Source organism: Lagopus muta, chromosome 13, assembly GCF_023343835.1.
Source record: "Lagopus muta isolate bLagMut1 chromosome 13, bLagMut1 primary, whole genome shotgun sequence".
NCBI classification, from domain to species: domain Eukaryota; kingdom Metazoa; phylum Chordata; class Aves; order Galliformes; family Phasianidae; genus Lagopus; species Lagopus muta.
The window spans coordinates 1344893-1446167 of NC_064445.1; the positions used below are offsets into that span (position 1 = coordinate 1344893).

The window sequence follows — 101275 nt, forward strand, 5'->3', positions numbered from 1 at the left end:
TCTCCCCAAACCCTGCAAGCAGTAAAGCACTGCTACTCATTGCATTTAAACCCAAGAATCACACAGGGAACAGAGGAGGGGCACAGCAGCACAGAAAACTTCTGGAGAAGCAAGCTTTTTTTTTAGTAAAGCCATGAAAAACATGCTTTTTGGAAGAGCTGCGTCACATACATCTCCATAATGCAGCAGTGTTTGGTGAGAGCATTGCAAAAGCAGAAGAGGGTCAGTTTGTACCCTGCGAAGGGCTCCTAAATGCAACAGGTTGTTCCTTCTGGATGCTCCTGAGGGGCAGCAGGAAGGCTCTGCTTGGCAATAGCTGTGCCTGACAGCAGCAGCCAGGCACTGAGGGCATCACTATGAGGGATGGTGGGGTGACACAGCCCCCAGGTGTCACTGCTTGTTGGCTGGGGGCTGCCTGCACACCTCCCGAGGGAGGGGAGGTTGGGATGAGCCACCTACTGAGCGGCTTAGAGCTTGGAAAGTGTGAATACGTCTGGAAATGAGAAGCAGAAGTTGCATCCTTAAAAAAAAAAAATAAAAATCACACACACACACAAAAACAACCCCAGACTTTGCAGCTGCCGACAGCTCTGAGTGAACACAGCCGGGGACAGAGTGCCCTCTGCTGCTGCGCTTCGTGGGGCTCAGCTCGGTGCCATAGGAAACACAGAGCTTCAGTGGGGAGAAAGGAAGGAAAGCCTCCCTTTGCCTTGCCCCAGACTAATACCTCCTGTTTCACGTAGGTCGCTCCCAAAGTAATGCCTCCTGCTTACTGCCATGGAAGCTGGTCATACAGAGCTTTATGACACTTTTTTTATAGACAGAGGATATCCTTGGCTATGAAACACTGACTTCCAACACAGTCACTGCCATCAGCTCTGCATTTTCACCAGCCATGAGCAAAGGCTTACACGGCATGCACGTACAGATCTGCACCGGCAGAGGTGACCGCTGTTCCATGGCTGCTGTGGTGGTGTCATTGCCAGGGAGGCGATGCCCACATCACCCACCTTTCATTGGCCCCAGCAAATGGAAGTCTGAATGCACCAAACCCGGGTTGTGCAGTGGGAGTGCTTGGACAGTCCAACCAGGACAGACAAGACTCTTCACATGAGTTGTTATGTGACCTTAATCACTTTGGTGCAGGATTAGCAGCTGCAGCAGAGCTGCATGGTATTTAGGGGAGGAAGGACAGCCAGCCATCACACCTGCCCTCACCCTACTTTTCAGACCCTCTTTCTCCAGGCATTTCTCAGTCAGACAGCCAGAATCTCTGCTTAATGCCTCGCTCCACTTCTACCTTCCCTGACCATAATGCCAACGCCAGGGGCCCTCTGCTGGGCAACGCTATTTCCTCAGCCCACGGTGCTCCCTGACGGCTGGCATCTGCCACAGCCACACACCCAGGATTTACAGCACCCAACACCCCAGATGTGACGGACTGCACAGCTCAATTCTTACTTTATTTCCTCCCCTAAAATCAGGCCGGACAGACAGCCAGACCAGAAGCATCTGTTTCTCTTTTCGATGTCAGCAGCGCCAATAAGAAGCATCTGCAATGTTTTGATTTCACACACACATTGTTTTTGGCTTTCCCTCGAGGATGGAGCTCAGTGTGGCTGTGACCCAACGCCGGGCACAAAGCACTCTGTTTGCAGGGCCGTGGGGAAGTGCCTGCTTTGCAGGAGGCACAATTCACCCCATGCAGCTCCTGCAGGGTGAGGGCTGGGTGCTGCACCCCACTGCCATCCATCGCACCCCAGCTGGGATGCGCCACACACAGCAGTAAGATCACACTCGTTGCCACAGTGGGGAGCCAGCATCCTTCACAAGAGCTGCCTGCCTGCCTGTCCTGCAGCTTCTTTTTCTTTTCTTTCTTTCTTGAAGGAGAAGAAGAGGAATATCTGACAGCTTTGGCAGGGCAGCAGGGCTGGCTCGCCTTCTTTTCCCAAAGAATATTGTTAACGAGACAAGCTGTGGCCCTGAGAATGCAGAAAACATGCATTTTTCTTGTAAACACAGCAGCACAGTGGTTAGCTGGAATTCACCCCAGAGCAGAGAGCAAGCCTCGGGTTCAGAGGTCATGCTATAAGCAAATACTTCAGTGCAGTTTACATTTTCAGACCTGCAAACATGCAGCAACAAATTAGATTTTCCTGTGTCTACTGAAGCAAAGCACAGATGCGGCCCTGGCAGACCCCAGCCCTGGGATTGGGACCTCTGGTGCTGCCCCACAGACCCCACCCAGCCCACACTCTGCATTTTCCTCCTTGTAAAGCCATTTTGAATCATACAATCCTAGAACCCTTCATGAAGGTTGGAAAAGACCACTGAAGATCATCTGTGGGGCATCTGGGATCTCTGGTGGGGCTGGAAGGGTGGGGGATGCTTTGGGATACCCCCAGCTGTGCGGCTCAGTGTTGTTATTTTACATGAGAAAGCACAGATGTGCTGTTAGGTGGCTGAAACAAGATGCAAGAGAGGTTCAGACACAGCAATATGGAAACACTGCACCAGGGAGAGATGTTATCCTAAGGGCAAGCTCTGTCCAAGATATAAATAACATGGAATAGGAAAAATGTCACACGGCTTGAGACATTTGGAGAAGAAAAAGGGCTTTTCTCTGAGGAGGCTGCAGGGATATCAGAGGCAGGAGGCAGTGCCGTGCAGATCGTGGAGCTGCTGACCTCCAGCTCAGGCAAAACGCTGCTCCTTGCTGAGGTCAGAAGTTGTTTTTGCTTTTTCAGCAATGCCTCAGAGCTGCAGCCTCTGTTATCCAAAAGCAGCAAGCCTGTGCTTATGGGGGAGGAGAGAAGCGAGGGCAGCTGCAGGCAGAGCTGGAGCACAAAACGGAGAGTTTTTGTGCCAACAGATGACACAAGTCAAAGAATCAGACACAGCTGCCATTGGGACAGCTATGACATTCAGAACAGCCTCTTACCAGGAGCTGCTGTCACCTGGATGCCCGCTGGGCACAGATCCTGGGCTGTGATGCTGAGCCCCAGGTCGGGTCCTGAGCATCCTGCACAGAACCTGAGACTGGGAAAGTTGCTAAAGCTGCTTGGTAGAAAGGAGAGAGAAGCTCTCAGTTCAACTTGCAGGACAAGCTCAGCTTAGCTCTGGACTCCTGAGCAGTTTCAGGCTCGCCTGGCTGTTTTTCCCCATGTTCCATGACAAGGAAGCTGAATTGAATTACTTGTGGGTAAAATATGCAATAGCCACTTTGACAATTATTTTTTAATTCAGTTAGCTGCGAGTTTTGTTGACAAGACAAGAGACACATCAAGCAGCTGAAAGAAGAAAGGCATTTCTGAATGCATCCACAGCCAGAGAGCAGAGACGAGAAGCAGATGTTGGAGGCAACTGTGTCAAGAAAATAGTGAGTGGGCCAGAAAAGAGATGGTAACAAAATAACAGCACCTCTGCTGATGGCAGCTGGGTTTCAGGGCTGGGGATGCCACCATCCTGGGGCTGTGTGTAGCCATGCACAGGGCGACGAGCAGGTGATGCTCTAGGGATGGCCCTGAGTTTTACTGTGACTGCAAACCTCACCATCCACTCCGCATTACTTGCACACAAAGGTTCAAGCAACCTCACTCTGCCAGAGCTCTTTCCCCCTCCATGGGCTGGGCTTGTTCCCATTGCAGCCTGCTTGGATTTTCATTAGGAATAGAGAAGGGAATGCACAAACAAACCACAGTGCTGGCAGTGGGAGATCATGGAGGGTCCCAAGGTGGAAGGGAGCCGTGGGGATGGGAGAGAGGAGAGGAGATGCACAGCTCCACCCCACAGTGCCCTGCAGGCACCGCGTGTCAGCATCGCCCCAGGGCAGGACTGAAAGTTGTGGTCTGGAAGGAAATGAAAATGAACACACTTTGTTTGGTTGAGCACAGGTTTGTTCACACAGAAGGAAGTAATGTCTTCCTTGGGGCAAATAAAGCTCAGGGTGAGGCAAACAACACAGTGGTCATTGGGTGTCTTCGGAGAGCATCACAGACAGAGCTTCACTGGTTTGTTCTGCTGTGAAATTCCAAAAACATACCACCAAATGGCAAAGTCAACTCTTTGGAAGGGTAGATACCTGCAGGACAAGGGGAAATGGTTTGGAGTTGGGGGAGGGAAGATTGAGGTTGGATGTCAGGGGAAGTTCTGTACTATGAGAGTGGTGAGGTGCTGGAACAGCTGCCCAGAGAGGCTGTGATGTCCCGTCCATCCCTGGAGGTGTTCAAGGCCAGGTTGGATGGGGCCCTGGGCAGCCTGGGCTGCTGTGAAATGTGGAGGTTGGTGGCTCTGCATGTGGCAGGGGGCTGGAGATTCAGATCCTTGAGGTCCCTTCCAGCCCAGGCCGTTCTGTGATTCTATGACTCTGTGATACAGGAAGGTGGGGGCCCATTCAGATGCTCGATCCAAACCACCAAGCAGCCAACCAATTCCTGCAGTGGGCTCCACTGTGCCATGTGTGACAATTCCTTACAGAGCTCCGAAATGGGACCTCTGCGACAATGCAGCCGGAGTTTTGGCAATCAAACACACCATGAAACTCTTTGTCCCACTCAAGGCAGTACAAAACTCAAGCCAAGGTCCAGGTTACACAACTGCTTGCCTTGGGGGGGGTCCTCCCCGACACAAATGTAGAAGAAGCCACATTTCATTGTCTGCAATAATTCTCCAAGGAGAGAAACGCCAGCAATGAAAATACTTTGGCATCCGACCAACTATTCCAAATATTCAACAGTGACCTTGAGATTTAGAGGAGGATCCATTTAAAGTTTAAGGAAAAAAAAAAAGAGAGAGAAGCAACGGAACACAAAGGACAAAAAGACGTTTCCTGGCTGAATGTGGTGCTGTGCATGTTGACAGTGAAACGCTTTATCCCAGATAAGCTCTGCACACAATGAGAACGGGTTTAAATGTAAAAGAAAGGGAAACCAGCTTGATGCTTTGCCTTCAAATCATTTTGTGGTACCTCGTATGTGTGACAATTAATTAAATTGCCCAGTTACTTCACTCCATAGCACTGAGTGCTGCTTGGAGCAAGGAGGGCACCTGGATCCTGCGCTGCTGCTGAGCAGGGTTTGGATTCATGAGATGCAATGCTTCCATGCACAGATGTGCTGCTGCAGCACTGCAGCTCCTCCCCCTGGAAGCCCCAGGTGTTGTGCTGTGTCTCAAGCATGGGTTTTGTGGTCCAACAGACAGGAAGAGCTGCTTTCTGGTGGAGAGACCCTATTTGTCCCTACAGCCCCAACGGGTGCCCTGGGATGCTGAGATGCTCTGTGCCTCCTTTTTCCCATGCAATGCCCCATTGCCCCATGTCTCCCAGCGGATGTGAACTCACACAGCAGCTGCAGGGAAGTGGCACACAGATGTGCTTTGGGTCAAACTGCAGAGAAATGAGGTTCCTGGGAGAGCTCAGAGCAGGGGGAGATGACAGAGGCCAGCCAGAGATAACGGGGCCCTCTGTGTTTTAACCTCTGTTAGAGCTTATCTGCTTTTTTATGGCCTATGAGCTGATTACTCATGTCCTAGAAGCAGGGACATCAGAAACACAGCCACAAGCATCCTGGCTCTGCCAGCACAGGGCTGCTCAGCTCAGCCCATGCACGCAGCCCTGGCCGTGGCTTTTCCCATTCCCAGCAGACCTTCCCCGGTTCCCAAGAGGGGCTCCTACCCCGCTTATCAGAGGCATTTAGGAAATGCCAAAACACTTCCAGACTCCCAGCCCCAAGCCACAAACAAAGATAAACCAAATAGCTCAAATCGTGGTGCGTCTTCCTCTACCTGCCCTCACACACGATGGCATTTCTGCTCCATCTGCAGGAGCTCCAGCAGGATCAATATTATCCTCACTGCTACTGCAGCACAGCATCACCCCTCTTCTTGTGGACAGCATAAACCTGCTTTTATTTCTCCACCTCCCCCAGACTGCATGGAAAATAATCCCAGGCATGAAGCAGAGAGCAGCTCATCCACAACCTGTGTAACCAGCCAAGCTGTAAATCCCAATGCTCATTGCTCTGCATTACTTGTGTTGTTCTTTAACTTGTTGGGTGTGGTACATAGTTCACAATGTCAGTAATGTGCCTTCAAAACAGTTGGGCTCCTTTGGGAACTGCTTCCCAGCTGGAGCAAATGGGGCACCAAGACCCAACTATTGAATGGTTAATAAGTATTTTCTGAGATTGTAGTTCATTTTTCCCCTCTAACTTTGGCATCTGGCATTGCTCCACCCAGACAAGGGCAGAGATGTGGGGGTCAGAAGAACGGGATGGAGACAGGACCTGTCCAGACAGCCCACAGCTGCCCAACATCTCTGTTAGCAACGAAGAAGGGAACAGAGGACTTGAAACCACGTAGCACAGGCAAAGTAAACAACTACCTTGAAAATTGAATGATTAAATTTAAAAAGTGTTTTTGATCAAAATAAAGTAAGTGATCCTCTCTGGGTGTGGGGAGCATGGGGGGCTGCTATAGAGGCTGCTCAGCGTCCCAGAGGGATGGCAAAGCTGCTCTGTGAGAAGTGCCAAACGCTTTCACTTGGTGCCCAGAAGATAAAGCACATGTTGAGGATTGCACAAACACTAGGGAAGTCACACGAGGTTATGTTAATCGCTTACATGTGCCTATTATTAGCTGAAAAAGCTGAAAGGAAGGGAGAGACTGAACAAGGCAAGGTTTCATTTTGTGCTTTTCAACAAACACGAGCAAAGATATTCTTTAAATTCCAACATGAGCATGTGATCAGCCCTCAGTGCCAACCTGCTGATGGGGGAATGGGAGAAGGATGTTGTTCCCTCTCCAGGCTTGGGCTCTCCTTCCCTCCCCAGCACCAGCAGTGGATCTGCTCCCATCTGCACTGTGATTGCATGGCCGGGCTGCGTGTCCCAGGGCCGCGGATGGGGCGAGGGCAGCCCTCAGGAAGCCTGCAGGAAGACCTCGAGTGCTGCACCCAGAGCTGCCCATTGTCCCACTGAACAGGGCTCCAGCACAGCTCCGACCGCCCTCACATGGAGCAACCCTGCAATGCCATCACTGAGATGGGGGACCAAGGGCACATCCCCATCATTGGGCACAACCCTCCCCAGTGCCAGCGCAGGGATGGCGGCGGTGTCCTGAGATCACACCAACATTGAGCGTAACGCTGCTCCCCCAGCGCCCAGCTCTGCACCAGCCGTGGCCGTGCTCACTTTGAGCAATCCCAGCAACTTAGCCCTTATGACAAATCCATCACCCAGAAAGCAAACAGCATTTGGCATGAGCTGCAGCTGCGTGGTCGGCTGTGGGAAGCGTTTTCCAGCTCTGCCCAAACATTTGTGTTTCTGCTCTCTTGCACGTTTCCATCCGCCTTCCAGTCACCCTGTGAAAATATGAATTCCTCTTCTAAGCAGATAATTAACTAACCCTGAGCAGCTGCAAGGTATCAAGCATGGCAACAGACACCCAACCCAGCAGTTCTTACAGCCAGATGAATAACATTACTGCTTCCTACCAAAGCCTTTCCTCAACACTGAGCTAAAAAAAAAAAAAAAACACCAGGCAAACAAAAATAAACCTGGCAGTGTCCATTTGCTCTTTTCCTATATGGTTTTATTGTGCAGTGTAACTTGACAGAGCAGAGCCAGGCGATGGCTGAGGCCATTATGGGAGCCTGATTTGATGCCCAGAACCCGTTCAATGGGGTTTGGACTTCACCTCGTGATCCATCAGGACTTCATTCTGTGTTCCTACAGTGCGCACTGTCCTGTGTGTGCCCTACAGCCAGGGCCCAAAAATGGGCAGAGAGAGCATCTTTGCTCTAGCTGCATCTCCTCTGCTCTGACACACAGAATGCTGAGGCAGTGGCCACCCCAGCCAGGTAGCAGGCAGTGCACAGATTAATTATTATTAGTATGGAAAACCTATGGTGTCAGAGATGAATCTGAGCCACCCACAGGCACTGCTGTGCCTATTGCTGTGCTGAAGCCCCAGCCTGTGCCTCACACCTTGCTGTTCACTCTGTGCAGTTCCAGGTCCGTGTGAGATAGAACACTGCAAGCATCCCCAGGCTGCCTCTACAGTCATCTCAAGGCCATAAAACAATGTTGAGTGTCCTCCAAGCTTACAGCATTGCATGCCACACTCAGGCTATGTCTCTAATTCTTTTCATTTTTACCTGCCTGCTCATGGCTCCAGCTGCCTTTCCAGAAGCCCAGTTTGCTCAGCTTTAGGAAAAATCTCTCTCAGCTTTCCACCAGGTTCACGGAGAGGCAGCAGCTCAGCCCCACAGCCAGCAGCTTAATTGGCTCCCCTGGAAAATGGAAAAAGTCAATATAATTGTCCTGACCTAACAGAGTGCCTGCCTGCTAATTAGAACCTCCCTAAAGAACTGCTCAGACACCAGAGCAGTGCTGCTGCCCTTCTGGCAAAGCTGAGCATCCCAGTGCTGAGCCGTGGGTGCTGGGGTCTGGGAAACCCAATGGGCAGAGAAGTGCCCTGCAGCTCTCACACCAGACTTCTGTTCTGTAAAAACCCCCCTTGTGAATGACATCTCCCTGCCGTCCATGGCAGAGGGGCTGCCTCTATGGCACACTGCAGCTGTGGGTTATTTCCCCCCCAGTGACCCACAGAGCTGCTGGGGGCTGACATGCTGATAGGGGGCTTTAAAGCTGTGCCAAGCTCTCTGCTTTCTCTAATATGGAGAGCCAGCAAAAAGGAGAAAAAACTGGTGAGAAGGGCTGAGTGTACCTGAAAATCCAGCTCAGCGAGTTCTCTTCCCCCCCTCTGTGCTCCGTAATGGAGTTTGAATCTGGAGGTATCAAATTCACAGCAGCTTCCACGTTCAATGAGGACCGAAGCAGCAGAGCCTGAACAAGATCTCATTGACGGCACAGCCTCAGTGCCTGTGTGAGCAGCACGTCCGCCTCCACAAGCAGCACATTCATGGTGGCATTGGCCACCAGGTCCCCGTGCTCCACTGCAATGCTCTGTGGATGTGCTGTGGGCTCCTTTCATCCCCGGGGTCGGGGCTATTTTGGAGCCTGGGGGCTGACACAGGGCTCGCTGTGCTCAGGTCCTGCTGAGACACCTCAGTGCTGCGGCTCAGAGGGCTCAGAATAGATGCAGCTCAGGAAATCCTCCCGGGTACATTAGCAACAAGAACCCCAAATGAATCAGAGCAATGCTGAGCGCTCCGCAGACCTAACAAAACCCTCAGGACGTGGCAGGCAGAGCCAGGTTCCTGCCTGTCCCTAGCTGAGCAAAGCTCACACGCAGGTCACAGCCCTGGGAGCTGTGCTGAGCAGATTTCACTGTCTCTGTGTCCCTTTGATGATGGATTTTTTGCATTATCTGTGCTGGTGTGGGGCAGCAGTGCTGTGGGAGAGCCGGATGGTGATCCCTGCAGCAATCCCTGTTTCCTCCTGCTCCTTCCCTGCAAGCTGCTCCCTGGGGCAGGAGGGAGCAGACACTTTCCTTCCTTCCTGACCTCACACCTCCCTGCAGAGGGGGGATGCAGACTGAGCACAGAGCAGCCTGCATCCCACTGCCTGTGCCACTCAGTGCCGAGCTTTGCTCTCTGGATGCATTTCTGCTGAGCTCCAGCCCTGGCAGGCTCTGTGCCTGCTGCTGCTCCACCTGTGGCTCCAGCAGCAAAGGATGGCTGCGTGCAAGCCCTGCCAGGAGCACAGGTGGAGGTTTTCCAGCCAAGCTGATGCCATCCTTCAGGGCCCGGCTCCAAGGAGAAAAGAGATCCTGCAGTGCTTCGTGCACACAAACAGCTCCAGGACCAAAACAAATGAGTGTTTAATGCAGCCTGCTATCAGCTAGCCCCCACGTTTCAAATCTCTTTTGCTCTGTGCTATAAAGGCACATTATGATGGATAGCTTCCAAATCCCATTCTGATATTTTCTCCCAACCATACCCAGGAATCCATTTGGCACTGAAGAATCCTTTGAAAGCAGGCAATAAGTAAAGCCCCTGAGATAGATAAACTCTTTACAAAGACTCAAGACAGTTTTGCAAGCCCTGCAACCTGCTGCTTATCATTCTGTGCACTATGCAGAGCAGCATCTTATGGGGAAAGTGCTGTTCTTCCTGGTGCAAAAATTGTGCAGACAACCAAAACAGTGTGTTTCCTCACTCCTTGTGCAGTCTGGATTGACTCTACTGCTCTATTCACACCTACCTATGTTTAAACCACAAGATAAGAGGTAAATCCTAAGTGCCAAAGAGTGCAAAATGAAATTTCTTTGCAAAAGCAGCTTGTGCAAACCAACAAAACGGTCCCAAAATGCTGCCTGTGCCCACGCAGCCATGACAGCAGCTTTACAGGAATACCTTGACTCATTACTTACTGAAGAGCTCCTGTTGTACCTGATATTCTTTCTGCAAGGACCTGATGATGGAAATTGCAATAGCCATGGCTCACTGTGCTTTGCAGGGCTCCCAGGTCCCCTCCCAGTGATGGCTCAGTGCAGCCATGGGGGTGTGCTTAGCAAAAACACCCACCAGTGTTGGAGACGTGCAGCTGGCTAATCTATACATAGGAAAACAAATAACCCCGAGCTTTGATTGTTCAAGTTCACAGCAGAGATTACTTACCTTGGCAGATACATATTCAAGACATACGGCTTGTAATTCCTCAGCCAGTGCTAAGCAAAACCATGTGTTCTGCTAAAATAAGGGGAAAGTTTAACTCTGACATTGCAAAGACAGAGTGACTGTCATACACGTGTTCATGGCACAACTAAAACAAGGAGGGTCACCAACAGGAGAGCAAAGCTTCTGCAGTGGTGAGAAGCTGGGGTGCTTCCCACAGCTCCACGTTCTCCAGCGTTCCCCAGATGCAGCCAGCGCCATTTGGGCTCCTTATCCCTTCTCTCTCTGGGAGGTGAGCTGCAGGGGTTGCATACCTCCCTCCTGCACAGCTTGAAGCACACAGCCAACACACAGAGAGCTCTGCTGCCCCTGAGGGCTCAGAGGATGAGGAAAGCAGAACCTTGAAGTTCACTCTCACTCCACCCTCGTGCAACCCAACCCACCCCAATCCCAGCAGTCACCCCATGCACTGGATAAGTTTTCTCCCGTCATCAGAAGGAGAATCTTTCTCTCCTTCTCCAAACAAAGGACCATTACTGTAAACAGTTGTAGAGCTGCTGCAGTCACCGCTTTCCACCCAGAAGGGCCTCTCCTCTGGCTCATTTCCCATGCCTGGCACTTTTTTGGTGCTGCAGAAAGCTTAGATTGAACGGCCATTTGCCAACACAGCCCTCATTGAAAGACAGCATAGTCAAAAGAATAACTAAAATCACATTAGAAAGAGATTGGGAAGCAAAAGGCTGGGCTGGCCTCACTCAGTTGGGGCAGCTTGAAAGCACTCCTGGGCTCAGAGGTGCAGCCATCAGCATGACAAATTAGCAGGAGCTGAGTCTGAGTGCAAAGAACCAAGGTGATGGAAACAAAAGAAAGGAGGCAATGGTTTTCTATCCCTCACATTGCAAACAGATGTCCCAGCAGTGCTGGAGCAGGGCACCCTAGCCAAAAAGGTGAGGTCATGCTTCTCAGGGGATGGCTGGAAATCAGGCACTGATCCGAGGTGAGGCAGCGAGGGCAGCTTGAACCAGCAGGCTGCAATGAGAATGGAGATGAGCAACTTGAGGGCAGCTCAGAAGGATCTGGGAGATGGGAGGAGGTGGTTTGGGAAGGGAAGAGAAAGAAAAAAAAAGGAAAGGAAAAATGCTTACAGAATAGGTATAACAAAAACTCAACAGAAAGGGAGTGACTGGCAATGATTCCTGTTCAGAACAGCGTTGGTGGGATTAAAGCGGTGCTCAAGGAGGCTCTGCTCCTTTTCAGATGGCTCTGGAAGAGCTGCACTCAGTGAAAGCGATGGTGGTGAGCCCTTTAAATGGGGAACTTGGAGTGTAACCTCTGCTATTTAAAGACGTGCCAGCACCAGGACAAATATAGCACCCACTGGTCACTGTGCGAGAAATCACTGTGAATTCCCACGAGAATGCTGTGTCACAAGGCCACCAGAGCCCTGCTGTGGCACACAGCAATACACAGCAGCACCCAGCACTGGATGCTCAGTCCCACTCTGTCGCCCTGCTGGGATGGGGCATCTGCAAGCTGTGTGCCACGTGCGGCTGTCAGCGTGCTGCATGAGTTGGGATGACAGCCTCAAGATCCTGAGCAGATTCCATGGATTCTAAGCTCATTTTGTCTCCCTGAATTGCTCCAGTGCTTCCCTCTGGGCATGTTGTAATGCAGAACAGAGCCAGGCCCTGCAGAGGAGTTTGGAAGCTGGGCCATTTGGAATCACGAGGTTAATAAAAGCCATTTACAAGAAGTACCAAAAGTACCGAGCAAGCTGGTGGGCTGTGAGCGCATCATTTGCTACCTGGATTCCCTGAAAACTCACCCTGGCTTTCCTTTTGCTGAACACCACACCTGTAGCCCTGACCAAGGAAGGGTATGCACTAAACCAGGAGCTGATTGAACTCAGAGCACCCACAGAGATGGGTGAAGTGGCAGGGAACACTCAGCCTGAATGGCCATGCTGGTGTCAACAAGTCAACAGAGAACAAGCTAAAGAAAAAAGTCATTGCTCTGTTGGTGCTGCTTTCCCCTGGGAAAACAATGTTTTTAAGTGTTTCTTTCCCTCTGATAACAAAGGGAAGCGTTACACTGGGATTTCCATCCTTATCAGGGTGCTCCTTGGCAGGGTGGCCATTCCCAGCCATGGCCAGCTGCCTCTCACACTCCTCCTCCCAGCAGCACACACACTATAGGATAAGAAGAATTTTTTCAGTCTGTTCTCTTTCTTTTTTTCCCCCTAGATGCTCTTTCTTCAACCCAACAGCACCACAGGAATGCCTATACCCTCCAAAGCACATCTGTTCACCTCATCAAGGGCACACGGCGATTGAGGAACTGCAAATTATTACAGAAAGTCATCACCCATGGAATGATGCTGAAGTGCCCCACAGCAGCCACGCTCCCAGGGCTGAACGTTCATCACCTCTGAATGTGCTCCCCATGCAGTGCTGTGCCCTCCAACCCTGTGCACGGCACGGTGACACCTGCATTCTCCATCCCATGGCCCGTTGGCAGCAGCAGAGCAGTGCCCAGGTGTCTCACACAGCCAGCCCACAACTCAGGCACCCCAAGGAAGCCCTCCAAAACCATCTGCCGTTATCTGCTGGCAGCACCCAGCTTTGTTCTGAACCACAGCGCTGGTTATGAAGTCTGGCAAGGAGACCACGCTGAGATGCGCGCCCTGAGCTGCCCGTATCTGCAGGAAGTGGTGGTTCAGAGCCCTGTCCTTTGGGCTGGTCTGTATTGCTGCACCCACCCAAGCTGCACGCTGTGTCCTCTACCAGTGACAGGCTGCTAGGACAATCCAACGTGTCCCTGGGTGCCAGGTGTTTGCACTGCAGTGAGAGCAATGCTTGGCCCATTCACTGCCTCTCTCCATGAAAAGTTGTCCCGATTCCCCTCCTGGGGACACGCAGCTCACCCTTCATTCATTCCATCCCATCACAGTTGGTGTGGATACGAACATTGGGTTGTGGGCTAACGCCAGTGAGACTTGTTTGTAATTTCAGGCCAAATTTCCTGCCTGAATGCTGGAGGAGAGACCTCTCCCTGCATCAGGGAAACCCCCAGGTTCTCCTCTTGCACTGAATTACCACAAGATACTTCTAGATTAAGAAGAAAGGAAGTTGTCTGATGCTTATCTGGTCAAACCCAACGTTACTTTTACATTGTTTCAGCACAGATGTACAGAGCAGTTCATGGAATTACAAAATATAAAGATCATGGGCAAAACAAAGAAATAAAAGAGTGTTAGAAAGAACCTGGGAAGGGCAATGGCTGCATTTTGGGCGGCAGTTGGGTGTTCATGTGCTCCCTGCTGTTGCTGTAGGCAGTGCAGGATGACAGAGCACAGCACAGAGGGCTTCTGCATTCTGGAAACTGATGTAGGACAAGACAATAAGAGATCAGCCTAATTCAACACTCCCATCTTCAGCTGTAAATGCAGTTACTTCCAAAGTGAATCCCAGGCTTTGCTTCATTTTCACACTGGTATATGGGCAACACAGCCAGACCTTGATATCTATATCAGGATCTCCCCATTTTCCTGCTCTGCTACACATGACCCTACTTGCATCAGGAACACAGCTGTTGTTTGGAGTCTCCAATGAAAGAAACCCTGGGAACACCTTTTGCTGGTAGAAAAATGCTTCAGGAAAACATTGCCCTACTGCAGGACATTGAAGACGTCATTTTCTCCCCTCTGAAATCACTTTGCAATCAGATAAACAAACACAGCACTACCAAAATAGCTTCCATGAGTCACAAAAATTATCAAGACCATCAAACAAGGGCATTACCACTACAGCTTGTGGTATATTCCCCGTGATAGCCATTGTGCAGAGCCTTTTAGAGTGAACAATTAAAACCCAACCGGCCAGCCTTGAAGGCTGCTTTGTTAAGAGCTTAATTGCAATCAGATTGACGGGGTGCCAAAGGGCTACCAACAATAGGCTGCTGGAGAGGAGGAGGTAAGTGCTGGTGCAACACGGATAACACTGCTTTGGCTTGCATGACACTGCTGGGCTGTGTGTGCAGCAGCAAAGCAGCCGCCTTGCTGCAATTAGCTCTGTTAATAGGCTTTGCTGGCAGTGCTTGGGGCTGAAACACAATGCAGCAGCACTTCTCAGCATTCCCTGTGCTGAGATACCCCTAAAGGGTCCCCCTCTGCCATGGGTGTGAGGGAAGCCCCCCAGCTATCCCAGCTGTTAGGTATCACCAAGGAAAAGCAGAAATATTTAATTTCCCATCTCTTCCAGCATATTTCTAGCAAGTCCAGTGTGCCATCAATAGGTGTGCCACCAATAGGTGTGAAGAGGTTAGGCTAAGTAGGATTATTACAGTGGAAAGATGATAAATGAAAATGCTTACCAATGTTGTAGGCTCACAGTAAACTCTACAAGGAATGACCTCCAGAAGAGATCCTTCCCTACTGGCAGTCAGCTCTTAAATGGGGTCTAGGAGAGGTGCAGCCAGGTTCCACCCCTTCCAGTAGCACAGAATTGCCTTCACCTGTGCTCCCAGGACTGACTCATGGCTCGCCCCAGGTGCTCAATCCGAGGTTCAGGCCGTGATCTACAGTTCCCACACACCCTCTGATAGCAGCCATGCTGCTGCATGCTGTGGTGCTGTATGTGACTCTCCAGATCTCCATGGATCGTACCCATAGAGCTCTGTTTCTGCTCTCTGTGGATGATGCAGCTGTGCAGGTGGCATTTCCCAGTCTCTGGGTCAGGGGGATCCTGATGGGGCCGTGAGCAGTGGGACACCCAATCCCCCCTTTGCAGCACAGCCCAAATTGTCCCGTAGCACCAAAGTCCCGTAGCACCGAAGTACCACTGCGCACAGAGTGGGATCCCAAAGATGCGACGGGAGATCACTGTGCCACGGGATTACGAGGGCAGCAGCCGCCCTCTAGAGGGAGCAGGACCGGGATTGATAGAAACTCCTTAAGGGAATGCGCAGAGAAGGCTTCCTCTCGGGGTCGACAGCCTGTGCAGCACGGCAATCCGCAGCCTCCCCGTATGGAACGACCCCTACAAAGCCCTGCATCAAAAAGCACCGTGTGAGGACGTTGCTAGCAATAGCAGCGCTCCGCTCCCTGCCTATTGCAAACCGTGCTGCAGTGCTGAAGGATTGCTGTCCGAATGCACGTGATGGTATCGCCCAGCATCCGTCCTGCAGCCCGGTGCATCCCTCGGGAGCCTCGGTGCAGCCTCACAGTGTGCATTGTTACAGCACGCTTCCTGACATTCAGCTTCTTCCTTCTATTCACGGCTGCAGAATGGTGAGCTCCTGCCCGGCTGTGCCTTCGATTGTTTGAGGTCCTCCCAGCTCCATCCAAACTGAGGTTTTATCGCCAGCTCCTCGTGTCCCTGTGGCACAGGGGATAAGATTTTGGCATTGCTGGTGCCCCTCGTCCAAACAGCAGCGTATCCGTTTGTTGGAGTCACAGCACGCAGAGCTGACAGCCAGTTCCCTGAACTGTGCAAAGAGAACCATCCAGACCCCACACTGCAGCAGGACGGAATCTGTGCCCGAGCTCAGCCTGCAGGAGAGGCTCCCTGGGTGTTTCTCTCCCACCTGGAGCAGCTCTCATGTGCCAAACCTCTGCTGGATGCGGCTCCTGAAGGGAGATTTCATGCACAAGGGTTGGTCACACGCAACTGGAAACTGCTTTGTGCAACGGGGAAAAATGAGTAATGAGTCTGCAAAATGAATGCATTGACAAGAAAAGGCTCTGAAAGGCTCTGAAGCTGCTGGGACACACTTGGAAGAGCCCCATTGAGCTACTGGGAAACACAGAGAGCAAAGAGGAAGATACCACCCAAAAGAGCTGTACTCTCCTGGCTTAGTGGGGATGCCAATGAGAAGGAAAACAAAGGGTTATGGGGAAGATGTCTGGTTTGGGGAGACATGCAGGCTCGGGGAAATGGTGCTGCCAGAGGTCTCTGTGTGACCCAGTCAACATTATGGATTTTGGTTTACTTTCCTTCTCTGTGGATTCCGTTTCACTTTTTTACCCAATGAAACACTTTTCAGCAGCTCATGTTCTAATGCCTTCACTTCAAGTTAATTGCACTTAATAAAGGCAGGCCCTCAGGGCTCATGAATGAAAACAGCTGCGCTTTGATAGCTCTGAGAATGAGAGAAATAAATCACAGATTAATCAGTTAATCTGACACTCCTTTGGATGGGAGCAAACCTGAGGCTTGGGGGCTGAGAAGGCTGCCAGCTCCAGGCAGAGGGATCTCTGGATGCTCCAGCACTGCTCTGCCACCAGCAGCACCTGCTCCTGGACGGCTCTGATTTGAGCAAACAATTGGATAGAATCATCCTGATGCTTGTTAGCAAAGCCCTGCTGGATGGGAGAGGTGCTGAGCTCCGAGCAGCAGCGCATTAGCAGGACACAGCTCAGAGACAAAGCCTTCAGACTGCAAGGAAACCCATCCCAATGAGCACTTGCTTTTTTTCTCATCTGCCTGCAGCATTGAAAATGGTTTTCCATGTCCTTCCAAAAGCGTATTTAAAAGCAAATACACAAACAGGATGAGGCTTTGCGCTTCCATTTGATTTTTATAGCCTTCTCATGAAGCTCTTCAGAAAGGATTTCGAATGGAAACGCTGACAAACTATTAAGCATTAGTGAACACTGCAGCATTAGTGAGCTGCTGATGGCTCTGTTAGATGTGCTCAGGAATTTTCCTTCAGCAGAGGCTGTGGTTTCTGCAAAGTGACTTTTTTCCCCCCCGTGTAAATATCAGTATTAATAATTTTTTCCTTTCCTTTCCTTTCCTGGGGACCATCTGAATGAAATTCTCTGTTTGAATGGGGTTGAACCTTTTTCTCTTTCTCAGTCATCCAGATGTTTCCTTTGGGGTCACCCCAGCACTGACATCATTCTGCAGGAGCTGCTGTCCTCAGGCTGCTGCTTCAGAAGGGTGAGATGGTAGGAAGCTGTAAGCCTCACGGCCTGAGCAAATGGTACATCACAGGGATGTGCTGCCTGCGGGCAATGTGTTTTGACCCATCAGATTCTGAAAGCTCAAAGGGCAGATATTTTGGCAGCAGAGGGTTGTTGATTCTGCATTTCCCCAAGCAGGATCCCCCGGTGTGGTGAAGCATCTCATGGAGGGTTCATTCTGAGCACTGCAGGTAACAGCAGGCTGGCCACAGACCCACCCTGCAGCATGGGGGCTCCCCGTGCCACACACCACTGCTGCACACTGTTGTACCCCAACAGACCAACGCCATGCAGCATTCGGCATCCAAGTGACATCTGAGATGGAGAGACAGCAGAGAATGGAAACATCCTGCCAAAGAGCAGAGGAGGAAGAGGAAAAGCAAATGTTCATATCTAGTTTACATTCTAGTGGCCTTTAAATCATAGAATCATAAAATGGCCTGGGTTAGAAGGGACCTCGAGGATCACCAAGCTCTCTTCCCCAGGTACCAACCTCCAGATCACAGAATCACAGAATCACAAGGTTGGAAACGACCTGCAAGATCATCTAGTCCAACCACCCAAGATCTGATGTTTGTCTTTGCTTTCTGCTCTCTGGCTCCTTCTGAGAGCTCAGAAGTGCCCTGCAGCAGAAGTCTTGGCACATTAAAGCACCATTGACTGAAAATGGTCAGTGTGTCCAACAGCATAAGAGATAAGAATCAGTCAGCCAGAAATGCAATATGCTGCTCACCAGGGCTCATTTATTCCCAAAGTTCAGATATTCCTTTCTGGCTCATACCAATAGAAACGTATGCCACAGCCATGGACCACTGACACAACAGAACCAGAAGCATGAGAGAAAGCAAAATACCAGCTGTGCACAAGCAGAAAGTCAGAGGAGTGCAAACACGGGGCAAAACTTCAGCTTCAAGATGCTATGCCAGCTCAGCAGCCACAGTTTCCAACAAGATAACAGTCCTGTCTGCCTTGTTTTCCAAAATAACTGGGGATTATTGGTGTGCTGCCAATGCTGTAAGGAGAGCTCGCCCTATCCCCAGCCTGAGCCCAACGCCCTGGGACCAGGGTGGAGACAACAGTGGAGCAGTGTGGAGAAGGGAGATGAAGAGCCATGCAGTCTGCTCATTGTTTTTCCACGTTAAAGAAAAACACTTCCCTGTAACTTTAACCAAGCAGAGAGGCAGCCACCTCCGTCCTTCATGTTTGGCAAATAGACCTATGCTGAGTGAGGGCACTTGGTTGGGAGTGTTTGTGCTTGATTCATTTTAAAAGATACATCCAGATTACACGCACAGCACAGCGTTTGGTCTGTTTGCTCTGGTGTGGCAGAGAGGCTGAAGGCGTGCATTGCTCTGTGATGGGGATGGGGGCAGGAATGCATGGCTCTGGAGACATTATTTTTCTCTTCACATTCCAGAAGGGAATTTTTAGTATCGTTATTTTTAATGATCTTTTGAGGCTGAAGAGGAACACTGTGGGTCAGCCTACAGGCACAACTGCCTGGCTCCTCGTTTGGGCTGCAGCTGGCAGAAAAAGGTGCTCCGTTTTCATGAAAGAAACCCCAAATCCACAAAAGCAAGCAAGAGGTGACTGGAGCACCTGCTGGTTAAAGATGCTGTGAAATCCAACGGCAACCCTGGGTGGAGTGGGTTGGAATCACTGCAGCAGGCAGAAGGACGATCGCCATGAAGGACAGAAATACCCACCCCAATCTCCTGTTGAGTGAGAGGTACGTTATCAGGAGGAGCCCCTGAGAGCCCTTGAAGTTCACAACAGCTGAAGACTTTTGTTAGGTGTGTTTAATTAAACCAGTACCCCTAGAGAGAAAGCAAACACCCCGGACAGGTACAGTTCAACTCGCTTCAATTCCACCAGCATCCACTGTTGGCACAATGGCCACGTTTTGGCCAAATACTGCTTGAAGCACAAAGGTTTTGTTTCATGGTTTATCCTGTGTTTATCCGAGGGTATTCTGGCACTCTTTCAGCTTCTGCAGAACTACAGCAAGCCTAATGGCTCTGCCCAGGACTGGTCCCTCAATCCACAAAGGGTTTCAATGTGCTCATTCTGCATCACGGCGCAGCACACCCAGCCTCAAACCATCCAAGCCACACTTCTTCCCCTAAACAGAGGGATTTCAAACGCAGACGTGTTGTTTAAGCAGTCCCCACTGAGAGCACTCACACCCACATAAGAATGGGTTCCAGGGGCTGCAAAACTGCTGCATTATACCCGAGCAATCAGGCTTGCCCTGAAAGCAGGAAAATGCCCACAAGCCATAAAAGGCCAAAGCTGACTGCTGCTCACAAGTTGCCATTAGTTTTAGGAAGGATGGGGGAAAGTTGGCAATACTCGAATCAGAAGGGAAAGGCACAGCCCAGCCTGCTCCTCCAAGGGGCCCCCGGCTGCCAGCCCAGCACACAGCCTGCTCACTCTGGTGGGCTCTGCACCCCAACCCCCCCAGCCCCTACATCCACCCTTACATTCTCACTGACGCACAGCGATGGCTGATGCCTTCGGCCTCCCTTTGCAATATACCCAGATCATCTCTCATCTCATCCAAAAAAAAAAAAAAAAGAAGGAAAAATGGAGGAAAAATGGAGGAAAAATGGAGGAAAAATGCCCCTTTGACCACGAGGGGTAGGAAACATCTGCACCTCCAGCGTTTTCAGCTGAAATCCACGCTCGCCTTTTACGGTCTCTGCAGCACCGTGACCCCTCGGAGGACCTCGGAGGTTTGCAGGCTGCAGGGAGGCTGTTACATGAGATATTCAGGAAGTTATTTGAGTCGCCTGGATAAAAGCCCGTGGCAGCTGGGCGTGCTGCAGAAGCGAGACAGAGCCCGCTGCATCAGCCACCAGCCCGAGGAATAACATTAGTTCCAGCCTCACAATGAGCTGTTTACTGGCCTTGGCTGCCTGTGGGAACGGCCAAGAAGAGCGGAGGAAAAGGACAGACAAACACAATGCGAGCGGGACGCGCTAGATGGGAGGCTGGGCTTTAAACTCGCCCTCAGGATTTCAACCCTATGGAACTGGAGAGGGCTGAAAGAGAAATAAAAGGGCACTGGCTGCTCCGCAGCACAAACAGGCCGAGACAAATCAGCCATCTGCTGCACTGCTGCTGCTTGGAGATCCCCGGTCCTGGCTGGAGGGCTGATAGTGAAGGTAAGAGATAAAGCACAGCCTTAGGCAGTGGTTCTGCTGAAAGGAAGCTCCGGGGAGAGCTGAACGACGAGAAAGCGGTGCTTTCCCTGCAGAAAGCAGCGCTTGTAGCTGTGTCCCCGTGTTTTTGAGAGCCTACAGGTTTTCCAGCCAGAACCTGGGGCTCTGAGAGCAATCTGCTGGGGAACCACATTCCGGAGGGCTCCGGGCAACCTCTTTGAGAAGTTTTCCCCGACCAAAAACAACAAGGCTTCCTAAATCCCTTTAGAAAGATTTTTTCCTTTCCGCCTGGGGCTGCCTCGCAGCTTCCCGCTGCTTTCCCCGCTCCCACCACCCCCTCTTCATCGGAAGCACCGAGGAGGTGAAGCCGCTCTCCGAGGCGCGTCCCCCCCGGCGCGGGGCCCTGCGGGCTGTGCCGGTCCCCCCCCCCCCTCTCCACCGCGCGATGCTCAGCGAGGGGCAGCCCGAGGGGGGCGCGGGGCGGGGCGGGCTGTGCCTGCTATACCGCGGCCCTGCCCAATGGAAAGCTTTTCCTATAGAGACCCCCAAGAGCTCCCGCTGCCCGCAGACCCCCGCGCAGACGTCGGGCCCGTTCTTCCCGAGACGCGATGGCCGCAGCCCCCAGCAGTTCTGTTTCCTCTCCGAACAAAGGGAGGCTGAGAGCTGCCGGGCGCTCCGGATTTTAATGATGAACGGCGAAGTTTTAGCAGCGAGAGCGCGCAGCCCTCCCGCGTGGGAATAGCTGGGCGCTGGCTGCAGCGCACGGAGGGGATCCATGGGGAACGGCAGCGAGGAACGGGTCCGAACCCGGTAAGTGCTCGGCACAAAGCCTTCCCCCATCCCCATCGCAGCACCGAGAAATGATTGGGGCCTTTTCTGAACTCTGCCAGCTCAGACAAAGCTGGGCACGAAGCTCGCAGGCGGCGCTGAGCGGTGCGTTTCAACGCGGAATAGCCGTGTTTTGTCGGACGGATCTTCCTCCGAGAGCCGTACTGTGATTTGAGTGGAAGGAATGAATGTTTCTGTCCGTTTCTGACCTGTTGGGGACGAGTGAAGGAGCTCCGTGTCCCAACTGCTGCTGGGGAAGCTGTCCTCAGTCACAGCGTAATTGCCATCGTGTCACTGCAGTTGACACGTTGAGGGCTTTTCCTTCCCCCCGGCGTTTGGTGCAGATTTGTGAATCTGCCATTCCGAGGGTTCTGCTTCAATGCTTGAAGTCAGGGTTGTATGAATGCTTGAATATGAGCTGAAGAAAGGGCTGTGTATAAAGGTGGCTTCCAGCTTGCAGTGATACACGTGCTGTGAGACCTGGTTCCTATAGGCTATATTAAAAAGTAGGAAATGAGTTGCATTTCTTATACTGCAAAAGTGCAGCGTTTTATTTCTCACTTTGGCTTCCATTTATGGCTCAAATTGACTCCTTTTAAACTCGGTGGCAAAATTCCACAGGAAAAAGAAATCGAGCACAGCTCTGAGCAGATAAAAATACCTCTGCCAGGAGTGAAATGAATGCTCAGTAGCATGCTTACAACAATCTAAAGATACAGCCGTTGGGAAGCAGTAGGACTTACAGTATAAAGAAGGGTTTGCAAGGATTGTTTTGTTGTTTGTTTTAAATGAGAGCCCTTAATCTGTCTTTAAGAGGGGACAATTGTGTGCTGCAGCACTGCTCTCCTGTCCGAGCAGGATGGTAAAACCCACGCGATGGGAAGTGCAAAGTTCACATGTTGGTGATAAGGATATTCCCCCCCCATAGCACTTTTTCATCTTCTTTCCCTTACTGAAAGCCAAAATAAAACTGGCAGGAAGCTAACCTTGCTATTTCAGGGGGTTCAAAGCCTATTCAATTCGAAAGACACTCCTGAAAACATGGGAGGGAGGAAGGGTGGGGGAAGCTGAGCTGCATTTCATTTTAATCCTTTGAGACTGAAAATGAGACTCCTGCCTGGCTGGGCTTAGGGCAGCTGATAGAAATCAGCCATTAGATTCTGGAGAGAGGAAGTTGCTCTCTACAGCTTGAAGCTTTCTTTAAGTTGTGGATCTGCTCTCTCCAGCTCCTGAAAGGAGGTTGTGTCGAAGTGGGATCAGCCTCTGCTCCCAGGTAACAGCTAGAGGACGAAAGGGAATGGCCTCAAGTTGCAATGTGGAGGGACAGGTTGGGTGTGAGGAAGAACTGCTTCTCAGAAAGAGTGGTGTTGCACTGGCACAGGCTGCCCAGGGAATGGTGGAGTTACTGGCCCTGGAAGCATTTAAAGAAAGGGAAGGTGTAGTACTTAGGGATGTAGTTTAGTGGGCAGTATTGGTGGTAAGGAGGCAGTTGGAATAGATGATCTTAGAGGTTTTATCCAACCTTAATAATTGTATGATTCTATGAACTGTACTTGGACACAGACAAACAGAACCAATGCCTGAATGCTGTTATCCACTCATTTGCACTGCAGAGTGTTGCAGTGAGACAGCAAATGGAAAGAACTGTGCCTTCCATTAACTGCAGCGAGGCCCTGCAGCCTGCAGCAGGGGAGGGTGCACTCCCTGCTGTAAGATGGTTCCCCTCCTTCTGCCTGTAGCCTCACGTGAGAGCAGGAATTAAGGCAGTTTCAGCCAAAGCTTCATCCAGCTCCCAGGGAAAGGGAGCAGCAAAGGAGGGTACAATCATAGACCATCTCGAGTGGGAAGGGAACCATAAAGACCATGGAGTCCAACCCCATGGCTTTGGGTAGGAAAGGTGTAAGATTTCCTGAGTCAATGGACTAGGTTCTCAGTGATCATGTTCACTGTATGCTGATATTTCTAATGCATCTGTACAGGCTGCAGCTAGCTTTGGCCTGAGCTGTATCATTGGACCTCCATTCACTGCTGTCTGAGTGCTGCTGGCCAGTTGTATGTGGATAACTGGTCTCAGTCTCATGGCCCAGGGTCACGAGCAAGACACCAGTGAGCCACCCCATCCACGGGGCTGGGGGTTGAGGACAGCTCTGGAGCTCACATCCAGCCCTCAGGAGGTCTTTCCAGGCCAAATGCACGCACAGACTCTGCTCCTTCCCACATTGCACCTCCTCCATAAATAAGGACCTGATTTAGTCTCAGGGAAGGGGAGCCCGTTGTACAAAAGGCAAATTCTCTCCTTGAAAAGAGGATCTCTGTATTCCCAAGAACAGACAGTGGCTCTGCAAGGTTTCCTCTAATGCGCCATCTTCTGAGCTTGGTCCCACAAGAGGTGGTAAAGATGCACGCAGCCTCAGAGCCAAATTAGCCTGAGTTGACCCTCACCGCAAGGAAAGTTTCGGAATCATCTGTAACAGTTTGGCTTGGTTTTGTAGAAAACGTGGTCTCTTGATCTTAGCAAGTGAAATTGAGAGGCACTGACTGGTCCCTAAGCCTTGAGCAACATAGCAGCACAGCAGATTGCTCTCTCTCTGTGCATCACACGCTTCCACATCACCTTATGCACCTACTAGCCAAATATGAAGCCCTTCTTTGTAGCTGGTATCACGTTTATTTCCACACACAGGTGCAGCATGTTGCTCCATTGCTCAGCACTGTGGCACGGCTGCACGCAGTGCTGCCTCACTCTGCACACCAAGGGGTGGCTCAGTGTGAGCTGCTGAGAAGGGCAGTCGGATGGATGGAGCAGATGAGGCTGCAGCCACCTGCACCCGCCGTCAGAATGGAGCCTCAAACCATCCTTCACACCCCAAATAATGCAATTAGAGAGAACAAAGCCCTGTTTGATGTACCCCATCCAGTACATGAATGCGGGGCACAAATCCTCACACTAGAGCCATGCACAGGTTGCCTCCTGCCCTGCTAATTCCCACGGATGCAGACCTGCAAGGAAATCAGCTGCTCTTGCACTCAGGTTGAGCTTGCAAAAGCTGAAACAGGCATCTGTGCTGCAGTGCTGGCAGCTGGATGAGCCACGTTGATGCTAATGCACGCAAAGGAAAAAAAAAGAGCCCATGTTTTTTGGATAAACAGAGGTGAACGTTCAACAGTGCTTTGAGCAAAGGGAGTGCGGAGGAAGCAGTGCAGAGCAAGACAGTGGGCATGGCACGGGGTGAAAGGAGGGCTTCATGCTGCAGGGCCAGGGAGGGCAGCTGGGAGCACTGCAAGTGGTGTCCAAAGGCAAAGAAAGGAAGCTGTGGGGCTGGGTGCTGACTGGAAGGCATTCTGGAAGCGTAAGCAACTAAACCGAGTCCCGTTGTTGGATTCAGGGAAACAGGACTCTTCTTTTTTTTCCCTTAACCACGCTTTGTAAATAAACAGGGCTGCATCAAAGGCACAGCCACCTCCAGCACCACCTTCTGCTTCTGAGTGAAAACAACCTGTGAATCTCCAAGCATTGACCCAGAGGGCAACACAGCTTCTCATCAAGGTTTTCCTCATATCTAAGCCTCTTTACCACGCTCTCCACTGCACCTAGCAATTCTATTAAAGCATGAGCCTCTTGCTAAGGGGAGATCAAGAGTCCAAAGAGCAGCATTCCTACAGTCCTCCATCATCAGCCTAAGGTTTCCTTGCGAGCAAAACTGTTCCTCTTACAAGAGTAAAATAACACAGACTTTGCTGAGAAGCGTGGGGTGAATCCCACCATTTCTGGGCTGTGGGCCAGGCCCTCGGAAGGCCACGGCACTGCAAGGGTTAAACGGGTGATGTAAATGAAGACAGACATTCTCAGTGAAAACAAAAAGAGAGTCATGCCCCGAGGATCAGCGTCTGGATACGGGGTAAGGCAGTTCACCGTGCTCTGCAGAAGGAAACATTTTAATTAGCTCAACACAAAACAGATACAGCACAGAGAAGTGACCACGAGCAGGAAATGCTTTGTAGGTCTCAAAGGACAGTGAGGAGACAACGGCGGTGCTGAGCAATTAAAAGAAGAGAAAAAAAGAGGGAAAAAGGAGAGTGCCGTGAGGATGAGGTCCAATAGGCTCCAGTTTCCACCTCCCAGCTCCATCTCTGGGAGGAGTAAAACTGGGGTCCTCCTGGGGAATGGGGAGGGCTGGGGCTGCCCGCTGGTGGGAGGAGGGAGCCACAGAAGTGGGAAACACCATGCTGGCACTGCAGAGCTCTGCCTGTCTTCTGCTGAAGAGGAGTGGGAAAGCGGATGGAGAAAGCCAATGGACTGAAAGGATCCCAGTGTGGGAGGTGTCACTGAGCCAACAGGAGTGCTGGGAAATGGGGGTAACGCTGCCATTGAAGACCCTGGCACTGTGAGTGTCAGAGCCATGAATAAGAGCCTTGCTGCCCACCTTCTGTGCTAATCATCAAACATCATCCTCTTTTCACCCAGCACAACTGAGGCATTTGCTCTGACAGATTAACCCAGGAAAGAATGGCCCTTGGAAGCTACAGAAGCCTACCGACCTGTAGTTCACACTTCAATCTAATTCTTTCCTACCGTTGCCAGACACAACAAAAGAAACGAAAGCATTTCTGCCTTCCTCACTTCATGCAGGCAGCAGCGCGGTGCTTACAGACAGCTGCTGCCTCCCATTGCCAAACCCAACCTTCCTCCTGCTCCCACCTTAGCACGGGGTACATCAGACTACCGGAGGTGCTGGGGAGGATGGAGAGTTCAAAGCAGCCCTGCAGGCTGCTCAGCTCAGAAACCAGACCTGAACGTGGTGCCCCATCACCGAGCAGATGGTGCTGCAGTGGGGCCTGCCAATGGCACCTGTCACATCACAGCATGCCATGAGCCCACACCGAGGGGAACAGGGGGATGGAGCTTCACAAAGACAGCAAATAGATTCCCCAGAAACTCCTTCCAGTTAACGCTCACAGAGTTCTCCTCACGTGCACAGCTAACCAGCAAAGCTTCTGCTGAAAGGAGACAGGACTGGGAAGCCAGGATCCTGCTGTGGTTGCAGATATTGCAGGCAGCAGAGCAGTTGGAGCTCAGCGCGAGACAGCACTGCTGCGTTTCACTGCTGCTTCACTTGCTTTGAATTCACTTGTTGTAGTTTTCAAATTAATATTTGTATGCCTTCAGAGCTAACCATTTTGGTGGCATGATTGCCCAGTAGTGTTGCTATAGAATTATCACAAGTGATGGCCTCTGCAGCTAGAAAACGGCTGTTTCTATCCATATATTTCACACTTAACACAGTTGTGGTGTATCTCACCCCCATACAGTACCTATAAATGGACTGGAATAAGTCCTATGGCCTTATGGCTGGGTGGACATTAGGACTGGATGGTGTTGGAGGTCACCAACCTCAGTAATTACACAGACTTAACCAAACCATCCCATACAGTGACTGTACCACCCAGATAAAGGGGATATAAATTCTCTGATGAATGTGGTTCTTTTCAAGGGAAGGCATAAAGCATGTGTGGAACACTTATTTCCAATGAGAGGCTGAGCTGGTATCAAAACACAGCAAGTGCTGCCACGATCTAGAGGGATTTCTAGACAAAACAAAAAGGTCCTTCAGGTTTGAAACGTTTCCACTTACGGTGACAAAACGGCTCTGCAGTGCTCAGCTATGGATATGAGAGCACACGGGGTGCCCAACATCTTCCACAGATCAGTGTTGCCTCTGGTATCTCCTATTAAAACCACAGAGGAGAAAACATGGAGATCCAAAAAGTCAGTCCCAAATTTCACACTGCCGTTTTGCTGACCTCCATTTGACAGAAGCACGCAGAATGAGACGAGTGCGAAAGGAGAAGGAATGGCCTTAATGGAACTATAAGTAGGGTTTTACAAAGTTTACCTGAAGGTATTTGCTGTACAAAACAACAAACAAACCTAAAAGAACGAAAGCAGTGGTTGCTCAGAATCCTGCTGATGCTTTGAAGACTTCTTGGTGTGCAAGGAGGCAGAAACAAAAGAACCCCAAACAGGATAGGATAGCTGTGTGCCAAGGGAAGGAAGGCATAGGTCTCCTTTGTTTTTAGTATGCAAAAGGCAGGGATTCTGCAGCAGAAGGCAGATGTGAGCAAACCCTGAACCCCACTTTGTATGAGAATAAGGGGGTTATGCGACGGACAGCTGCTCTGGGTTTGCTGTATCATCCCCTCTACAAGAGGAAATATTGATAACATCCCCACATGAGCCAGGCTGTGCATTCCGTGATGGTGCCACTCCTGACAGCTTGACACAACCCTTCCCTCACCCACAGAGCCCATTTTAGGCACAGCAATTAAAGCTTTGAGCTGACTGAACGACGCATTGGAAGAGCCTTCATACTCAACTCAGCCTTTAACACCACCAGTTCTCCCAGCAAAGCAGCAGTAGTGAATGTGATGCACATGAAGAGCATCCTGTTGCTTTAATCCTTGGTGAAAAGGAAGCAGAGCGTCTTACATCCAGAAAACCAAACCTGTGGAGCAAAAAATGCAGAATTTAAAGCACATGGCTCAGTCTGAAAGCAGCTTGTCAGCTTGTTTAAACCCTGCAGGGATAGGTAGGTAAACAACACACGCTTATATTTCCAAGACCATAACCTGGCTGGACAATTGCTGGCAGGCAGTTCTTATACAGCAGAGAAGCTGTATTTGTCCCTGTGGTCGTCTGATGCAGAGCAAGGAAAAATAACCAGCTGATGGAGCTCCTTTTCTCCTGTGCTCTAAGCATCTGGGTCAGGCTGCTGGCAGGGACCACATACGCCAGCAGTGAAGGTAAGGATTTCAAAGCTGTCTTTTAAACCTGCTGCACCCAGCTGTGCTTTGAGGAGCAGCCAAAATCCCGCAGTGTGTGCACAGAATGCAAAGCAGAGCTTCCACCCAACCCCAGCACAGCCCTGTGCAGGCACCCAGCGAGCCTCAAACCTCTCTCAGACCTGGAGCCCAGCACACCTGGGTTTTGCACACAGCAGGAGAAGAGGTGCCATAGAGGTTACACTTCAGCAAACTTGCTCTTGATGGAGATAACACACTGCCTCTTTCATTACTGGACGAGTTATTTAATGTGTTAAGCTGAGGTTGGAACTAAGAGGCACAAGTATTCCTGTTGGAGCTAATGTTTGCTCTTGAATACAGCTAAGTTCTTGCCAAGAAGCATTTCAACTGCTAGGTGAGACTCTGCTTGTTTAGATTACCATGCATTTAAAAAAAAATAAAATAAAAAAAGTGCACTGTTGAAATGTTACTGCCCTTCTCATAGCAATTTTAAGTGTTTGTTTTCTTAAGTCATTTCACAATGATGTTCATTTAGCCATAAGTTAGGAGGAAAAAGGCTGAGATGAGTGCAGAAGCCCATAGGGCCTCAGATCACGCTGCTCCCCTGCACAGCCCACTCCTGCTGTCAGTCCACGCATGCATGAAGGAAAGCCTCACTGTGGGCTTTTATCTCGTTTCATCTCATTTCTCATTGTCACACAGTCAGCTGCGATCAGATAAAGGCACATCTACCCCTGATTTGAGTATCTGCTAAGGCAGGATATTGTTATCATTGCAAATGCATAACACAAAATCCACACGAAAGGAGGGAAGGTTTGCTGAATTTGAGGTGTGTACCAATGCCATCTATGGAAACAACAGCTCAGGGAGCTCGAGGTATGCAGAGCAAACGCAGCAGGACAGCAGCACAGCACAGAGCAGCAGGCAAGAAACCTCCCATGCAATGGTCCTAAGTCATTTTATGGGACACCAAAAAGCTTGAAGCTGCCCAAAGCCATCTGATGAGTGAAATCAAGGGATCCTCCCTTCCTGGCTTCACACCCCACTTGTCTCTGGGCAGGATGCTGCTCATAGCACACAGCGAGCCCCGAGCTGCCAGGCTGTGAGCACAGCCAGTCCGTGCTGCATCCCTCCACAGCTGGCAGTTCAGCAGCTGGCTCACTGACAGCACGCAGGAACTATTGTTAGCGTGAGTTTGGTAGGAGAAACATATGGAAAACATTTGATTTTGATCTGTTTGCATCTTCAATGGTCTCAATTCCATGCTTTCTCCCTCCGTTTGTTTGTTTACACCGTTGCCATTCCAACCTTTAACACCAGCCTGCTCAGTTATGTGTTTGCTGTTGTAACACGTTATCAATCACTTTCTGGAACAGGTCCTACAGTTCACAATGGTTTCATCTCCAAGTTACTCAATAGCTGCAGTTACTAAGACGTTTCCTAGATTACAAATTACAAAAGGGTGACAAACTGTTTTGGATTCAGTTTGCTGTGTTTAACAAGTCAAAGGTCCCCACCCTGGTTACCCAGCTTCACACCACCAAGGCATGCCCCCATCCCAGCCCACAAGCCCTTCTCATGCTGGTTAATGAGATTTCCCCATTGCTTCTGCTCACAGGCCTCCAACACTTGGCATTGTCCCAGGAGGATAACACCAAGATGGTTCAGAAAGCTCTTACTTCCAACAAATAACATGCTGATTTCAACTGCACACTTCCCCAGAGCGGACTGAATTGGGATAGAGTCCTACAGGAGTGCAGCTCATGGGATTTCCCAGATTTCAAGTTCAGAAAGGTGACAAGGAAGAGAAACAAAATGAAGTTGTCAGTGCAGCTTAGAGAGGAGTCCTTTTTGCAAAGCATTTTGTGCTTTAAAACAAAATCCTTTTAGTAAATAATGTCACTTTTGCAGAAAAATTGCAGAATGGAAACCCCAACATTTTCCCAAGGAGCAAGCATCGCCTCGCCTTGGAAAGTGCTCTGTGCAAAATGTTTCTGAAGTACAACATTTCAGTTCTGCACTTCGAAATACCTGCACAAAACGCTCCTACTTTCAGGTAGAAAAAAGGCAAAAGAGCACTTTGTCAGTCCAGGTTCTTAATGTTTGTTCATTTAAAGAAGTTGCAAAACCATAGAAGCTTCATTCCTGCACAGTTCGGAGTAAGCACTGACATTCTCAGCTCCTTTCTGCTCTTGTCACATGCTTAGATGAGCAGTGGCCTGGGTGTAGAATCAAACAGCAGCCTGAATATTGCAGCCCATGATGTCTCTCCAAACAGAGTGGGTCAAATCCATCTCAGATTTTAAGGAAAAGCCTTTCCAGGTGGAACATTGGAATTGGCTGTCACTCTCCTTCCAAGAGGAAGGCAGGGGAGCAAAGCAAAACCAAGTGCAGAAACTGCTGTGTCCAGCTTTGATAAGTTCCAGTAATAGTGGAATTCATAACAATTTATAAAGATTGGCTGTAAACTGATCACTGGTCCTGTGTGAACGATTGGAAAGGAAAGCGCAAATACTCTCTAGCACAGACATGCAGGGTGACAATAGATGGCAAAACTGATGGCTTTTATTTCTCTCCCCTTTTAGGATGAAAGGATGCACAATGAGGACATGGTAGCAAGGATTCAAGCAACCTTCCTGGAATGCGTTTCATCAGGAAGAAAAGAGGTGACTGCCTTATTTTATGGATGGCACTGAAGTAGACTTTGACACTCTTCGGAAGCACACCACAGACTTGGCATGGGAAACCACAGCAACAACCATACCTGTTTGACAGATGATTCCTTTAAGTACAACTTGTATGGAGCCGTGTACAGCGTGGTCTTCATCCTCGGTCTGATCACTAACTGCGCTTCCCTCTTTGTTTTCTGCTGCCGGATGAAGATGCGGAGCGAAACGGCCATCTTCATGACAAACCTGGCGGTTTCAGATCTGCTGTTTGTGTTCACTTTGCCTTTTAAAATCTTTTATAACTTCAACAGGCATTGGCCTTTTGGAGATAGCCTGTGCAAGATATCTGGGACGGCGTTTCTCACCAACATCTATGGGAGCATGCTGTTCCTCACCTGCATCAGCGTTGACCGCTTCCTTGCAATCGTCTATCCGTTCCGATCCCGTACCATTAGGACCAGAAGAAATTCAGCCATAGTCTGTGCTGGTGTTTGGATACTGGTCCTCAGCGGTGGAATCTCAGCCTCGTTGTTCTCCACAACCAATGTTTCCAACACCAGCACCACCTGTTTCGAAGGCTTTTCCAAACGTATCTGGAAAACCTATTTGTCTAAGATCACTATATTTATTGAGGTGGTGGGGTTCATCATTCCTTTGCTACTCAACCTCACGTGCTCTTCCTTAGTTCTCAGGACTCTCCGGAAACCTGCCACCTTGTCTCAGATCGGGACAAACAAAGAGAAAGTATTGAAGATGATCATTGTGCACGTGGCCATTTTTGTCGTGTGCTTCGTGCCTTATAACTCCATACTCTTCCTGTACGCTCTCGTGCGGTCCCAGGCGATAGCAAACTGCTCCTTGGAGAGGTTTGCACGGACCATGTACCCAATCACATTGTGCATTGCAACCATGAACTGCTGCTTTGACCCGTTCATCTATTACTTCACATCAGAATCCTTCCAGAAGTCTTTCAACATAAAGACCCAGATAAAAATGGACTCCCTTTTCAAGACTGAGACCCCTCTAACAAAGACTGCTCTACCAGCACAGCAGGATGAAATAAGTGACCAGGCCATTACAAATGGGGGAGATCCAACCTCTGAATCTCACTTCTAGTGCCACGTTGACACACGCCTTATCCCCCATTACCATTTGATTAACGCCAGGCATGAAACAGTTCTTTGAGAGCACATGGGTTCTCACACACTGCTAGTGAATAAAAGTCACTGGGGAATAACTGCACAGGTAGGTAAGTTCCTGTGGTGGGACGGTCCCACCGAATGCGATAGCTGAACACAAAATAGAAAAGTCCTGATGGCACTCGTTAGAATGGCTGAGTGACAACATATGCACCAGCAAAGGAGGGAACAGAACAGATTCCTTAATCAGAACATGCAGAACATGCCAACATTTGGCATTTCTTCTCCCCAGTGGTTGACATGGGACCAGTTGGGAAATACCAAGTTTAATTTTTCTTAGAGATATCTGCCAGTATTTCACGCCTTCTGGAAACGCATCATCGTATGTTAACTCAGTAACTTCACACAATATGTATGTTTGCTTAAAAAGGTATAATAAAGGCTTTGGGCTTTTCCTTATTTCACTGCAAGAGTATATGCATCCCAGCTTTACTAGATACAGCCACGTTAAGTTTACTGTGTGGAAAGGTTTGGAGCGTACGTAATTCTTTTGAAAGTAGGTAGATCAGTTGCTTGGTGATATGAAAAAAAGCTAAAAGGTAATTAATGATGCGGTTTCAAAGTAAGTTTCATTCTGTAAGACTAAGCTGTCTCTTAATTTATTTGTAACTCTCCCTAGAGATGTCACTTAGGAGCACATTACTGCTCTGTTACCTGGGCTTTTGTGTCCCAGGAGATTATGAGACTGTTTCTGGTAAGTCAGCTGAAGGAAAGGGCCTGGAACCCCACAGCTCTCACCAGCCCAAACCTCTCCAATGTGAGAGGCTCCTCCACACTGTGAGGCTGAAGAACCCTGGAGTGCCGCCCTTGTGAAAGAGCATTTGGATACAGACAATTGGTGTCAGAGCATCCAATTAACAGAGGACATCCAATTAACAGAAGATCTTGTCGGTAATTGCCTGCTGGATTTTTGCTGTACACTCAACTAATTAAACTAAAAGATCTCAAAGTAACTCCAGAAGAAGTTCAACGAGTTGGCCACACTCTTCTCCTCATTACCACAATGTTTCCTTGTTTTGCAATTAATTTATTACATATCCTGCATTTCCTTTTATAGAAATAGATTATATAAATATATGTGGAAAATTAACTACCTGTACACGTTGTTGTTTTACGAGATAATTCATTTCTCCAGCTGCTGTTTCAAGCTATCCTGAGCTAAATAGGCCAATTCATACCACCTAAACATTAAGAATGAAGTTATTACCTCTTAGATCTGTAAAACCTACATTTTCCACAGTGTAGCATCAAGCTACTTGTCAGGATACAACAGAAAAGAAAAAAAAAAGGCAAAATAATAAATGAATGGGTGTTTTCTATGTAGCCATTTATCTTCACTCTGATCAAAGCTGATGAGATACTGAGCTACAGCAGCATTACGACAGCTTACAAGCAATCCATTTTCTGGCACACTAGAAGAAAAATGTTTTGCTTTGACAGGAATGTTAATTTAGCAATGCATTGACTTCAAATGAAAAATACCCCATTGTCCACCAAGGCCAAGGTGGGCCCTAGAGGTCACTGCTCCAGCACTCGCAGGGCTGTCACTTACCTACTGCTCCTTACAGGAGGGCAAGACCCCAATGTCTGACTTGAACATTAGCTTTGTTCTCACCTTCCTCCTCCTGCAGATCAGTGTTCCTCTCTAACCCCACAAACACGCCCCTGTAATTCAGCACATCTTGTGCCAAGAGAGCTGCCACGCTCCTTTCTCTCCATCCCATCCCATGCAGTCCACACTGTTCATTTAAAACGCTTTAAGAATTGCATTTCCTTTGGCTGAGGAACCCGTTTCAGCACTTTCCATGACATGTAGCTATTTCAGAGGAGTTGCTACCATAATTTGTGTCCGAAATGCCAAGCGAGACAAGAGGCTGCAATGGAGAAACAGTTGTCCATGCCCAGCTCACAGCGCTGCCGGGGGAAGGAAGGGGCTGAGGTGGGTGACAGCTGGGACACATCCCAGCACACTGCCCTGCCATTAACCACCAGTTGGAAGTGGAGCTCAGTAGAGCTCTCAGTAGAGTTGAGAGGAGTGCTCAATTCATAGGGACAGAAGAGAAAGAGTACAAGCAGAAAGAACCACTAAAAAGCTGAAGGTGCGGTACTGAAAGTGCATTTCACTCTGTTGATGGGTAAAATACGTGGCACATAAACAAATGCTTGTCTCCAGTGCAAAAGAAACCACCTTTTCTTCTTTTTTACACAGACTGAAGCTGGGTTCCATGCTAACTTGATCTCAGTGGGCACCCTTCATTCATCAGCTTGCAAACCTTCACAGCTTGCAAGGAAGATGCAGAAAGCTGGGATTCTCACACTGCTCAGGGGCTGGGGGCTTTGTGGGCAGGACCTGCTCTCACCCATCACTCCAGGCCAAACAGGGGCAGAACAGGACTGACAGCAAACATCACTTGTGGGAATCCTGGAGCAGCTTCTGCTCCTCTGCCTTCCTGCAGCAAAATCCAGGGGAAAAAACATCCAGCCCAGAAACCACTGTCTCGCCTTCTTAAGGAAACATTAAAAGAGAGGGGGGAAGAACTGTGTGTGACTGGACAACCTCCAGGCTGCGCATACATAGCTTAACTGTAACCCGAGCATAATGGGTGTCTTTTTCTAAGGGAAACCAGTGCCAATGCTTACAAATCCCTGTTTGCAGTTTTATGGGGCGAGAGCTGCGGTCAATATTCTCACATAAAACGTAACACTGTCATCATGTGCCAAAATGCTAACTGAAAAGATTCATTATTTTGTAATTTAATGCCTTATAAATTATATGGAGATCAGATGTTGACTGACACTCACATCTGGTAGGACAGTTCTTGACTAATTTTTTTCTAGATCAGGAATACCGAGCAAACGCTCTGTGTTTTATGTATAAATAACCAATTAGGCATTCAGAGAGAAAAAAATCACTTCTCAGAGGCTGGTAAAGCCAGGCTGGAAGGAATGATGGTGGTAAATGAAAAGTGGATTCACAGTTTTTCTGGCTAACATGAGGTGTTCTTTCTGCTGCCTAACAAAAGGCTGCTGTCAGCAAGCAGCACGCACCAGAAGTGCGAGTTCCAAAGCAAAACTCAAATTAATGAGAAATTAGTGCCTTATCTAGCTGGAGTGGGGAGACAGGATGCAGCAGCCCTCTCAGATGCTGAACATACAGCATTAGCCAAGGGTTCCACCGCTGCCTGCCAGCGCAGTTTTCCTGTCCCTCCACCTTCCTCATGTGATTTGTTTGCTGCAAGCTCACCAGATTGCTCTGCTCTGTTGGGAAGCTGAAGCCCCGAAAAGCAATTTCTGCCCAAACTCATCTCTTCATATGTACATCTATGCACCACGATGTGCTGGTTTGAGTTTTCATGGTGGTTGTCATGGCATAAGGAAGAAGGGCTTTGTATGACAGCCACCACTGGTCTCTTCCCATAGTAGGGCTTCCTGGTAACACAACAGGCTCTGCATCAGATAAAAGGTGCCCAGCGTTCGTGTGACAGCATAAATCCTTTCAGCTTTGTAGTGTGAATTACTCAGGCTCCAATCTATGAAATGCAAAGGCAAGAATGCAGCACAAGTCACACAGAGGTTGTGCACTGGCTGCTTGTGCAAGCGAGAAGGATGAGAAGTCTCTGCTCCTCAGCGAACAAAGCTGTTCCTCCTCGGTGCCCATCACAGCCCTGCTGTGTGGGTTCTGCCTCTGGGTCCTTCCACAAACACCCCCAGGGCTTTATGAAGCTGTCCCCATGATGCTGCAGGGGCACATTGGGCCTCACCGCTCTGCACGCACCGCTCACACCTCCCCTCTGACCAACTGCAGGTAAAGGAGCGAGGGACCTTTCACCCCGGTGGCACTGCACTACAACTCTGGCAACCTCCTTGAAGACTGCTGTCCCTACTCAACCCCCAGTGCCGCTCCGTGTCTCTCAGCAGGAGAATTTGCTGTAAAACAGGCAGGAAATGACCATCTTGGAAACACTGTCTCAGAACAGGGAACAGCAACAAACAACACTGCTGTGAAAGAGCACTTACACAGAGCTCTGTTTGGAGAGAAAAACACTCGGGAGGAGCAGGGTGCTGGAGAGGAGTGTTTCCACAACACGCCACAGAGATGCTCAAACCATCGGCGCTGCAGACTGCAAAGCCCAAGCAAACAGGGTGAGCCGTGGGGAGCTGCACAGAGGCAGCCATCCTGCTGGCACAGTGCTGTCGTCCCCCCCCAGCATACAGTGACCCCAAGACTTCCCTGCAGCTGCAAACTGTCCTTGGGGTGTGATTTAAGGGCAGCAAACACAACAGCCCTTGTTGCTGTAAGCAGATTATGCTGCTCAGCATTAAGGGGCACAGCTATTCTGTGCAAGATTACAAGTCCCAACCCTGTTTCTCCCCATCTAACGCTGATGTTGGCCTTGAGTGCTGACCTCAGGCTCACCTGTGAGCCCCATCTGGGTGCAAGTGGTACGCTGGGTCTCTGGCTCAGCTCCAAATACCACAAGGTGTTGCACTGCAGAGGTGTCACGTTTGGAAAGTTAACCTTATGACAGACTCAACAATGCACGCAAACCAGAGCCTCACAAGTGAGAAAGATCTGTGCAGAACATTTACTTCTCACAACAGCAACCAAGTTATTGCCTCCAGATACCGATCTCTGCCGCTGGAATCTTCTTGCTTGCTCTGCAAACATTCGTATGTGTCAGTAAGGGCTGCTCCTGCCCCTCACGGTGCTTTTGCTGGGGGTGCCACGTGCAGTGAGCTTGCACCGACAGAAGCAAAGCTGCCATGCAGAGCCAATGCAGCCCCAAGCAGAGCCTCGTGCTGGGCAGGCTGCTGCACCCTGCAGGTCAGCAGAAAGGGAGACAGACAGCAGGCAACTCGCCTTAAGCTCATCATTAAACGCAGTGATTTTGCTCTCATTTCACAACAAGGAAAAGGATCGCACAATTCCTGTTTTTCTGCAGAAAATGCTGTTTCTTTTAAAAATAACAACACTGCTGGCTGCCCTCAACTCTTACATTGCACCTCTCCCATGCAAAAGCAGGCTCTCAAACACTGGGACAAGGAGGGAGTGAGGCAGTGTGTCCTTAGGGTCACTGTGTGCAGGTTATCCCAAATATTTCACTATCAGGTACCTAAGAAAGCCCTGTGCTGACTCCTCTCTGCTTGCTGGATTTAACCAAGGTAAATATTGTACAGAAATGAACAACAATGCATGTTCTGCACTGCTTGCTCTTGTATAAACGTGTGCGTATAGCAAAGCAGGAAAGTCTTATCTGGAAAAACAGTACATGCAAGTGTGCTCATTTATTCCCAGCTTCTATAAATACACATCAGCTGGCATAATGCTTAAACTGAAGGTTTTCTGCAGACCTCCTGGGAAAGTGACTACATCCAGCACACGTGGAGAATTCCCTAAAACCACACCATGGGAAGATGCTTTTTCTAGTGGTTGTACACCCACAGCTTCTGAGATACTGCATCCCCCCCAGCAAACAACTGCCTTCCTCACTGCAGAGCCCAACTCGTGCTCTGTTATTTCACTTTGCTATCTCAACTTGTTTGGTTTTGCACTTCAGCTCTTGTACCATCGAAGCACCTTCTGCTGATACAGCAGCGTGCCCATGGGAAAGAAATAAGCAGTGCTGTTAAAAGCATCCTTTAAAGTTATCGGTGGGCCTGCAGCTAGGAGGGACAGTTATCACCTTATCCTTGTCAGCCACAGCAGGACAGCTCGAGTACAGTTACAAGGCCAAAGAAAAAAGGGATGTGGATAAGCAGTGTCAGGATGCATTTACAATTGCCTGAGTTCAGGAGGAGTCCTTGTATGTGTGAGACTGCCACGGCCATGAGCCAGACCTGGATGCAGAAGTCACAGATCCGGGCATTTTGTCTGTGTAAGGCTTTTCAATCATATGTGGATTTACCCAGCATCAGAGCCTCAGATTTGGTGTGCTCCAACCCTTTAGCGACAGGCTGAAGGACATGGTGCTGCACTGAAACTCACCATGAGCAAATTCCCTTCAGGGTAAAACAAACAAAACAGAAAACTCATTTAGTTACCCAAATAGAGCCCCATAAGAGACACTTCAGTTCCCAATTCACCAACACTTAAACCAAGATAACCCTGTGATAAGCAGGAGTGTTGTGCTGCAAGCTGACTACATCAGCTTCTTATTGTACCAGGTATAATTCAACTAACAGCAATAGTCTGCAGGGTGATGCATCCCTACACAGCTCCACTGCTGCTCTGCAAAGCACAGACCACCCCACACTGCTTCAGAGCACAAAGACGTGCCCAGAAGTTTGCTCATCTCTAGGGGATGTGGCCAGAGAGCTGCTCTCCATACATGTCAGCTGGGATCTGATTTCATACGAGGTCTTAAAGGATTGTGAAGGCAGAAAGGTGAGAAGCAATCACAGGAAAACATTCAAGGTCATTAGTGTATATGCACTTGTGCATCTCATAATTAATTCAGTGATTTCTAGGAGTTGCTTACACTACAGAGGAGGGTTAGGATTTGGGAGGAGCGGGGCTGGAGGAGCGTAGAGAGGTTGTGCTCTGAAATCAGGACTGCATCTCCCCAAGCAGCACGCAGATCTGAGCCTTCCTCAGGATTTACATCCACTTGCCAAGTGTGGGGTGGGGGGCAGCCAGCCCCACCTGAGCTCAGAGCAGCACTGTGCTCCAACCCCCATAAATCCCAGCTCTCAGCAGGGGCTGCTGGCCCAGGCTCAGCACTGAGCTAACACGGCCCCTTGTTTCCTCCTGTCCTTGGCTCACACCTGTGCAGCCCTGAGAGCCAACAGCACAGCCCAGGTCCACCCACAAAGCACCAGAACTCCACACATCAGGTGCTTTGCAAACAGTTCTGCAATCCAAGGGGGTTTTTTGGTTTTCTTTGATTGCAAACAGGGGTTTTTAACCAGAGCGAGCTGGAAAGGAGTTTTCCAAACAAGATGCAATCATGCATCTTGGGCTGCGGGAGGGAAGAAAAATCACTGCCTGTTGCCAAAGCCATTGCAGTGAATCACAGCCCTGCAGGACCAGAGCCATCCGACAACAATAGCGATCCGGCAGTTTGCATCTGTGAGTTAAACAAGCTCACGAGCCCTAAAAATAAACCTGCTAAGCTGCTGAAGTCGTATTTTCCTACCAAATTTCCTGCTGAGCTGTTCCAACCATCATTCGACCGCATACTGCCTCATTGATAGACCTTCGTGGTTTATTGCAGGCAAGGAGATTTAATTAGCAAGCGAGGAAGCAAGGAATTCCTGTTGGTGTTTTTGTGAGGGGGGAGCTGGAGGGAAGAACAAATGAGACAAATTATGAACGATGTGAGTGTTTTCCTGGCATCAGAGCCACCTCGGGATAAATGTGATCCTATGAAACACACCTCCTTCCTCTGTGGGTCTCCTTTCCTTCCCTTCATACAGCATGGTTTAAATAAAGAAACATCTGCAGAAACTCTGCAGCAGATGAGCCTTAATCAGGTGAAGATAAACACACGTGTAGGGTGCAAGGAGAGACGTAGGATAGCAAGGGCTTTGTGAGCAGGGGGTCCCAGGCTGCAGAATGGAAGAGGTTTCACAGAGCTAGCTAAATGCCTGTTCCCAATAGGGGAAACATGCTGCAGCACAGGGAGTGCTATGGGAAAGTATGCACTGAATATCAGAGCACAAAAAGGAATATACAGACACCCGAGAAAAAAGGAAATGCCACGAGACAATCTAGGCAGCAGATGTATGGGATGAGTGGCTGATAATGCAAAGATATTTGTGGTGTGAGCAGTTTACAGCAAGAGCCAGAATTACCCTTTGGTTCCACAGAATGACTTTTTTTATGCGTGGGAGAAGACAACGACTCTGAAGCAGACTCTGTCTGTGTCTTCCTGTCTGTGCTTAGGGAGAATCCGAGGCAAGAGAGGCTCAGCCCCAACCAGGGGTTTGTTTGGGAAATGAGCGATCAGGGCCCCCTTCCCAGGTGCTCTCTGGATGCCTCCCTGACCAGGAGAACTCAACCTCTGCTAATGCCAACAGAAGACCCAATCTCTGTGCAACCACAATGATTCACATTGTGCTGCTTTGCTCTGCCACCATTCAAAGCAGTCTCTATCTGCTGACTGTGAGCAGCACTACAGCAGTGTCAGTACTTGAAACAGGAAATCTACATCACAGGGCTTTGAGAGCAGCAGCCACTGCTGTCAGTGCTGCTCCTTCCCCTGCTCTTCTGCTGGATGTTCCACCTGGAGGAGATGGATAACAGATTTAAAGCAGTTCCTCATAAAAACCACTCCGTCCCACTGCTCCAGGAGGGAAATTTTGTCTGCTGAAGCTGAGCAGACAGTTGCAGTTGGAGAGGGGTGAGACCAATGCCTTGCACAGGATATATTTTTACTGGCTTGGTCTCCCTTGGCTGCTACAGCAAGAAACCTGAGGGCTCTGGGCAAGGATCAGGCATCAAGTTTACTTCCTTTTCTTGCAGAGTTTAAAGCAAAAGAGCATATTTCACTGTGCCCTCATGAAAACATAAGCATATATAAATATATTCATTTTGCCATAGCTGTGCATGACTGCGGTGGATAGAGACCAGAGACAGGGTCTGGTATCTGTCTATCATTGACATTACACTGGATGGCTTCAACTACAGAGTTCCAGAGATATGGTAGAGGACACTTGGAGGAAGAATGTAGCCAGCTAATTGCTAAGGTGCTTGGCTGAGGGCAGGGAGGGGACTCCAGGGCCTGAGCAGAGCTGATGAAAGCTGCACCTCTCAGCTGTGTAACACCAAGCCAGAGCCATGGGGTGCTTATCAGATCGAGGCATGTTGTGCAGCCCAAGGTCACAGCTTGCCCTGCACAGAGCAGCACAGTTGGGCTGCAAGCTCACACCATGCCAAGAGCCCTCCTGCCCCAGCTATTTCACAGTGCTAAGGAAAACAGTGCCTCCGAATCACAGAATCCCCAAGGTCGGAAGAGAACTCCAAGATCATCCAGTCCAACCATTGAACATGATCCAGTCACCAATATTTCCCAATAAACCACGTCTCTTAGTACTACATCTAAACATTTCTTGGTCCCTCCAGGGACAGTGACTCCACCATCTCCCTGGGCAGCTCATTCCAGCACCTGACCACTCTTTTTGGAGAAGAAATTCAAACCCTTCCATCCCCCCAGCCAATACTGCAGTGGTGAAGCCACAGGATTTCACACAACAGCCCCAGATCAAGTGGTCACAGGTTGTCAGGTTGCCACTTCTCAGGGACGAACACACTGGTAGTCAGCTTGTTTCTGGCTGGTGCTACCCTCTTCACATTTTCACGTGAACATGAAAAGTGAGGAAGGAAGCTTCATCTGCACACAGAAAACATTTCAGCTACGGGAACACAGGATAAATCAAAATGTAAAGGGATGCAGATAATCCAGGGATTGAATTACTGAGTTAACCAGCAAGCTCCAGTCACATTTTGGAGACCATCCTAGAAAAGGCCATTTATTCCCAGCACCATAGCAACGGAGCATTGGTTCATGTTGTCGTTTTGTGCCTCGAGCAGGAAATCAGGGAAGGAATTTTGATTATAAGAGAGCGCTGCTGAAGATGTGTCTTTGGATAAAAAGCCTTTTCTGCAAGGGGGAGGGAGGATAGGGTGGAGAAGACAAGCCAGCTCCCTTTGTTTCTCAACTCATAGTCAAGCCCTAATCCCGTACATACAGCCTGGCAAAGTTGGATTTCCATAGCAACTCTCTCTCAGGACAGCAGAGAAAGCTGGCAAAGGGGGAAAGGTCATGATTTAAATACCTTCTTGCTGCTACAAGAAACTGGATGCCAAACACACAGAATCAACTGGATGTTTAAGATGGATCTGTTTAAAAAATAAAAGTCTCCTCCAGTGTGAAACCCATCCTTTCAAGATATGCACCTTCTTGGCCTCACACAGCATCCTACACACTTTACCTTGCTTCTGAACGACCACAACCCCACTGCTTGCTTTTGCTCAGATCGAGCTGTGCCGCAGATGGGACTGAAGCTGACTCAAAACCAAAGGGAAAAGTCACCTTTAGAGAGCTCTGCTGAGCTGTCCTGGAGCTATCACAGACTTGGAAGAATGGAGCCCTAGTTCAGAAGCCACGCTGAGATGCCTGTTCCATGCACACTCTATTTATAAATCAAAATTGAAACTGCTTTTATAGGGTGTTTTTCCAACCAACCATGGGAATATAACAGCTTTTCCTTTAAGAAGCAATGAAAGCCCCCCAGATGCTGCTTTGAGCACTCAAACAACAACAAAAAACCAACACAACAACAAGGCATCGAGTGTCAAGTCTGCACACCTGCAGTTCAGACTCACGAAGCAGCAAACCACCACCTGCCCTTAGCACAGGGCTTCACACGCAAGCACTGCTGCAGCTGAATGCTGATAACATCACATTATTCCCCCTTCTGATGGCCAACACCTCCATCTAGCAGCAGGAAGGAGGCAGCCAGACACTGCTTGTCTGCAAGTGCCCAAGTGTGCTGGGTTTTTACTTCAGTTGCTCAGTCATCTCATTGTGAACATGAAATGTCAGCAAAACACCAACAAAATATGAAGAATTTAGACAGTGTCACTGTCTGTCTTTGGTCTTTGAGGCCCTGGTGCTCATTTCAAGTGAGAGCTGAGGTTAGGATAAGTGTTCTCCAGCGTCCCTCTCCCAGTTCTCTAAGGCATCACTGCAATAGCTCATTAGACAGTGTGACAAACAATAACGCAGAGCATTCCAGCTCAAAAGACAATAGGCCATCTTTTCCTTCCAGCCTTTGTGAACATTAAAAGCATGTGTGTCTCAAAGTGGCCCCTCCACAGCCAGCAGCTGTCTCCTTACCTCCCCTCCAAAGGCACGATGCTCAGCGCTATGGGATGTGGTCACTGAATGATACCATGCGAGGTCTGCAGACCAGCATGACTCCTTGCACACATTGCAGGACTGATGAGATGGGGCCAGGGAGGAGAGTCATCACAATGCTTCTCTGCCCACTGTCTGTTGGAGGATCCTGGAAAGGAACAGGATAACAGCCAGCATCTGGGTCCGTGTTGCTTTGCACAGAGATGTCAGCTGCTCCTGGGCCCTGCTTATGGTCTTATCCCATCTTCGGAGATTAATTTAGTCCTGGAAATCCAACCAGATTCTGCCTGGCGAATCATGCTCCCAAAATGCATCTCCTCAAGTCACCTCTCAGCCACCTAGTTTGATTTTTACCCAGTTAAATGCATTACCCTGCATTAAGGAATCAGAACTAAGCCTGACATCTGCTAACACAGGTTGGACAGATGTCTCGAATGCTTCCATCAGATTAAAAGGTTGAAGAGAAAGAGCTTGAAGTCTTCCTATGTCCCCAAAGAAATAGAGGTTAGAAGCAATAACAGAAGGGGAGAACAGGAGAAAGGTATGAAAATGCCAGGTGAGTTCAGGCAAAGGAGAAGGCAAGGAGAGCACTAGCTGGAGAGAAAAGATAACGGGGCAGAAGGGGGAAGTGGTGCAGGACAGACAGGAAGGAAAAATCTGGAACTTAAGGCACGAACTCAGAAGAGAGGTTAAACCACGTTGAGTCACTTGTTTGCATCCCTCAGCCATCACATGCTGAAGCTCTCCTGCAGGGCAGACACTCCTGGGTCCAGTTTTTCTTGAGACCCCACATGCAATGATGCAACGTGGCCCAAGAGGGCAGACCGTTGCCGCTCCATCACTACTTGCACATGCACAGTAATTCCTAAAGAACCACCTCCCAGCAGGAATTCTCTGGGTTGCTATCCTACTGCATGCTTACTACGACACTAATTCCAATTAATTTCAATTATTTTCTCCCATCAAGGAGACCTGAAACTTCCCCCTTTCATCGAAGTCAGTCAAGGCCATGTGGGAGCATCAGATCTGCATGAATTCCCAGAACGTGCGCACTCCCCATCTCCTCTCCTGCTCATCTCATTGTAGGGGCACTACAGCAATACACCCTGCAGGAAACACCTGGGAATTACTTCTGGTTCTGCATTTACTGCCATTTGGAGTAGGGCTTCTCCAGTGAACCTCTATGAGGCTGAAAGCACTTTGCTAAGACCTGCCTGTTCACAGCATTTCTGGGTCTTCAGCTGCCTCTCCCAAAGAACATTCTGAAGAGCAGAACATGAACGGTTCCTATTCTTTTGTCCCTGCAAACATCTCTCTGAACCTTTATTTTATAAGGTAATCATTGTAAAAGTCTGATCACTGAGCGTGGTCAAAGATGCTCCTGGGTTTATCGGGACCTATTTACGAGAAGAGCATTCCCCAGTGACAAATGATTGCATCCACATGGCCAGTTTTTCTCTGCTGCTTAGAGAAGCAGGGCTGTAATCTGCCCTTGGTAATGGTCAAGCTCGTGGCAACAGATTGGCAACAAAACCAGAAGCCCAGCTGTGAGGGCTGGACCCAAAACTGCTAATTGACACCGGAATCCTGGTCCTGCTGGGAGCAGCAGCAGAGGGCAGCCGTGGGACACGGAAGGAAGATGCAATCAGAAGCAAAAAAAAAAAATATGCGGGGCTGAGGGTTTCCTTCCACAAATTCATCTCCTGACAGAAAGCTGAGGGTGCTTTTAGAGGAAAAATACTGCTGGTACCCATGGGACCCTGTGAGTGGAGGAAATAAGGAAAAACAACCATTAAGGGGCCTTCAGAAAAAAACAAAAAACAAAAAAACAACTCAGCTCATCTGAAATCTTCCTCTCCAGGCCAATGTGAGGCACTTCAAATCCTAACGATGCTCACAGCCAGGATTTATTTCCTTACAGCTGCTCCTGAAGGTGCTTCCCTCTGAGCTGCTTTTGGCCCTCCCCTGACACGTCCCTTTGACAAAACGTTTGCTGCTCCAAAGCCCCAAATGGCTTTTCCCATTGCATCACCTTCAGCTAGGAATGAATTGCATTTTTATAGAGGAAAGGAAGATGAGATTTTAAGCACGGTGGAAGAAATAGTTTTCATTTCTCGCAAGCCACCATACAGAAGAAGGATTAGAAGTTTTCACTCTGTTTTTAAAATTGAATACTGCCAGTGTTGTGTAAGGCACATACTGCCATCATGTGTGCAGGAAGGAAAATGAGAGAAAGCTCTGACTTGAGCAGCCACACAGCTGGGAAGCCACTGTTTTCCAGATCCTCAAGCAGATCTAGGAGCAATGCTCCAGCTGCACCTGCCTTCCAGCAGCCTCCCTGCAGTTCAGAGTCATTCTTTGACAATAATACCCTTAGTTATTATGGTGGTGTAATGCTGTAATGGGGTGATAATAGCAGGGTGGCAAAATCTTTGGCTAAAGCAAATGAGAACAAGCCCAAATGCAGCAGCCACAGATGCAGAAATGAAGGAAAAGAGCTGCTTACCTTCGGGAGGCCTCGGACAGGCAGGGATCTCCAGCAAGAGATGCCCCCACCTCCACCACCAACCCTTAAATGAGGGCTGGGCAGGGGTGGATCCTGGCTCCATCCCTTCCATCACTCAGTGCATTGCATGCACCTGAGCTCCCCTGGGTTGGCCCTGCCTTCCCACCAGTGCTCCATCACTGCTTCAAACCCCAACTTAGCATTTCCACTGCAGGGGCAGAGACTCAATTACACACCTAAAGATGCTGGGAATTAGAGTAAGGCTCTTGAAAAAGGCACAGAAAGCACTTGATGACTTTCCTTATGAATCCCCTGAACCAGAGCATCATCATCCCAAAAGGAAACTCAGCCATTCTAGGAGAGTTTTTCAGTGTTTTCTGCAACCAGATGGACAGAGTGGTTATTACTTAAGAAGGCTGAAGTACTCACATGTTCATAATGGAAGAGAGTTGATCAGGAATATTAAGAGAAGGGGCAATGTGAAAGACCCCCGGATTCACGTGAAAGCTGATGTGGAACTCAGCTCCCAGGCACACACACAAGTGGTTAAAAGTGAGACAAGAACCACCTGTTAAAAGGTAAACCCAAAGCAAGTGATTTATTCTTTGAGGTTTGCAAGAACAAAGTTCTTTCTGCCCTTCCAGCTTTCACACCTCTTAGAAAGTCATTACGTCATTCCAAATTGAAAGTACCAGTGGTTTGCTTGGACCTCCTAGCATCACCATCATATCATAGGGTTTTCTCTTTTCTAATTAAGCACAGTCCTGACCAATTAAGAGCAGACAGTATCTGTTGTTCAAGACATGATTGGCAGCTGGAAAAAAACATTTTAATTCCATACCAAGAGCAGAAGGATTGGAAGGAGAAAGAATGAAAGAAGAGCTGGATGGAAAAGGTGGTCTCAGGTATAGGCCTGAAATTGGAGGTTGTTGTGAGGGATAAAGACTTCTCTAGAGAACAACAAAAACTTTCAGTGACAAAAAGAAAACATAGAAGAGAGGTAAAGGAAATGAAACGGAAAGCAAATGAGAGCCAGCATTGCAGAAGCAGGACTGGAAACAAGTGGGCGATGTAAAGATAAGGGTGTCCTGCCTGTGTAAGGCGAGGTCTACAGCACCAAAGGGGGTGAAAAGACTGGAGGACTGGTTAGAAGGAAAGAAATAAGAGATGGAGGGATTTGAGGACTGGGAAAGGGAAGATGTGGGGAAGGCAGCAAAGAGCAAGAGAAGGAAGGTGGAAAGGAGGACATCTTTGTTGCCAGGAGAGCTACATGGAGGGCAGCATCAGCTGTCACATATATATAGGGCTGTCATACTGCGTGGGCTGACAAAAACAAGAAGCGCCCATGGGTTCAGTTAACAGACTGCTTCCTTCCGAAACCGTCGCTGAGGCACAGGGGCTGCTGGAGGGGGTGAGCCCTGACCACAGGCAGCCCCATCTGCAGACACGCACTGCTTCCCCTCTGCCACAACGGGGCTGCTAAGATGGCCACAGGAGACCTTCTGCCCCAACAGAGCTCTGCGAGCAGCAGCTGAGGGCAAATGGCTTCAGAGCAGCACCTGGGTGAACACACAGCAAGCAATGGCCCCCTCCTTGCTGCTGGGAGCACCGCTGCTGCCATTTCCTCCATTCCCACCACCCCCAGCCCACCTTGGCCACCATTTTCTGACTGGCATCACCACACTGGGTCTGCAGCTGGAAGAGCTTGGCATTACCTTTAACAACTGCAGCTGCACAGAGCAAGAAGCATGGGGGAAACTGGCAGTTTTGGAGTAGTCCCACACACATCTTATTTCCAGCTCCACGTCTTCTGCCGTTCAAGCAGTTCAAGACAGGAACAGACTTCAATAATCCATGTTGAATGCTGTATGTACAAATTCTTTCATTTCACTGAATTTCAGTAGTAGACACTGTAGCCTGAGGCAAATAATTGCCTGCAGAAGATGCGTTAGTATCTGAAATGGAACTGAAGCTCATTGTTACAAATAGTCACATAATTAGGTTAAAAGGGAAATAAATTTTGACAAAGTCAAGTTCCTTCCTGTTCTGAACACATGTGTGCAGCAAGGGAAAGTTCATTTAGCCTGGGCTTGAAGCTGAAAAATAATCTTAAAATAGCAAGCGGGCCCCAGAAGATAATAAGTCATAATTGTAATTAACCCTCTAAATACAAGCATACGAAGCTGAAATGAACTCCACAGCCTATGTTTGCCATAGAACAAGAAGTGGGTCAGATGTTGGCAGGGAAAGAAGCCCATCACCAGCTGTATCATAGATGTAAGGAAGAACAGCAGTTGCACAGCTGTTCTAAGGGCACAGCATTGAAGGAGTACAGTGCTCAGTTCCTGCTCTGACTCTCAACCCAGGTATACCAGGCTAGGCTCAAAAGGCTTTTAACAGCTCACCTAGGTGGAAATTAGGACCTTAAATCCCAAACCAAGATCCTACAGCCTCTTGTATTTCTGCTGCCTGAACTCTGTAGGCAGTTCTGATCTCAACATTTCATTAGCTCTAAACAGAGCACGTGACACAGCTTACATAACCTTAGATGCTAGTTAGTCATTTAGGGTTTCCCTTTAGTCCCCAGAGAAAAACAGACAAAATGGCAAAGTTTATCTCTGAGAACAGGCAACTAAAACAATCATACCATATCCATACCCAGTTCTCCTTGGTAACTAAAGGAGCCCAAAGCTCTGCTGCGTGCCTGAAGCAATGGAAATGACCAACTCTGCATTTTTCTGAAGTATGATGGTGTTGATTGCTATTCAAGCACAGAGTGCTCCTTTGGGCCCTAACAGAACCCCTACAAACTCTCCAAGGACTCTCCCCAAGGCAAGGTACCTGCACTGCACAGCTGATATCAATCCTAGCAGTGTGACCAGAGGCGATGCTGGAGATGAGCATGGCTGCACCAAGGGCAAGAAAGAGCTGAGAACCTTGGCCTGAGCTTAAATAGAGCCATGGACAAGTGTGGGGGGGCCCAGGTGAGGCTGCTCAGGGCTATTATGGGCTAGCACAATAATTAGCATAGCGATTTTGTAATTGGATGCAGCTGCTGCCAAATGTCACTGCTATGAGGCTTTGCCTGTGCAGTCCTGAAGCCTCTCAGACTTCTATACAAGAGATTGAGTCACTGTTCCATCAAGCTTCCTTTTGGCAGGCCCCTAAAAACCCTTCTTCCCTTTACAGTAAACCAACATTCTGTCAGCACAGTGGATGCCTCTTCGTTCTCCTCACCACCACCACCACTGTTGACCGCATTGAGAGAATGTGGCCTTGTAAATGTGAGGCTGACCCTCAGCAAATCTCCCTGGCTTCCTCTGAGCACAGAGACAGGACACACCTGGTGACAGTTTTTGATGGCAATCTTCACCTCCCACAGTCCAGCTCTGCAGCCTGCTGCACACTGTTGTACTCTAAGCCCACTGCACGGCTGACGTAGTGAGGAGGCCCTGCAAAAGCAGGGGGGAGGCTGGGAGGAACGTGGATTTCCACTGCAGGAGCCATCAACCACAGCTTTGGCAGCAGCAAGAGCCAAGCCCTGAGCAGCTTCTGACAAAGCTGTGGGGCTGGTGTGAGGTCCCTGCTTCTTCCTGGCCATCTCAAGCTGTGCCAGGGCTGTCACCTGAGCAGCTCCCCAAATCCTCTAGCAGTGCTTGGCACAAGGCTTTGATCCACCTCAGCTGTAGCCCTTCTCAGACTCTTTCCAGGACTGCTTAGAAAAAAAGCCCCAGCCGGAGCAAAGGAAGGATGGCACAGCACAGGAGCCAGCCCTAGTGACTGTTGGATTTGGGATAGCAAGCACAGGAATGAGGAGGTCTCCCTGTCCTGCAATGCAATGTGTGCATCCCAATGGCATGCCAGCTGACTTTCCACAGAGATGGGATAGATAGAGAACCAGCTGCTGTTCGGAAGTGATTTGAGACTGCCGTGGTATGCTGGACTCATTCTGGTTTTATGAAGGGTGAAAGGCCCTAAAATCTGTGAAGACCTTTTTTGCAGGGCTGTGTGGCGATACCCTGGTGTGGCACAGCTGCATCCATCAGCAAAACTGCAGAGCAGGGAGCCTCTGCACGTAGGGTTCTCTCACTCGGGCAGGCAGCTGCAGAGGCAGAGCTGCATAAACACGGATGGGAAAAGCTGCGTGGGTAAGGAGACCGAGAACACAAGAGATCAGAAGCCTTTTGTCTCAGTACTTTGTGTTTCTTGCACCTTTTGTGCAAAACAGAGCTAATAGTGCTGTCCTGCCTAATGCTGAGCCGTTAAAGGTCAATGGGTGCTCAAACAATGTTACCTAAGTACACAAACGAGTCTGTACTTTATCTCACACCTCAGGAGGGTCCCAACCTGCTGTCTCGGGAGCTAGTAACAGTCACAGCTGCATGAAACAGTGTGGGCTGTAAAGCTGCCCGCAGTGCTGTGATAAATATATTGAGGCAGCACAGCACGGAGCTGCACCATTTCAGCCACGCTGCTGGTTGTGCTGGAGCTGAGCTCTGAGTGCAGTGTGTGCTGCAGCAGCTGCACCATGCTATGTTCCGTGGGATCATCTGGGGCCGGTGTGGGTCCCAGTTGTGGCAGTCACACCTCAGTCACACCAATAAAGGCAGTGGGGAGTGCAGGACAAGTTTATACAAGAGGACAGAAGCCTCGTTAATCCAAAGCAAAGATGTTGAGAACAAATGTTCTCAAAACATTTCTCACAAAAGCTCAGTGAATTCGGACCAGGTAAACCTGTGTTCACGCGGCTGCTTGGTTGGTGTTCTGGTGTTAGCAATCTTTTGCCCAGATTTACTCTTTTAATGAGAAACAGGCTGAGAGAAATGTGTATTATTCTTAAAGCTCAGTTTGGTGACTTGCATGAGGAAATCTCTCAATTGCCTTCACCAGTGATCAGCTTTCCATCAGCAACCTCATGGCCAAGCAGCCAAAATGAGCTCGAAATAAGGACCTGGGCTTCTTAGAAGTGGTTTTGATCGAGCAAAGGTAGAAAAACTGCAGCCAAAACATACAGCCAACATTGCCATGGATTGTACCAAAGAGCTGCAGGCACTTTGTGTTCCCACCTGGGTGCATGGAGTTGTGCCAGAGGCCCTGAGCTGGCACTGCTCGGGGCAACTCCTGCCTCAGTCCAGCTGGAAAGAGCTCCTTCACACCTAATGGGGAGCTTAGGTGGCCCAGTCCCCATGCTCCCAGCACACATCCTGGCAAGATCAGGTTCCACTCAGAACACAGCTGCAGAGGTGCTCAGGCTAAACAAATGGAAGCCATGAGCCTGGCAGCCGTGGTGGTGCCCATTGTCTGCAATGGCATTCAAGGTGGGCTCCCACCCATGCCTCAAGGGAGGCTGCCCTCAGTACCGCGCCTGTCGGTTATTCACTGTAAAAAGGAAGGGTGCCTCCTCCACCCTTCCTTTCTCAGCTCTTCCAGTTGTGCTGCCAAGAGTTCAAGATACACTGAGTCAAACAAAGGAGGGAGGGAAAGGTCGCATCGTGGGCTCAGCTTTTCCTCTGAGCATCTCGCTTTGCTCTCCCGAGGAGCCTCCATCCCTGGGGCCAGAGGAGAATCCCATGAGCTGCAATGAATGGAGCGTGCTTCACTCTCCCAGCACCAGGCACAGAAGTGCCTGCAGTGCAAGGACAGGCTGATATGCTGGCTGTAGCCCCAGCACACATGGGCGGAAAACAGCCACGTATGCCTTGGGCCAGTTTCAGAAGAAAGTTATATATAGCTGTGCCTGCAAAAGTAGCTGTGAGATGAAGGGCAGCCGAGACTTAAACATGTAATTTTCAAAATATAGCTTTAACAGCAGAGGCTGTTGGCTACGGGAGGAGATGAGTTCAGATCTTTATGGGAAAGGGCTCCCATTTAAACAGCACAGCAGTGGAATTTAAATGCCCTCCCTCCATCTTTTGGCATAGAGGACAGAAAAACGATGACTTCTCTCAGCTGCAGAGCTCCTCTGGCTTTAATTTATGTTTCAGGAAGAAAAAAATAACATATTTTCTGCCATCACCCATTCACTCCTCAGGAGAATAAGTTTAATTACTTTTGCCAGTTTTAACAAGAAACCACATTGCCAGCAAATAGCAAACATTTCCTGCTTGCAGGTTTGGCCGGACTGTGTGTGAAGTCTGTCCTGACTCTCTCTCCCTGCTCTGCAGCTCAAAGCAGACTTCATCATCCGGTGGCTGTGCCCAGCACCATCTCAGTGCCAGACTACTCAAGCTCACCGTCCTTCTAGCCTCCTGCAAGCTGCTCTGTTCACTGCTCAGGATTTGCTCATCTCTTTCAGAACACAGCTCTTCCTACCTGCCAGAGCTGCCTGAACCTTCATAGGTCACCCATAGCTGCTTTCAGAGTGGTGTGAAGCCCTCCCCAGCCCTGGCCATACCCCTCTCATTCTCTCTCTGGAATTTGGTTGCTGCTTTGACACATATTGCATTACAGCCACACACTCCAGGGAAGGCATCTCTTTCCTTCCTCTGAAGCATCTGCTGAGGCTGCTGACAGAAGGCAGGACACTGCTCTGATGAAGCATCATGCCTTCTGCTCCGTGGCAATCTAATAAATACACACTAATAGAGCTAACTTGAAATCCCTGATACAGACTGTACAGCACTTCTTCCAGCTGTTAGTTCTCCTTCCAGTCAGAAAGGGAGAAATAAGAATCCCTCTGACATCTTTGCACCCCAACACCTTTGTTCTGCTGAGCAAAGTTCTCACATCGCCATGCATTCCTTGACTACAAACCAGGGTTGTTTTATTTAAAAACAAAAAAACTGCCTCATCTTTCTCAAGAAAGGACGGCTGCTCTGTGAGTACGTGAGAGAAGCTCCCCAAGGCAATCAGCTCTATCATCTACAGTGACTAAACTTGTTTTTATCTATGCGCAAAGATGTTGAGAAGTAGGGATGGGGGTGACGTCGGTGTGGAAGAGGAACCTGAGAACTGCCTGCAGGTCTGGGAAATGTCTGCGTTCTGCTTACAAAAAGCAAACAGAAAAACACACCCCAAAGGGCTTCATTACAGCTCAGCAAGCCAAGCAGACAAGCAAACCAAAACCCACAGACAGACACAGCCTGATAGTCTGGCCTGAAAGGAGAAATTGCAGCAGCTGCATGCAAAGCGCTCTGCTGGTTCACAGCCGGAGCCCACGGCACGCTGCTGTTTGCTCTGCACTGCTGCCCAGGAGGCAGGAGAGCTGCTTCTATTACAGGGCTGTATGCCATGCCCTGTGACCAAAAGGCATCTCCACTGAGTTCAGGGTGGACGAGAAACAAAGCATACTCTCAGCCCAGCTTTCTGAATGCTTTCTCTTTAACTAATTCTTGGGATGTCCTACACATGGAACCCACCCAACAGTTTTAGATGAAAAGGCATTATTCCAACCTCCAGGCTGGATGTGGTTCTGGGCAGCCTGGTCTGGTGGTTGGTGACCCTGCCTGTGGCAGGGAGGTTGAAACTAGATGAGCATTGTGGTCCTTTACAACCCAGGCCATTCTATGGTTCTATGATTCTATAATCTCAAAGGTTTTTCTGCCAAATCTCCCAAATATTCTTAAAGGTTTTCATTTGAAAGCAACAAAACCTGAATTTTATAAGGCAGGCAGAAGTGTGAGAGATGCTTGGTTCCTCAGGGGGTGTAGAATGGTGTGATCTGGCTTCTTAGTGTTAGCTAAACATGCAGTGTGCGTGGGAAGTCATCTGCAAGGTGTTTGTCATTAATGCCTTTAGTGTTTGCACACACAGCTCAGATGCACTTCGAGCACAGCTGATTTCTCTGCTAGAATAAGCAGCATGCCAGCACTTCAGCAGTACAGTACAGGGAACTGGTGGTTTGATATAATCCACGTTAAGGGTAGAAAATTAAAGAAAAAAAATCTTAAAAGGTAGAAAAAGGTGATAAAAAGAAAGAAAAACAGATGTAGCTGAGTTGTCATCCCAGAATTTGAAGGGTGCTCTGTCTGCTTTAAACATGGCACAACCGCAGAAAGCTGTAGACATAATGAAGATACTGTGTTGTATTTCCTCTTCAATTGTCACAGAAAAACTGAGTCTGGTGAGTGAAAGACAAAACTAAACAAGAAAATGGGGGGGGGGGGGGGAAGAGAAGGAGACGACCTAAATACAGAGATACTGGAGAAACCATCAAAAGGAGAAGTTGTGACTGAAACGAATCGACAGGGCCAATGCACTGCCATTGCCAAGGAAATCTTGACTCCTCTATCCAAACGAAACCGCCCGTAACTGTACAGGCTTACTCATTACTCATTGCTTCCAGCACACAGATGGAGCTCACAGTCCCCATGAGATGTGAGCAAAGGACAGCATTCGCCAGGCTGGGAAGCAGCCCCAGCACTGACATGCATTCCTTTGGCTCCTGCCCTCCCACCGATTTCAGAAGCCCAAATCCACCTCTTTGTGGGACACCACAGCTCCTTTCCAATCCCCTCCCCAGATCTCCTCTGCCTGTTTGCTGGGAGCTTGCTGTTCTGCAGGACTTCAGATGAAGCCCTCCATACCCACAGAAAGGAGCAGCCTTGGCACTGTAACCAGCAGTACTCAGCTTTGGTGGAGTCCAAGCAGTTCAGCAGTTTGGCAGCTTGTTACACACTGCAAGAATGACAGCTTACCTAGGTCTTTATAAGCAAAAGAGGAGTGCTAGGAGCCCTCTACCAGCCAGCAGCTCCCCCAAGCAGAGCTGGAGCATGACTTTGCTGTCAATGGCCTTGTGGTAGCTGCTGATGTCATCAAACTTGTTTCTTTTTCTCTGAAGAGGTTTACATCCAGATAGCTGGGCATGTGCCTAGATAAGTGTTCATGCCCATAAGGCACTTTGTTTGCCTTACAGATCCCCCAACCAGCCTGAATGAGTCTACTGGAATGGTGGCAGCTCTGCACAGTGGCTGCAATGCAGTCCTCCCTTGGGAAAGAACCCAATTATAATGCAGTGTGGTCCCACACAGTGTTTCCATCGCAGTCCTACTGCTCCCTCTTTGTGTAGCTGTACTCCCCCCTGCAACCCCATCACCCCCTTTCCTGTCTGGGTCTTGGGTAGTGCTTTCCAGCCTGGATTCCTCTTGGCCCTGTGGGTCAACAGCAGCATCAGTGTCTCCTTGGGCCTCAGACCCCTTGTCTACATGCCTGAATATGATTCTAAAGGACAACATTACAAAGAATTTCATCCTCTTTCAGCTGCAGGTGGCTTTGGCTTAGGGCAGGATGTAGGAACAGATTTTGTATAGGATTAACATTAGTGTCATGCCTCTTCCAGTACTTCAATACGTCAGTTTAGCTGCTTTGACTTTTGCTGTCCCATGGTTTGATTTGCGTACCCACCTCATTTGTGGACGTTAGCAGCCTGACCTCAGTCTTGTCAACTGATTCCTGTTCTTCAATTTATTCGAGATCTCTGCTGAAACATTTGCTGCTGTCTGCCCAGCTGAAGTGAAAGGGGAAGCACGATGAAGGACAGGAGTGGAGGGGCTCATGGCTGCTGGGAGGGTATTTTCCAGCCTTGGGAATCCCCCCGTGGAATCAGTGCTCTGTTTTTGTGTTCCAGTTCACATGAAAACGTTTGCCTTTCACTTCACAGCCCACAGCATCACAGACAGCATTCAGGACATCGGTGCACCAGTGGCTGCTGACGCATCGTTGTTTTCCTTCCAGTCTTCTCAGTGCCTTCTCCTCTGCCTTTCTGTGCATGCCAAAAGCATGCTGTGTGCTCCAGTGCCTGTAGGCAGCATCACACAACAGGTGGGAACTCCTCTGGCCTGTTTTGCAGAGAGGAAGCAATGCAAAGATGCAAATAGCTGAACTCAGAACCATGGATCTTCCCACACTGGTTTCATGAACTTTCCACAGCAGAGCCAGCCTCTTCAAAGCTACAAAACCTGACAAAAAGCATGAGGTGTGGGGGATGCCCCACTGGTCCAGCACAGGTTGAAAGCCTCATTTTCTGAAAGCCAGCTACTGTATTCATGTAGGTTCTCAAAGGCAACATCCTGAGGGTGCAGTGCTACATGCCAGGATCGTGGCTTTCATTAGCACTCTTCTTCTAATTGGCTTGCCAATAATAGGTGGGTATGGGTTGCCATAGCTGGCAGGTGATCACTGCAGAGCTGACCTGGCTCCTTTGATACGATGATCTGGCACTGGGAAGTGGGAAAAGTCTTAGACTGGGTGAACCTTGTTGGGTCTTTTCCAACCTCGGTGGTTCTGTGATTCCATTCCTTGCAGCAGCGCACGAAGAGCTGAATCCTCACACGGAGCTCTGCAAACCCTCTCATTTGTGTGACATTTACACTGAGTTGGGTCCTCAAGGAGCACTGCTGGAAACAAGCACAGTGCTCCCAAAGGCACAATGGGATGCATTCAGGATGTGGGCAGGTAAGGAAACATGTGCAGGAGTGCTGGAGCTGCTATAGAGCACAGGTTACTTACAGCTACACAGGCACCCTTAGAAGCAGACCTTTTGCAATCCTCTTGGACAAAGCAGGCAAAGCAATTAAAACCATCGTGCTATGACAAATAAGTAAGCATTCCCTCCTCGTCCCTCCCTCCTTTTCTTTCATTCACTCCAAAAAGCCAGAGGTACCGTGTTGGGGGATTTGGAACTGGGAAGGACAGCAAAAAAGTTTCAGCCCAGCCAATGGATAAACCTATTTTTAGTGGCATGGAAAATGCTCCTCAGAGGCTGTGGAGTGCAACAGCAGTGTAAGACATGTTTCTTCCTTCCTAGTTTCTGCTGAAAGAAGAGAACTTTAGAAGCAAACAGCAAAGATGAGAAAACAACCGCTCCATTGGCTGACTGCCTGTGGCTGCACTGGCAGCAGCATTTTCTTGGGGGAAAAACTGTCACTCAGTTCTGGGGGCCAAGGATTCAGCTGGGGTGCATAAAGCCTGGGCTGTGCTGCCAAGGGTTCACAGCTCCAAAACACAAAAATACCGCCAGGTACTCCAGAATTATTTCTCCCAGGACACCCACTTGTTACCTTTCCCCTATGGCTGTTTTAATTGTAGTCCTCCAAGGCAGGAATGATTCCCATCACTGGAGGGGGGAGAGCTGGAAGCAGCGCATTTTGAAATGCTTGTCAGCTTTCCTCTTTCTGTTATCTGATAGAAAGGGGTTTAGAATAAATAACACATTCATGCCCTTCAACATCCACATCTGCTTTTCGCTTCCTGGTTTGCAGTCCTATAAATAAATGATTATAACATGCATGCATAAATATAATAATGTGGTATATAACATATGTGTGTTACCTGCTATGTGCTGCACGTATCATATGTAATATATAGGTATTAAAAGCCTTATGTATTATTTTTATATAACACATTGAATAATATTATTATAGCAATAACAATTGAATCCCCACAGCTTCCCAACCCCAGGCTGTGCTGGTGGCTGCACAGAGCCCAGGGGATCCTTCTCACTGCTGAGGCAGAGGACAGCAAGGTGAGCGGTGCTGCAGATCTCCCTGCATTATGTGTGTCCTGCCCTGGGTTCCAACTCCCCCTTTATTGCCCGTGGCATTTTGCAGGAGCACAGCTCTCCTTTCCTACAGGTCATCCTGGAAGCAAAAGTTTCTGGTGAGCCAAACCAGAACAGGAGCAATTCCCAGCATGGTATGCAAACTGAAGTGTTACCTATATAATGAGGGTAAATCTATGGGGAAAGCACCTCTGTAACCAGTATAACTGTCTGCAAAATCCCTAGAGTATATTTGGGTTTATCAGCAAAAAACCCTCTTCCTCGCTCCCTGCCTGCATGATAACACACATAGGAAACTGATACGCAGCACAGGCAAGATCTCTGTCCTCCAGGTTCACACCACTGCCCTGTCCTAGCACTGAGCTCCCTTAGGAGCAGTAGCACAGAATTGGAGTGATCACCCAAGAGGGTTTTGACTGTATTATTTCAGCCAGCTCTTACAAAAGCCCAGACAACAAACATCCTTCTGTTTGGGACAGCTGAAAGCCATCCCCGCTTTGCAGCTGGGTCAGCTTCAGCGTGAAGAACTTCAGCAGAGCAGTTCTGCAGGTGCCGTGGGTGGTGCTGTCAGAACTGCCGTGCTGTTGCTGTGCTTTGTGTGCAGTCACCTGCACTGAACACAGAACCGCTTGTGTGCAAATTGCTGAGCTGTTCCAAGCCTCTTGTGCAAGTAGAGCTGTTCACACACATGCAGGGCACTTCTACAATTTTTCCTTTTGTTAGAGCTCACTTTTTGAGGTGGGCAATGTGTTCCATGTACCAACACGTGTTCCAGTCAACTCCATCTCTCCTTTGACCAAAGAGCATGGCTTTGGCTCCAAATTGTCAGGTCTATGAGCTGAGCGAGGCTGAAAGGGCTGCAGATGGAGGCTCATGCAGATATCCCACCTGCAGGGGGGGACAAGGGTTGTTTTCCAAATGTTGCTCAGGTCCATCACTGCTCCCTGAGGTCCTTTCCCCAGTCAGGCTCTGCCTTGCTGAGCTGCAGCACTGAGTGGTGCCCACATGGAACAGGCAACTGCGACTGGATAAATTCCAGCTGCTACAACAGCTTACAAACCAGCTAAACAGGATGCACTGATAAACGCAGCAGTATTGGCCAACAGCTCAATATTGCTTTTCATCAAGCCCCTGTAAATGATTTTAAAATAAACATCTGACAATCTCCCGACTTCTAGCAAGCTCCTTTGACAATTCATGGAAGCAGGGCAGCCCATAAAGCACAGCGGGGCATTCTAAGGCATGTTCATTGTGGGCCATAAATGCCTGAATTAGAGCCATTCGTTTTCCATCCCATTAGTTTTCATGCCCACTGTCCCCCATCAGGGCATGGGCGCAGCTGCGTTCCTCTGCACGCTCTTAAAACTCAGTGGATCAGAGAACCGGAGGGCTGAGCCCCACTTAACCCCCAGAGTAAAGGTGAGGTGAGATTTCACCCCACTGCTGGAAACACTTTAAGTAGTGCAACCACTCAACATTGCTGGCAGCAGCTTCAGTACCTCTAGTCTGAGCAGTCTGCTTATTAAGAGCAAGAGAAACGTCAAGCAAGGCTCAAGAGAGCTCTACAAAAAGCTATTGGGAATCTGGGCTCTGCTAGGGACAAGAGATGGAGCAGCCATGGGCTGTGACTGAGCCCCTTGGTTGTGAGGTGAGGGCAGAGCTGATTGCAGAAACCTTGGGGTCATGTCCATGGTCAGCTCAGCGCTATGCTTGGAGGGAAGGCATGGTGGCAGGGCTGCTCTGCTCAGGACATTCTGCAGCATCACAAGGATCCAAGCCACCCTGGTGCCAAAACCCCAAAGATGAGAGCACAGATGAGGGGACAACATTGCATACACCCATCCAGGACTCAGCTCTGCAGGGCTGGGAACCCAGCATTTGAGTCCCCCAAAGCGGAGCCACACACCACAGGCACGCATCAAAGCATCACCTTCGGGCAGGCCGTGATGTCACGCAGGTTGCCATGCTGCTGTAAACAAGGCTGGTGCAGTGCTGCAGCCGGCACACTTCCTCCTGCCTGCAGCACTGAGCCGGCTGGGTCACTTCCTGACGAGGTAAGGCTGTTTTACGCTCTCTCTTTGTGATCTAGAACAAGCATTAACAAGATTTTAGGGTCTCCTGTGTTGGCGTTGCCCTCCCAGGCTTTTTCCCTGGGCTCAGCTCATGCAGGGAGGGGGTTTGGGAAGCTCTGGCTCTTGGCACAGCAGCCCTCCGAGTGCCCCAATCCTCTGCACGAGTGCATGCAGGAGGCACAACAGCAGCTGCATGAAATTGCTGCCACCAGAGCAGGCAAAGGTTCAGCGTGGGCAGCTCCCGGTGCTCCACAGGATCCACTGCTGGGCCCTTGCTTCCTTTACCTGATTTCTCCAAGAAGATCTTTTACTTTAAAACGGCACTCGGCGGTAAGGGGAACTGCAGCAGATCTGTTTGGGTTCTCTTTTTTTTTTCTTTCTTTTTTTCTAACAGCAATTTATATTGCCGCTAAAGGAATAATAATCTCATGCTGCCCATGTGGCATCCATGCTGCTCTTTGCCTGAATCACAATGGCGGGACATCACTGCTGGAGGTTGGGGACACAGCGTGACGTGCAAGCGGGCTGCTTGGATGTGGCTTTGCCCTCAAGGGTGCTGAGGTTCAGAGCTGAAATTTCAAGTTTCAACTGCAGCCACCAGCTAAAACTTAGCTAACTTCATTCACTGGTGCTTTTAAGCCATATTTTGTCAGAGGAGCAATGGGATGGCATTCACCTGTGCTCGGGAGGAGTTTGACAGTGCAGCCCAGCATGTTTGCAGTTTGGCAGTGACGGATGAGATCCACATTGGGTGGACCCTAAACCTGAAATTTCTTAAAGCAAATCAAAAGGGAAAAGCAAATCAAAGCAGGGAGTGTGAGTCAATGTCAAACTGGGCTTACCGCAGACCTGTGTCAGGGAGGACAGCAGCACTGGGGCAGCAGGTGGTGCAGAAGGAGAGAGCTGCTCCAGGCAGGGTTCCAGCTCCCTGCTCAGCCTTGGTGTGAGCAGTGGGACCACTGCTGTGCCCACACCTCCAGCACTGGGAATGGCACTGCACCATGGGGCTGTGCTGCCCAAGCCAGCTGTGGGAGTAGGAATGAGAGCAGAATGCAAACTGAAATCTCCACAGCCCAGATCTGCTCCAATTTTCTTTGTTGAAAAACAGAAAAAAAATAAAGTACCTGTAACTGTAGGACTTTCCACTTGAGTGCAGAGGTTTCAGACTGAAGCGTGAGTGCGAAAGTGTGAGATACTCAGCCCTGAAATGAAGGCAGAAGAATGTGTGCTGTGATCAGACCGACCTGCTGCAGGCAGCCAGCCAGCAGGACGCCGTGCTGCTTTGAGATCAACCTCTTTTTCCTGGAAGTGCCATGTTGTGTTTCCAAATTATCTTGCTACGAGTAATTATGTGCATGCTTCATTCTTTCCCTGTTGCAATAGCCTCAGAAATGCAGACTCTGAGTGAAGCATACAAAGCAGGACTCGGATAACACTGCATAGATCTACTACCAATTTTCTTTTTTCTTTTATTTTTAAACTGCATATTAGGAGCTGTCTTCCCTCAATGTGGTGTGAGGACCAACAAAAAACACTTTCTGATGTGACACATGGAGACAAGTGCTGATAAAATCAGCTCAAGGACTTCAGCCTTTGCTGATACTTCACACAGAAATGCTGTCTGAACAGCTTTGCAGATAGGAAGTCCGATTGCAGACAGCCAGGGGCATCTGTGTGTGTCGTGTTTGTCCTCAGGGAGGAAGGTGAGAGGGATGGAAGGAGTTACCCCCAGTCTGAGCAAGTGGGAGGAAGGGGGCAGTGCAGCTGTAAATGCCATGTTGTGCTTCCAAATTGTCCCGCTACAAAAAATTATATGCATGCTTCATTCTTTCCTTGTTTTGCAACAGCCTCAGAAACACAGACTCTGCAGAGCAGATCCCACAGGAATTGCCATAGAAAGTCCACTCTTACTTGATGTGCCTCCTGGCAAAGCCTAAGGACAGGTTTCCACGTCAAGCAAAAGAGGGCTGCATTTGAGTTAGGGAGCAGCAAAGTTCCTTTCCTTTCCCAAGAGCCTTGAGATCAGGTTAATCACTCACAGCCACTGCTGAATTGCCTTCTGTACAATTTGGTTGAAGGGATATTAATGACTTTGTAGCAAATCTCATTCTCAGAGCCCACCACGTGCCAATGAGCAGCAATCCCCCATATGCGCATTGATGGCATTAATGCTGCTGCACCCAACAGGGTCACCCCACTCAGTCCATGTTCTCCAACATGCCCAGCCCTGAGGCCAGTCGAGTCCCTCACCCCGTGGCCCCAGTGCTGCCCCATGCGCTCCCTGCCCACCAGTCATATCCTTACACTTGCTCAGGTAATGGAGCTGGGACATCTGCCCCTTCATGGAGAGGATTCTGCAGCCTGTGGCTCTGAGGGCTGAAGCTCCTGACCTCCACTGTCTCCATGTAAACACCAAGGACAGGAGCATCAATTCACAGAGCATTTTTTCCCCTAATGTCAGCATTCCTCTTTTTGGGATCATCCTGGAAGATAGCAACACAAAGTCATGAGGATGCGGCCACACCATCACCTCTGCCCCTCCATCTGCCCTATGGGTTTAGAAAACTGCCTTCAACTGGGCAAAGAAGAGAAGTTTTGATTAACTCTGACACCTTGTGGACAATTATCAGATGAGGACAAAGCCCAGGGGATCTCCCCATGTAAGGGGCTCCACCATGGGCTCAGACTGCTGCAGCCCACTGGTGCCCATCTGGTGTCTGGACACAGCTTGCTGCTATCAGAGCACGAAGGCTGAGGTGTGAGACCAAGCATGTGCATCATCTCATGTTACAGCAGATATACATCCCAGACATGCACATTTACCCTAAATATCTCTGTTTGGTGGCTACTTTGAGTCAGCAGCCTGAGCTTGATTACTCTGAACGTTGCTGTTGCGGCCTGGTTCTGAGCTGTCACATGAAATGTAAATAAGTCTAACTGTACCTTGGAACCCCGACATGCAAACTGATTGCTGTGACTCATCTGACCTCAGCCCCTCTAAACATCCCAGGTCTGTTGGGCAGCATTTGAATAGCAGCATGTTCTCAAAATGGAACATTTTGCAAATGCACCCAATCCTCTGTGGTGTCAGTGGCCACGTGGCGTTGTGTTTTGTCAGAGCATGGGGCAGTCAGGCTGACCTCAGCATGCAGGCAGCTTATAACTCTGACAGTGATGCTCAATGGCTTCTTGGCAAAGTGGGAGCTCACCTGGAGTGTGACGAGGGAGCAGCACGTGTCCAGCTGGGGCTGCAGATGGACCCGGCTTGGGACACCTCAGTGTTATCGTGCTGTCCCAGTGAAGGAGGAGTTGGGCAGTGCCCCCCCAGCTACAGCATTTCTTCGCTATTAGGTGCAGCTGAAGGATGTAGTTCAGTTGCTAAACCCAAGCACGTGGCAGGAGATAACCCTGCCTTTTGCAAACCATAAGAAAATGAAACAGAAGTTAAAAAGAGAAGCAGAATTGTCTTCAGCTCCTGTTAATAAAGCCTGTAGGTGCAGACTCTTAGTGGCCCAGGGCCGGGGCCACCTGCAGCCCCAATTAGCAAAGTGAAGAAAACCAACACCAATCGTGCTCTTTGTCACTTGAGAGCTCTAATCTCTTCTTGTTTGCAGCACAAAGAAAAGAACCCTTAGTACCAGGGGATGAGTTACTAATATCTACCTACAGAGACACTTCTTTCTCTGGCAAATGCCCCATGCAAGTTTTGCTGTCAGGAAATGAGTCAGAAGCAGGGGAGCAGTATCTGCAGTGCCCTGTGAAACAGGAAGCCAACATTCAGTGTTAACTGTAGCTTTAGACACGGAAGGGAATCACTATACTAAGAATTAGAATCCTGTGGGGAAATACCCCATAAAACCAAGCTCCTGTAACTTAAACACAGGTATAATCCAGTTGTTGGCATCCACATTTTGGTCACTGGGCTATGTGGTTGCTTGCTTGTAGAAGTCAGGCTATGGCACACTATAACAATCAGAAAGGTCAAGGCAATGGAATGGTGTTACAGGAGATGCGACCACAAGGAAACCAGTGCAATAGAAAGATGCTACAGAGAAAAAGTGCTCACCCATCTCTGAAAACTTAGGCTCACAGGGAAAACTCCAGACAAGAGGGATCTCCAACCAGAGACCCTTCCCCCCTGACATTCAGCCCTTAAATGAGGGCTAAGAGAGAATTGCTTTCACCTGTGCTCTCAGGGCTGACCAGGTCTTTTCCCCAGATGCTCAGTGGTTCAGATCAGGACTCAACAGTTCCCATACACACACCTTCCTCCTGTGTATTCCCCCTGTCACAGATGGGTTAGAGCTGCCGGGATGGGAAGCTCCTTCTGCTCCTCCATGAGCAGTGTGGCTTAGTTTCTCCTATGCTTATGGAAACTGGAAAGCACAGCAAGGGGACTGATGCTGCGGAGGCAGTCCTATCTCCTCTGCAGTAATAACAGGAGGGGGCAGATTTGAAGAAGGTAGCAGCATATTCTACACAGGGGACCTTCTGAGCCTCAGTGTTGTCAGATAGGAAATGTGAATACAGACAACTCTTGCAGTGCCTTTGCCTTTACAACCACTGCTTTTGCTCTCCCCAGGAATGACCTGTACTCCCCCTCCTGTGCCAAATGCTCCCAGCAGTCCCATCATGACGCACAGCAACTGGACCTGCTCCGATCCCAACGTAACGTACAAATCCACGCTGTACGCAGCCACCTACACCATCATCTTCATCCCCGGCCTGCTGGCCAACAGCGCTGCCCTCTGGGTGCTGTGCCGCTTCATCAGCAAGAAGAACAAAGCCATCATCTTCATGATCAACCTGGCCGCGGCCGACCTGGCGCACGTCCTGTCGCTGCCGCTGCGGATTTACTATTACATCAACCGCACGTGGCCTTTTGGGAGATTCCTCTGCCTGCTGTGCTTCTACCTGAAGTACCTCAACATGTACGCCAGCATCTGCTTCCTCACCTGCATCAGCATCCAGCGGTACTTCTTCCTATACCAGCCCTTCAAGGCCAAGGACTGGAAGCGGCGCTACGACATCGCCATCAGCGCGGCCGTCTGGCTCTTTGTGGGCGCCGCCTGCTCCCCGTTCCCCATCATGCGCAGCTTCCGCCTGCAGAACAACTCCATAACCTGCTTTGCAGACCTGGAGGTGCGGCAGATCGAGAGCAAAGTGGGCACCGTGGCGATGACGGCCACCGCGGAGCTCTTCGGCTTCATTGGGCCCCTCATCGTCATTGTGTTCTGTACCTGGAAAACAAAGGTCTCCCTTCGGGGCTTCCGGATTCCGCTGCAGAACAACAGCGAGGGGCGGAAAGCTTCGAGGATGGTATCCACCTGTGCCATCGTGTTCTTTGTGTGTTTTGCACCGTATCACATCAATTTCTTCTTCTACATGATGGTGAAAGAGAACGTTATTACAGATTGCCTCCTGCGCAGGATCACGCTGCACACCCAGCCCTTCTGCTTAACTCTGGCAAGTCTGGACTGCTGCTTGGATCCGATCCTTTATTTCTTTATGACCTCAGAGTTTCAGGACCAGATCTCCAGGCACAGCAGCATGGCCATCAGGAGTCGGCTCATGAGCAAAGAGAGTGCATCGTCAGTTAAGGAATGAAATAAAGCCAGCTGAAGAGAGTTAAGATATTTCATCTGAAATCCAGGATTGTTCGACTACCAACTCCATTACAGAAGACCCCTCGATTGTTCAGGGGAGATTTGTAGCAGTGGAAATCTTTCGATACACACAAGATAAAACTTTGTGATTAATGTGTTGGAGTGACACACAGACGTTGACTGCGCCTACTGCTGTGATGCCCACTCCTGACCCAGCCAGAGTGGAAAATCCCCAAAGCCTTTGATGGGAAATGGTGGAAACATCCTAGGAACTCCTCTTTCCATTTCTCCAACTCCAGAGGTTCTTTGTTCAAGCCAAAGATGATTATTCATCCATACACTGGAATCTGCTGAAGTGCTTTCTCTGCACACTGCATGCGAAGTGGCCAGGAACAGCAAGCAGCAGTTTTGCTGTCCATGCTCAGGGACACAGATGTGTGAGCTTGCTCCAGCACAGAGCCCCACCTTGCTGCTGCCTGCCCCAGCTCTCAGAGCATTGCTCTGGTCATTGCACTTACCACTGCTTCATTTCTTTCTGCTCTTTTCATCAACTCCTTCTTCTCACCCTGCTCCACGTATGCTCCTTACCTGTGGATGCATCCTGTGCCTTACGCTGCAGCCAGTGCTGTGAGGTTGCTCGCATTCTGCACAGCAGGACCTTTCCTCTCTCCATGTCCCCTTCACACTCCAAGAAACACCACTGCCAGCAGTGGGGGCCCAGCATCAGTGCTGCCAGGTTGGGTGACCCCAGTGGCACCACACAGGTCCTCATCCCCATTATGTGCACGGCTCCTTCAGCCTAGTGCTGAGACCACACCGTGAGGTCCTTCCTTAGGGGTTCAGGGGCACATGCACTAGAGAAGAAAGGTGTCCTTCCCTCACTGGTTTCTCTAAGATGTGACAAATTCTAGGCCAAATTCTACCCATGTGTGACAACGGTTTCCCCGTGATAACTGAGGACTCTTTTGCTGATCAGAAACACTGATTTACTCCCTCTGAAACCCGTGTCTTTCCAAAACCAATGCATTCAGTGGCACCATCTCACATGTTGCTACAAAGCAGATAAAATACCAGAAACACTTGCTGGGTATGCTTCAACCACACAATTCCTCTTAATTACTTTTTCTCTTACCCAACATTTTCCTGCATATTACAGTTTTTTACTTGACTGTTTTACAACAAAGTGGGGGCAATTTAACACCCAGGTTTGGAAAACCATTACACTGGAGCTCTTCTCAAAAGCAGTGACCAGCTGTTGATTGAGCCCAATTAGCTGCCATAGTTCTCTCTTTATGAACAACAGTATTATGAACTTAATCTTACAAGCAGATAAGTGAGGGTGCCAAAAGATGCTCACCCAGACAGAGTAGCATTCACACTGTGTTACTGCAGCTTCTATAGCTTTGTAGTAAGAACTGGGAGCTGTTGGCTGTGTTTACAATTCTCTGTTTATCAGGTGAGAACAAGTTGAAGTCAGTGTTATGGCAAGTGTGTAGCTCATCCTATGTTGTACTTTCCAAAAATTGATGCTTCAGAAATAAACGCATTTTTGCAAGCGTAAGCTGAGTTTCCTAGTGGTCCCTTGCACCTGCAGGACAGAATGGGGTCAGTTCCTCCTTCACGTGGATCAGAGGTCATTATCAAGTGCATTGGTGGCTGCTGACTTTTCTTGTTCTTTAAGATTCCTCTCCAGTCTACAGAAAGGTGTGGGATGGGCCTCCAGAAGGGATAATATTCCCATCCCCATGAGGGCATCCCCAGCACCTCATCTCCTGCTGTCACCCCATCCCCCTGCCTTGCTCACCTCTGAGCTCCCCCAGATCCCACTTAACCAGCTTGTCTGATCTGTTGCACATCAGAGACCAACAGCCTGCCCTCTGCAATCCCATACAAGAACTCCCAAGGTTTTAGTCCAAGCCAAACACTCAGCAGCAGAACTGGCCCCCAGCAGACCCAGCTGCCCCCATGGAGGGGATATGGAGCTGCAGATGTGCCAGCCCCACTTCCTGCAATTCACTCCATTTCCCATTGCCATACAATGTGTTTATTATTTTGTCCATAGGAAGCATCACTTCACATTGTTCCTCCTCGACTGTCTCCTGTGCTGGTGCCATTAGCAAAAGAAATATGTCTTTTGAAGGGCCAGCAAATGGTTCCTCATGCTGACTGATGTCAAAGCTGAGAGGTTCCTCTCCTGCCTGGGGAAGGATCCTCTTCTATTGGACAGGAACAGGAGTGGGGTTACAGTCCATGGGGTTTCTTGCCTTCCTGCAGGTTCCCGGTGCCAGCTGCAGGATTCTGTGAGTACCTGGGCACACAGCTTGTGCATTTCCACTAAAAAATACCTGGTTTGTGCTTTACACAAGAGCTTAATCTGAATAGGTTGGCAATGACCAACTCCAATCTTCCTACCACTGCTCTCATAGAGACCCATGTGCCGTGGGGACCAGCCCAGCCCCAGTGCCACACACTGCCAGCCTGGTGAGTCCCTGCCCGGGGCTTTGTGAAAGGAGAGCAGCTCCTCCAAGCGCTGTTTGTCAGACATCCTTCAGGTGCATCCTGTCAGACATGTCCCTGTGCTGAGCACTCACAGAGGTGTGAGTGATCTGCCCTTGGCCTCCAGCCCACAGGATACCAGTCTGAATGCAGAGCAGACCTTCCGCGGGAGGCTCGGATAAAGCCTCACACAGATATTAAGGATAAAGATATTATATCGTGTCTTCTGCTTTTAAAAATACAAATGTGCAGAGTGCAGAATGCACGTGCTGTGTCTCCTGCTGGAGTGCTGAGCAGCAGGGAAGGGCTCAGTGGGGGCATGAGGGGGAGTTCAGTGAGCAGCGAGTCCATACAGGCAGCTCCAGAGATGGGGCTGAAGTGGATGGGAACAGGCTGGATGCATGCCCTAGCCTCAGAAGGAGGACATCCTCACAGGATATCCTGGCAAAACATCACATTGCTTCAGGATCAACCTTTAACCTCTGCAGAGAGATGCTCTGGCACAATCCAACCCCCTTTGTACAAATCTGAGCTCTTTGCAAACAATTGCACACAGTTATTTCTCCCAGGGATTGCCGTCAGCTGCTGAAAACGATTCATGGGGAGAAAAGATGAATGATGAGCAGCTCTTTCACCTTCCAAACCACACTGCAGGGTTGGTTCCAGCCGTGGGGCTGGGGACTTGCACTGCACTTGGTGTTACCTCTTTCGCTTCTCTTCCACAGTTGTGTTCTTGCTCATTTTGCAGGGTCATAGGACTGTTAAAGAAAATAAATGCAGAACAGAGGAGGATAGGATGGGATGGGATGGGGCAGGGTAGGGTAGGAGAAGGGATGGGGTAAGGTAGGATGGGATGGGGTAGGGTAGGGTGGGATGTGACAGACTAAAAGGACATACAAAGATCATCAAAGAGCCTTTATTTATTACTGCACATTAAATGCAAGACAGAAGGGGAATGTGGCAGCATCCACTTCAGCTTTACCAACCCCAGGGCCAGAAAATGCAGCACTGAGAAGGAGGAAGTTGAGAAGAAGTCATGTGATGTGTAGATTTGACAGTGTTCAGCTGAGAAAGAAGAAGGTCATTCTCAGCAGTAGGGGAAATAAAATAATGTATGTGTGTATATGGATACACATATACAGATACGGAGAAGGAATTCAAGGATGTGAAAAATGGAAAGAAATTGGGAATGATGGACATTCTGTTTTTGTAAAAAAGTACTGCTTGGGGAAAATTTCAATCTTAAACCATCACATATTTAAGAAATAAATTCCAAAGCCGTGTTAGCGTTAGCCTGTAGGGTTCAATATCTGAAGTGAACACAAATTCCAAGAGAATGCAAGGAAATCACTGCCTTCCAAGAACTTTCTACTGATCCAGAGATTGGTTTTCCTTTTTCGTATGAAAGCAGGGAAAAAGAGAAGCGGGCTGAGAAACCTCACATTCACATCATGCAACTTTGAGCAGAAAGAAGAGTGCATCCGAGCTCCATCCCGTGGCATTGGTCGCAGTGACACCACCGCCCTTCCAGCTGTTCTCGCGTCATTCACTGAACACATTTTGTGTGCTGGAGGGAAACAAAATCCAGGATTTCCTGTTCTGCAGCCGCTGTGCCGGGCTGCAGATGCCGGCAGGATTCTTTCCAGCGCTCCAAAAACATGTGGGAGTTTGGAGGGGAGCCGCTGCAGCCGGGAGCGCTGCAAGGAGCCGTGGCAAAGCAAAGCCGAGGGCTCACTGCTCCTGCAGCCTAGCATGGATGCCAGCCCCGTGCAGGATGGGAGCTGTGGGGAGGTAAGCCCATTGCTGCTGTATGGGGTTCTTTTTTTCCCAGTAGATAGAAGCTGTGGCGGTTCCGAGCAACTCTACTGCGGTGGGTTTTGATTTTCTGTTGTATGTTTGGTTTTATATCCTGGCAGTGACTGTGGCTGCGTATTTCTGTGCCGCTGGCTGGGAGGGGGAGCAGAGCGCTGTGCACACGAGCTGGAGGCAGCTTGCAGCAAGCATTGCCTCCTACAGTAAAGAACTTCAGCTTTGTTATGGGCAGGAGCTGCTAGAACCGACCGGATCTGTTTATGCATTTCCCATCAGTGCTTGGATTAAACAAACAAAACTACTGCTTGAAACACAGCTTCTAAAAAGCCTCTGTTACTTGAAATCAGCAGCTTACTTCAAGCCAAAAGTGTGGGGATTCTTCTTTTTCTTAATGTTTTCTTTACTCAGCTGCTTCTCCCTCCAGCATCCCAGCAATGAACAGGACTGGAGGGCGGCAGCTCTGCTGTCCCATCCCATCCTGTCCCATCCCATCCCACTGCAGCCAGACTCCAGCACGGCTCCGTCTCCCCAACAAACCCATGGAAAGGATGAGGGCGAATTTGAAAGTGGATCTGGGAGCACTAAAAGCCGTACCACAGAAATGCAGGGCTGGGTGGGGCAGGCAGTGATTCAGAGCAGCCAGGCGATTTCCAATACTGACAGCCACGTACATGTCCACAAAAAGACACTGCTCACATGCTCCAAAAAGCTCCATGGTGCTGTGATTGCAACCTTAGTGCCCTGATGAAGCACAGTTAGCTGGTGCTCACAGCTGATGGCTCTGCCCTCTCTCCCCTCTGCATTTCCAGCTGTAAACCCACTAGGACAGGCATGAAGTTTGGCTTGCAGCTGGATAAATCTCAGCTTTGCCATGGATAAAAGCCCCCCCAGCTCCTGTCTGCATGTAAATCAGAGTGGAGAGAGGGCATTACTTTTTACACCAGTAGCAATAAGAAAAAGAAATATCAAAACAATGAAGGAATTGCAGGCAAAGCCCTGCCAAAGCACAGCAGCAGCCCTGCTCTGTAACAAATGAAAATCCGGTGCCGTCAGGAGGAGCTGTGTTGGGTGAGCTTCAGCAGGACCCCATGCTGCTGGCAGCAGGGAGCTCCCCCTGGTCTCACCAGGTGTAATGAGAACTGCCAAACCAAAACTGCACATCCAGGTGATGCCCCAGCTAAGAAAGGCACGCTGCTGGGCTGCAAACAAAGCCAACAAATGGAGAAAGAAGGTAGCGAGGCTCCGCATGGCCACAGCCCTTAGGATGTGGGCTGCAGGGACAGGGGAACCCCTCTGACACATAGGATACATATGTAGCATCCTATGTATAAATAGTGTCCTATCTATCTCCTCTATGTGTTTCTATCATCCTTTATATCTGTATAGAGAAAGCATCCTGTGTACATATAGAGCATCCTCTCCACAGCATCCTCGTGCACAGAGAGGCAAGCCGGCCCCCAGCGTGACCTGCTAACACCCCTGTGCTGGGAGGAGAAACAGGCAAAGGGACAGAAAGAAACTCTGCTCACTAGGAGACAGATGTATTCATCTTCCTGCGTGTCCTGCTGCTGGAGGATCACTCCTGTTGCCATAACACGATGCCTGCACAGTGCACCATGAGGACCCAAATTGAGTTAGCAGGACCAGCAGAGGGGCTGGCGTGCGTTCGGCTGGCTATTAGCTTATAACCCAGCTCTGAGTCTGGAGCCAGAGCTCTGATGGATCTGTCTGCACCTCCCTGGCCAGTCACTGCTCTGCTGAGCATCATTCATGGGTGCTGCTTATTGCCATGCTCCTGGTTTGCACCGAACCTCTGTGCTGAGCCATAACGGCCCACTCATAGCCCCTCTTTATTTGTAGCGTTGTGGAAATCACTTGTAGGTGTACCAGAGAGCAGCAATTTGGTCACAGTTGGACAGAAAGCTCAGTGCAGTAGAAGTGGTTCTGGAAAAAGCCTGGAGAGATGAAGATGTGCTTAGGTATTAGCAATGGCAATTAATGATATGGCACTTAGGGCAACGTCACTGTGATACTGGGCTGGCGGACACAAAACACAGCTGTAGTTTTGCAGATAAAATCTTCCAGGATGCCCAGGGTCACCATGGCCTGAAGTGCATTATTCAACATGGGGAAACACCATGAGGTTTTCGGCAGTACAGGGGGACATGGCTTAGGGGGCATTGCAGTGAGAGTTCAAGGCTTGAACACGATGATCTTGGTGGTCTTTTCCAACCATAGAATCACAGGATTATTATACACCATCTGTGTTTGCTCCTTGCAGGAAGCCTCCGTCCGCCTGAACCCACTGGTGAGTGAGGAGTCTGGGCTGCGATGGAGAGCAACGCTTCCTCGGGGAACTGCAGCCAGCCCCAGATGTCCTTCCAGAACACGCTGTACGCAGCCACCTACACCATCATCTTCATCCCCGGCCTGCTGGCCAACAGCGCTGCCCTCTGGGTGCTGTGCCGCTTCATCAGCAAGAAGAGCAAGGCTGTCATCTTCATGATCAACCTGGCCGTGGCCGACCTGGCGCACGTCCTGTCGCTGCCGCTGCGGATGTATTACTACATCAACCACACGTGGCCCTTTGGGACCTTCCTCTGCCAGCTGTGCTTCTACCTGAAGTACCTCAACATGTACGCCAGCATCTGCTTCCTCACCTGCATCAGCATCCAGCGGTACCTCTTCCTCCTGCACCCCTTCAAGGCCACGGCCTGGAAGCGCCGCTATGACGTGGGGCTCAGCGCGGCCGTCTGGCTCTTTGTGGGCGCTGCCTGCCTGCCTCTGCCCATTGTCAGGAGCCCGGCCCTATCCAACAGCACCACCACCTGCTTCTCCGACCTGGCCGTCAAGCAGCTGACGCCAGGAGCCTCCATCACTCTGGTGACGGTGGCGGAGCTCTTTGGGTTCGTCATCCCCTTCGGCATCATCGCGTGGTGCACCTGGAAGATGCGGCAGTCGCTGCAGGAGGGCGGGACGCAGCTGCAGAGCGCCAGCGAGAAGCAGAAGGCACTAAGGATGGTGCTGATGTGTGCCGCCGTCTTCTTCATCTGCTTCACCCCCTACCACATCAACTTCCCCTTCTTCATGTTGGTGATCGAGAACATCATCAAGGACTGCACCGTGCACAGCAACACGCTCCGCTTCCACCCCATCTCCCTCTGCCTTGCCAGCCTCAACTGCTGCCTGGATCCGGTCCTCTACTACTTCATGACCTCCGAGTTCCAGGACCAGCTGCTCCGGCACGGCTGTGCTGCCCTACGGACTCGCCTCACACGCAGCCGACGCAGCCTCACCACGAGTGACTCCGGCCATGACATCCGCACCAAGCGGAGAAACCTGCCCAGGTTTCAGTTTTGGTCCCTCCCCAAGTTCTTTGGAAGGATAAACAACATGGAAATCCCCCCGATGCAGCCCGACGAGCTCCTCTTGGAGTCCATCTCTTGAAAATGAGGCATTCTTCTCCACCTTGGCATTCCCATTGCTTGAGTGAAGACTGTGTTACGTCTCCGAGTGCGCATTAATACATGTTGGTCTCCAAATACGTGTTAGTCCGTGTTAAATTACCCTCGTGTGCAGCAGGTGTGGGGATCTGACCTGGGAGGACATTCTGATCAAGGAAGGCTTGATGCTGCTGCTGGGAACTGTTTGCCTTACAGCATTTTTCCTTCACATCACAGCTAAAATATCACAGCCACCACCAATGTCAGTGTTTCTCCTGTGCTGGACTGTGAGGGCCTTCCTCCCCTGCCATTGTTGTTGTTTCAGTGTCTTACCTATTTATCAGCTACAGAAGTCCTCCTGCTGCAGCCTGGCTCTCCACACACCGGGATCAGGACACTCAGTGATCTGCATGTAAAGCAAACCTGTAAAGCTTTCTCTCCAATGAGAAAACCCATAATCTGGGCAGAACCCAGGCAGGTCAGGACCTTAGAGCAGCAGTGGGAGGATGAGGGGCTGGCAGTGCCATTCCTCCTGTCATCACAAGGGGCCCGTGCTACCCAGCACTTTGCTCAAGCCTCCGCTCATTGATGGAGATGCTGTGCAGCCCCTTGGTTCTGCTTCATAACCCAAAAATGGTCCCAGCCTTCACTGGGGACCAAGAAACGTTTACAAACCCAACCTGAGTGCATCCTATGGACTTCAAACTCGGGGGGAAATAAAATGTTCTCAACAAGTTCTCAAGTGGGTATTATTTTAAAGGCTGCCACTTGCAAATAATCTTGTGGTTGCATAGATGGATAGCCTCCTCCAAAGAGCCCTAAGCACCACGCTCAGGCAGCATTTCCATTCTGTGCTCTTCTCGGCAGCTGCATTCACTCCATTTAGCAGCTAGCCCTACATCAGCTCTGCTCCCACAGCACAAGCTCCAGGGGTGCCCATCCCACTTCTGGGCCCATTTGTGCTACTGAAAGCTCCAAAAAGCCCCATGGGCAGTGCGTGGGTTGGAGCTTTGCCCTCTCGGATCAAAGCACTGGCAACAGCGGTGCCAAAAACACTTGGAGAATTACTTAAGTCGATGTAGGCAGAGGGTTGGGGCTTTTTTTTGATAAAAAACAGGCTGTTTGATAATTGGATGCACATTTCCAGCCTGCACGACACTTCTGGCAGAGCATAAGTAGCTGGAGCACAGCAGAGGGACAGGCAGAACGTGGAGAAACTCTTTGCTGTGTACTGCACACCGAGAGCGGGCAGCACGCACACATTGCCCCCCAGTTCACACTGCCCCCCACTTGCCCAAATCCCTCACCAGAACCCCCAAGAACAACAAAACGAAGGGTTCTGCCTGCTTGTTTGGAGAGGGAAAAAGGATTTTTAGGGCTGAAGATGCGTGCACGTTGGGGTGGACCGTCAGGTGGACCCCAGTGAGCGCTCTTGGCCCTGGATGAAGGCAAACCTGGCCACAGCTGCTCCATCACTACTGTGAACTCACCACTTCCTTCCCAAAGAAAACAGGAGAAAGAAAGCAAAACCAAAACTGGCAGCAATCTGTCACATGCAGAGAGCAGCAGTTGCTCTGGGGGGCAGCCCTGCCTGCACTGCGGCTCACAGAGAAATTCAGCAGCAAGAAACCCTTTGGGGGCTACGTGCATGGGACAGCAATGATTGTGCTGCTGGTGGTACTAGAGAAAGAGCTATGATAATTTCCTGAGCAGAGAGATGATGGGAGGGGGGGACTTTGCTCTTGTACTTCACTCAGCCTAAGTGAAAGCTTTTCTTGTTGCTGCTACCGGTTCTGCTCTGGCAGAAGAGGATTTGTTGGGTTTTAACCAAACCTGAGAAGATTCCCTTCCCACGGTGGCTGCTCTGACAGTTTGCTTTGCAGGAGCACAGGAAAAGCTGAAGGTTGGAGAGAAAGGAGAGCAGGGGGTAAGGGCTCAGACTGACAGCACCACGTGGGTGAGCAGCAAAACCGAGCTCCCTGCATTTGGCACTGCATCCTGAGATCCCACATGCAATTAGCTGTGCTACCCAGAGACAATGAGTTATTCCACCCGCGTGCCATTAATTATACACCCAACATTCTGCAGCCCTTAAACAAGGACTGCCAGGGCGATGCCTCTTGCACACAATACTTCCAAGGGCGCCGCAGGAAGGGAAGAATGGCTGCTTTTCTGTCTGCTAAAAATACCTTTTCCTGCCTCCATGGCTGCATGCTTCCAGCCCAGCCCCACAACGCTTTTTGGCCTCTGCAGAAGCACTAAGCAGGAGCAGAGCTTGCACCCCCCAGCCAGGAGCGAGCCTGGGGAGCGCTGCATGGGAACAAACACACAGGCAGGGCTGGAGTGCTGGTGTGACCCAGAAGTACAGGCAGTAGATTTTGTTGCTTTAAACCAAACTGAGAAGAGGAGAGGTTTTCCAGACAGGCGTGATTCCATCCGATCCATGGCCAAGTTTTACTTCATGGGCACAGCCACCACCCTGCAAAGCCCAGGGCATGGATGTGTACCGTGGTGGCACCGGTTGAGCAACCCATGGCACACAGCACACAGCAGAGGGAGCAGAGCAATGCAGTGCAGCCACAGATCCCTGCTCACAGCACAGCAAAATTGCAGAAAATTCCACTGATGCTCACAATTGTGCTGGGACACCCCTCACAATGAGGGTCACTGCCATGACCCAACACAGCCCAGTCTCACTGCACATAGGGAGACTTTCCCAGCAGTAACTGCCACGCCAACCTATAGGGGATTTTTACCTTTTCTTTTTTTTTTTCTTAGACCATATTTCCCCTAGATAAGCAAAGAGGGAAAAAATTCATCCCCAGGCAGAATTTTTGGCCATGGGATGGTGAGAGCAGCTCCAGCTCCTCTTGCTCACATCTGTGTGCCCTTCCTGGGCTCCTCCTTGCTAAGTTGGCACAAAGCAAACCAGCTCATTAGCAAACCAGCTCATTAGCACCTGCCCGGAATGGGAAGATGTGCAGACACCCCAACTGCAAGCCCTACTTTCAGCTTCTGAAATGGGGAGGAAGGCTGCTGCATGGCCGTGGGGCACTGCCAAAACAGGATATGGTTATGCTCCCAAAGGTGGCTTTGAAATAAAAACCTTATCTGTACAGTAAGTGCTGCCCAAACTCGGGTCATGCCTTCTTATAAACGAGCTGGCTTCTGCGGAAATGAAAGTATAAAGCAAAGCACTGCTGAGCAGGAAACAAAAATACGATTTTCGGATCCCAGGCGCTGTTCAGGTATGAGGTTTTTTTGGTGCTGCCCCCATTCCCGTCACTTGGCTGGGCTTGAAAGCAGCGCCCAAACCCACAGGATGGGGGAGTGGAGAACCCTGAGCTACAGAGCAGAACCGGTAGCCATGAACACGGTTGCAGGCTGCTTCCCACGCTGCCCAAAACGGGGCAAGTTTTGGGGGATCATTCAGCAAGCCCCTGGGCTGAGGAGCCTGGGGACTGCCAGATCTTACTTTACATAGTTTTAGGAAGGATGGAAGAAAAGGGTTTTCTTGCAATCGCTCGGCTCAAAGCACCCTGCAGAGAGCACAGGCAGCTGCCAGGAGGCGCAGTGCACTCAGGGACGTTTCTCACCGCTAAAAGCAATGATGGAAACGTTGTGGGACCTACAAGACCAAAGGAGCAGCTCCCCAGGGCCCCCAGGGCCACAAAAGCAGCAAAACCCAACCCCAAATGCTTTGATTCCAAAAGCAGCAGCAGATTGATCCAACCCTGAGCCCAAGGGACAGCGCTGCGGTGAACACACCACAGTGCTGACAGCTCCCACAGAAGATTAATTATCGTGCATTAAGTAATCATCAGGCTTCAAAAGCAATGCCTGTGAGCTCTGTATATTAGGACATAGCTGTTCAAGCAGCCAAGTGCCCATGTGCTTTGGGAGATGCGAGCCCTGCACGGGGCTGTGCCACCACAACGACCAGAGCGTGTCCCTGTGTCCACCAAAATGAACTGAAGTTTCAGTCCTCAACCCTTCAACAATCCTCAGTCCTTCTTGGGGTCATAGAATCACAAAATGGCTGGCTTGGAAGGGACCTTCAAACACACCCAGCCCTAAGCTCTGCACTGTGATCTGGGTGCCCCCCAGCTCAGGCTGCACAGGGCCCATCTGTGGCTATGGGCATCTCAGGGATGGGGCACCCACGCCTTCCCAAGAGATAACTGCTACCACTGCTCACTAATATGACATCACAAAGCACTACAGAGGAAAGCTCTCGTCTGGTGAAGCCTATCCCATTGACTCCATCCACATCCAAGGAGATGTCAATTAATGCACATGTTCATTTTTCCACATCACCCCTCAGATCTTCCATTTCTGTATTTGCCTTCAACAGGAGGAAAGAATGCTTAAAGAAACACAGAAGTGAGCAAATGCTTCTACATTTTGTAATGAAAGTGTGTGAACACTCATCCCCACAGGGCAGGTTTGTGCTGGGCGGTGGTGAGCAGGGTGGCACAGGGAGAGCAGCCCCAACCCACATTCTTGTGGTAGAGAAGAAAAAAAGAGCAAAATCATCTCATATGAATCAGGAAAAGACTACTAGGATGCCCAACTCAATTCCAGCACACGCCACCATGCCATCACCACGTCCTTCATTGCCACATCCCCATGGCTCTGGGGCACTTCAGGGATGGTGACCCCACTGCTCCCTGGGCAGCCTGTGTATCACTGCTCTTTCTAAGAACAAATTTCTCCTCATATTCAACATGAAAAGACGAGAGAACACAGCTCTCAGCCCCATTAGCCCCGTGCCCTTGCTGCTTCCAAAACCCACCAAAAGCAGCAGCGCTTCCGCTAGAGCACTTGACCACATACATAAATAACTGGGGGGGAAAAGGAAAAAGAAAAAAAAAAGACAACCACTTACCATGCTGGGCTCTGCCCTGACACTACAGGCAGCAGTGAGGCGAGCCCTTTGGGGAGGGCCCTGCGCCGGCGCAGCCTGCACGCCTGCATTGAGATTGCACTTTTGCTTTGAGAGCCGAGAGCGGTGGGAGCGCAGCCGGGCACCGTGGGTCTGCCAAGGTAGGAGCACACTTTGGTCAGGCTCATTGCTGGGGTATGTTGTGCTTTTCTTATTGTTAGTGCCAGGTAGATCATGGAATGGGTTGGAAGGGACCTTAAAGATCAGCTCGTTCCAACCTCTCATCGAGGCGACTTTGCGCCGCTTGCAGTAGGAGAGGACAGGGGATGCTGAGCAGAGGGGCACCGTCAGAAATCTCCAAAGTTAAGTGACTAAAAGCAAAGAGACTCAATGGTAAAAATTAGGGAAAAAAAAAATGTTTTTCTGTGCTTGCTGTGCCTTGGGGAGGCTGCTGTGGGGAGGGGTTGGAGTGCACACTGTGGGAACAGCAGCTGTGCTCAGCTGGGGGCACACGGCTGTGCCCCAACACTGTGTGCCAGCAGTTTGGGTGGAAACCTCACAGCTTTGGTGACCAGCTAACCACAGCACATCAGGGAAAGGAGACAGGGAAAGGGGCTCCAGGCTGAACCCCAGCACTCCCTCAGCGTGCATTTTCCACTTCAAATGCGGATAAATATCAACAAGGGAGGAAAAGAGCTTGGGCAAATGGCTAAGAGACAAAAGCAGAGTATCTCACTGAGAATTGAGGTATTTACGTTTTCGTGCACATCAGTGGGACTTACCCAGCTGAAATCCCCCTGCCTGCCCAGCTGCTGCTCCTGGGGCAGCCCCAGTCAGTGCTCCTGGGATGGAGTGTCCTGATCCTCCCCAGAAGCAGTTCCAGGGGTGATGATGGGGTTACAGTCAGCCATGGGGGCTCCTCACTGCTTGACCTGGCAGCCCAACCATTTCCAGCACTGCAGGGATGGGGCTGGCAGCACTCACACACCTGGGGCATGAGCAAATGAGAGGTTAATGAGGAGCAATGGAAGGAAACCTCATTCAGCTGTGCCAATGCCCCCCAGCCCTAACCTGTACAGTCTTGGCTCTCACTGCTCCTCTTCTGTAATGAGCACTCAGCACTTGAGTGACTCATGTTTCAAGCAACCACAGGCGATGATGAATGGGCAGCTGCTCCAGTGCTCTGCAACTGAATCAAACAGAACAGCTGTATCTGCCTTGAAAACAGACAAAACAGGCGGTTAGCAAATATTTTATGACAACCCAAAGCAGGGTGGGTGCTCAGCTCAGAAGAGATGCTGCATGGGGTGGTTGCTCCAGAGGCTGCTGGTAACCTGGGTGGGGGCACAAAGCTCTGCTCCCAGTACAACTCCGGGGTGGGGGCTCACCTGGCTCCAAGAACATCAACATCACTGGGATGGCCAAACACATGACCATCTGAGGAAGATGGCCAGCAAAAATACATTAGCTTCCTTGGTAGCATCTACAAATAGGAGAAGGAAAGAGATGCACCTGCCTGGCTAACAGTGAGATGCAGAACTGCATCTGGAGAAGATGTAAACCCGAAAAGTCTACCAGCAAACTGGCTGCAGAGAGAGAGGACTCTTTTTTTGTTTTGTTTTCCAAAACCTAGAAGCAGTGGTACTTAATTATGAGATTATATTTTGATAACTTCTGCTTGTTACTCATTAAGTACCAACAAGAAGCCTCCATCCAGCATCCTAAAGTGTCCGACTGTGGGGACTACTGGCAAAATGAAGAGGGGGCAGAAGCCGGGGAGGAAGAAGGAAGTCATGCCTCACCCCCACCACAGTCTGAGCTGCCGTGAACCAAAATTTCCCCTTTCTGCAGTCTTTGTTTTTTTTTAGCCTCTGGCCTCTTTGTGTGCAGCGCTCTGCTTGAAACACTGTGCTCAGCACTGTGGCTGCTGGGATTTCCAAGGAGCAGTTTCTCACTGCATCAGGGTCCTGTGGCTGCAGAGCATCCCCCAGTCCCGGGTGGGCAGCAGGAAAGTCCCTGAGCACCCACAGAGGGACCCTGAAGCTGTTTGTCCCATTGGCCGTCTGTCCCTCCTCCACGTGATGCTGAACCCCAGAGGTGCTGCTGGATCCCATCACCCTCCTGCCACTGGTGCCACTACAGCAGGCAGCAATGGGAGTCCCCAGCTCCCCACCCATGGTGAGACACCCCTGTAACTCACAGATTACTCACACTTCTGGAATTAATCATGGCTAAGGGTCAACTTCAGAGCTAATAAAAGTATTGGGAAGTCTTTGGAAAGCAAGCCCACAACTCAGTGCTGGTAGCTTCTGGAGTTAATGTGATTACTGCCCATGGTTACACTGGATGTTGGCTCCTTGGAAGAAGAAACATCTCCATCTCATTGGGCTCATCATGGTGGTACAAACAAAAGCGACGCAGAAAGCTGCCCCTGGAATTGTTTCCTTTTGCAGGTTTTCTCATTTCATCACCCAAAGCAACAGTACAGCCACACTGATACTTGCTAGATGTCAGCTTTGTTGGCAGACATGTATTTTAGCACAGGAAGAAGCACCACACAGCACAGTAGGATGCAGTTCTATAGCCATGTCTGCTGCACCCACGTGGCACCCACGCTGTTCCCACTCTAGTGCTTCACAGTGAAGCAAAAGCCAAACCAGAGCAACGTGGGTCAGAGGGCTGAACTCCCTCTGTATTTATAAGATCTGCTTGTTGGGGTTTTTTTTGGTTTGATATATTTAGGTAAGGTCAACTGCTCACCATGCAAACAAGTTTTAAATGAAGCCCACCCACTTGCTCGATGCGGAACCGATACCTGGGATTTCCAGTGGTGATGCTCACCAGGTGGCTGAAGGAAAAGCTCAAAAAAGCCACGGGGAGAGAATCAGATTCACTGCCCTGAGAGCACTCAGGTGGCAGAAAGTGGCTGACAGGCGCTGGGGCTGCAGAACCAGCTCACAGCCCCAGTCAGTCCTGCAACACCAGGAGCTGCTGCCCGCGCCCTGGTTTGCGATGGTGATTGAACCCATGTTCTGCTCACTCTTTGGGTGCTTGGCACATGGTTGCATGCAGTGCTGGGTGGGTGGTGAGGAGCTGCCACCAGATGCCACCCATTGGGTTTTTGTTATGGGCAGAGATGTTCCCTGGTTTCTGCACATTCATGCAGTGCTCCAACCACATCTTTGTCTTTCAGCTTCTTCAAAGGAGGGTCTGCAGTGCCCAGCGTGGGTACAGACTGGCACTGGGCTGCCCACTGCTTCAGCTGGCGATGATGGGTTTCCACGTGGGATTTCACCTCATCCAGCACTGCCAGCAGCTGCACTGACATCGGGCAGCTTCTGAGAACACAGCAGCACAGCTCGGACCAATGCACAAAGCTCCTGGCCAAGGGCATGGGGCAGTTGGGTCTCTGAGCCTCACTCACTAGCACCGGTGCTGGAGGGCCTTAAACCTTTTGATTTCAGCCTCAGGTCAACACAGTGAGGATGATGTCACCGCATTGGAGCATCGACCCCACACACCAACACAGCCACAGCAGCAAAATTCATGAAGAGCAAAGGCAGATGGTGCCTGGAAGGAGGGGAAGCAAAGTTTTGGGGCAGGGGCAGCACTGAGCTCTCAGACCCCGACACACACTAGGATTGGGGCACGGGGGCCATGGAGAACAGCTCCAACTGCTCCACCAGCACTGACCTGAAGCTCTACTACGCCATCACATACGCATTCATCCTCATCCCTGGACTCATAGGAAACGTGTTGGCTTTGTGGGTTTTCTATGGCTACATGAAAGAGACGAAAAGGGCCGTGATATTTATGATCAACTTGGCCATCGCCGACTTATCACAAGTTTTATCCTTACCCCTGAGGATTTTCTACTACTTGACCAAGACGTGGAAGTTTGGAGGAGGCCTCTGCATGTTCTGCTTCTACCTGAAGTACGTCAACATGTACGCCAGCATCTACTTCCTGGTGTGCATCAGCGTGCGCCGCTTCTTGTTCCTGATGTACCCCTTCCGATTCACGGACTGCAAGCGTGTCTGCGATGTGTACATCAGCATCGTGGGCTGGGTGGTGGTGTGCGTTGGCTGCCTGCCTTTCCCCTTGCTGAGGCTCACTCAGAACACCACCAACGAGTGCTTTGTGGACCTGCCCGTGCAGGAGGTGGACCTTCCCACCTCCATCATCATGATGACCATCGGGGAGCTGGTGGGCTTCGTGACGCCCCTGCTGATCATCCTGTACTGCTCCTGGAAGACGGCCTTATCGCTGAAGGAAAGGAACTCTGCTTCACCAGACCTCGGGGAGAAAAAAAAGGCTCTCAAGATGATTCTCACCTGCGCTCTCGTATTTCTGATCTGCTTCGCGCCTTACCACATCAGCTTCCCCCTGGATTTCTTTGTCAAAACCAAAAAGATTAAGAACTGCTGCACCCAGAAGGTGATCTCAGTGTTCCACGCTGTTGCCCTGTGTCTGGCCAGCCTCAATTCCTGCGTGGACCCAATCCTCTACTACTTCACCACAGATGAGTTCCGCAGGCGGCTGTCCCGGCAGGAGCTGCATGACGGTGCCCCGCTGCACAGCCACAGCCAGCAGCACACGCAGGACGCACTGCAGGACAGCATCCCTCTGAAAGCTCCTAGCCCAGAGCACACTGCAGGACAAGCCCACTGATTGCTAGCACAGCGCCCGTGGTTTTGGGGTTTAACCAATGATTTCAGGAAGGATTTGAGCTTTAGGAAAAAAAGCCAAGCTTGAAAAAGCCATTGTGCTTTAATATTTTGGTTGAAGATTTGCCCTGTATAGATAACCACGTGTGGTTCCCCATTCCAGAGCTGGGCAGCCAGGAGCAGGACACAGCCATGCCACCAGGCCACGTCACGATCACACCAGCACCACGCAAGGGGCAGCAGAGATTTGGGGGTTTCCCTATGCAGAATTTGGTCCTAAAAGTGAGCATATGGCCTAGAGGCGTATTCTCCTGAAGCAAAAGGTCACGGAGCAGTGCAGCTCACTTCCACACGGTGCCCAGAGCCCACCTCACTCCATGCTGACTACATACAGGAGCTTAACAGCCCTGCTGTGCCAACAGTTACTCAGGCATCTTTTCTGGGGGTGCACCAGATGACAGTTCCCCAAATTGCAATGCCACTCAAGTGCCCACACACTATTTTTCTACCCTCGTTTTGTTCTACCACCAGTTATTTTTCTACCATCAATTTATTTCTGGATCAGGGTAAGAAGTAGCAGAACACCACCAGCAAAGCCCAAAGCCCTCTTTGTTGCGTGTGACAAGCTTTAAGCATGGACTCCTGCTTCAAGGGTATCCATTCAGGCTCCAGCAAGCCTCCCGGGTCCCTTTTTCCCCCCAAGAATGGCACATGTGGCTCTGCAGCACTGCGCTCCCATCAGCACAGCACTGAGCTCACCCCGAGCCCAGGATCCAACCACTGCAATATCTGAGCAACTTCCTGTAACCTTACACAGGCCAACTCGTGAAGTTCAGGCCCTTAACCCCAGCTTGGCTGAGATGCTGTCAGAGGAACCAAAGCTGTCTGAAGCTGAAAGCAATGGAATCCACTCTTTGTCAAGCCACGTAAGAGACACAGAGACTTATAAAGACATATTCAAGGGTGGGTGGATTTCTAATGGTCATTACTTCCAAAAAATCAAGCAACAGCAGCTTCGTGCTCATCTGGCATTTTGTTTGCACCTTCTTGTAAAATTGTTATGGGAATATTTGAAACGTTACGTTTTGGAAACATAAAAATACTGTGACGATATGAAAACTTTATTTAATGCTAACGCTGTTTTGTAGATTTAACTTATGAAAACATAAATATTTCGTAGAAAAATGATGTGAATCCCACTTCTTTGTTGTTTTAGAACCCTTCCATTTAATAAAAGGGAACTCCACCAGCCTGGGTACTTGCATTCACCACGAATTCACAGAGGCCAACAGCACGCTGCCATTTGCTCATGGCAACAAAAGCAACTATTTCTTTTCCACTACCTGCCTGCATTCCCTGCAGCAATGAACACTTCCCATTTTCCCTGCTTCCAGCACAGCCCTTGGCCTGCTCTCAGCCCAGCAAATGCCACCAGCTCCCACAGCAGGGCAGCACCTGCAGCACAGATATCTCACATGCACCTGCAGAAACCCAGCTGGGCACGCAGAGCATCTCCCAGAGGATCCAGACACATCAGACACACTTCACTGCAGCATCCACGTTCTAAGATAATGCAGTTTTAAGCTTTTCCTCCATCTTACGAACACCCATGCGTTTCAGAGCAGCCCCAAACGGGGCTCTCTTGCCCTCGGCCCATCGGGCTGTGACTGGGCTGGTCCCATTTCAGGCGAGAATGAAACCCCCATTAGTGGAAGGGATGAGACCCCCGACCCACACTGGCCGACATCAGCAGCTCCGGATGTGTGGGAGACAGGCGATGGGTGTCAAAAGTTCAGAAATAGATGAGAAAAACTCAGTGTGCTTTGGTTTTCCCACCTAGGAAATACCGTAGGTGGGCCAGCAGCCATGCGGGTTATTCATATCAGCTCCAACAGTCCCTTCACACAGGAAGTGCTGCGACAGCCTCAGCACTCACGTGAGCTGGGTTCAGGGCGCTGCAAGCTCTGCGACCCCAGCAGTGCTTTCTGTCATGGAATCACAGAATGATGAGGATCAGAAAAGCCTTCTCAGATTCCCACCCCCACCCCACTGTGCCCCTCAGAGCCACATCCCCACGGTTCTGGAACCCGTGGGCAGCCCGTGCCAGTGCATCACGGCTCTTTTGGACAGTAAGTTGTTCCTAATGTCCAACCTGCGCCATTGCCTCTCATCCTCCATCTCACAGCCTTTATCTGACGCTCTGTGGACACTCGGAGAACTGAGACGTTGCCTTGCATGGGCAAACAGTGAGGCTTGTGCCCAGGGGACGGCTCTGCACCAGCTCAGAGGGATGCTCTGGGTTTCTTCAAGCATCCTCTGCACAGTGCATTTCTCCAGCAGTCCCCATAGAGATGGGCTGACACCATCCTGAAACAACACCCAGCTCAGTCAACCGCTGCTATGCCAAAAGGAAAGGTCTGTCCCCTTCTTATTTGCAGCATCACATTTCAGGAGAGTTCTCCTTCATGGAGCAATGGAAGGCTCCTTCATGGATTACTGAAGATATTTTCCTTGCAGGGACATGCAGCTCCAGCTGCAATTGAGCCAAAGCTTCCACAGGGTCAGCTCTGTTTCTGCTTCCCCACGCTTTATTTTTTCAGACTGTTGCACAAAGTTTATTTTCAACTTTGCAGCTTTCATCATCACCCTAAAACACTCCAAACCTCAGAGGAACGCGGATGGTTTCCTGGGAAGTTCTGATCTTATCAAAAAGCTAATTTTCCATTAATTAAAAAAGTCCAGATCCAGCATTTTCCCTGACCTCGTTCCAACACTCCATCTGCAGCCTGAGACCTGTGCTCTCCCTGATGCTGCACAGCATCTGCTCCCAGCAGCTGCATCCCACCTGACCCCATCTGTAGCAATAGCACAGAACTGAGGAAAAGTAGGTTATGTGGGGACCCTGAGCTGCTCAGCAGCATCACCAAGGTGTGTTCTGCTTTGAGACACAGAGAGCTTGGCTGGGCTGTGGGTCACAGCAAGGCTGTCATCTCACAGTCCCATTCCCACCGCCACGCAGCACTGCCTGCCCCAGCTGCAGGAGGTTCCATCACCAGTGCTGTCTTGCTCAGCTTCCTCTGTGTCAGGCACCAGGGCAGAAGCACAGCGGGGCATGCATGGCGAGGCCTGAAGCTACAGGAAATGGGGCAGCATGCACCTGGGCTATCAATAGCAGGGCTGTTATCCTCCCTCTCAAAGGCCAGTGCTCAGCCAGCAGGAGATGCCCAGTCCAAATGTATCCATCTGGTTGTTAAAGACTACATCCAAAGCAGGACTGGGGTTTTAGCAGAGCATGAATCTTGCTGTCCTAAAACACAAGGAAAGGATCAAGTTGTCACTGCTCCTCCCTGTAAGCGTAAGACAGGAAATGGTTAAGATTACTCCTTCATCCAAGAGGGGATTTGAAACTCTGCTTCCTCGTGCTCTGAAAATGCCTTTGGCTATTCTATATGAGGGCTCCGCTCCTCCCATCAAAGCGGTGGAGAAAAAGAAAAGCTGAGTAGCTGGTGACCAGGGAGCAGACACAGACACAGCTTGTAGTGGTCAGTGCCCTCTGCTCAAAGGGGAAGGCACTTGTTCCTGCTGCAAGCTCTATTTCTGTACCTGACGTCAAACCAACACTGGTTATGACCCATGAAAATCACCAGCTGCTGGGAGGGGCACAGGGGGTTTTGGTGGCAGGAGGCACATCCTGCTAAGGGATCTCCATCCTGCCCATGGGAAGCCAGTTTGGCACCGTGCACAGATGTCAAGAGAGCCTGTGCAGGCTGCAGTGCATTTGGACCTCAAAACAGTTCTCAACCCCAAAAGAGAAAACATCCTTAGGTGGGTCAAAGCTCATGTTCACACACAGGGGTGTCAGCATGAAGCTAAAGAGAGGGAAAATGAAGCCTCTTGGAGGCTGCCTACCTCTACACTGGTTGAGCAGTGGTTGGCAGGATGACAATTCTCAATGCAATTTAATGAAGTTTCCTTCTCCCCTGTGTCCCAATCCTTACCCTTAAGCCCAGAATTCAGGACAAAAAAACAAGACAAAACAAAACAAAAACCACAGCAAAACAAAAGATTAAAAACCAGACCAAATCAAACAGTGAGCTCAGGATGGATGTGATAAACATAACTGACTGCCAATGAGAACTAAAAACTCCTCCATTCTTCTGCACACTCACTTTCCCAGTGGGCTCAACTGTGATCCAAGGACACATCTTGTCAGGGCTCAGCTCGTTGGAGTTCATGACTTTTAGCACCCAAACCATACAGCCATCCATGGCCTGGTGCAAGCACCCAATGACCAGCCTCACCTCCTTGCCTGCCCTTCCAGATGTCCTAGCAAAAAACCCTCTGTGTCAGACTCTCAAGTTCCTGAAGATCTGTCTCTGCTGACAAGGTTCTGTAATCTGCTGGCAGCCCATGTATCAGCCCTGTGATTCAGTGCCATTACCTCACACAAACCCCATATTACATGACGTAGTCAATATTTAAAGACATGGTGAGTCCTTGTGGTCAGACAGAGGTCTGTGAGCTGAAGAGAAAGTTCCCAGGAGACCTACATAAAACAGAAGCTAACGATCACACAGCTTTAGGTTTCTTGTTTAAGGAGAGGTTTCTTATTTAAGCAAATGAACACTAACCATCAAAGCCTCACATCCCAGCCTGTTCCTGTTGGTTAGCAGACCTTCAGACCCATCACAAGCCCACAGCAGCACCTGCTCCACCCCAGGTTCTCTCTCTAGATTTGCTCGCCCCTGGACTCTCCCACCAAACAGTCAATGCACCCTGGTTCTGTGGGATTTCCTACAGCACTCACTGGCCTGTGACAGGGCCAAGCTCTATCTGTGTGACTAAGGAAGTATTTACACTCCATCTTTTTGTCTTCTAAGCAAGCCACGTGCTACTACAGGTTCAAGGAAATACAGTGGCTGCAGGGATGACCTTATAAACACTACTACAAATGCTATCCAATCTCTCAGAAGTAAGAGTCAAGCAGTTCTCCTTTATTGGTAAAAGGGATGTGGGGCAGCTGGCGCAGCCTCTGCAGGGAGCAGAGGATCCCTCTGTGCCCTCTCCTGAGAGCCAAGAGGCACGATGCTGAACTTGTGCCCAGAGAGACAGGAGGTAAAGCACTGCCTTGGATGGAGAAGCGTGATGGTATGGGGGCAAACAGCTCTGCTGCTCATAGGGGCACCTGCAGGCAACACACAGCCCCAAACTCACAGCATCAGGCAGTGCCCATTTTCCTGAGGCCAGACTCACCTCCCAGGGCACCGTGCCTGGTCCCCACGCTGCCACAAAGCCATCAGCTGGTCTGTGCGTCTGGAGCCTGGCACCAGCTCTGCTCTCAGCCTCCTCTCTGGTTTATGCTCCTTCCTTCAAAGCTGTCCGTGATGGAGCCAGGCACTGGCTTTCTGCTCCCTGAGCAGGATGCTCTGCTTCAGTTGCTTTCTTCCTTTCTTTAGGGCACAACAACTGCCTCTATCCAGACAAAAGCAAGCCACGCACTTGTTTTCCTATTCCAAGTCACTTGCTTCTCAAGGCTCCATACTGCATACCTGGAAGAGTTTAAAATCATTGGCAATGGATCATTTAATATTGACTGGAAACCTCTTTTTTTTCTTTAATCATAGTTTTCCCATAACTTTCTCCTTTCTCTGAGCAGCCCCAGGACATTTGTGTGGTACTGGAGTGCGCTCAGGCAGTGCTCAGTCCCTGGATTAGCAAGCCCAAAGAAAGAAGAAAAATCTGATCTCTGCAAAACAAACCCTTGTAGAATTAACAAACAGGGACTACAATGATGCCCATCCAGAGGCAAAAGGGTGAACACAAAAGCAACACTGCATGGCTCTGAAGAGCGCATCCATGTAGCCTCAGCCAGCATAAGCTCTTGGATGCATGAAATCACAGAAACAATGCTGGGAGGGAAAATAGTACAATTTATACAGGGAAGCCATTCATTTCTTTAAGAATAATGAATATTGTGAGCCTAGGATATGAAGAGTGCTTCTGCAAATAGGGTATTTATAGGAAAAATAGAGAAGTGGTCGAGGTCTGGAACTTCTTTCTCTCACACTCAGGGGGAGAAAGGCACTCAGTCACTTTGTTCTCCCATTAGCATGAGTCAGGTTGGGAGCACAGGGCCTGGGGGAACACTGGGGGTCAGCAATGGGAGGAGGCAGTGCCTTTGGAGGCCACCCTTCTCCTCAGCTATCCATCCCACCCAGCAGAGCTTTGCAAACTATCAGAGGCCATAAAATCGTTTTTAGAAGGGCAGAATTCATACACGAAGGAAAGCAGCTCCTACTGCAGCACAGATGTACGAGATAAGGAGAGGTGCTTTCATTTCTCTTCAGACTGTGAACTTAGGCGAGAAAAAAAAAATACAGCAGTTGCAGCTCAGATCACAGGCATGGAAGTGCTGCTGTTTGCTTTGTGTGAAGCAGTCTGACTTCCTCTTCTTACAGAAGATGAGCAGAGCTCCAACGGCTGCCGGCTGCGCTGGGTGAGGAGCCGTGCTATGAGGACAGCAGCTCATACAGAGCTCCAGCTTTCCTAAGCAATAATTTAGTGACAGTGGCTCAGAACTTGCAGTGACAAAGATGACAGCACAGTCAAATGCAGAGAAGGCAAAGTGCTGACTTACAACTGATAGTGCTGCAAAAAAATAAGCAGCAAAGCCCCCCTGAGAAGCCAAACTCCCCCCCCCCCCCGCACCAAACGAGGCATTTCTGATCATAGACCACCTCCTGATGAGCCTCGCAGGCAGGCACTCTAACTCCAGCAGAAGAGCACCTGGCTCTGCTCCAGAGGGGGATCAGGTTTACAGGAAGGAAGTCCCTTCTTCAGAACGAGGTGCCCACATATGGGCTTAACCTGGAACAACTTCAAGTGTCAGCAAGCCTTGACAATGGAACGGCTCAGTGGAAGCTGAGCACTTCTATAACAAACACAGCCTGCTGCCATCTGCAGTCAGGGCAGTTCTCAAAAACTCACTCTCACGTTTGTTAATGAGAATTGGGAGTGGTGTCACTGCACAAAGAGACAGCAAAGAAGCTTAAGTAAGCAAAATGATTGGGACCGTAAGAACTGATTTCCTCTGGAGGCAGAGCACTAGACGGTGAGACTCTAATTGCTCTCAAGGCAGGAAATACGCCCATTCATGCTGCCTAGGCAATATCATCAATACAAACACATCATAAAAAAATCATTTTAATGAAATAGTGTGACTAATTACACGTACTTACAGTCGTTTCGGTTAGAGGCTCAAAGCTACGATCAGTGCTTTCAGGCTCTGCACCACGGCCGGCAGGCGAGCGTCCCCCACACAGCTCAGAACGAGGACAGGCAGAGCAGCTTTAATCCATCCAGCCTTACCTCCAGCAGTCTGCCAGAGTTGTAATTCAGCCACATGGCAGCAAACATAGCACTGCAGAGGCTCCATGAACCGTTCTGTGCTTATCTGGCCCTGCAGGCGTTCTCTTCCACTCTAGGATTTTAAGTTCAGGGCACACTAGGAGAATACGAGTTGAAACACAACAGACCAGGCATGTTTTTACTTTATATTTAAGACCACCGTGTTTTCTCTCTCCCCAGCCTTCCTGAGTACTTCAGAAAAGGCGGAGAAACAAAATGATCCACCTCAAAAACTAAAGCTGTCAGCTGCTCTATCACCAAAAAGGAAGCCATCCAACTCAGCCTGCCCTGTCGCAATCCCAAGCACAGGAGGAAGATTTTAAAGCATGAAAACGACCTTCCTCAGGGAAATACAGAGCTGATTTCAGGGCTTGAATACTTACGCCACTCACCACTAAATCCTCGGAGTGCATCTGTATTTTGGCGGTTTTTCCTGTGATGCTGAGAACTAAGAGAGGTCCACAGAAGTCAGTCTGGTCTTGCTGGAGTCCCAGCAGGTTCCTCTTCCGGCCATGTGTACAACATCACCTTTGCTACAGCTGTGAGGTGAGATTTTTCTCACCCATGCTAGCCTGACTGTGCTACAACAGGCTGTGGTATTGAGCTGAGCTTGTGGTGACTGACTGCTTGCCAAGCGGCTCATCAGTGGTTGAGGCCCTTGTAAGTCTTCCAAACGTCTCCTTGCTGTTTCCATTTTAATTTCCCTGCATCTCCACCTCAGAGTATTTATATATGCAAAGAACAACTAAATTCCTATGAATTTTTACAAAAATGGAGAAAAACCTGGAGTTCAGGTGCAGGCAAGCACTTCTTTAATGGAAACATCTGACTATCATTATGCCACCACCAGCAGCCTGCACCTTGCAAGCCACATTCAGAAAGCTGCCTTCACATTCTGTGAAGGCCAGCAGCATCTCCCCAGAGTAACAAACATTTCTTCTTACGTGCCATTTTCTCACGTGTCTTTCTGATCAGCACTCAAACATTAAAAAATCCACACACTCTGGAACAGGAATCATCCAAAGCACTGGATTCCATCTTAACATTCCTAAAGGTGCTTAAGATTTAAACATTAGATCACTAAAAAGATAACTGCAAACTAGCATAAGGATAACTGGTCTAATGCAGAGATGCTTCTGATTATACTGTGCACGTTGATCACTTTGTCAGTAAACATACTTACCAAAAGAAGCAGCTTCTGTAAAGGAGTTTGCACGTGCATCGTGGTAATGCTAATGTTATCACACCCGTGGGTGAAGCTGAGTGTTACCCAGACATTCAGTAGGATTTTATACACTTACACAGGCTATTGAAAACTCATGCCTATAAGAAAAGATGCTTAACAGCAGCCGAAGAAAGCTTGCATCGACCCATTTTTAGGCTTAGTTATGGGAGTTCACTGGAAATCTGCATTTTAGGCTAAAAAGAAAGAGCAGCAGTGTGGGTTAACTCAGTGCACAGCTGGTGCTGCTGCACCAAGGTTCCACCAGCTGCCCGTACTTCAGCCCAAGCAGCTCAGCAGCACAAGGGCTTGCTGACTGTGCCATCTGCTGGCACAAACCATCTTTCCAACTCTCACCCTCCTCATCCCAGCTTCCTGCAGAGCAGATGAAGGCAGGAGCTGCTCAGATACAGAACCAAATCCTGGGGATACTGGTTATTGTCATAGAAACAGCCTTGACGCGGCCCTTCGATCCCAATACCTGTCTGCAGGGCACAGCAATTGGGGCCACGCACAGCACCTGCAGGCCGGAAACTGCAGCTACCTTCTCACTGACAGCACACAAAGCAGGTAAGGAGAACAATGTGTTCCTCTGAACATGTTGGCTCGCTGCCTAGAACATCTGATAAATTTCTAAGGAACTGACTTCATTCTTTTAAAATCTTTACCAGGCAAAGGTAAGAGAAACTGTTTCAGCCTATCTGGAAGCATTTCTAGTGTTTCTGTTAGGTGTCTCAAGATAGCCAGAGGTTGAAGTCTTGTGCAGTGAGAGCCATCCACCCTGCAGACGCTCCAAGCTGCAAGGGAAAATTACCTTTTCTGTTTTCAATAAAGTCGGGGCTTCGTGCTGCCATCAGATGCTCCCTATTCCCTGCAAGGAACTCATTTCCAGCCCTCTCCACTGAAGGCTACCAAAACAAACCAGACAACCACCCCACCCTCGATATCCTCTCAGACAATCAGGAAATTGTTGCAACAGTAACTTGTCCAAACCCACAGCAAGCAACTTGTCCGGGCAGCTACGTTACAACACAGGCTTCATCACCAATTCGGAGTTCTGTTTCAGTTTCAAGCCCTCAGCTTTGTTACTACCTCCTCCATTTACTAAGCTCCAGTGTAAGGACACGTGCTCTGCATTGCCATACACCTAAGGCAAAGAGCTGTTCGTTTCCAAGACAAGACAGCAGGACTCCCTGCTGCCCAGGAGCCGTTATCTCACTCACCAGCCTCAACAACACCCAAAAACACACGCTGCAATCCAGCCGCTCTCTTTGCCGTATTCTCACGCCAGGAAGTCTGCTCCATGAATTCAGTTTACAGCATCCAACTGTCCCTCGGGGGATCAAGTTTGAAGTGATGCATCCTTTCCTCTCCCTGTTGCTCAAGCTAGCCTTGCAGCATGACATATTTCCACCATTAACAATATGAGGAAAGCGAGCATCACGGGCAGATGGGGGAAGAAGGGAGAACAGCAGATGCTGCCCTGGAGCCACACACTGCTGCACTGCACTCTGCTTCTGAGCACCAGGAAGTCACACAGACACCAAGTTTTTAGAGAAACATTTATTATAGGGTCGCAGAATTTATGCCAATATAAAGTCCCTTAATAAAACTCTCATCAACTGCAGGATGCTAACTTCACTACCCTCGTATGACAGCTTTCAAAGAAAGAACAACGCGCTGGCTGCAGCAGTAATGCTACCTGCTCATAAAAAGTTGATCTAAAAAGTCTGTGTAAGCCAGAGTAGTTTAAGTTTACAACTACAGTCACATTCACAAGTGAGCTATTACCAGAACAGATTCTTGAAATAGGAAGTTATAGGATAAACCAATGCATAACCAAAATACTGACGAGCTTCAAGAGCAAATCCATCTGAATCTAAACAACTAAATACCAAAACAAAAAACAAAGGGTAGAAGAATTAAATGTAAGCTCAGGGAGGGTTCCAAATATACATACGAATTCAATACAGTAATTGCACAAAAAGAAAGAGGGTAGTGTTAGAGGTTTGTGATCACTGAGGTTGGATTTTACATGCTTCACACATGGATGTCAAAAGAAACCTTTAATGATACACACCAGGTTTTTAGGCAGAAGACCGAGTGCAGAACTATTCTACAGAACTACACAAGATGTGCAAACCACAGATTATTAATACAGCAATCATTCTGTGAACGTTAAGGTGAACAGAACTGGTTCCTGGTTAACATTGTTGTGTATATATATATATATAAAATCTATATATATATGGTTTTTCCTGCCATTCCCAGGTTACTGCAGATCACACGCATTCAATGGATAAACTGATATCACCCTGCTAAAAAAAAACTTATTCAAACTTAAGTTCTACGTGAGACAACTAAAAAGAGAGATACCAAGGATCAAAGAAAGCTGAAATGGTGACTGTCTTTTTGAAATACAAGCAATACACAGAAAATGCATAAGGCTTTTGATTATCACTGCACATTTTAATTTAAGAAGTCGCCCCCTAAAGCTCAGACTTCTCACTGAAGGTGTGAACTGGTCACCGCCCATCCAGCACCTCTCACTGCTGACAGATCTTTGTTTCAACCACGAATGAGTTTTCAAAGTGTCTGATTGAATGGCAGTTCTCCACTGAACGTTTCTGCAGACCTGGGGAGGAGAGGAGACGAGAGGCTCAGTACAGCAAGAGATCAGGAACTGTGCAGCAATATTTACACACTCCTCTTTCTGAGTAACTCTCAACAGCAAGGAGTTACAACCATTCTGTGCCTGATTGCACGGCCACGAAGTCACGAAGTGCCATTTGAGCTGCACACTCCATCACTAAACCTTCCCCATCTCCATGATGAAGAATAGTGACAACTCAGGAGAGGGCCAGATACAAACAGGGAATAAAGCAAGCTAAGATACTGCCAATTTTTCCTAGTATCCAGCAAACATTCCAGTGACAGAACATTAAATTGATTCTTCATCATTTCTCTTAGTCCTTCCTAATCACAAAGGAAAGAAAGGCAAAGCAGGCTGGAACTACAGGGAGAAAGCTGGAAAAAAAACCTGAAAAAGTACAGGAAAAAGTTAAAAAATATTTAGTTATCAGCATTTCTCCACTCCCAGTGCACATAACAAAGTGTAATTTCACAGCACAGCATTCATGTGAGAAGAGATGGGGATTTGCCACACAGCTGATGACCTTATGGGGGTCTTTTCCTAACATTATTAATGTGATTTTCTCTGTTCTGGGACATGTCAGCAGCACAACTGATAACAGTTTACTTTTACCAGCTGTGGGTCTTTAATAGGAGATAAGAATACAGTAGTCTCACAAGCAAAGCCAAGCTGATCAATCAAAGCATTCCAGTATACAAGAAAAAAGCTTCACAGCTTGTGTAATAAGCACAGAATCATTCAGAGCTGTAATCCTATGTTTCCTCTAGAACTAAACACAGCAGGGTGCAGTTTCATTTTATGAACCCCTAATGGCTGCACTGTGAGCTCATCCTTCAACTCATCTCCATCCCAGGCTGTACAAGCATTAGGAAGTCTCCAGTGGCTATCTATCCAGGCACACACAGCACAGCAGATGATCTGCCCAGTCTCTCCTACCTTCACCCACAGCTCCAGGAACTGCCTCAGAACCTACAGACAGTCCAATGTAGCAAAACCAGCCAAGCTCTAATCTGAGGGCAAACGCAGCATCAGCTAAATGAACAGACTTCCCCACAGAGGTTACAGGAGTTCATCCTCTGGTCTAATTAAATGGGATGGTTTTGTACTCGCCAGAAGGGGTGCAAACATCTTATCTGGAAGGCAAGAAGTGTTTTCTCCTCACCACTAGGCTTCATCTGTCTAGATTCTTCTCCTCCCATCAAGGGCAAACAAGGTCAATGACATGAAAGAAACTGTCCCAAGAAGCATCATTTATTTGCTGAAATCCTTTCATGGAAGTACTCTACAGAAGTTCTTACTGTGCAGTGAGGCTGTCAGCAGCATCAGCTGAAACATGCTAGAGCAAGGAGATTTTCAGAAAATACCATAACTGCTCTTCATCGTACTGTCAGCAGACTGCAGTCGGAGCAGTTTAGACTTACAAAAGCTAAGATACACCTCTCGCCCTCCCTTAAAGGCAACATTTATTGTTTCTTCATCTGCTTTTGCTACACTGTACCACTGTTTTATGTTTCCACACACAGAGGCTTCCATCTTGCTGTAAAAAGGACATAAGTGTCTGGCAAACAGCAGATGTGGCTGCTGTAGCTGTAACTGGGGAGAGGAAAATCTTGCCCAACAGTTTGGCAGGAAAACTAGAGCAGAGAGTTCTGACAAACCCATCATTTGCATTCTGAAAGGCAGTCAGGGACAAAGGATTCGTTTGCCCTGCATTTGGTGAGAGCAGCAGGCTGAAAAACGCCTCAAGTGAGCACAGAATCACCGCCCTGCACTTCAGACCTCCCTCCAATGTGTCAAAGCACTGCCATGCCAAACCCAGTCCTTTCCACAGAAGGGTAGGGAGCAGCACAAGGAGACATGGGAAGGTAGAAATAGAGCTCGTAAATTCCTAAGAAGTCTTCTTCCCCTTTCAGAGAGGAAGCCTGGGATGTCCAGATCCAGATATTCAATGTTTTCAGAGCAAATTAACAAAATGGGAATGCTGTCATTCTGTGCTCCCGTGACTCAGATTTAGAAAGGAGAGTGAGAGGGCAAGTTACAGCTACAGAGAATCGCATCATCTGATGGACCATGTGAATTCTGGGGCCAAGCCAACCCATGGCTTACATTTAAATCTGTTCCAGCCATAAGCTTCAACTCTGTAACTGAAATCTTCTGTTACTCTGAGTGAAACTTACAGTAATGCTTGAAAGTAGGAAAAAAACACACAGCAGTTTTATCAGCAGTCTCAGCTCAGAAGGCATGAGCAACACCAACAGATTTACAGGTAGAAAAACACTAAATTTAGAGGCATTTACTCTTTCCCTGCTCTGATAACAGTTTTACTTCTTACTGCAGGAAACTTACCCATTATTTGGTCTCTGCGCTGAAGTCTGAAGGTCTCTTTTCCAACACAGAGCTGGTAAATGAAGATCCCCAGATCTGATACATTCTCTATCTCCTCTGTAACCACCATTTCTTCACGCACCAGGTAAGTCTGAGGCAAGTAGGAACCAGTCTGCAAGGACAAAGTGCTTTGAGATGTACTGTAACACCTGAAGAGGACAAGCATCACTGCATCTGATCCTTTGCTTTGGAAGGACTTGAAGTCCTAGATTCCAGCTTGCTTTCTTTTGAATATTAAAGATATGCTGGTCTTGAAGAGCTGCACACCAGCAATGTTAAAAACCAACAAAGGCCATGTCAAACAGCTGCAGTTACACTCAAATATAGCACAGTTACCTTTAACACTGCCTTCAAGTGCTGTGCACACTTCTCACCTTGCACAAAGCAAACACTAATATGATCTGTTCAGGTCTACCTGAGTGCAACAGGAAGCTCACAGTTAAAACAGGAAAAATGAGGTAATGAGAAGGTTGTCTTATGTGAAGCAATACATACCCAGTACAGAAAGAAGCAGCATGACCTATAAATGCTAAGTCTTCACCAAAAAAGGTTATAGCTCTATTAAAATAGCTTCCTGCTGCTCACAATCAACTTGTAAATGCAGAGGCAAGGGAACACACTTAAATTTTGTCTTTATTAAGGTGAAAAAAAGTAAGAAAAATGAATTGAACTTAGCTAGATCACTGGGCACAAGATCCTTCAGTATTGCATTCAACCTGGAAATAACAGCAAGCTCTATCAGCTTGACCTGTAAGTTAAATCCTCCTGGAAGAACACCACTTCCAGTCACTGAAAAGTCAAAATGCTTGCAGTGAGCTCATAACCATAGCGATAGGGAAAGGGAAGAACAATTGCTCTTTTCATGACAACTCTTGCAGAGCAAGTGAGCTTTCCAGCAGTCACTTGCAGGTTTAGGCTTTCACCGACACTTGGAGCCTCACGAAATTCCTTTATAATGGCTAAATGTGACCTTAGTTACGAGTTGCTTTCAGTTTCCATAAAGCTATGTGTCAGTAAGAGCATTATGCACGAATCTGCTCAACATAATATACACTGACAGCTGGCCTCAACTTCAGCACAGTGACTGAGCCAGGAGGATTATGCACTTTGATAGCAAGAGGACTGTTCTAGCAAGAGATTTGAGCTCCAGAGCTAACATCCAGCTTTCTCAGCAGGACTGATCAGGTCAGGACAGCTAGAAGCCCCCACGTACCGCCAGTTTTGCAAAGAGATCCATCAGATTTCTTGGTGGCATAACTATGGATGTGTTCAGTGGAATCACGTAGCATTTACCCAGTTGCAGGTCAAGATATGCTGTCAAAAGCTATTTGAGGAAAAAAAAAACAGGTTTTCAGTTCATCAAGCGTGGCTTTGGGGTATTAGAACACAACTCTAAAGGTCTAAGAAAGGAATTCCAAAATGCTGAAGACCATGCACAGCAAGCTGAATGCTCTGACACAAATGTCTGCTACAAGAACTTGGCAATGACTACTCTTCCAAACAAAGCTGTTACAGTAATGCTTTGCTCACCCAGGATTCTTGAACTGCAAGTGTCACTTCCATACACAGCACGGGCAACAGAAGTCAAAACTGCACATCACTGAGACACATTACTGGAGAAATGATGCAGCAGGCTCAGTCTGGGTCTGAACTTTTCTAATATAATTGTAACAAAGAACTCAGTCCACTACTGGAGAGTTAAAAGACAACAAACCCACTGTATTCCAAGGGTACGATTTCCCACACTGAAGCCCAAAGAAGTGTTTGCACTGACAGCGAGCTTCAGCATCTCAGCAATTAAAACCCTGGCGCTACTACAACTCCCATCTGCTCCAGCTTCCCAGGGAGCACGGATCAGCTACTTCTTGCTGCCTCACATGCACTCACCCTGTCAAAGTCATGAACAATGGCAGCTGGGTCGCTGTCAGAGAACTTTGGCACGGGCACATCGATGATGGCAATGTTGTCATCCTCCCGAATGTCAGCTTCTTCAGCAATAGGGAGGAAATAAGGTTCGACCGCCCGATCCCGATTCTCATTCTCAAAGTAACACATCTCCCCACGGTACACCTTGTGCTGCAGGGAAGAGCAAGAGTAGGTTTCTCTGTTAGTTTGCATTTCCACCACTCGCGTTACAATGAAGTGCAAATCTGCAAGGCCTGGAATTGTTAAGGATACAGCCGTCTGGAGGCAAAAGATGTGGATTACAGAGGTAACCCATTCCTAGTTACAGTTTCTTGTTTATTGATGCTCAAAGAGAACAAACTTTCACGTTACCTTCGGCATGAAGTACTTGTAGATGCAGGCTCCTCCAACAACAACTCCTGCCAAGATGAATGCTAAACCCAGCAGAGTCAACAGGCATCTTCCAGACGAGTTCTCACCTCCCTGCGTGGCAACTTCAGGGTCCTTTGAGCAATGAATGATGAGAACTGAGATGGTGCAGCCACTCAGAATTTAAAGCAAGCAGAAATCAAGTACTTTACTTTGACCAACAACTGTTCTCAGTATACACACGGAAGAAACAGAAGTCAAGCATAATATAGTAAGAAAACACCTGCATGAAATGCTGTTAAATCATATTAAGATCAGTTTTCAAGCTGCACTGAAGAGAAGATATTGTCTCAGAGTGAGCTTCCTAGACTAATCTATGTTCAGACACTGAAGTTATTTGAAAGAAGCAATTTGAGTTACAGGAAATTCAACTAGCTGTAACAGAAGATTTAGTGCTGCAGCTGCTGAATAGTACAAGGAAAGCAAGATTTGTAGAGCAAGGTCATTTCCAGGTACACTGTGTTTTCAGCCCTGTTCCCAAAGCCTACTTTCTATACTCCTCTATCCCTATCAGATGAAAGGAGACAGTGTTGCTTTTCCTTCCAGGGCTGGACTAAGAGGAAAAAAACTGAGGTGCTATTTTATTTATTTTTCTCCTATTAGTTGGGGAAGAGACATCCAGCACGAGGCTGACATTCAGGTTTCAGAACTTACTCATAACAAGCACAAGTTCACCGTGAAGGAGAACTACTCATTAGCTCTAGCACAGCTTCCAATTATGGCCAACAAAAATAAACTCCTGCAGCACATCCTACCTTGCAGCCCCAAAATACTCCTCCTTCCACAGAACCACGGAAGCTGTTTGTTCCTTTTTAATCCAGCAGCCTACAGCTCTCTAGTTCAGCGCCTTGTTTTTTCCTGGTGTGCTCTGACAGAGCAGGACTGCAGCCAAGGGAAAGGCTGATCACCATTACATAACACAGTGATCCCGTGTGTGATACCTCGTGCTGATAGCACAGCATTCATTTTTACATGCTATTCTTTAGGCCTTCCCAGGCTCACAAGCAAAAAGCCCGCACTGAGCCCTTTGGAGAAGAAGAAAAGCACTCTCAAATACTAAACAACCAAAGGAGGCACACACCTGGAAAACACCCTGTCTTTAGGTCCTTCAAACACCCACAAACACCGTGATAATCTTTGGTCAGGAACGTCCCTGTGATGATTCATGACTATAGGATTTAACTCCCTCGTTCTCAAGACTTGCTCTTTCACTTCCACACGCAGAACAAGGATTTCACGTGGGGTGCAAGAAGTCTTTTCCTCCTGCTATTTCTACATTCAGTGCCTAGATTTAGCACAGCAGCCTCCACAGCCCTTCTTAATCCCAGTCCCCTTATTTGCACTCCTGTACAGCACATTTAGGTGACCTGGGATCAGAACAAGCCACAGCCCCACCACCAAAGCTGCACGTGCTCCTGTGCTCAGCAGGATAGGTCAGCACAGAAATCAAACACTCCAACTACACAAGCAGGGAAACAAAAACCAAGCTGTTCGGTGAAAAATCAGCATTCCTACATTCCACTCTCCCATCCTCCAAGCAGAAAATCATTAGTTCAGCAAGATCTAAGCTGCTCCGATCAGCTGGTTAAGCACTTGCCAAAAACACAGAAGAGAAAAAACCCAACAACTTGATTTCAAGTCAGAACAATGCCACACCATTATGCAGAAACCATCTTTCAGAGCTAGCTTTGCTTTGGGATCACCTGCTTTTCTGTTCTCCTTGCATTCTGCCGTCTTCTCCCACACCTTTCAGCCCTTCAGTTACTCATCAAGCCTGTCATTAGCTGAACACAGCAGTCTGCAGCAGGTTTTGGCACTACAGACATCCCAGCACTTGCACAATGTCAGCATGTCAGTAGCTACGCTTGCACTACATTTGCCTCAAACAAAGCCAAGCTATTTATCACATTAAGACACAACGTAGGAAGCCTGACTCTCAGAAGGCAGACAGAGCTGATAAGAGAACACAATACCAAGAGTTTGCTCCAGTGGGTTACGCAGCCTCTGCTCTAAAACAATAGGAGCATAAAGATGTGATTCTAAGCCGTGCAGTAACAGGCAAAGAAAGCTGGGAGCAACAGAGGAAAGAAATCACATCTGCAGCAAGGTCAAACTGCAAGGCTGACACAGCCACCCCCACGGGGATGAGCTCTGCGGGGAGAGCGCTGTGTGAGCCCAGGGGCTCCGTGCAGGCATCCTGGTGGGTTTTTGCCGTGCTGCTCCAACCAGCATTAGAGATGAAATCTGTTTGCTGCGCACAAAGAGAAAAACCGGCATCGGAGCACCTCTGAGCAGCACTGCGAGCTCACCGACCGCGGGCACGGAGTTCAGACCAAAAGGCAGAACGCAGCGCAGGCTGACACCGAGGGCAGCGCCGGAACCAACGCAGCCGAGCCGGGAAGAGCAGCTGTGTGAGGACAGGAGAGGGCGTGCGGCAACACCGGCAGCCGCTCGAACAGAGCCCGAGCCGTTAGGGGAGCAGGGCCGGCTTCGTCCCGCAGGACCGAAGGACCTTCAAACGCACTTTGTCCTCTCCCGCTTGCTGCTACCCTGGGCTCCTAACGGCCGGCCGGGTTCTGCCCGCACAGCCGAGCCTCCCGGGCTGCTCGGAGCCGTCACATCCCGCTCGTGTCGTGCCGTGCCGTTCCGTGCCCGCGGTGCGGCGGATCCGCGCAGTCCGGCCCGCCCTCAGCCCTCAGCACTCCGCCGCGAGAAGATGGCGGCGCTTCGGCCTCCGCCTCCCTCCTGGCCGCCTCCTTCCCCTCACCCCGCGCTCCCCGCCGCTCCCCGGCTCCCCGAAGCACCTTGTCGGCCACCAGAGCCTCGCTCGCCTCTTTCTTGGGTTCGCCCTTCTGGGCGAAAGGGGAGCTGAAGGCGATTTTCACCATGGCGCCGACGCCGCTCAACGCCGCTCCGCTTCGCAGCCTCCGGCCGAAGGGGGCGGAGCCAGCCGCGGAGCCACGCCCACCGCGGGGCTCCGCCCACTGCCGGGGTTAGAGCGCCCCCTGCCGGGCGGGCGCCGTCACAATGCGGGCGTTACGGCTCCTACCCGTTCGGTGCGGGTGGGTGGGTGGACGCCCGTCCTCGCTGGGGCAGGAAGCGAGCTTCGTGCTCGCAGTGTTGCAAAGCACAGCACCGTCCTGCAGGCTCCATAAGCCCATAAAGGGGGCTGAATCTGCCATGTGCACGAATGGTGCTCCAAGTCCTCCAAGCACTGAGGCGCTGCG

At 49.4% G+C, this 101275-nt stretch overlaps 5 protein-coding genes and 4 long non-coding RNA genes across 10 annotated transcripts; 4 read left to right on the forward strand and 5 right to left on the reverse strand.

Moving 5' to 3' along the window:
• Nucleotides 1–6932: 6932 nt before the first annotated feature.
• On the reverse strand, nucleotides 6933–15076 carry LOC125699637 (uncharacterized). The gene is made up of 4 exons (XR_007379637.1): nucleotides 14948–15076; nucleotides 10580–10651; nucleotides 8153–8287; nucleotides 6933–7357 (listed from the first exon to the last, which is right to left on the reverse strand). It is a non-coding gene; the product is annotated as an uncharacterized LOC125699637 (long non-coding RNA).
• A 5233-nt stretch (nucleotides 15077–20309) lies between these two features.
• LPAR4 (lysophosphatidic acid receptor 4) lies at nucleotides 20310–33520 on the forward strand. 2 transcript variants are annotated; one of them, XM_048959342.1, is made up of 2 exons: nucleotides 20310–20707; nucleotides 30919–33520. In XM_048959342.1, the coding sequence occupies exon 2, from the start codon at nucleotides 31072–31074 to the stop codon at nucleotides 32116–32118; it is 1047 nt and encodes a 348-aa protein (XP_048815299.1). In that variant the 5' UTR covers nucleotides 20310–20707; nucleotides 30919–31071; the 3' UTR covers nucleotides 32119–33520. The 2 variants fall into 2 exon arrangements, with proteins under 2 accessions (XP_048815299.1, XP_048815300.1); XM_048959343.1 differs by lacking the exon at nucleotides 20310–20707 and adding an exon at nucleotides 21214–21514.
• LOC125699635 (uncharacterized) lies at nucleotides 24225–48523 on the reverse strand. The gene is made up of 4 exons (XR_007379635.1): nucleotides 48411–48523; nucleotides 47285–47535; nucleotides 43043–43211; nucleotides 24225–28035 (listed from the first exon to the last, which is right to left on the reverse strand). It is a non-coding gene; the product is annotated as an uncharacterized LOC125699635 (long non-coding RNA).
• A 10485-nt stretch (nucleotides 48524–59008) lies between these two features.
• LOC125699621 (putative P2Y purinoceptor 10) lies at nucleotides 59009–66296 on the forward strand. The gene is made up of 2 exons (XM_048959344.1): nucleotides 59009–59120; nucleotides 63721–66296. The coding sequence occupies exon 2, from the start codon at nucleotides 63723–63725 to the stop codon at nucleotides 64743–64745; it is 1023 nt and encodes a 340-aa protein (XP_048815301.1). The 5' UTR covers nucleotides 59009–59120; nucleotides 63721–63722; the 3' UTR covers nucleotides 64746–66296.
• Nucleotides 59066–63251, reverse strand: LOC125699638 (uncharacterized). Its single transcript, XR_007379638.1, has 6 exons — nucleotides 63205–63251; nucleotides 62348–62550; nucleotides 61443–61621; nucleotides 60263–60340; nucleotides 59988–60163; nucleotides 59066–59151 (listed from the first exon to the last, which is right to left on the reverse strand). It is a non-coding gene; the product is annotated as an uncharacterized LOC125699638 (long non-coding RNA).
• Nucleotides 66297–68076: 1780 nt separating the features above from the next.
• Nucleotides 68077–73229, forward strand: LOC125699619 (putative P2Y purinoceptor 10). Its single transcript, XM_048959340.1, has 2 exons — nucleotides 68077–69031; nucleotides 71334–73229. The coding sequence occupies exon 2, from the start codon at nucleotides 71384–71386 to the stop codon at nucleotides 72497–72499; it is 1116 nt and encodes a 371-aa protein (XP_048815297.1). The 5' UTR covers nucleotides 68077–69031; nucleotides 71334–71383; the 3' UTR covers nucleotides 72500–73229.
• On the reverse strand, nucleotides 72810–80560 carry LOC125699636 (uncharacterized). Its single transcript, XR_007379636.1, has 4 exons — nucleotides 78452–80560; nucleotides 78163–78368; nucleotides 77384–77533; nucleotides 72810–72901 (listed from the first exon to the last, which is right to left on the reverse strand). It is a non-coding gene; the product is annotated as an uncharacterized LOC125699636 (long non-coding RNA).
• GPR174 (G protein-coupled receptor 174) lies at nucleotides 77425–83816 on the forward strand. Its single transcript, XM_048959345.1, has 2 exons — nucleotides 77425–77541; nucleotides 80574–83816. Exon 2 carries the CDS (start codon nucleotides 81038–81040, stop codon nucleotides 82049–82051), a length of 1014 nt encoding a protein of 337 aa, XP_048815302.1. The 5' UTR covers nucleotides 77425–77541; nucleotides 80574–81037; the 3' UTR covers nucleotides 82052–83816.
• Nucleotides 83817–92723: 8907 nt separating this feature from the next.
• On the reverse strand, nucleotides 92724–101011 carry ITM2A (integral membrane protein 2A). The gene is made up of 6 exons (XM_048959348.1): nucleotides 100853–101011; nucleotides 97992–98123; nucleotides 97602–97790; nucleotides 96928–97038; nucleotides 95676–95826; nucleotides 92724–93311 (listed from the first exon to the last, which is right to left on the reverse strand). The coding sequence occupies exons 1-6, from the start codon at nucleotides 100934–100936 to the stop codon at nucleotides 93223–93225; spliced, it is 756 nt and encodes a 251-aa protein (XP_048815305.1). The 5' UTR covers nucleotides 100937–101011; the 3' UTR covers nucleotides 92724–93222.
• Between the last annotated feature and the right edge of the window lie 264 nt (nucleotides 101012–101275).

Excerpts from the sequence above, each read along its gene's own strand:
- LPAR4 (XM_048959342.1), top strand. The coding sequence starts at position 31,072 with ATGGGAAACCACAGCAACAACCATACCTGTTTGACAGATGATTCCTTT.
- LOC125699621 (XM_048959344.1), top strand. The coding sequence starts at position 63,723 with ATGACCTGTACTCCCCCTCCTGTGCCAAATGCTCCCAGCAGTCCCATC.
- LOC125699619 (XM_048959340.1), top strand. The coding sequence starts at position 71,384 with ATGGAGAGCAACGCTTCCTCGGGGAACTGCAGCCAGCCCCAGATGTCC.
- GPR174 (XM_048959345.1), top strand. The coding sequence starts at position 81,038 with ATGGAGAACAGCTCCAACTGCTCCACCAGCACTGACCTGAAGCTCTAC.
- ITM2A (XM_048959348.1), bottom strand. The coding sequence starts at position 100,936 with ATGGTGAAAATCGCCTTCAGCTCCCCTTTCGCCCAGAAGGGCGAACCC. Across the intron at positions 97,039-97,601 it reads TTGTTCATGACTTTGACAGG|CTTTTGACAGCATATCTTGA; the intron begins GTGAGTGCATGT and ends TTCCTCAAATAG. Across the intron at positions 93,312-95,675 it reads GCGCAGAGACCAAATAATGG|GTCTGCAGAAACGTTCAGTG; the intron begins GTAAGTTTCCTG and ends TCTCCTCCCCAG.